At 42.2% G+C, this 122,259-nt stretch overlaps 7 protein-coding genes across 8 annotated transcripts; 3 read left to right on the forward strand and 4 right to left on the reverse strand.

Annotated features, from left to right (window-relative positions):
* The first annotated feature begins 2,119 nt into the window (after positions 1-2,119).
* On the forward strand, positions 2,120-10,656 carry LOC311502471 (G protein-activated inward rectifier potassium channel 2-like). Its single transcript, XM_084564711.1, has 3 exons — positions 2,120-2,141; positions 3,542-4,462; positions 9,527-10,656. Exons 2-3 carry the CDS (start codon positions 3,565-3,567, stop codon positions 9,880-9,882), a joined length of 1,254 nt encoding a protein of 417 aa, XP_084420837.1. The 5' UTR covers positions 2,120-2,141; positions 3,542-3,564; the 3' UTR covers positions 9,883-10,656.
* An 840-nt stretch (positions 10,657-11,496) lies between these two features.
* On the reverse strand, positions 11,497-18,979 carry rabgef1 (RAB guanine nucleotide exchange factor (GEF) 1). Its single transcript, XM_084564916.1, has 8 exons — positions 18,788-18,979; positions 18,274-18,473; positions 17,672-17,838; positions 17,504-17,585; positions 17,247-17,379; positions 16,799-16,890; positions 14,936-15,192; positions 11,497-14,715 (listed from the first exon to the last, which is right to left on the reverse strand). Exons 1-8 carry the CDS (start codon positions 18,964-18,966, stop codon positions 14,296-14,298), a joined length of 1,530 nt encoding a protein of 509 aa, XP_084421042.1. The 5' UTR covers positions 18,967-18,979; the 3' UTR covers positions 11,497-14,295.
* Positions 18,980-26,560: 7,581 nt separating this feature from the next.
* On the forward strand, positions 26,561-52,554 carry ttc3 (tetratricopeptide repeat domain 3). Of its 2 annotated transcripts, none has more exons than XM_084565362.1 (46): positions 26,561-26,707; positions 27,433-27,512; positions 27,614-27,647; positions 28,744-28,900; positions 28,995-29,076; positions 29,553-29,606; positions 31,436-31,571; positions 31,664-31,749; positions 32,206-32,300; positions 32,510-32,572; positions 33,114-33,168; positions 35,007-35,169; positions 35,363-35,387; positions 35,485-35,569; positions 36,012-36,042; positions 36,294-36,339; positions 37,418-37,505; positions 37,589-37,741; positions 38,787-38,867; positions 39,057-39,166; positions 39,251-39,377; positions 39,475-39,597; positions 39,685-39,786; positions 39,870-39,962; positions 40,044-40,108; positions 41,531-41,667; positions 41,793-42,113; positions 42,207-42,482; positions 42,560-42,603; positions 44,079-44,135; positions 44,220-44,302; positions 44,393-44,548; positions 45,484-46,069; positions 46,152-46,220; positions 47,029-47,178; positions 47,262-47,401; positions 47,496-47,564; positions 47,656-47,752; positions 47,842-47,945; positions 49,200-49,284; positions 49,561-49,674; positions 49,851-50,056; positions 50,135-50,249; positions 51,324-51,458; positions 51,539-51,631; positions 51,889-52,554. In XM_084565362.1, the coding sequence occupies exons 2-46, from the start codon at positions 27,444-27,446 to the stop codon at positions 51,997-51,999; spliced, it is 5,271 nt and encodes a 1,756-aa protein (XP_084421488.1). In that variant the 5' UTR covers positions 26,561-26,707; positions 27,433-27,443; the 3' UTR covers positions 52,000-52,554. The 2 variants fall into 2 exon arrangements, with proteins under 2 accessions (XP_084421488.1, XP_084421487.1); XM_084565361.1 differs by lacking the exon at positions 26,561-26,707 and adding an exon at positions 26,718-26,822.
* A 510-nt stretch (positions 52,555-53,064) lies between these two features.
* vps26c (VPS26 endosomal protein sorting factor C) lies at positions 53,065-57,520 on the reverse strand. Its single transcript, XM_084565576.1, has 8 exons — positions 56,974-57,520; positions 55,258-55,401; positions 54,508-54,657; positions 54,330-54,410; positions 53,916-53,990; positions 53,680-53,830; positions 53,454-53,606; positions 53,065-53,376 (listed from the first exon to the last, which is right to left on the reverse strand). Exons 1-8 carry the CDS (start codon positions 57,028-57,030, stop codon positions 53,294-53,296), a joined length of 894 nt encoding a protein of 297 aa, XP_084421702.1. The 5' UTR covers positions 57,031-57,520; the 3' UTR covers positions 53,065-53,293.
* A 1,988-nt stretch (positions 57,521-59,508) lies between these two features.
* Positions 59,509-60,846, reverse strand: kcnj15 (potassium inwardly rectifying channel subfamily J member 15; the record flags this gene model as incomplete). The annotated part of the gene is made up of 1 exon (XM_084564061.1): positions 59,509-60,846. The coding sequence occupies one exon, from the start codon at positions 60,844-60,846 to the stop codon at positions 59,824-59,826; it is 1,023 nt and encodes a 340-aa protein (XP_084420187.1). The 3' UTR covers positions 59,509-59,823.
* A 4,892-nt stretch (positions 60,847-65,738) lies between these two features.
* On the reverse strand, positions 65,739-71,090 carry smg8 (SMG8 nonsense mediated mRNA decay factor). Its single transcript, XM_084564233.1, has 5 exons — positions 70,435-71,090; positions 69,164-70,067; positions 68,799-68,944; positions 67,384-68,268; positions 65,739-67,146 (listed from the first exon to the last, which is right to left on the reverse strand). The coding sequence occupies exons 1-5, from the start codon at positions 71,053-71,055 to the stop codon at positions 66,934-66,936; spliced, it is 2,769 nt and encodes a 922-aa protein (XP_084420359.1). The 5' UTR covers positions 71,056-71,090; the 3' UTR covers positions 65,739-66,933.
* Positions 70,909-118,984, forward strand: ppm1e (protein phosphatase, Mg2+/Mn2+ dependent, 1E). Its single transcript, XM_084564234.1, has 9 exons — positions 70,909-70,977; positions 74,510-74,833; positions 74,966-75,159; positions 106,744-106,865; positions 109,239-109,438; positions 109,545-109,733; positions 109,836-109,979; positions 110,906-110,999; positions 111,734-118,984. Exons 3-9 carry the CDS (start codon positions 74,975-74,977, stop codon positions 112,666-112,668), a joined length of 1,869 nt encoding a protein of 622 aa, XP_084420360.1. The 5' UTR covers positions 70,909-70,977; positions 74,510-74,833; positions 74,966-74,974; the 3' UTR covers positions 112,669-118,984.
* Positions 118,985-122,259: the final 3,275 nt, after the last annotated feature.

Genomic DNA, 122,259 nt, shown 5'->3' on the forward strand with positions numbered 1-122,259 from the left:
CACTTAAGATACATAAATATATTATTATTGTATAACTGCGACAAGCCTGGTTTGATTCCAGTAAGGTATCTCACCACACATGTCCACTGTTACTGTGGATTATAATCTAAATAAATAAATTCTTGTCGACTTTAAGATACCAACAGCAGAGCTAATAGTTCACCGTTTCATAATAAGACTACCTTTTCTTTTGACGACAATAGCGCAAACAGCATTTGTTGAATCACCATTTCCTGCACTTTGTTTTCTCCCTGAAAAAAAATCCTTTAGCGGTTGGATGCCAAGGGGGTTCAGTACAGTGCCTTACATCTGAAGTGATGCTTGCAAGTGTTTTGTACGTGTTGTCAAACATCCTGTAACGCAAATGCCAAATGTCACGAGAAACCGCAAAGCTTGCACTCATTTCAAAGTGGATGTACCGTGGGTGTCGGAGAGAGAAAATGGACAGACACTCTGCACAGGTCCTGGATGCCTTCTCACGCTACGTGACCTCCACCATGTGCTAAAAGCACCTCTATCTATTTTTTGAGAAGCACTCATTAGAGCTGAATTCACTATAAGATACTTTAAAAGTTAAACTTAGAAACGGACACGGTTCAGGCGACGGTTAAAACTCAGCTTTTACTCTTTCTCACTCCTCAGATGTGGTCACCTCACAGTATGACTCCACCCCACCCACAATGTATTACAAACATAATTCTGTGTTACGCTCTCTATAGCTGCTGCTTGACAAAGTGTAGTCTTCTGTTGGCCGCGTGGGTGGTTGGTTTTTCCCGCATCATAGCTGCACCGTCTCACGCTGAGATGCTTAGTACTACTGGTGGGGAAGCACTTTACTTTAAACGACGGCAGAGTAGGAGGTCTGTTGTTTATGATATTATCTGAAGACGTGTCGTGTTTGCGTGGCTGACACTTAATCTGGGAGTGCATCCACAGTAAGACGGTTGAATTTGTAAAAATGCATCCAAGGTAAAACAAAAACCGACAGTGTCAAGGAGAAAAATATTCCAGAGAGGGTTAGGGAGTTTATGGTGTTGGATGACTAGAACATATCTGGAGCCAAGGTACGAGCTACCATCTCCACACTACATTAACTCTGACAGCATTATTTATTGGACTTAATACAGTAATACAATATAGGAGAATAAGTAAGATAAGAGAAGCCTTTATGAAACTCCAGCGGAGGGAACTTTGTTTATTTAAGATTGGATTGGGACTCGGATCGGTCCATGCTCGATATTAAAAGATCGATATCAAGGAGCCAAAAAACTTGATCGGGACATTCCCTAGTCTAAACGCAGGACAAACATAACAGAGTGAGGCAGGATCAAAAACAATAAAGTTCAGTTTAATGGAACAAAACATGGTGAAAAAAGGAATAGATCCAAATCTACTGCCAACAAAAGAGAATCCAACACAGTGGAAGCCCAAATGTTCATTCTTTCATTCATTCATTCATCTCCTGTAACCGATTGTCCTGTGAAGGGTTGCAGGAGGGGCTGGAACCTAAACCCAGCTGTCGTCGGGCGAGAGGCGGGGTACACCCTGGACAGGTCTCCAGTCTATCGCAGGGCTAACACGGAAAATTTAACCAATTTCGAATCACCGATTAACCAAACTAGCATGTCTTTGGACGGTGGGAGGAAGCCAGAGTACCCAGAGAACATGCAAACTCCACACAGAAGACCCCACTCGGCCTGGATTAGAACCCATAACCTTCTTGCTGTGAGGCATAATTCAACATGGGGTCCAAACGAAAGAGTAGTTCAAGAAAAAAAAATAATCAAATGAAAGATAATCAAAAAACTGAACACCAAAAACACAAGAAAGCTGAATAGCATTAGGAAATAAAAAGAGAATGGGAACGAGCAAACCATCACGAATGCAGGAAATCTCACGGGGACTTCTATCCTGCACTAAAAGCATATCTGTCTATTTTTGAGAAGCACTTAAAACTCAGCTTTTAGTCTTCCTCGTACGACCAGACTTCTGTTACGCTCTCTATAGCTGCTGCGTGACAAAGTGTAGTTTTCTGTTTCTGCCGTGTGGGTGGTTGGTTTTCCCGCATCATAACTACACGGTCTCCCGCTGAGATGTTTAGTACGGCCGGTGGTGAAGATGCACACTTTAGAGAGAAGGAGGTCTGTTGTTTATGATATTATCTAATTTCTCGTCTTGTTTGTCGGTGTAGGATTATGACCACGATATTTGCAAAAATCCACCCAAAACTAACACGGGGCTTTAATGAAACAGCCTCAAAAGAGTGAGAATGCAGAGGCCGCCGTGTGTTACCAGGGCTAACATGAGTTGTTGTGCATCATTTTTTGAGTTGCTGCTTTTAGAACCGGTTCAATATCATCAGTGCCACTGACTCATTGTTGTAAGGCTGTTATTTAATCCCTGGTTCTTTTTTTAAATGTCTCCAGCCTGGCTACGGAGGCAGGTACACCAACCTTTTCTTCGGCCTGACAGTTTTGGAGCAGTTGCTGATTCAATTTTGTGTGTTTTAAATCGAAGCGAATGATCGATTTCTGCCAGTTTGTGATGAAATAGGGATTTCGTTGTGTGTGGAGTGACTTTTTAAAACAGCACATACTACACTGCACTGATTGATTCATTGCATTAATTTATCACCAAATAAAAACAACGATGCATGTCATTAAAAACAAAACATAACAAATTTTCTTTCACACATAAAAGTTAGATATACACCAATCAGCTACAACATTAAAACCACCTACCTGCAGACGTAGGACACCCCCATTAAAACGGCAACGGTTTGTTCCTTGTATCTTGGTGCTGTACGTCCCCCACGATGCACTTGGCTAATGTAATGTCTGATCGGTGTATATTATACCGTATTAAAGTGTCTTTCTTTGTTTTAATTTACGAATTTTAAATCTGTCATCAACTTAAAGGGGAATTACCGTTTTTTACAACCTGGACCTTATTTCTGGCATAAAATACGATCGTTTACTCACCCATATAACTTTGGTGTCATTTGGAGTCGTTCGGACGATATTTAGATCAGCGTATATCCATATAGTGGGAGTGACTGGGGCACCGAAACGCAGCCTCTAAATAACGCATTATCTAAAGTGGTTAGTAGGTCAATCTACAGACCCCGGATGATGATAAAAGGTAACTCTGGACTCAACGGGGAATAGCACTAGCATACCATAACAAAATATTGGTGAAATGAACGAGTTTCGCGGCAGATAATGAGTTACTTAGAGGCTACGTTTCGGTGCCCCAGTCACTCCCACTATATGGATATACGCAGATCTAAATATCGTCCGAACGACTCCAAATGACACCAAAGTTATATGGGTGAGGAAACGATCGTATTTTATGCCAGAAATAAGGTCCAGGTTGTAAAAAAACTGTAGTTCCCCTTTAAACCGGTCCTGTTTTTTATTAAGACTTCATTGTTACACACTGCAACCTCCTGTCTCTAGTCTCCATCACCTGACCCATATCACAAACAGCGTTCCTGCACTTCTACGCTCATACTTACCACCACGTCTTCCTCCTCTTTCAGGCTTGAATCCACCCAGAAACCCCATGGAGCAGGATGTGGAGAGCCCAGCCATCATCAGACCAACCAAGCTGCCAAAGCAGGCCAGAGAGGACCTGCCTAAAAAGCTGGCAGAAATGGCCCGAGCCAAAAGGATCCAGCGCTACGTCCAGAAGGACGGGAAGTGCAACGTCCATCACGGGAACGTCCGAGAGACGTACCGATATCTGACGGACATTTTCACCACGCTGGTTGATCTCAAATGGAGGTTTAACCTCTTCATCTTCGTGCTGGTGTACACGGTGACGTGGCTCTTCTTCGGCTTCATGTGGTGGCTTATTGCCTACCTCCGGGGTGACCTGGACCATTTAGCAGACAACCAGTGGACTCCGTGCGTCAATAACCTCAACGGGTTTGTGTCAGCTTTTCTGTTCTCCATTGAGACGGAAACCACCATTGGTTATGGATACAGAGTGATCACGGACCAATGCCCCGAGGGAATACTTCTGCTTTTAATTCAGTCAGTGCTGGGATCTATCGTGAATGCCTTCATGGTGGGCTGCATGTTTGTTAAGATCTCGCAGCCCAAGAAACGCGCTGAGACACTAGTGTTTTCCACCAATGCGGTCATCTCCATGAGAGATGGACGGCTGTGCCTGATGTTCAGAGTCGGAGACCTCCGGAACTCGCACATCGTCGAGGCTTCAATCAGGGCCAAACTTATCAAGTCTAAGCAGACGAAGGAGGGGGAGTTCATCCCTTTGAACCAGACGGACATAAATGTGGGTTACAACACAGGAGACGACAGGCTCTTCCTGGTGTCGCCTCTCATCATCTGCCATGAGATAAACCAGAACAGCCCCTTCTGGGAGGTCTCACAAGCCTACCTGGCCAAGGAGGAGCTGGAAATTGTTGTGATCCTGGAGGGGATGGTGGAGGCCACAGGTGAGTTGACTCAAAATGCTTCATGGGCTAGAACTGCACTGCACGCCAACGTCATTGAACAACATTAATTATTCTGTTCAATGATGCTGCCAAACCTGGTTTTGTGTAAACTCTCATATATATAAATCACAGATCTGCGGACATCTTGTGAGACAGCCGCTGTCTTTTCTCTCCAACTACTTTTTCTGTAAATCATAAATTAGTTGTCTAACCGTCCTTAGGTGCAGTGGATTTGTTTTCTTCTTCTTCTACTGTTTTAAAGATGGTTGGTTAGCGTTAAAGCTGCCAAAAATGACTGAACATGTCGACTGCGCGGAAGAACTTTTCTCTGGAAAATGAAGTCAGTAATTTCTAAATTGTTCAATATGGATCCTTGGCAAGGTGGTAGGAGGAGATCGTCATTCAATGCTACCAACTTGATTCACCAGCTACAAAAGTTTTAAGAACAATTCTTAGCAGAATATGAGTCTTTAAACTCGCCATTTGGATTTCCATTTGGATTTCCATTTGGATTTGGTTCTCAGACGATCCCGAACAGTTTGATTGGCGCAGCAGATCTATGCTGGAGTATAATATTCTCCAACTGGAGTGACTCCAGGCTAATTTTCCACCACAATAGCAATTGTGGGCGGTGAAGTTAGTCCGACTTCCTGAATAGCCACAAATAGCAACCTGCTGTACTGTTCAGAAGCTGTAGAGGGGAAAAAAAAGACATTCACAGGCTTGCCTTTGTATTTATAAATGCTCCTTCCTAAAGGAACATCCATGCAAAGACGTAAGTGAAATGGAAATTACATATATACATAAAACTCCAAGAAAAGCTATGGAAAATCTTTTGTATTTGCATTTTCAGAAATTAAAAAACTCACAGGATTGCTCTTGCATAAACCTCCACATGTAATATCAGTCAGTAAATGAGTCACGCTCTCAGACCTAGTACGCTTTAATGTAGAAAACTACACTCGTGCGTCAACAGCAACTTCACCCCGAATGATCAGATTTACGCATAAAATTTAAAATATGAAGCAGCTCTAACACACAAAAACATTTCCATTTATAGAAGGGGGCTCAATCTTCATGTGCGAGCGTCGGACTACCACAACAACACATCCAGTAGCGACCTGATCGATACGTGACACATGATCCATACGTGATATATGTCTCGTAAACAATGATTTAATATGTATGATGCAATAGTGATGATTTAACAAGTGGTATTAGCAGTAAATCCTATCATAATCTTGGAGTTGCAGCTGCTGTGGTTCAGACTTCTTCCTGCCCTCGTATTAGAACACTTACATTGATCCGCCATAACATTATGTATGTGAATAACACTGATAATCTGGTCGTCATGGCACTTGTGGGATTTATCAGGCAGCAAATTGCACATTTTGTCCTCAAAGTTGATGTTAGGAGCAGGAAAAATGGACAAGTGGGTCACAGCATCTAGAAAACTGCAGCTCTTGTGGGGTGTCAGTCAGTACCCATCAAAAGCGGCCCACTGAGGGAAAAGGGGTTGAAATACTGCGTGCAAAAAAAGAAATGGTTCAGGAATGGTTTGAGGACACACGACAGCGACTTCAAGGTGCTGACTTGGCCTCTGAGTTCCCCAGATCTCCAACCAATGTTTTGGACAAACAAGTAGGAAGCCCCACCTCACAACTTGCAGGACTTCAAGGATCTGCTGCTAACGTCTCGGTGCCAGGTCTTATTGTGCCGGGCAAACCTTCGTCCCAAACTGTAGCTTCGCTTGAGTCAGTCCAGGCACATCCAAATTTAGCCTGCTAAAAAAAAATCTAATAACACACTCTTTTATTCCCACTAACAAAATGAGACAGACTTCAGGCTGAAGACACATTAAGTGAAACATGTTTATAAAGACAAATGTAACTGCACTGAGGGGAGAGGATCTGCAGGGCACAGCAGCTGGACAGCCAGGAGCCCGATGTCCAAAACATCTGGATGGGCAACAGGAGGCACGTGGGAGATGCGTTCGTCCCACATCCTAAATTATAAGGTGTTGAGGTGCCTGATGTTTGAAACTGTGATTATTGACGTTAATATCAACCTGAATAAAATGCAAAAATAAAGTAAATTGGTTCAGTAAAATAAAAGAAACCGGTTACGTAATGAAGCAGCAGCTGGAAACTCGCAAAGGACTCACGGACAGATGAGCCAAAACACAAGAAAACGGCGCTGGACAGTGATCAAATCCCACACTTGGTTAGTGTTAACTAAGGAGGAGCAGTAGGAATTGTTTGACTCCATTTAATAACCCACATGGCAAACCCAAAGCAGGGAGAGCAGCAGCAAAGACCCCCACAGATACAGAACATTAATATAAATGAGGAGAAGCTGGAGTGGAGGTGGCTTGCAGAGGGAAGACGGCGAAGGCAGGCACGCTAAAGCAGCTTAAATAAGGCGTCGTGATGAGATCTGCTAATGGATGCCTCGTCTGAGCTGTCAGCTGAAGTGGGCTTGTTTATAGATTAACTATCAGCTGATGTAGCTGGACGTGTGAGCTGAGCTCAGCTTCGAGGCCACACTCGATTTCTGCTCCTTGATGCAGAGCAAACCTGAAAGGCAGCAGCAACCTTGGAGACGCAGCAGGGAGCATATACCTGTTCGTAAACACTCACTTGCGAGATCATTAGGTACACTAGTGGAAACAAATGCATTCTGATTTAAAGGGGAACTACTGTTTTTTACAACCTGGACCTTATTTCTGGTATAAAATATGATCATTTACTCACCTATATAACTTTGGTGTCATTTGGAGTCATTCAGACGATATTTAGATCTGCATATATCCATATAGTGGGAGTGACTGGGGCACCGAAACGCAGCCTCTAAATAATGCATTATCTGCCACGAAACTCGTTCATTTCAAATATTTTGTTATGATATGCTAGTGCTATTCCCTGTTGAGTCCACTGTAACCTGTTATCTATTTGTGGACGTGCAGTGGTTTGTTGTTCTATAGCCAGCTGTTCCTCTCTCTGCCTCCGCATCCTCCTTTCAACAAGCTCCTCATCCGTATACTCTGACTCAAAACAGTAAGAATGTCCATGATAAACAAAGTCGTCGTCCACAACCTCAGAATTGGAAAAATATTCAGCCATGTTGCAAAAAAGTAGCAGTAGGAAATTACAGGTAAACAAGCCGTGCAGGGCTCAGAGATGACATCATCCAGGTCACAGGTTAGTAGGTCAATCTACAGACCCTGGATGATGATAACAGGTAACTCCGGACTCAATGGGGAATAGCACTAGCATACCATAACAAAATATTGGTGAAATTAACAAGTTTTGCGGCAAATAACGCGCTATTTAGAGGCTGTGTTTCGGTGCCCCATTCACTCCCACTATATGGATATACGAGGATCTAATTATTGAATATAAATAACGACTCCAAATGACACCAAAGTTATATGGGTGAGTAAACGATTGTATTTTATGCTAGCTTTGGAGGTTCTGGTTTTCTAAGTACTATTGAATTGTATTGTGTTAATGTTCCTATTAATTTGGCAACCCCATATTAGTCAGTGGGCTAGGCTAAATAACAGAAACACTTCATACAGTTGGATTACTCGCGCCGTTTCAACGTCAACTGAACAGTCACGATTTAATTCACGATATTAGAATACATTCGTTTTCGCAAGTGTACCTAATGAAGTGGCAGATGAGTGTAAAGATGGATGCTGTGACACCTAGAGTGAAGCCAGTCTGTACTGCCCTGACCTCGATAACACGTCCCACCAGTCAAGATGGCGGGACCCGATCCTGGCACATTTTTGCGTCGTTTAAAAACGACAACAGGAAGTGGAGACACGTCGTCCGCTTTTATATGCAGTGTTTTGTAAATGCAAGCCTAGCGTGTACTGGGTAGTGTATGGTGCTGTGAGACTGTTGCTTCAACCTTTTAGCATTTGAGATTAGCATGTGTTGATCTGCTAATTAACACTAAACTCAAATTACAGCTGAGGCTGATTGGCGGGGGGATGGGGGGGCAATTAAATTTGCAGATGTTGTGATTCATCAACTAAAATATTGAACGCCGTGAATGTTTTATTAAGTTGTACGCTTTGATAAGATAGCAGCGGAGAGGAAACGAGGGCCTGGAATCAAACCGTGGATGTGGAAATTAGCGGTGATGATGGCGACAGATAAAAAAAGCCAGAGGAGAATCAAAGCTACTGCAATTCATCCTGCAGGAGACGAGCGGCAGCGATCGATCCGGTAGCCGAGCAAACCACTGGCATTACCGTCATTACGGCCACTCTGCTATCATATCTAAATCTGGACTAAAATAAAAACGCTATCGTTGACCAATTTGCAGAAAATGTCTCCGCCTCACAATGATTGTTCTTCCTGAGAGGGCGGAGGTTTGGGTTTGTGCTGTCATTTCTGAGTGAAATCTGATTATTTAGGAGCTGAAGTGGGGAACGTAGCTGCCCCAGAAACAACAGGAAGTGAGGTACTATAAGAGTGTCTTATTTAAGAGATTTACATGCAAATGATTTGTTTGTTGAAGGTGAAATGGCTTTGTAGCATCTGGTAGATGGTTGCACGAGTGTGGAAGGCCGCAAGATGGATGCATGTAGCCTCGCTCCTGAGCTCGGTAGATTCCCGAGAGACCCGGAGAAAGACAGACAACGACGAGAGAGAGAAGACGGAGGGAAAACAGGTGTACGGGGACGGAAGGCATCTTACTAAAATTATCTCCCATTACGGTCACAATCACACCTCTTCTCTGAGTCACAACTCGGTCAAATCTCTTAGATTTGGTGTGATTTACACTTCCTGAGGATATGTTTATGTCTGTTTGTATCTGTCACAAATAAACAGTGAGTAATCATCAGGGAAAACGACGGTCGTTGCAGCAGAGGAAGTTTTCTCCTGCGTCAAATTATCCCGGTGACACTTCCACACAAATCATTTTTAATGGTGCTAATGGCCGACTCCAGCATCCGTTCACGCCTCTCAAGCATCGTGGGAATAAACTGATTAAATTGGATGCCTTGACCCTCTGCTTAACCCAACTTTTGCTTCTTAATGTCACCAGGCATGACGTGCCAAGCGAGGAGCTCGTACGTCAGCAGCGAGATCAAGTGGGGCTACCGCTTCACGCCCGTCCTGACGCTGGAGGACGGCTTCTACGAGGTGGACTACAACAGCTTCCACGACATCTACGAAACCAACACGCCCGCCTGCAGTGCCAAAGAGCTCGCCGACATGGCCAGCCGCGCCCGCCTGCCCCTCACCTGGTCGCTGGGCAGCAAGCTGAGCCAGCAGGGGCTGCCGGAGTCCGAGCAGGAGGGTCAGGAGACTAAAACCGAGCTGGACGACGACCAGGAGAAGAGCCAGCAGACTGAGAGGAACGGGGACATTGCCAATCTGGAGAGTGAGTCCAAAGTGTAGCCAGTGTGTGCGTCAGGCTGAATTCTTCATATGAGATGTACTGGACGGTACTGCTGGAGTGACCACGCAGCGAGGACCAATGAGCACAGTAGACCAAGTATCCCTGCACCAAGAACCGCTTTTTTCTCAGTGACCCCCCCGTCCAAAATAAAAACGACACAACACACGTGGCCCGCCGCTGCTGGACTGAAAACCCTCTGCGGCAAGTGCATGTTTCAAATATAATGTGATGTCCTCCTGACGAGATTCCTATTATTTTTTCTATTAAGATATTCCTAGGGGCATTTGCATACGTATTTTTGTATATACTACAAAATGTTTTAAATCCTTCGTTTTGTTGGCGGTGCGAATATTTGACAGCTGTTTGATACTAATTCCTTTAGGTTAGTTCTGTATATATTCTATGCCTTACTGTACGTATAAAGCTTTCATCATTTGTTTTTCAGAAATATTTAAGCATGTATAAACATTACCTGCCGTTAATTTATCTTGTATTGTGTATATACTGTACGACGACGACGACAACAACGCTATAAGGAAAACGTACATCTCAATGGATGCAAACTCTAGTTTAAACCAATGATAAAAATTTCTTCCCCAAATGATAAATGTTTGTTCGTGTGGCATTACACGAAGCCATGACTTGCTGTTTACAGCTGACTGACTTCAGACAATGGCCCTTTAAAAACTGCATCTTGTCACTTTTGCACACTGGAGGCCTCTGGTGGAGAAAGTTTGTCGCTATTTCAGTCTCCAGAAATCCCTCACGTGTCACCTAACAGTATAAACAATAAATAAACAGTAAGTTGCTTATTATGCACTTGATGAGAGTTTTTTTTGTTTCTTTATCTGAAGTTACTGACTGTCGGTATCATGACGGCTAATGTTTGGCTTATTTGAGGGGAAATTAAATGATCCTGGTGAGTTTTCAGGTAACCTCTTGTCCTCTGGAGGGTCACGGGAGGGCTGGAGCCTATCCCAGCTGTCATCTGGCGAGAGGCGAGATACACCCTGGACAGGTCTCCAGTCTTATCACAGGGCTAACACAGAGAGACAGACAACCATTCACACTCACATTCACACCTACGACCAATTTAGAATCACCAATGAACCTAACCAGCATGTCTTTGGACGGTGGGAGGAAGCTGGAGTACCTGGAGAGAATCAGTTTTCCAATTAGACGGGCGGCACAGTGGAAAGGTGGTTAGCACTGATGCCTCACAGCAAGAAGGTCCGGGGTTCGAATCCATGGGCCGACTGGGTCCTTTCTGTGTGGAGTTTGCATGTTCTCCCTGTGTCTGCGTGGGTTCTCTCCAGGTTCTCCAGCTTCCTCCCACCGTCCAAAGACATGCTCGTTAGGTTAATTGGTGATTCTAAATTGGCCGTAGGTGTGAGTGTGAATGGTTGTCTGTCTCTCTGTGTTTGCCCTGCAATGAACTGGCGACCTGTCCACGGTGTACCCCGCCTTTTGCCCGGTGACAGCTGGGATAGGCTGCAGCCACCCCGCGACCCTTCACAGGAACAAACAGGTACAGAAGATGAATGAATGAATGATTTTTCTCAAGATTAAACCATCCTAGACAAAGACAACACATATTTATGTTTCATTTTACTGTTTCTTTATTTCATTCAGATGACAAACACATCAAATATTAAACTGCTATTAATTGTATTTCATTTCATTTCGCTTTAATTTGGACATTTTTCTGGACACGCTCACTGTCCGTTAACTTTAAATACCGCTTACGCTTAATAATTCAGGTTTAAGACAGATTTGGTTTTCTTACTGAACATTGCAGAGGATGTTTTTAAGACACTCGACCCCGAAGTCCATTATTTCAAGGACCCTAACCCTAAACTACATTTAAAAATCAAACAGCATACATATTTATATATAAATGATTTCCTTTTAAAGCAAATTCATGTTATGTGCCAATAATGGAGCTCTGTGGAATCAAATATATCAGGACAAAGACGGATTGATTGTTGGTTTTCAGAACATTTTAGTCAGCTAGCATCATGCTAGTCTGGATTTATTAAACCACACACGACAAACCTTGTTCTCTAGACAGCTGATTAAATACAGAAATCTACTATCGTCAATACATTTTACAAGCTTTTGTATGTTCAGTCGTCCCTTTGCTAGAAATAAAAGTGAGTTTAGTGAATTCAGCAACACTGAAAGCATCCTCAAGAAACAACACAAAAATAAGACCAGTAGTAGTTTAAACAGGCAATCACACAACGCCGGCCTGTTTTTACAATATACAGTACATGTCAAAATAAAAAGGCAATATTTAAGATGCATTTTTATAGCATTATGTCATGTAACATGCTTATTTCTACACTGATTCATTACAGAGGTCAGTATGCACAAAAAAGCAGTTTTAGAAACACAAAGATTTGTTATTGCTGCATAGATAAACGGCTCCACAATGGGTTTGTGTTGCTATTATTAATAACGAGTCTAACTGGCCTCAGACAAGAACAAACGCGTCACTACATACAGAAGTTTATACTCGCAGTTTCACCTACTCAGTGCTAGGTTTGTGAGGTACCTTTTACTCAAGCGAAAAGTGACGAGAGTCGTCTTTACAGTAAATTTGATTCCATAAAGGCCTGTTCCCACCAGAGACCAGAATGAAATGTTGTGAAAATAAAAAGGCAAAAAAAAAAAAAGCTGCACAAATGTTTAAAGTAATGAAATGTCTGGTTTAAGGTGTTTTAGCAAGTGTTTCATAAATAATACACAACAGTACAACTGAACAGAGAATAAAATCAGGCCTTTGCCATCCTAGTCAGCAAACTACTATTGCTAATGGATAGTAGCTGACATGCTAAGAGAAACTAGGCCTCTTTGTGCTTGCAAGCATGCTAATTAAGTTCTTTAGTCTGATTGCTAATCAAGCAATTCCCATACATGTACAGTCACTGATATTATCTTGTGTTGTGTTCATAATTGTTTATCTTGTGTAAGTTAGTCTTTCTCGTGGAAGTTAGCAAACTGCTATAGCTTGTGAGAAACATGCTAGCACTCCCATTTTTCCACTTATTAGTATTTCATTTAACAAACAGCTATTAAAAACAATAGGTAAGCTCTGGATGCGACCTAGCGCCATTTAAGCTCTTTAGCTTAGTTGCTAACGAAGCAGTTACAATAAACATTAATGTATTTGTATAACCGTCTCCTGTCTTGTAACTGTGTAACTTATAGCTAAAACATTTATCTTTCTCATTGTAGTTAGAGAACTACTTTAGCAGGTGAGTAGCAGCTAGTCTGCTAGCTGGTAAGTAGCGGGTAACTTGCTAGCTTGTGAACTGCAGCTAATATGCTAGTTTGGGAGTAGCCGGTAACATGCTAGGTGGTGTTGGCTATCCCATTCTGCCATTTTATGAACAGTATTTAATTTAATTAACAGTTATTAAAAAAGGGGAAGTAAGCGCTCCTTGCTAGCTAGGGTGCTAACTTGAGGGTGCTAACAATGAAGCAGTTACAGTACATACCATCATGTTTGTACCACTGCCATCTGTCTTGTGAAACTCTTGAAACTTTTATTTTGCCACAGTTAAGCCTTTTTTGTTCTAGTTAGCTTTCTTGCTCTATTTGCTAGCTGGTGAGTAGCAGCTAACATGCTAGGTGATAAATGGTAACTAACATGTCAGCTCTCCCATTTTACCGTTTAGTGAACAATATTTCATTTAATTAACAATTATTAAAAAGAGGAAAGTAAGCGCTCCTTGCTAGCTAGGGTGCTAACTTGGCAATGAAGCAGTTACAATACATATCATCGTGTTTGTACCGCTGCCATCTGTCTTGTAAATGTCTAAAAACTTTTATTTTGCCACAGTTAGGCCTTTCTTGTTCTAGTTAGCAACCCATTTGCTAGCCGGTGAGTAGCAGCTAACATGCTAGGTGGTAAATGACTCTCCCATTTTACCGTTTAGTGAACAGTATTTAATTTAATTAACGGTTATTAAAAAGGGCTCTCCTTGTTAGCTAGCATGCTGACTGTCCGTTGAGATCTTTAGACATTCCTGTCTTGTAACTGGCTAAAAACTTGTATATTTTGTGAGCTTATACTCAAACAGAGAATCAATAAAAGTCAACAGGAGAACATAGCTCATAAGTTATGATAAGTTAGCTCTCTATCTCCCATTGGTTAATTTCCGGTCCAGAAAACTTGCTATTTTGCTTGTTCCTGAAATGCATTGACCACTGATTAAAATGAAATGAACTGACGTCACAGTGAAATGTTGATGTTTTAACTGTTGGTGTGTCCAAGCCTTTAAGGTGTAGTAACTCAACAATTTGTGCGTGTTATTAAACTATTAAACTGTTAGACCTGCATTTATTTTTAAGTAGGCGTACCCTTGCTGTATGTGAAATGTTTCTCCCTCTCTTTGTCTGCTCCACTACCCAGCAAACACCTGGGGTGTAAGGGGTGGCGGCAGGTTGTCATTGTCCATGTTGTTGGCGTCAATGGCGGACACTGTGCAGGACATAACCTCCAAAGGATACTTCTTCAGGATGTCCTGCACCTCCCCTTGTACAGCCTCGGTCCAGGAGACAAGGTCGGCCTGTAGGGTCTGGGCGGCCTCCATCAAGGCCTCATGTCGGCTGCTGAGACCTGACAGCATCTCCAGATTCTGGTTAAGCTGAGCCAGGACAGGGTTGGTGGCAGCTACGCCAACTCCTGAGCCTGTGTGCGGCCAGTCGCCATCCGAGCTGTTGAATCGCGGCGAAGCTTGGCCGGACATGTAGCGCTCAAATTCCTCCGGGGAAAGGTTGAGAGACTGGGCGTCCAACTTCTCGATGAAGGCCGCTGCACAGCACTGAAAAAGTGAAAAAACAAAATACTGGAAATCATCTTTAAAACGAGACTGCAGTCACCAGCTGGTTAGCTTAGCTTAGCATAGACTGAACACAGAAAAACAACTAGCCTGGGTCTGGGGTATGGTTTTGCATGTAGGTATTAAGGATAAGGATGCACCAATTAAACAGTGCCTGAATAAGATGAGCCTTTGATGAAAGCTGAAGTAGAAGAAGACCGACCAGGTTTGTGAAGTAGTATCCATCCTCTCCGGTCATCAGCCTGCTGGGGTTACAGAATCTGGTGATGTACTGGATGTTGGACTGAAGTCGCGGAGGGTTAGCCTTGAGCACGATGTAAATGAGCGCGGGCAGAAAGTCGTCAGCGGAGGCCGGCTCCTTCTTGGTGATCCTAATGGCGCTGAAGATGTGCTTACTGCAGCGTGTGATGCATCCGAGTTTGTCCCGAGGAACCCTCTTTGAGTCCATTTCAATGATATCTAGAAAAAACGATATCTGGACAGTTAGAGATGTCTCATGTCTGTACCGCAAATCAGTGTTGCTCTGGTGGTGAAACACATTGGTGATGAGTATTTAAATGGCCTGAAACTGAGAAAATGTTTATATTTCTAGTAGAGCGTCTGTCTTCACCACCTGTACCAGAAGCCTTATAAAGACAGCCGCACTCACCACAGTGTCACCAATGGGTTTCCTAGAACCTCACTTTCTCTACAGTTGTTAAGTTGAATGAGTAAATTAGCTACAGAGGCCTGAATTATTTCATGTACGAGGCTGTAAACATATTTATTTCTGCTCTAACATTGAACATTTTAACACAGAAGTCTCTAAGGATTGACTCGCTTTCGGAGTCAGCCTCTAGTGGCCATTTGAGGAACTGTAGTTTTTTGACACTTCGGTTAATTATTCAGCCTCCGGATGTTACTGTTACATCTTATCAGTGCCAAGATGTCAGATAAGGACTTTCTGCAGTGTGCAACTTTAGTTAAAGACTTTTTAATGTCTCATACATATATATATATTTGAATCAAATGTGTTTTTCAGTTTTCATCCAATTCATTTCATGATTTTTAAGTAATTCCAGTTGATAATAACAAAGATGATCCATTAATGTGGCAAAGACACATATATTAGTAACTCAACAGGCCTATGAGTCCTAGTCAAAGACAATCAAATACAAATAAGACTTGGTTTCTTGAAATGCAATGCTGATATTCATAAGCAAATGATTGCCTGGGAAATTTCAGCAGTAACTCTCTTTTAGCTCTGTTTCGGTCTCTACCCACTGAGAAAAAAAAAATAAAATTATAGATTTATAACCAGAATGTCCAACAAAGGTTCAAAAAAGGCAACTGGACTTGTAGGGCCTTCTTCAGAACTGAAGAAGCTACTCGGATGAGTGGTGAAACGTCTTCTCAAAAAACTCTACAAGTCCAGTTGCCTATTTTGAACCTTTATTGGATATACCATGACTTGGATGACTGAGAACCTTCACAGACATATAACCAGAATGCTAAACAATGAGCTGAACGCGAGTATAAACCATTGCAAAAACCAAAGGTAGCTGCAGGATTTCCATTAGATTAAGTGACCACAAGTAATTCAGTGTTAGAGTTTTGGTTTCGGGCAATTCCCTATGGGCCACGTTGGGGTGGTGGGGTGGTGGGGTGGTGATCTGTACTGTGGGAAGTGGGAAGCCACAAATAGGAGAGGTGCTAATTACTCAGGCAGGTGTGGCAAGCACAGCTTTTGACCGTCAGCGTCGTTGTCGTTTGTTTGTTCCGTGGCCTTTGTTTAGTTGTACACACAAGTTATAGGAGTTCCTTAAGTGTGTGTGTGTGTGTAGATCAGCTAAGCTCACAAAGCCTTTCAGATTATTTAAACTGAAGACTGTGAATAAATGTTTGGTGCTACTGCATGGACGTCTTCACGAGGGGATCCACCACGGAAAAGGATGCGTCAGACACAATCACTAGTACAGCAGGCCCTGTGGCTTATAGGTTTGTTTTGTTGTTTATGGTTGAAACACTACATTCAGTATTGGTTAGAGCTGCTTAAATCACACCCTCGGTTGAAGTGTTCTCTGACCTGTTATTGCTTTGACCACATTCTCAGAGACTTCCGGGATTTCTTCATCCATGGACACGCAGAGCATCTGGATGGTCACCCAGTGCAAAGCCCTGCAACAAAGAGGATGGACGATTCGTTCACTGGAGTAAGCCTGAGGCGTTTTTATGATTTTATTTTTTATTTTTTAGCCTATGATGTAACCATACACATGTGTTACAGTCACTTCTCGCCCTGGGTGTCAAATGCGTGCAGACTTTCCCTGGGTGTTGTGTAATCGACTGCAAACAGACAGATGTTTTCACAGACTGATGAAGATTTAAGATGTGAATTGTGCTTTGAGATGCTTTCTAACGGATCTGCACTCAACAAGCATGTGTATATGCAACACACTCACACTAAAAAACTAAATCTCTGTGTGTGTTTTTATTCCACTTCTTAACTCCCTATATAAATAATCCACTCCCACCTTATCCTGTTCTGTGTGGCCAAGTCCTTCTTCTCATCGTCGGTAGTTTCTGGGCAGAACACGCTCTTGTACAGACGAGTCATGATGTACTTTTCCACTTGGTCCATCACCTGCTCCACAGACTCTGAAGAGCCTGGTGAACAAAGACTTATCATCAGACCACATAACGTGCTGCTTGTGCTGCCATCTGGTGGCTCCTACACACTGTTTCTCTGACGGATTTATTGAGATTCTTGGAAATAATTGTCTAACCCGACCTTTAAAGTGACTAATTAAGCGGTCAGCCAGGCCCTGGTAGAAATCCTGAACACACTCCGACAGCTCATCAGCACCCAGGTCCTGTAAAAAAAAAAAAAAAAAAGAGGCTAGAAGATCATAAAGTCATGGAAACTTGTGACTTATTTTTACTGCTGAGTATAGCTCACTTTCTTGCTCGACATGTTCATAAGGAAGGCTCGGCACTGCTTGTGGATCTCACGTCCGGGCTTGTGCAGGTTTTTCAAGAACTCCATAAAGTCTCTGGAGACTTGGTCCGTATCGAAGCTGGCATGGCGGCTGATAGACGGGCTGGTCGCCTTACCCTCCTGGGTTTCTGATGTGAGGAAGAACGACATTTAGAAATAAATTATGCTTTTGGCTGCCTTCGTCTCTGAAGTCTGTCTATACTTAGCTACTTTACAGAGACAGAATTTATTTTGGAACATAAAAGTACATGATTCCCCACTCAGGTACACTCTGGTGATGGTACCATCAGCTGAGTTGTTAACAATAACAAACATTTATACAATTATGCAATCATCAGTGTCATAAAAATGTTCTTAAATGATCTGATTCATGGCTCATCAGTCGCCTCGGGTGCATCTTAACCTTTCAACACAAAGAAAATGCTGCTCAATTGAAGCTAAACTGCAGTGAAGCTGCACCAACACCAATGTCCATGAGTACAAACCTCTCATACCAGCCCTTCACTTATTTCAGGTTAAACCAGCAAAGCATCAATCTTCAAGCTAAGCTAAATGTGTGTTACCTTTCTTGGGAGCGGTGCGCGATGAGGGACTGAAGAACTTCTTCACGGTGGTCACTTTTCTGGTCTTCTCGTTGGTCTTCTTCTCCTCAAACTTGGAGAAGGTGCCCAGAGAAGCAGGTCCAGGCTGTTGCGCTGTGGACTGGGAGTGGGACGGCGCTCCGTGACTACTGGCATATGCTGCCTCCTCCTCTCGCTGCAACCTGGAGTCAAGGAAAACGTTAATTTAGCATCGATGCATCTTGTTAGATGACACAAAGACGCTTGAGATTATAACTAAGGCATAAAAGAGACAATATAGCAGCTATTCGTTGTTTAAGTAGAACTAAATTACTATTAACTATTAATACATTGTGCTTACAACAATATATTCAACATATTAAAAGCTTCAGTTGTCGTTTTGCATTTTAATTTTTGTACAGCGCCGATAACCGATTGAATTTCCGTTTGGGAACGTTAAAGGGAAGCCACGGCAGCTGGATCATTTTTTTTTATCGTAGCCTCGCACAGATCTTACTTTTCTGCCAAGGCCCAGTCATCCTGGATCTGTTTCTGCCGCACCCGCTGGTACTCTTCCCTCCAGCACTTGGAGCACAGGCCCTGCCATGCTGCGTTGCCGTAGTAACCGCATCCCTTTTTGCACAGCAGGTCAGATTGGTCGACATGTATCCCCCGTCGCTCCGTGCGCTGACTCATAATGCTCGAAGACCTGGAATAATAAAAATAAAATAAAAAAAATATTGAAATTCATCATCTGATTTACTGGCGTGTTTGCATGCGCCGTCGTTCAGGCTGATGTCTCAGCTGCCGCCTGGTTCCTACTGTGTGTCCACTGGGAACAAGAGTAGGTGATTAAGCAACGAAAAACAACACTAATAATTCCATAAAACTGAGAGACGGGTCTAAACATGAGGCCTGAGCTACATCCTGACAAATGTTCCTTAGGATAAATTAAGCTCATTCCACATTTTTACCATAATGCATCATCAGTCTGTATTTTCCACCCCTCACTTCCTAGAAGACGTCCCCATTTGCGTACCATTGCTGCTCTCATTTCTCTTTTCCTTAAGACACGAAGAGTCAGGAAAGGATCTTTAGAAAAACTGAGGTTTTATATTGACGTCTGTTGGTTTACCGTTTGTATTTTTCCATATATGTCCAAATAATGAGCAAACTTATCTCTGACAGACATTTTGACTTCTATTCAGTGTGTTTGGATGGGTTTAATCAACATTACAAACACAGTCATACTGTTTTCAGATCAGTCAGAGTCTGTGTTAACACACTGCTCTTCCACTGGCAGTTTAATTTGAATATGTATTGCACTTAATCTGCATTTAATGACATCCTGCTTATGAAATGATTATTCAGTATTCAGGTTACAAACATGGTCAACGATTAAACAGACATTCCTCCTCTCTAGAAACCAAAAATAATAATATCTAAACGTTTCCACCTTAAGTCAGCTTTAATGACTTCACGGTAAGTTTAAGCCTTAGGTTCAGCAGCGATCTTGCTTTATTTTTCAACCCCACTGTTGTTGTTTTCAACCTTAACCTGCAGCTGCTTTCAGACAAAAGGCTTGTCACGCTTCCTGCTCAGCACCGAACGCACACAGTTAGCAACTAGTCGCTGAACGAAGTGGAGAGTTTATAGCATCTAAAGAACCACAAATCGTTCTCTGAAGTGGAGGAGACCAAAAATGGAGCTAAAAGAGGTTGAGTATTGGACTTAGTGTAGCAAAATAAGCAGCTGATTGCTAACTAAATCACCATGAAAACCTAAAATGTAATTATCTGAATGGAGAATTGGAATATTAAGATAACAAACCATCTTTATTTGATTATGTGAGAGTTTCTTTCTTTGCGGCACTGGTCCTGCTGCGACAAGAGGAATATATAAAACGGTTAATAAGGTGTTATTGCTGTTCAGAAATCCAGACCCGCTTCTTTTTCATAATATTCCTTCATCTAATGTTTTTTTTGTGTCAGTGATAGAGAGGATTTTAACACCACAATGTCCCTTAGGTGATCATTTCAGCTGATTTCTGGTCTCTGTAAAGGTCATAGCACATTTATAATCATGAAACATTTAGGCAGCCTTCCTTACTGCCGTGTGTGGTGACATATAAGCCTTAAACCATCATTATTTAATCATCCCCCACTCTTTTATTTAGATTTCCCTTTTGTTTGTCGCCAGTCTGGAGGTCATCTCGCTTAAAAAAAACAAAAACAAATGTAGCTGTAGTTTTATTAGCTCTCACGTGGAAGGTAATTACCCTATATAATTAATCACCCAGTAAGATCAGTTATGTTTTACTTCGTGGACATGCCCTCTACCTACTGTGTAGGTACTCACCTATTATGTTTTCAGCGGACCGAAGCAGGAACAAACCTCCTCCTCTGCGCTTCTGCGCGGTGTGATGACCAAACATTAAAGGGCCAGACAATCACGTAAGAACCCGGAAGTCCGCTGGTTACGTGATTGTTTCGAGATTACAAACATTTTATTTTTTAAATGTATGACCCTTAAGCGGAACAAAAATGTATGTTAGGAGTAAGTGTTTTCTCTGTGGATTGTTGGAACTGGTTCTAGACATTCGCGTATTTACTTCGAGGACTAGTTTTAAAGGATTGGTTAATGTCGTCATGGCAACCAGGCGAAGGTCAGGTGACTAACGGAAAACGCCGAGCTAGCACGAAGTTAAGCTAACTACAGCATATGTGGACTGGCTGACACCGTGTACAGTCTGTGGTTGACACACACACGTGAATTTGATTTTAAATTAATACAAATAAAATAAAAAAATTTATAAAAATTAAATCTATATCCTTAAACCCTCTACAATAAAATAGCCTTCTCGGTAGATATTATAAAATTATAAATATGCAGATTATAGAATATATTAGAATATATCAATGAATATAGACTATAATATATTTCTAAATTATGATAGAAAATAATATATGATATAGAACTTTATTTACGGTAATTCTCCTTCATACACCTAACAAGTATTTCACAATTTAGTATGATAATGTAAAACTATTACACTTTTTTTTATAATTGTTGAAGTGGGAAAACTGCTTAATTAAGAAATAGCTTTCCATGATTTATAAAGTCTAATATTCACATCCCTTATTCTATTTTATTTATTACCGTGTCACACACATTTTCTCCATTATTGGCTATAATACTAAAGATACTGTGACATAATACTCTAGGACACTATGATATTAATTGTAATATGTAACGGTGGTACAAAGAAGTTATATACGCATGTAACGCAATGAAAAACAGCATTCAGTATTTTACTACTTACTCCAAAACTAAATAGTAATTTAAAGTTTAAAGTTATTTCAGTGCACATGATTTTTGAAGATCCTCTTAACGTTTCTAGCTATAGCCACAGTTACAAACAACCAGAGGCCTTGATGTTATTTCTGCACATTTAACTCCATTTCCTCTGACAGAGGTAGTGAGACCAGGGGTTACAGTAGCTCTATCAGAGCCTGTTGCTTATTTGTTGACTCTAAGGTTAATGTTCAGCACTTGTGCAGCTCAGCCCTCCTTACAAAAGTCCTGTGATTTACATGTTGGCTGCACAGACTCAAGGTTTCCGTAGTTGTGGTATTTGTTTGAATGATTTCCTATTTTTTTTACCCTTTTCCTTTGTTGGCCAAACACCACCACACCAAAAACATGGACACGTCTCTCAGAAATAGAGTTTGGTTTGGATCGTGCTTTGCGTTATTGAGCCACCGGTCAGATAAATCCTGCACCTTAAACATGTGACAGGAGAGATTTAAATGGGCAACCTCAAGTGAGAATGACAAAGAAAATGTCCTGCACAGATATGGTCTGAACTGGTGACAGGGTCAAGAAGGTGAATCATGTTTTTGTTTTTTATCCATCACGTGGATGATTGGGTTTGTGTGCGTCACTTTTCCGGGGAACACACGGCACCAAGATACGAGGAACCCCACCTTGCCGTTTCCATGGAGCTGCTGGTTTAGGTGGTTGCACGTAAATGCTAGGGCCCACGTTTCCCAGAAGAACATTACATCGTGATCAGAATATCAGTGTTATTGACATCACTGGTTGGTGGTTGGTTTTAATGATGTGGCTGAAAATAAAAGCTATAAAAGACTACTCAATACATTTCTAAGAATCCAGTGGATCTCTTAGGGTGTCTACTACTTGGGCGAGTAAAACTGATATGAAACTTTCGACCAATAAAGGAAGTGAAACTTTACTTTTAGCCTGTTCACATCTTCCCCTTTAAAAGTACAAATGTGGCCTTGTTTTTTTTTTAGAAACGCAACAGGAAATTTCATCCACAAAAAAAAAGAAACCACTTGATTCAACCTGCAGAGTAGCCAGGCTGCATATTCGTGCAGCCACCCTGTATGTGTGTATAAGCCTTTCATTTGAGCAAATAGGTCATGCATTTGTGTTTCAGTGCACTGGTCACACTGATAACATCATTCAGACGGGGGTAAATAAACACACAGAGGGTTAGAGACACAGACAACACACCTGTTTGACAAAAGCAGCCATGATTCTGACTGGTCGCAGTTTGTGTCTTCCTTCTCCAGCCACCGTCCACGAGCTGTTCTCTGTGGCCCGGGACGCCGGCATCATCCCCGATATCTCCCTGGATCCTGTCCTCACCACCTTCCTGTCCCTGGACTCGTCGGCGGCGCTGCAGCACCGATACGCCTTCTTACAGCAAAGCATGAGCAGCGAGCAGCGGACGGCGTTCAGCCACAACCTGACTGGAGAGGTGGGGGGCGGCAGGGTCACGTATGGAGGAGTAGGGGTCGTTGCTCTGGCTCTGTCCATGCTGTTTGACCAAGTAGCCCAACAAGTGCGTAAAATAAGACACAAGTTCTGACGTCTGCGGGAAATGAGGAGCTAATTTTGCTGCTTGTTTGCTTCTCTCACTAATAGTCCTTTGGTTTGTTTCATAAAGCATGACTCAAGAACAAAACTGAAATATGTTAGCTCAAAATTTTCTGTTACCAAACCAGGTCCGAGCACAGGGTTCAACAGGAGGCCATCTGTTGACTCAAGGATCCCAGCCCAAGAGGATGTTTGGCATCAGTACCTCTTCCAGAATCGGGAGGCTCATGCACAGCTATCTCCACAACATCCCCGACATCGCCAACGACCAGGAGAAGATGGCTGAGAACACAGAGCTCTATGACCGCTGGCTGAAGCTTGAGCTGCTCGACCATTACGAGAGGATGATAACTAAGAAGAGGATGAGCTCCGAGTCCATGCTGCAGTGGGTGACGGGAGCTGCGTTTCACCTCCACGTGAGAATCCACCAGGTCAGAACAGGAAAGGCTTAAAGTCCAGCTGAAGTGTATATATGTGTGGTAATAGTTGTAAAATGCCGAGTTAAAAATCGATGCAGCGGGGTCAGAGAACTCTTGTTCCTTGCCAGAAATGGGTGCCTACGTTACCCACAGTGGAATTCAGCACGTAGGGGTTTGAATTTGTGGCACCATCTTGCAAGTTTGAAGTCAGATTCTAAGCAATACTGTCAAAGAAGAGGAGAAATTATACAATGAACTGTTTTTAAGCATGCACCATTATGGATTCAGGCTGTAAGAAAAGTGGACGCCATGACAGCGCCTTTAAAGGTGAAGCCAAAGCAAGTAGAGCTCCCCCTGGTGGCTGGCTGCAGTATAGGTCATAAGCTCCACCCCCTCCATTTCTTGAAGATGTTTCATCCAAGTAGCCTCTTCTCTAGCTTCTGGTGGACGGTTGGGGTTTTAGCAGGAACATCTGTGGGTGTTGCTCATCAGAAACTCGCATGACTGGCATCTGTCAACAAGATACTTACCTGTCGTTGGAGGAGACTTTTTTGATCCTGTTTTCTTTCTACAATAAATGGTACTCTAACGACTCAAATATACCAGAGCATCCGGTCTCAAGGTGTGAAGCTCTACAAGTGCAGCAGTTTCAAATTGGAGGTGTCCTGTCAACAGTTGTGTCCAGCTCCAGGCCCTGGAGCTGGAAAAGTGCAAAAATTACATTCTGTGTCCTCAATATATCTTTCGTATTTTCTCAACTGTATTTCAAACTAGCTATTTGTGATCAAATCACTTAGGATACATGTAAATATCAGGTCTGAACAAGGCCTAGTTGGAACCTAAATGCTAAACTAAGCTAATGATAGGCTTTGCCCTCGCTTAACCACCCCCCCCCAACATAATCCAGCTTTTTTAATAATCAGTTATTGCAGACTGTTGGTCAGTAAAGTGCACATTGACTTGCTGCATTCAGGACACACTACTTCCTGTACTGTTGAACATAAATCATGAGGTGCTGCATCGGGCCGCTGATCTAAAAGCCAATTCTTTCTCCTTCTAACAGGTTCGCCTCCACTCTGTGCCGTTAGGATCGGTAGAGTCACTTCGTTTGTCTTATAAGACCGGGTTAAATCAGCTGGTTCAACGTTACACCACCTATCTGCACAGAAACATCAAGGAGACTGAAGCTCCAGGGCCGGGACAACCCAGAACCAGAGCTGCAAGTGGGCCGAGACAAACCAACACGTCAACCCCGACCAATGTAACCTGCTCCAGTTTCAATGTCAGCCTGACTGGTCACAGTATCCCTGCTGATGTATTTAATGAATCTACCACACCCAACATAACTGCTGGACATAGTAGAGGCTGTAAAACAGATGGATCCGGGGGGGACTTTGGACTCAGTGTGTCAAAAAGAAGTAATGTCACAGCTGAGGCTAGAAAAACGCTCAACTCTTCTGCTGACTATAACAAGAAGGAGGAGGAGAAGGAGGAGGGCGTGCTCGGTCTGTTAGTCATCGAGCCTTCGAGAAACGTGAGTCACAACGTGCAGCATCACCCCTGTCAGTCTCCAGCCATACAACAAGCCTTGGTCACCCGTATTATGAACGCTCAGGACCTGCAACGCAACAGAAACTTTTTCCTTTACCCTGACAAAGTCTACCACGGCCTGCTGAGACAGAGAGACTACTTTGATCTAGGGACAAATTAAATAAATTAGACTTTGAAATTGAACTTTAAATGGCCGCCAAAACATCACTTGCTGCTGCCAGTACCCAGAAGAATTATATGACTAACCTTACTTACAGAGGGCTAGATGAGAAGACCAATAGAATTCTCATGAAGCTGGTTAGCTTAGCTTAGCATAAAGACTGGAAACAGGGGGAAAGTGCTAGCTTTGATGCTTTATATCTTGTTTGTTTATTCAATACAAAGACTAGTGTAAAAATTACATTCTGTGTCCTCAATATATCTTTCATATTTTCTCAACTGTATTTCAAACTAGCTATTTGTGATCAAATCACTTAGGATACATGCGAATATCAGGTCTGAACAAGGCCTAGTTGGAACCTAAATGCTAAGCTAAGCTAATGATAGGCTCTGCCCTTGCTTACCTCTTGCTTTTCTCTTCATGACGAAAGTATTTGCAGGCGGTCAGTCCAGTATTTTCCTTTTAAATTGTGTTTGCATAAAGATGAATGAGCAAGCAACAGGAAGCCTGCAGCCTGCAACACTAATCCTGCGTATCTCATTTGTAAGTAAAATCACCAGTCTGTCTCAACATGATATGGAAGTTATTTTTGACAGTAGAGTTTCATCTGGATAAATTGCCTTTCCACCTTTTACTAAAACAAATTATGCTATCCTCATCCTGTGTTTTAATTTTTTTTACATGCTTTATTTCATTTTGCTTGCCTTGGATTCATTGAAAATGTGTTGAACAAGTTCAGATTAAAATTTCTTGTGAATCACAACAATACATTTCCGTCTGTGGTGAAGTAAAAGTTCTGTCTCTCGTAGTAATGGTAAATGGTAAATGGCCTTGCTTTTATATAGCGCTTTTCTACCTATTGGTACTCAAAGCGCTTTACAGTCATAGATACATCTACCCATTCGCTCACACAAGCACACACACATTCACACACCAGTGCCACGCACTGGGAGCAACTGGGGGTTCAGTGTCTTGCTCAAGGACACTTCGGCATGTGGCACATTCCGGGGATCGAACCGCTAACCCTCTGGTTCGTGGACAACCCGCTCTACCTACTGAGCCACAGCTGCTGTGTTACACTAAATTCCTCCAACCTCTGGACATCCTGAGTGGGGGATAATATAATAATATAATATAATATAATACAATATAATATAATAAAGATAAGATAATATAACAATAATAGTGGTCTTTACATGTGTCTGACTGCAGAGGGCGCCATTGCGTCGCAGCGTGCACCGGAAGTCAACAGAATAAAATAAGGCTCCGCCCCCTCACGCATTGTTGACTCTGGAGGAGGGAACGCACGACGTGCATGGAAGACGCCTAACTTCCGCACATTAATATGAGCTGGACGAGCGAAGGCCACTATTAAGTGTTCGCAAAAAGCTGTAATCCCACGGTAAATGCCTCCTAACTCGTTATATCGTAATATTATTTTTTCCTGCACCTAGCTAAACTGTAACGGTAAGCCGCGCGTGAGTCGCCGTCGATGTCGTCGCGCTTCTTCAACAAAAGTAGGAAGAAAGTGTTTAAACGGTGCCACGTTATTAGGAAAAAATATATATGACAGCGCTGCTCTTGCAACAATAACGAGAAAATATATTTTTTAAGTTCCTAATACGAGTATTTTTGCTGTGTAAGTGACTACGTATGTAAGCTAATAGGCTCTAATGCTAGCAGTGTTATTGGGAGTCATGGAGCGACGTTAGCCAAGCTCCTGAGTAATGGTGCTTTAGCTAATAAATATAAAACGGTACCCACTAAAACAAGTCAGCTTTATTCCCAATGGTTGCTGTCCACACGTGGACTAATTCCTGCGGTGCTGTTTGATGCCAAACACCAGTCGTGCCGCTCTTCGTGCTGAACACACGTTCAGTCAAACCTGTTCTGTATATTTTGCATTTTAAACCACACCCAGGTGTGGTTCGTTATAAGTCACGTGAGTGAAACTTAAAAGCAGCATGGGCCTGATATTTTGTCATTTAATCCCAGGGAATGCAGTGTTTTTCTTTCTATGCTCACAATAAAGCAGTATGTGTAGGGTGGGAAGAGACCACACTGAAAACTAAAAAAAAATAGTTTCCTCTGCTACCTGTTGACCCACTGCTGTTACATCTTTTACAGAATTGGACAAAATGTCAGATTCAGACTCTGATTTTGACAACAGAGGTGACTGGAAAACCTCCAAGCGCCGAAGACAAGTGGTGAGTTATAAACCGACGGATAAGTAAAAATAATTCTGTTTCATTTCATCTTATTGTTGTCCATGTGTCACTGATAACCCGTTTTCCTTTTGCCCCCTCAGAGAAATGATACGATCATCACCTTTCGACCAACAGGTAAAGGACATTTTAGGCGCTTGACAAGTTGAAACTTGTCCTTTTTTTTTGTTTTAGGCATTCATACCAATGCATCATGTAAAACTATTCAGTGAAGTTAATCTCTGTATTTCTCAAAATGAAAAAATAGCAACTCTTAAAAGAACAGCAATTGCTACTGGACACAAAGGAGAAAAATGCTGTACAACGTGTACATGTCCATTAACTTATTTAGGTGTAAATCTTGAATTTAATCAGACTTTCACTGCATAACCATCAAGGCATCTTTGAAAAAATATCCATTTGTGAAAATGAGAGGATTGTAAGTGAGTAGCTGCTTTAAATAACTTTTATTGTAACTCAAGCTGAACAGTGACTCAAATATTAGCACGTTCAGTTTTCTCGACTCATTTCCCCCCATCCACTCACAGTAAAAGTGTAGGGGTAAAGTGTTAGCCGCTTCTGTTATTGCTTTACAGTAGAAACATATCAGAATGTGATATAACGCTTTAAGTGTGAAGCAGCGTCATGGAATTGGTTTTGCATTCAGAGCAAATGACGCTCAAGTGCAGATGTTTGTGTGAGAGCACGAAGAGGCGTTACATTGGAGTGAATGAAATGAAGTTTAGATACGTATAAATGTCTAAAAAGTTGTAAAAATCTACTCTTAAATAAGGTTATGGACACGTACATGTGGCCCAGTATGGAGTTTTAACACCTACCAAGATTTGGTATTCTTTTTAAGAGTCACTAAAGTTAGTTTTGACAAATATGGAGATTATTAAATTAGATCGCTGTTCATGACCACAGTTAATTTCCCTTTTTGTGTCAGTCTTCCTGATATTTGACCCCTTTAATTTGCTGATAAAATACAAAACAATATGATGTTTATTATTTAGTTAATACAGTATATGTTGTAGCTTTGTTCAATCTACTTTTATTAAACTTTAAATAAGGTTTTAAAGACTACAATAATCTGTTTATATTTGTATTTTAATGATACAATTTATTGAGAAGATCCTGAATGTCATTGTCGCTTTCTAAAAGCAATCACAAAGAGAAAATTATAATTGTAAGTGAATCTGGGTTTTCTTCGTGTGTTCTTTTCTTTCTGTAGAGGAGATTTTTGAGAAATGGAGCATCATCCCTGTGGAGACCATGAAAGAGGCGACGCAGCGGATGAAAGTTTGTGCCTTCTGGCTTCCCATCCTGCTGCAGCCCGAAGTGTCCAGCACTGTTATTTCCTGGGCTGTAGAAATCGGTCTAATCACAAAGTACGTCCAGACCTCGATGATCAGTGGCTTCTAACTCTTTGACTTCTCAGCGTTTGGATCGTTTAAGAGTTTGTTTGTTTTTGTCTCGCTCTAGGGACAGTGAAGACCTGACCCTGGCGCACATAGTCAGGATAGAATTAGTGGAAGCTGTGCTCAGAGCATTGGAGAATGGATCTGTAAGTTAACACTGGTGTTAATGTGACGTGTGCTGCACTAATTCTCAGCTTCGTGAAGGTTAGATATTTAGCGTTAATTTAAAATAACAGAGAACAGTTTTATTTTGGAGACTGTGGTTTGTGGTACTGTTGAACTGTGTGGTATCGACACACATTTTTATTATTTTGACAACCCTAGTTCAGTCAATGGGCTAGGCTAAATGATAAAACAACATTATAGTTGAATTACAGTTGAATTACGCCCTTTCTTACCATAAACTAAATACCATAAACTTCACGAAGATAAGATTTAGTGCAGGACTGTTAAATCAGGAAGTATTCATTTTCTCTAGTGTACCTAATGAAGTGGCCAGGGAGTAAAAAAAAAAAAGGTAACTGGCTATAAATTCATGTGAGAGACACTTGTGGCATTAATATTTTACCATTTCTCAGCTGGTTTTTGGTCTAAACTGCCTTTTCGTTGTTTTCTTTTCCAGCGGAAAAAGGATAACGCGAAAGAGATCATCTATATAAGCAACATGTTTAACTTGGTGAGTCTGAATAAAGAGATCACAAGTTTCTTTCCTTTCATTAGATTGTGTTTAAACATATAATAGGCGGCAATTAAGACAGAAAAATACAGATAAACATGGGATGAAGAAGTGGAGGAATAAAACCTCAGTTGTGGGTTCACAGTAGTAATGAGAGAGCTACAAGCAGGAGACACGAAAGTTGTCACACTATGATTAAATCAGTGCAATCATACATAAAATGATGCTGGTGTCATATAACCGACATTGTAGCTGACCCTTGGAGTCGCTGAATGAGGCGGAGAGTCACGTATTTGTGCTTAAATGGCTTTTATTGTAGAGCACAGTGGAAACTATAAGTAGGAAATTCAAAAAGGAAGAAAATGAGTTAATGTACCGGTTTAAGTTTAACTAAAACTACAAACAAGCCAAACCTTTGAGCAAACTCCCATTCGATTTCAGTAAAATATTTTCTGTACAACGCAGGGGTCGCGGTAACCGAATATTTTCCATCATTGGCCGTGTTTTTAAAACGGTGACGGAAAAATCTGAAGGCAATCTGTCATTTTGATATTAATTGTCTCTTGTCTCTCTTGATTTAGTAGTGTAAGAGTCCGGTTAAGTTTCGTTTCTCTGCCGGTCAAGTAAGTGGCTGCTGCTGACACTTGGTATATCAAGGATCCACAAGCAGCGGTTATGAGACGGTTAAGTTTCATTTCTCTGCGTATTGTGCCTTAGTTTGATAGTGGTCAAGTTGGGTAGTAAGTTTTGTTTCTCTGCCGAGTGAGATAAGATGTTTGAATGGTGCCGCTTATTGATTATATATCAATCAAACGTGGTAGGAGCCGGTTAAATAGACGTCTAGATTCATGATTCTTGAGTCGTCTTTGATGGCCGGTTATATGAGCCGAATCTTTTTTTCCACCGCTACTGAATATTAATTAAAAGTGAATTAAAATTAAATGCTATTGAAATTAAAGTGACGGGTAAAAATGGGTTATGACGGGATTTTTATGACCCTGTCAGTCAAAATGACAGACAACGAAAAAGTCTAGCGCAACCTCTGCTACAATGACCGTACTCCAACTAGTTGATATAAAACACATTTATTCATTTACATACATTTAACTGTTCAACCAAACATTTCATCATCATTTCACGCACCAGTACGTGACTCTTCGCCTCTTTCCACACCAAGGGAGCTATTCATTGCCTTCATAGACGGCGCGTTTGCTTCCTAGCGAACCCAACAAACCAAGCATGAGCTTAACATTGCTAGACACATTGAACTTACATCAGAATAAACCGGGCGATAGCTGAAATAAAAGAGGCAAAACCCATCTTGTGATGCACTGGCACAAGCCCAGAATCTTGCAATGGCTTGTAACCACAGAGGGGACCGGTGCAGCAGCACAAATCCGTCCCTGCCCATTTTAATACATCATGACTCATAATGTCTCAATCATGATAATGTCTGTTAATTTTAACTGATGATGGCTTGACTGTCACACCCATGTCGACGCCTGACACATGTCTACATCAACATGAGGCCAAAGGTCAGATGACCAAACCGACAGGAACAATAAGCGATCGCCACAAGTTCCCCCGGCGTCAGGAAATGCATTGATTACATGCTTTGGGGTTTTCCTCATCATCCGACTTCCCGGCTGACGCTAATGTTAAGCGCTAGGTGGCAGCAAAGAATCTTACAATCGTTTATCTGATATCTATAACTGGTGTTTGCATAGACATCTCCAATGTTCCCTGCCTTCTCCAAAATAATAATCGAGGTGGCTGAATCTGACTCTTAATGGTCAGTGATAGATAACTGAGCATGCTTCTATTTGCAGCAGCGGACTCCAGATGTTTTGGACGACGCCATACGCTGGTTGGAGCGAACCAACGAACACGCTATACGCCAGCGCCTGATGCAGTTCGGCCACCCGAAAACCTGCTTCACAGCCCTTCACTTCATCTTCACTGAGTGTAAGATTCAGTCTTTAACTATCTGTTAAAACAAATTTTTACTGTTAAAAGTCGATATATTCTCTAAAATCATGACTTCTGCTTTCGTTCAGATGCCAGGTTTGTTCATGAAATGGGAGGATATTTAGAAAGGACGTTGAACTCGCTGTTGGCTGCACCGGTGGAGTATTATGTAGAGGTAAGACTCACAAGGCCGCTGTAGACGCACAACCTGCCTCCTCCTCTGTTTTGTGCAGCAGTGACTTCAGTAAAAGTTGCTCAACGTTTAATAAATCCAACACGAGCTGCTCGGTTCCAGTCACCTTTGTTTCAAGTAGAGAAACCGCCTGGCGTAGACTTCACTGTCTTTAACAAAGCCAGGCCTAGGAGAATGGAAGCTAATTCCAGTTAGTGTCACAGAAAGATGTATACTATAGCATTTTTTTTAAATGAATTTTAGAAAATTCAAAATGCTTCCTCACTCTTAACTGGAGTTTAATTACCAAACATTTTGACACTACCTTTGCTTGCTTTAATTTGCCTCTTTGTATTTTAATACCGGGTTTGAATGATTTAAAAGTCCCCACTCTCTCTAAATGTTGGTCGCGTTAGCGGTGGTAGTAAAAATGTGGTTTTGCTCTGATTCCTCGTCCAGAAAAGTGAACAAATGAAGAAAAGGGGAAACGAGAGCTTTCAGAGGCAGATGTATGAAGAAGCTGTGAAGTATTATTCCAAAGCCATCAAATTTTAGTAAGTAATATTTCATAACAACCTTTATAAATGTCTTTAACCTGTATGTAATATGAGAGGGAACTGTTTTAGTTGTTGTTGACTGTATTTATTTTAAACCCATGACTTTTCCTGGGAGGTCCTACTTGGCATTTCTGAATTAAAATTAAAGCCTTTACCTAATAACTTGATGAATCTTTTTAACAGAATTTAATTCATTTTCATTTCAGCCCTGATAACCACATAATTTATGGCAACCGAGCCCTATGCTATCTCCGGTCTAAGAAATATCTGTAAGTACCAATTCATTCATTCATTTGTGTCCATGTATTACACCAAAAGGTTTTATCCTGCTTAATCTTTAATAACAATAATGTGATGCTGCTTAAAAGTTTGTTTAATAAGAGTTTGTTTAATAAATGAAATTCGCCTTATTTTTGACAAGTTCGGGAGGAAAATCATCTCAAAACCTGGATTAATAAAGGTTTAATTGGGGCGAACCGACACATTCAAATTTGTTTTTGCCCCAGTTAGATTAATCATATTTTTCTCTGAGTCAAAAAAAAATATATATTTTAAGTCCGATATCATCAATTTTCTGGTCGAATTCAACAATGAAACAAAAAGAGTGAGAGTCAATGGTGGAAAATTCAATGTTTAAGTCTCGTCTTCCTTAGTATTTGCTCTCTGGGTTTTGTAAAGCATCTTGTGACAGTTTTCATCATCATTATTGACACTATATAAATAAATTAAATTTATTCATAATGTCTGGTTCCGTTACACTACGTTAGATCATGTTCATTGTAGATAATTTTATTTCCTTTTTCTTTACAGAAAAGCAGTAGCTGATGGAAAACGTGCTATTCTTCTAAAACCTCTGTGGGCAAAGGTACTAGTCTACTTAATGATGTGATTATTTTAGTGTTTGTCAGCACATTATGAGCTGGTTGACCGCGTCATTATTGACCCTAATAAAAGCATTTCTGCTGCAAGCGTACAGGTAAACCACAGGGCTGTTTAGGTTTTCACTACAACTTTTACATGCAAACTTTGTCCTGATATTCGTGATCCTTCCTGCAATGTTTAGATTATTGTTTATCTGTGTTAAAAATGTCTTGTAACCACTGATAAAACTTAGTGTAGACCACAGGCGTCAATCATGCGGCCCAAAGGCCAATAACGGCCTGCCACAGGGTCTGATCTGGCCCGCGGCATGAATTTGCAAAGAAGACTGCAATTTTTCTATGAAAATAACTGCTATTCCTAATTTGTGCACTGTTTTAGAAAGAGAAGTGGACATAACAGACACAACACTGAGACCCAGGACTAAACAGCAGACCAATGACCAATTTAAAACAACGTAGGAGCAAGACGCAGTCTCACCGAGTCTCCATTTCAACTTGTGTAGAAAGTGCCATCTTCAAATTATATACCAGTTTTTAAATTGTGTTGATAGGCCAAGTAAAAACTAGACTTATTAAAAATAATTTACGCCATGCTTTTTCCTGATGTTCATGTTTGGTGCACGTTAAGTGCAGGAGGAAATCATGACAAGCAGAGGGCGCTAGCTGGCTTCAAATGCTGAAAGAAGGAAAAACCAAAAAAAACTTGACACCATGTTTCCCATTGGTGAAAAATTACACAAGGAAATTGCACAAGGAAATTATGTGACAATGGTTGCTAAGGAAGATGGAAAAGTTGTGGGAGTGACGGGAGTTTTGAGATCGGAGAGATTTGTGACCTTTAGACATTAACTTATTGTGACGATTGATTCTAAATAGTTGTACAAAAAAAAAAATACCTGATGCATTTTCTGCATTTTAATGTAAGTAGTTGTAAATAACTTTATTGTTTGCTAAATTTGTACATTGTACATTTTGTGGAAAAAAATCTAACTTTTCCGTACTCAAATTTGATGTTTTTAGTTTGGTTTTAGGTCCAGTGTGTTAATATAGTATGTCAGAATGAAAAAATAACTGTAAAGTCACACATGTGAGGTTGTGCTGGAATGAATGACACCAAACAAGGCAAGGTAAAGTGTTTTTAAGATTAAATATAAAGGTAAAAAAACAAAAGTAGTCAAAAATGGCCAATTATACTACAAACCTCAGAGGGTTATGGGTTTTTTATTATTATTTATTTTTAAAAAGGATAGTTTATTAAATATAAACATTCACTTAATTAGGGATGCGCCGAAAAAATTCAGCTGAAAACCGAAAATGCACCGAAAATTGCTGCACATCCTGTTTCGGCCGTAAATTTTCGGCCGAAAATGGCCCGAAAGTGCATTTTCGGTTTTCGGCTGAAAAAGTTTTGGACTTTTATCACCATAACAACACGTGCAAAGCAACAACCGCAGCAATTTTCGGCCGAAAATGACCCAAAAGTGCATTTTCGTTTTTCGTACGAACATTTTTCGGTGCATCCCTACTCCTAATAGGTTATTAATCTGTTATGTTACTGGTCCGGCCCATTTGAGATCAAATGGGGCTGTATGTGGCCCCCTAACTAAAACTAGTTTGACACCCCTGCTGTAGCTACTCATAATTCACACAAGATGAAGTGTAATATCCTTTATCCTACATACTGTTCTTCTAGTGTCTGATTGTTGTGTTCAGCACGCACCTGAAATCAACAGTCGGCTCATCTCAAATTCTAATTAACCTTAATTACATAGACGGTAGACGGCCTATAAATAACCTATAACACTTCTGGGTTTGTTTTCAGGGTCACTACCGCTACTGTGAGGCCCTGTTCTCGTTGGGTGAGATCAGAAAAGCCATTGAAGCAAACATTACAGCTCAGAAGTTGTGTAAAGACGACGCAGATGGAGTTAGAGACCTGGAACAGCAACAACAGAAATTCCACGCTGAATTACCACTTGCTAAAGGTAATATTATTATTATTTCTCCCTATAAAGATTTGAGATTTGTGTCATTAAGCAGCTTCTAAGCCCTTGACTAGATTTGAATTCAGCTTTACATTGACAGGTGGAGGAGGAAGTCAAGGAAAGGTTAAACAAGTTTCTCTGCTGTAGTTTCTGTTTCTCTAAAGTGAAACTCGTCTCTCTGCTTTGTTTTCAGCTGCTTCGTCAAAGAAGCCTCAGAGGTGTGTGTGCGCGCTATCTCACTCTCAGACGTGATCAGTAACTTGCCGGTGAACTCTTGTTGGATCTAATTTAACTTTCTATGACCTCAAACTTTAGATTTAAAGTCGGCCTAGTGGTGGAACAACCGCAGTCTGTAAAAGCTAGTAAGAAGACGGTACCGACGAAAGTCATGGCTCCGAAGGTTAGTGACAACAGCGGTGAATGTTTTGGTTTGTTAGTAGGCGTCAGTGACACGGTGAACGAAAGAAATCTGTGACATAACTTTGTTCTTGAGCCTCGGTTTTTAATATTTTGAAGTTTCTTGATTGAAGGTTTTTATCTTTTCAGGCACTAACTTGTTGGTTTTGAACACAATTTTGGCTATTAAAGTGTTTATACTGTATGAAAACGGAAAGAGAAAGCAGTTCTTTAAATTAAACCTTTACGTGTTCCATATCTGGATTTCACGTTTAACAAGTTGTTTGTTTGACATTTCCTGTCTATTTAATAAATGTCGTGAGACTTCATTTACTTTCATTTACTACTTTAAACAAGCCCTGTTGATCCTAAGATGAATTAAATAACTTTATGAAGCTGATAAGTTTATATTGATAGACGTTAATAGTTAACTCATGTGTTGACAGGTAGCAGAGGTTAAAGTGGACAAGCAGTCAGGTGAGTGTGTTTTAACACCTACGTCTCTTTTTAAAATGATTTTAGATTTATTTTTTTGACACGATGTGAAGCTGCTCTTTGATCCTGATTTAATTAATTAAGAAATTGCTGAGTTATGTTTTGTATTTTAAGTCACTGCGGTTATGTTTGATAAATTATTACTTGCAGCTGGAGATGTATTGTTGTGTTGACTTATCAGATCTGAGATAAACAATATGAATTTTAATTCAAACATTATATTCTCTCCTCAGGGAAAAATGAAAAGACACACACGGACAACTCTAAACCATCTAAAAGGTCAGTGAACATAATATATTATTATTATTATTATTATTAATGCTTGTTTAAACTGTGTTTAAGCTGCTTCTGCTCCAGTTCTCTGTTTGTTTGATAGATTTTAATACATGGGAAGTGCTCAGATGTTTGGCCTTGTATATGTGTGAGAAGTACAGCGATCAGCCATAACATTATGACCACCGATGGGTCTCTGTATCATGCCGCCTGCCAGTGAAAGGGATAATATATATATCAGGCAGCAAGTAAACGTTTTCTTTTCCCCTCAAAGTTGATTTTAGGAGGAGAAAAAGGACGAGTGGAAGGATTTGAGAGACTTTCATAAGCGACAAATTGAGTACAACTAGTACAACTGTCCGTATCTTTTATATAATCCCTAAGATGTTGTTGTTCGTTAGCAAATTACTGAATTATCTGGTCTTGACTTGGACAAGTTAAGACTTTCAGGTCAATTATATGCTCCCCAAGTACTAGAGCAGCTGACTTTAGCTCAAATCTGTTCCGCGAAAGCTTGGAGAGACGACGTTGTACACTTGGACGCCTCAAAGCAGATTTTCTTCCCTTGAAAATTAAATAAATGGTAAAATCTCTCATTAACTAACTTTTTTTTGTCGAGAGCGAACTGTTGGATCTGTTGGAATAGCTAGCACTTATTTAAATTATCATCGGGAAACAGATGAAATGTAAATGCTAGCCTGATGTTCTGGAAGCTCAAAAGTGGTCCAGGTGTAGATTTGACTTTCAAATTCAACAGATTTCAGTCCAATAAAGCATCTGTGGGATGTACTGAACTAAACTAGCAGTACTTAAAAGATCTGCTGCTGATCTTTTAGTGACAGATACAACAGCACACCTAAAGAGGTCCAGAGGAGTCCAGGTCTCGTTGGGTCAGGGCTGTTTTGGTGGCAAAAGTGGCACTTACTCAACGATACTGGGCATGTGGTTATAATGTTATGGCTTATTGGTGCGTTATCAAACACAAGCGCTGCGTGGGGAACTGAAGTTTGTAAGGCCTGTAGGGAGCAAACAGAAACAGTGAAAGATACGAGACTGTTCAACTGACTTGAGAAACTGTTTCCAGTGAGTTTTCTTCAAAGAACGGGAAAACGGAATCCAACGCCGCCGCGAAAAAGAAACCAAAGAGCAGAAACGTTTCAGCTGAAGAAGCGGTAAGGCTGCGTTCGAATTAAATCACGTCTGCATGGTGTGGCTTTGAAGCGGCTGACCCGTCGTCCTGTTGTTCTCGATTCAGAACCACAAAGACTCGGATCACGCGGGAGCTGTGTGCAAACAGCTGAGGTCTTTGGTGCAGGACGCCCACACCGCCCTGGCCGACCTCCGCAGCCGCAACTCAGAGCAGGCCTTCAACCAGGCGCTGGTCTTACTGGAAACTGTAGAACTCAAGGTAATCACATCACATTTTTGTGCCAATGCACTCCCCAAGGTGACCTACAGCGGTTCATTTTCACCTTTTCTTTCAAGTCATCCCCTCCTTTCTTCTCATTGTACCCACCAGTCTCCGTTTAACTTTTCTTTTCTTTAACATTTCCGGTTTCTGCTTGTTAGAAATCTTACCACTGTTTCACAAGACTGGTTTCGTACGACAGATCTGATAAGAAGAGTTGCAAAGACGCCAAGCAATATGCAAAATGTGAAACAGGAAGTACAGTACTGTGGAAATACCAAATAATATTAGGTTAAGTTTTAAGTAAAATTGTTTTTGAAACGGAAACGTATCTAAATGATTTGATATTGAATCAAATCAGGAAATCGGTGGTGATACCTGGTCCTAATGAATAACTTGTGACTTTATTTAACTTAAATGATCTGTTGCGGTTTATGTAAACTATAAACAAAAGTTTGATATTCTGAATTTGATGATGGTGACAAACTATTGAAGCATTGTCTGGTGTTGGGGGGGTTAGTGAGCGCCTGCGGTCTCTAGTTTTTGAGGCGTGTCCTTCAACGTTGCCACCAGTCCGAGATCACAGACGCCGCATCGGTGTCGGAACAAGTAGGTCAGAGAGATTATCCTGATTTCCTCCATGAAACGGAAGTGACGAAAGTAAAAGTTCAAGCCGCAACATAATCTAAAATTAATAAAGTGGCACATCATCTGATCGGCGTGATTCAGGAGAGTCTATACGACGGTTTGTACCCCCTCCCAGCCTCCTAGCGTCCCGGCTAATAGCGGCTCTTCCTGTTTCCTCTTTTGAATCGGGATTACAGACTACCGTCCCCTGCTGGTACGAAGCGTTATTTCCTCTCGCGTAGGCGCAGAAGTCTCTTGTAGTATTTGCGATGTGTTCAAGTGCAACTTCGTGGTTCAGACGCAGGTGATGTGAGGTGACGTCACAGTCTGTCTTTGTTGTTGCTCGTTCTTTGATGTTGGTTTTTTGTGTGTCCGTTTTTTTAAGAGACAGAAAAATGATTGATTTTTGTTTTCTCAGGAACTTGGACTTTCCACGATGGACGTATTGTTGTTGCTGTTTGGTCGAGCGTCGGCTCTGACAGAGATTGGCCAGCCTGAGGTAAGTTATTCAACATTTATTATGCATGTTTATACTGTATTAATATGTCAGATTCCTATAAATATAGGCTTTAATTTCCTGAAATACTTGGATGTTGTTTTGTTTTTGTTGGGGACCAGTTTCAACCGTGGAGTAATTAATTCTTACTTTGCTAGACTCTCTTAATGTCTTGTTGTTTTTCAAATGCAGGAACTTTCAGAAGCACAAAAACTTCTCGAGAAGATCAAATCATATGAGAAGAGGACTTTTCAATGTCTGGTTTATTACGCCGTCGGCCGAGTGTACATCAAAGAGAACAGGTACGGGGAAGCGCCCAGTCTGAGCTGTTCTGTCTCAAACCTTTTTCTCTTTTCTAACTCCGCGGCTCGTTTTCTGTTGTTCAGGTTTGCAGTTGCTCTGCAGCAGTTTTCAGATTCCCTGCAGATGGTGAAGAATCGAATAACTCCGGGTAAACTCACCTGGCCTTTAACCAAAGACATTGTCAAAGAAACGCAGCAGGACTATTTCAAGGTGAGTCGACTTTGCAGCTTTTGTGGATAAAGAAGATATGGATGAGTTTCAATAGAAAAACATGACATATTGGTGTCTACTTCTGGTTTTGTCTCAGAAAACTCTGGAGAGCGCTATAGAGTTGTGCAAATTTCCTCCTCTTCCTGATGCCGTTTGTCGTCTTGAGAAATGCCTCGGACCCGTGAAAGCTGAAATCTACTTCACTGATCCAGATTTTAAGGTAAAGCTTCCCCCAGTTAACACGGTTTTAGAGTTAAATTATTAAAAGCGCTGATGAACTTTAAACCTACGTTCCTTTTTCATGCAGGGCTTCATTCAGATATGCTGCTGTCACAGCTGCACGGTCGAATATCACATCAACTGTTGGAAGAGCCTGAAGACGTCGCGCTTCTATGACAGGAATGAAAAGGTACGTTCTGGTTTGTATAGCAGCATCTCTTTGTGAGTCTATTTGTGAGTCGACTCTTCATGTGTATTTACTTTGTGTTACAGGATCTTCTACAAGAATCATGTTTGACTCCAGACTGTGTCGGCTTAATCTGTACTGTCAAAATCTATGGTCCAACGGGCCTGGTGAAGTGTAAGGTGAGATCAGTCGCTTTGGTTTTATTTAATTTTAGGTTGAGTCGTAGGATTGTTCAGTGTTGACCTGAGTTCTCTGCGCAGTTTGAAGCTGCGATCCCTAAACCAACGACTCCGAGGAAGCAAAGAGTGAACCAGATATGTACAAGGTAAACTAATACAGTTCATGTTGGTTGTTTGTTCCTTTCAGGTTCAGAAGTCACACAGCAAACGGATTATTACCTTATTTGTTTAGCTTTCGTCTTAAGCTTGTTACATAATAAGAAGTTTGCATGTTCTCCCCAGGCGCTCTGGTTTCCTCCCATCATCAAAACAGGGTTGCTAGGCGCCGGGTCAGGACTAACCCTCCCTCCGACCATGCAATTTCGTTGTATAATGTGTAGTGTATATGTGGTATAATGACAAATAAGGCACTTTACGAGAAGCAAGAAATTTGTTCTTGCTCTTGCTCCTGGTGCCTGTAAGAACAAAGTTCGTTCTGGCCAGGTCATTTATACTTCTGAGAAACTCAAGCCCCGAACTCCAGGGAAGTTCTCATATTGTCCTCCCTCTGCAGCATACATCGCATACTCTAAGCATTTTGGAAAATGCGAGGGACCGTTCATGTGCTATTATCTTATTATTTTCACGGCCACTTCCAATTTCTGACCAGTTGCCGAACACGACACAAGAAGAAAACGCTCTGCCCGATCGATGTGTTGAGAAAAAGCTGCAAGAACTCCCAACGAGGGTTTGAGATTAAGTGCAAGAACAAATTTCTCATGGAGTATGTAACGGCATATAGCTCGGTGTTTCACAGTGATCATCTCCAATGACAGACTGGTCGAGGCGTTTACCGACCCCTCCCCACTCTTTCTAGCTTTTCCTCCCGTGTGAAACTACAGTGAGCTCCCTCAGTGCATGCAGACTAGCTCGGTTCGCTGATTAACAGTTGTGAGGCATCCTGTAAAAGGAGTACGCCAGCGAATGCAGTACTTTGTTTCTGGATTTTGCTGCTTAACTCTTTGTGAAGGGTCAGTGTCCGTGTCAGAAAAAAAAAACGGCAATTGGACTTGTGGAGTTTCTTGAAAATGTCTCCTCCAAGTAGCTTCTTCAGTTCTTAAAGGCTGGACATTTGTAGGTGTTTTGCATCAGAAACCTGCACGAATAGCATCTAAAGATGACCAGATACCAGAAGAAACTGTCTGACACTGTCCTCTTTCTCCAATGAATCATTCTCTAACGACCCACCAACGTCCAGAGGCTCCAGTCTCCAGGTGTGAACGGGTGAAACTTTTTTTGGGACAGGTGTTAACACTGTATTGTAGGTTGATGTTAGATTACATCTCAGTCCATCTCCTCTTTTCAGAGAAGGGTTTTTCCAATTTCCACATGGCTTCATTTTACAGAAAGTTTCCTACAAAAGTTCAATCTGAGTTTTGTCCGATCGTTGGTTGGTGGCCAGAGCCTGGGAGGAGGAGTTGTGTTATGAATGTCACGCTCAGTGGGTATGAGTAACCGTTTGCAGATAAATAAAGATAGATAAACACACTACATGTTATTAGTTTAATGCCTGCCTTGTTTCTTTTCAGTCAGAAGAAGTTAAAATCAAAGGAGGAGCGCAAGTCGAAGAGGAAGCAGCATAAACAGTCAGTTCAGGCTAAGCGAGGTATCAGTGATGAGATTCTGCAGCAGAAAGAAGACTCGGCGTCTCACAGTCAACAGAAAGGTAACCACTTCTAAAACATCTTTAAAAAAACAGAAGTCAAGAACCATTTTAGTATTTCATTAGCAATAACCAAACTTATCATTGGTGCATTTTAGCCGAACACATGTTTCCTTCTCTGTTCTCAGCCTGGTTGGTGTACACGGACCGAGTTCTTCTTCAGATCAGCCAGAACCTGGAGCTTCTGAGGGAGGAGACCAGCCTTCGCGTTTCCACGCTCTGCAGCAGCCTGAAGCCGTGGCTGGAGCTGGACTCGTCGAGGGGGAACCAACTAGCTGGGAGGCTACTGAACTGGGAGCAGGAGCAGCTGCAGACTGTAGGTCAAGTTTTGGAACTGTTACTGGAGAGGAAGAACCGTGTTTGGGCTCGCGTCTTTATCCAACAACTAAGCAGCTGTGAGGCTGCACATCACAAACTACTCAGCTGGGCCTCTCAGCTGAACAATGCAGGTCAGCTTTTATGAAGTTACTCCTAAAAAATCTGAGCTGCTTATTTCTGCAGTAACCCCTGAAACCTGACCGACTATTTCCTGTTTACTTTAGGACTGAATGCTGCCAAATCCTTTCTTGATCGCCACGCAGAACACTTGGAGCAGTTGGACCTGGCTCTGTTGCTCAACTTTGACCCGTTGCAGCAGATGATTTTAGAGAAACTCGGCACTAGGCCGGAGCTTTTTTCAAGCATGGGCTTGTCTGTGACTGAATACCTAAAACAGGCTCCGCAGCATGACATGAGACTCTTTATCTGGACTCTGGAGGAGCATAGAGACGACTATGTCTCCTGCCACAATATACTGGATGAATATTTTGATATGATGGGTATGTACTTTGGGCTTCACTTAACGCTTGATTTGAAGACTCTCTTGCTAATTTCACTTTGTTCTTTCTTTTTGCAGATGGACATTGTTCGGTGTTAAAAAAGTCTGATGAAAATCAAAATGTAAGTCCTAACAGATTGTTGTTGGTATCACACAAGACAGATGTTGGCTGCCACGTGAATTTAACCTAAAGGACTACATTGACATTTTTAGAAATATTCACAATAAGGTTTCTCAATGTTAAGACTAGGCCGTTGATGTCCCAATCAAGTTTTTTTTTGTCCCCCTGATCCGAGTCCCAGATGGGCAGGGACGTCGTTTTGGTTTATGGCAGACCTAAAATAATTAACTACAAAAGATCAAGTTTGGTTGAAGCCCGACCCTCATCCAGTCTGATCATTTTTATAAATGATCAGGACGTCCGTAGTTAGGACATAGCATCAATTTGTCTGATCGTGTTTATCAGGCGACTCTTTGTGCACAGTTCTCCTCCCAATAACGCAGCTTTCGATTAGACAACATGTGTTACCAAATAAATACATAAAATCATAAGTTATAAAACAGGGCTGTCAAAGTTAAAAGGGAACTACTGTTTTTTACAACCTGGACCTTATTTCCGGCATAAAATACAATCGTTTACACACCCATATAACTTTGGTGTCATTTGGAGTCGTTCAGGAGATAATTAGATCTGCGTATATCAATATAGTGGGAGTGAATGGGGCACCGAAACGCAGCCTCTAAATAACACATTATCTGCCGCGAAACTCATTCATTTCAACAATATTTTGTTATGATACGCTAGTGCTATTCCCCGTTGAGTCCGAAGTTACCTGTTATCATCAAAAAACTAGCAGTAGCAAATTACAGGTAAACAAGCTGACCATCGGGGGTGTGCGTGGCACTCAGAGATGACATCATCCAGGTCAGATGATGATAACAGGTAACTCTGGACTCAACGGGGAATAGCACTAGTGTATCATAACAAAATATTGGTGAAATGAACGAGTTTTCGGGCAGATAATGCGTTATTTAGAGGCTGCGTCTCGGTGCCCCAGTCACTCCCACTATATGGTTATACGCTCATCTAATTATCTCCTGAACGAGTTCAAATGACATAAAAGTTATATGGGTGAGTAAATGATTGTATTTTATGCCAGAAATAAAGTCCAGGTTGTAAAAAAAAAAAAAAAAAAACGGTAGTTCCCCTTTAATGAGATAATAAAACACGTTAACAAACACACATCTCTTTATGTAATTTGAACCTTGGTCCAGCCGATAGTTTGGGAAATCATGACTTATACAGAAATGTATTAATAAAAGGGTATTTTAAACAACAAGTTCAGCTTCAAAGTCCCGCAACAAGACAGAAGTTATCTGGATTCACTGTCCATGTGGTCTGAGTTACTCCTGCCTCACGTCGCTGATACAGAGAACCCTCCTTGTCCTCCGCTGCCAAAGACAAACGACATTGAATAGTTTGCAGCAGACGCAGCATTTGTCATTGTTTAGACTGCTGCCTAAAGCAAACTCTTCTTTCTAATGTGATTTAACCATTTCTAAGTCTGACGCTCGTTGTGCTTGTGTTCCCTTTCAGAATTCTCCTATGAAAGCTAAGAGTCGAGGGCGGAAAAAGAAACAGAAAGAGCCAAAGGTTTGAAATCAGATTAATAACTGTTGCTCTTCAGGAGAATGTCGTTAACTTGGCGTCACTCTGAACTGTTTGCTTTCCTCTCAGGGTGTTATTGTTTTGTCTGGAATGAGAGGCGTAACTCCACAAAGAGAGGAGTGGGACCAAGACTTTTTTGAAGATGAATCTTTGTAAGTTCCTTTTACCTTCACGGAAACACAGATGAGTGTATTGTGGCGCTAATAATTCCTGCTGGTAACGCTCAACTCTCTCGTCGACAGATCGTTCCTTCACCCCGATGATCCGTTCAGTGTTCCCAGTCACCTTCGAGAGCAAGTGGCCGATTTTGAGGACCAGTACAGCTGCACGAGTAACAGAACTCGCTATAAAAGCATTTTGGACAACAACCCCGACCCCACAAAAGAGAGTTTGTATGAGTAAGTGCAAGCGACAGTTCAGTGTGAATGATTCATTTAAACGAAAGTGTTGATGGCACTCGTCTGGGTCCTGTCGGCAGCTTCTCAGTCATATATGTTTCATCATCATCTCATCTGAACATTCAAATAAACTAGCAGCAAAGGAAGTTAAGCAGCAAACTAGCAGCGGTTCATCAAGTGTGTGCAAGTACTTCACTAAAGATGAAGCCCATACTACCATGTAATGTGCAAATGTACTTCTGTGTTGCACACTCATCCGAAAAGGCGTCAGCTAACGCTAGCAGAGGAACGGTCCAAATCCTCTTAGCAGCAGTCAATTAACAACTTCACCAAACGTCATGCGGTAACGGAGAGAAGGAGACTGCACATCAACTATTTGATCAAGTTATTAGACCATTAGCTGCAGAGAAATACCTGCTACACTATCCCATCTTCCAACACGCTGTGGAGTTCTGTTAAATGCTGTTGACGGTGCTGAGGTGCTGCATGTTTTTATACAGGCTATACGTATCTGAAGCTCACACTACTTGGCACATGAGCCGTCTGTTCTCAGCATGTATGTATTCAGGTCAAGAATGTAGATTTAATTGCTGCAAAGCTTTAGTTTCTACTGGGTTTTTATTAGTGACGTCATCAGAGACTAGCTGGACTTGAGTTTTATCACAGCAACGGTCAAATTTAAAAAATCTGAAGTCGTGCAGCCTCTGGATTTCCGCTTCTGTGTTCGATCTGCTCTACGCTGTAGGTTCACCGTCACCTCACACTATCTGCTCAGACGTCTTCTCCCTTTTTTTGCGTTGCAGTGATTTAAACTGGTGGACACACTGGTTTCATGTCATAAATTCACTGATTTTAACTTCCTGATCCCCCACTTTCTTTTCTGTACATGTGCTAGATTTGATTTAAACATTTGCTTTCTCTTTCTTCCGTCGCAGCTACTTTGCTCAAATCTTGGAAGAGCACGGTCCCCTGGTGGCGGAGGACCCCCTGCTGGTGGGCGAACTGGAAAATTTCCCCTCTGAGGCTCAGCGGAAGATCCAAGAAGCAGGCGGCTTCGAGGCCTTCCTCCTGGACTCTCTTCGTTTCATTAAGATGGGGAAGTGTATCGGCCTGGCCAAGCACGCCGTTACCCTGCAGCAGACCTGTCACGGAGCCAGCCTGGACGACCTGGACGTTATAGCGGACACTGACAGTAGCTACCTGTCTCCTGATTTGCTTGCAGCCAATGGAGCTTGTTACACAGACTATATGAACCCGTATTCCTACGTACAGACTGAAGTCTATCCCATCCTCCCAAATCCATATGTATATGACTTCCAGTCAGCAGGAAGTGATCCCTTCACCCAATGGTCAAACGGCGACGCTCAGGAGCCCGGTTACTTTTTTCCTAATAGCTATGAAGAGCTGGATCTCGACACCTTTGATGATGACGGCGGACTTATGGAGAGCGATTCAACCTCAGGTGGAGCCGCTTCAGTGACGCCGGAAGATGACGCTTTGACGAGACATGCAGCGGTACAGGTAAACACCCAACCTGTCCTAACATCTGCAAATAAATTAGGTGAATATATGGACGATAAAATATGAGATGTTTCTCTTTTAGACGTGTCCCGGGGCCGTGAGGAGTGTAGCAGTGAATACAGAACTTCATGAGCGTTTTGAAATCTGCCAGGTGAGATAAAAAAAACGTCGTCGTCATTGTTTACATCGTTCTGCACCGTTAAAGGTTTAATTGCAGCTCCGATTTCACTCTTCTTATGAAGTGGTTTAGTGCCAACCAGCTGATTAACTTGATAAACCAGCTCCTTGTGTTTTTACAGCTGCACAGAAACAAGCGTTTACACGTTTGGTCTTCGAGAAATGTCTTAAAAAATCTGTGAAGCTAAATTTATGTTAATTTTCCTCTGTGTGCATCAGAATTTGGGATAATTAGCCAAAACGGGACGCCACAAACATGTAGACAGACTGAAACGTCACAGACATACACTGATCAGCCGTAACATTATGACCACCGGCTGGTATTTCGTCATAACGGCACCTGTCAGTGGCTGGGGTATTATTAGACGGCATGTGAACATTTTGTGCCCGGAGTTGACGCGCCGGAAAAACGGGTCCGATCCACGGAGGCTCCACCTCGTAGCTTGTGGGACTTTTAACGCATCTTGGTGCCAGATGCCACAGCACGCCCTCACAGGTCTAGGCCATGCCTCCTCGACGGTGTCAGGCATGTTTTGGAGGCAAAATGGCGACGTGCGCAATGTTAGGCAGGTGGTCATAATGTTACGGCTGGCAGATATAAGTATATGTGTATACTTTTGATATACTTTTCTTTCGTGGCGTTCTGTGATGTGAAAGTCACTCTAGCGTCCACAGACGTCTCACGACGCCGTAAACGTGCAGTAAAGTAAAATCTGCCTGATTTTAATTTTCTGTTGAAGCTTCTTGTTTAGTTTTGTTGTTGCTGCTCTTTTTTCCTCCAGGGTGACATCAACAAAAAGGAGAAGGAGAACAAGAACTTGGAGCTGCAGATCAGGGAAATGGAAAGCGGCTGTGACAAAGTCAGCTTAAAACACAAAGAAGACGTCAGGTTACTGGAGGAAGACGTGCAGAGGATCTATGCCAATATACAGGTAGGTTCATGTCGGGGTTCAGGTGCATGGATCTGTCATGTGAGAGTGATCTGAGTGATTAAAATGTTTTTTTTCTTGTCAAGGTGACCGATAAGGAGCTGGTGCTGTTCCAACAGAAGCTGGAGGAGGAGGTGAAGCGGGACCAGAAGGAGAAGAAAGCCAACCAGGAAGTACTGAAGGCCTTGAAGCAGGAGATAGAAGAGCTGGTGGAGGAACAAGGACGGTAAGATGGAGCCGTTTGTTTATTTATTCAGACGTCACAGCTGGTGCTCTCTCTGTTCTCACGTTATTCACTGATTCACTGTTTTCCCATGTAGTCTTGTCCACAACATCCAAGAGACGAAAGCCAGCTATGAGGCCAAGCTGAATGACTTCCTGGAGCAGGGGTAAGAGTCGAGACGAGGCGAAGGTGAAGGCGAAAAGAAAAAAGCAACCTCTGGATGCGTCTCTGACTTTGTTCTTTAATTGTTCCTGCAGCAATCAGTCGGCGGCTGAGAAGATGAGTCTGGAGGACGAGATCAATCGCTGTCAAGGCTTGTTTGCCTCGGCCATCAGGAGGTCTCACACAGCTCAGGTATGAATCACATTATAAACGTACGTGTCTTTCAGTTCTTAGTCTTGTGAGGTGTTTTTTTTATAATCCTGCCTGTGTTCTTTCTTTAGTTGTCAGTGGTGGAGAGCAGTCGTGATCAGGTCTTGTTCAGCCTCCACAGGGAGCTGGCAGACGCCAAAGCTTTACTGAGCAAACTGGACGAAGCGTCGCACAGGTGAGACGAGGGAAACCAAGCAACCTCTGTGGTCGTGTTCATGAGAAACTGATGGAGGTGGATTATAAGTTAATGTAGTATACTGGGATTCAGTTTTATGATTTTATGTCTGAGGAAAATAGATTATGTTTCCAGTCGACTCATCGTTTAATTAAGGCTTTGCATTTTGTTTATTATGTTACTAGTCTACTCCACAGTTCCTTTTAAAGCTAACACGTTCCTATTGAAGGACATTTGCTCTTTTGAAGCAAACTAGTTGCTTTTAAAGGCTACTAGTTGCTTTTAAGGGCAACTAGTTCCTTTTAAAGCCAACACTTTCCTATTGAAGGATGTTGGCTCTTTTGATGCAAACTAGTTTGTTTTAAAGCCAACTAGTCCCATTGAAGCAAAACGAAACCGGTTGCTATTGAAGGACGTTTGCCATTAACAAAGGCAACTAGTTGCTTTTAAAGGCAACCAGTTTATATTGAGGGATGTTTGCTCTTTTGAAGGCAACTATTTTGTCTTAAAGCAACTAGTTGCTTTTAAAGGTAACCACTTCCTATTAGAGTACGTTAACGCTTTTGAAGGCAACTAGTTTGTTTTAAAGCAACTAGTTGATTTAAAGGCAACCACTTCCTATTAGAGTACATTGGCTCATTTGAAGGCAACTAGTTTGTTTTAAAGCAACTAGTTCCATTGAAGCCAAGGGCAACCAGTTCCTATTGCAGGACGTTAGCTCTTAACAAAGGCAACTACTTGCTTTTAAAGGCAACTACTTGCTTTTAAAGGCAACCAGTTTCTATTGAGGGATGTTTGCTCTTTTGAAGGCAACTAGTTTGTTTTAAAGGCAGCTAGTTCCTATTGAAGCAAAAGGCAACCGGTTGCTATTGAAGGACGTTTGCTCTTAACAAAGGCAACTACTTCCTTTTAAAGGCAACTAGTTCCCATTGAAAGCAGCTAGTTCCCACTAAAGGAACTGGTCGTCTTTAAAAGCAACTAGTTGTCTTCAAAAGCAACTACGACCAGTTCCCGTTGAAGGACGTAAGCTCTTTTGAGGGCAGCAAGTTCCTTTTAAAGGCAACTAGTTGCTTTTGAAGGCAACATGTTTCTTTTTTAAGGAATAGCTAGGCATAAATAGCCATTTGAGGAGCAGAGCTTCTTTTTGGAGTCGTCCTCGTCCGTAGGAGCAGTGGCTGATTAGTGAGATGAACGTGTTTGTGAAACCGAGTCGTCTGGTCTTAGGTTTAACTGTCGTGTCCTTCGTCTTCACAGACACTCCAGTAAAGACCTGGACGCGGCCAGACAGTCCTGGAGATCCACCGTCGAAGAGGTTGAACAGAAAATCTCTGCTGCTGAGGTACACCAGTCTGTTTTATTTCTCCTTTTTTTGTTCAGTGTCACAGATGTTTTTGTTTCACATACAAAATCAGGAAGCTTCATAAACACCAGACAGCATCAGATTAAAAACATCGTCCCACTGTTTATCAGTTAAGACGTTTCTCCACATCATGATAGTTATATGAGATGATCTTCATTAGCCTGGTAGTAGTCTGGCTAAATTTCACATTTTCCTTTTTGTGATGAGCCCTAGTTTCATTGTTTTTATTAAGACTTGTCCTCATGTGGTCCACAGCGGCAGAGCCAGGAGCAGCTGGATCAGGTGAAGACCGGGAGGAGAGTCAGTGAGTTGCCTCCAGTCAACAACCAGCCAGAAGCTGCTGCTGCAGCTGCTGCACCAGTCAGACCGGTGAGACCAGCACAGCATGTTTATTATCAGCAGCTCCAGCTTAGTATGTCTTTTAGATCCGTGTAAATTAATTTTATTATAGTTTAACTGTGCAGATACGTCTGATAATCTGCTAATAATGACTAATTACTGGCGTGAAGCTGTAAATCTGACTTGCTTCCTGTTTTGTGTGACAGGTACAGCTCTCTGCGAAGGCCAAAGAGTTCACTCCTTTATCTCAGGGCTCCCACAGATTCACCCCGGCCGTCCCGCCGTCGGCTCCGGCTGCAGCCGAGGCGCCGGTTCACCACCGACCTCCGACCAGAACGATGGAGCCCTCACACAACACCGTGTTCGACAAATCCATGGAGACGCTGAGCAGCATGTTCCCGGACTATACAAGGTTAAAACAACTACAACTAGATGTTCACACAATGAGGAGATCAGATCTGTGAAATAACGTAAATGTGTGTGTGTTCAGGCCAGACTTGATGAGGTATGTTCAGGAGTTGCGTTCCTCCAACGGAGGGAGCCTCAGCAATATGGCGCTGCAGGATGTGGTGGGAGGAGTCACACAGCTGATCCTCGACCATCAGGTAGGAGGTTTTATTTCATTTTTTTAAAGGATCTGTTGAGTTTAGGCTTAAACATGTCATTTTTACTGAACTCTGTTTCTAAATACATGACATTTTTTTGTCTTGTCGTCTTCTCTGAAGTCTTTTCTCTTTGTAATGTGAATTATTTCTATAAAATCTAAATATAAACTCCACATTTTCGTGTAGCTCGTCACACGTTTACACATTCCTTCCATCAAATCTAGGATTCCTTTGGTCTGTTTCTGCAGTAAAGTTTGCAGTGCAGGCAACTAGTAATGAAATGGTTTAGTGACCGTTACAAGAAGATTTATCTTATATAAGTTTATTTTATTGGTAATTACAAGCTATGCAGGTAAAGTGTGGTTTTCTTTTTTGGTCACATGCTAAAAAAAAATAATAAACCAGATCTCTGGGAGCTATTGTTACATAAATCTCCTTGACTGAGAGCTTTTCCTGGTTATATTTAAGATTTTATTCAGTTTTTGTTTGTTTTATTATTTTAACCAGGGGTGTCAAACTCATTTTAGTTCAGGGGCCACATACAGCCCAGTTTGAGGTCAAGGGGGCCAGACCAATAACACGATGTTTACCTATTAATTACGACAACTCCAAGTGTTTCCATTTGTTTTAGTGCAAAGAAGAACATTAAGAAAATGTGCAATTTCTGTTTAGTTCTTGGTCTCAGTGTTGTGTTATGTCCACAACTCTTACTAAATCTGTGTGAGCCCGAGGAATAGCAGTTACTTTTAATGGAAAAAATTGCAGTTAATGTCTTAAATGTAATTTTTTCAATTCGCAAATTCATCCCACGGGCCAGATTAGACCCTCTTGCGGGCCGGTTTTGGCCCCCGGGCCGTATGTTTGACACATATGATTTTAACTGTGTTTGTTTTAAGTGCCTATTTTGAAAATTGTAGATTTTACTCCTAATTTAAAACTTATAACGCTGTTGTGACCTCTTCCACAACATTCAGATTCATAAAACAGTGATACTAGCTTTATGTGTTCATCAGATGCCTTTTAATAATAATAATAATAATAATAATAATAATCCTTTTGTCTCTTTTCTCTCAGGAGCGGCTCAGCACCGCCAGGTCCAACATCATGGGCCGCGGGAGCCCGGCTCAGTGCGCGACCCCTCCCTTGTTGCCCCCGGCGCCGGTCTGGCAGCCGGTCACAACCCAGAGAGTCAAGAACTCCAGTTCCGCAGTAAGTCCCAACGCCACCTTTAAGCAGATTAATGCGTCTCTGTTGAGCCTGGAGCTGACGGGTGTGTTGACGATTTGCAGCTCAACGTGGAGGACCCGTGCATCATCTGCCACGAAGACATGAGTCCAGAGGACACCTGTGTGCTGGAGTGTAGACACAGCTTCCACGACGATGTAAGCAGCTTTGTGATTTATTTTTATTACCGCTGGTACAGAGCATCTGCTGAACAATAAGTAAAAATATAATTAAGGGTTGTTCAAAGTAGGGCTGGGTATCGATAATTATTTGATTCCGATTCACAATTTTGATTTGATTCAGGTTTTTTAAACACATTTCTTTGCTTTTTGTCCAGCTCTTCTATGTCTGTCAGTGTAAATACGTGGCGTTAGGTTTCCCTGGTTGTAACCTTTTAGCCTCGGTTCTGTTTCAGTGCATCAGGTCGTGGCTGAAGGAGCAGAGCACCTGTCCCACCTGCAGAAATCACGCCCTGCTGCCCGAGGACTTCCCCGTGCTGCCTGGCAGGAGACGCCCAGCCCCGTGAAGTCTTAACATCCAGTTTTATCTTCTAAAAGAAACCTGACTGAGGCTTTTGTTTTTTTTTGTCTGGGCTATCATGAAAAAGTTAAGGTGTCTAGGGAGTTCACTCTGAGGAAATAAAATAGTCTCATGTTGGAGTTCGTCTCCTGGTCATTTACATACTCTCACTCTGCTCATAATTACATTTATAACATTCAGGTTTCACTCTCATTTACAGTCACTTCCTGGAGTTTGAACTTTTTTTATGATAGGGTGATTTTATGTCTTTTATAACTTGTGATTTTTGTCTCCACGCTAACCACACTGCTTCCGGACAGCTTCACATTTACCGTACAGTCACGACATGTGGCGTCTCATCTTCTCATGTTACTAATGCGAATATAATCTAATGTTTAGAACAGGGATGTGATTTATCTTCTCAATCTGCTTCTGTGTTTAAAAAACTGAGCTGTGGACCATTTAAATGCCTCGTGATTTTACTTTTAATTGAATGTTTTTATTTTGCTGACCAAAAAAAACAAACAAAAACACAAGAATTAAAGCTGAAAAATCACCTGTATTCTGACTGTGGTCTCATTTAATTTAATTTATCAATACAAATGCAACACAAACACATTTAAGGGAAAGAGATGTTTGACTGAGTCTTCAAACATGACACCTCCACAAGAGGTGGAGGGCAGTGACTAGAGAAGAGTTGTAGACAAAAAAATAAAGGCAACTGTGTGATGCCTCAATGCTGCTGCACAGTAACAAAGATGCTTGATTAAAAAAACTGCTATTTTAAAAGTAGACATGGAAACAAATCATCTGCACGGTGGAAAATGTAATAAATGTTTAGTCTATCGGTCATCTAACGATTACGCCTGTTGAGAAACTCCGCTCCTCTCTAGTACTCTGGTGGTTTCTGCTATTTAAGGATTAGGCTAGAAGACATAAAACCAGAATTTTCTTTTGCTTGTTTTGTTCTAAAACTAGTTCATACTGAGTCGGTGAAGTATAATAAGACTCGAGTATAGGTCAGTCGTACGTTATTATGCAAAACATCAAAATTCAATCAAAAGAAGAAGAAATTCTGACGTTTAGTTTGACAAAAAAGTGACATTTATTTTACAGAAATATAACTTTAAAAACACTTTTGGTCACGTAATTAATGATAGAGTGATTTTCTAGGTTGGCATCTTTTCTTTCCGCGGCTTTGTTGCCTGTTGAGGACAGTTCAGATCTCCATGGAAACAGGTCAAGCCCGCACAGGACACGTGTTTGTACGAGAGAGTCCACAGGCCTCCGGTGAACTTGTCTCAGAGTCTGGAGAGCTTCAGGGGGAAGTTCTCTGTGATCAGATGATCGTCGTGAAGCACGATGACGATGTTGACTTCAAACTCTGCAGGACAGAAACATAAACTTTTAAATTCTCTTTAAGTTGAGGAATGAAAGTAGTTCAAGAACGGTTTCACTGACCAACTTTGAAGTTGGTGGTCTCCAGTGTGGGGCAGGTGAACAGTCGGGGGAAGACCATGTAGATGGGAATGGGGAGGCCGTGGCAGACGTCGCCTTCGGCTATCTGGATGTTCTGGATCTCCGTGGCGTCTCTGGCGTAACCTTCAGCGCAACCTGAACGCAGCGGACGACTCAGAAAACCTGCAGCTACGAACGAACGCGGTCACCTCGCGGGCGTGAAACTCACCACAGGTCTCCACCCGCACAAGCTGCAGCTCGATGCTCTTGATGGGGACGTCCGAGTTCTCCACCATCACCTCTCCGGTCAGCGGCTGGTTGATCACACAGTTGGTGGCGTCTAAATGGCCTTTGATCAGAAACTTTGGCAGCGAACTCCTCTGAAGACACAAACAATAAGAAGTCGGTCCTCTCGGTGCAGCTTTAAAACGAAACTAAATCAAGAGTATTAAACATTTTTCTCACCTCACGGATGTTCTGCAGAGTGTCTGGAGTGATGGTGAAGTTGACGGGAGTGGGGACGACTTTAGATTTCTGCGGCTGGAAGTTAAACAGCGACAGATTTTACACACGTTCGTTGAAATAACTTCCAGATTACGAGACTTTACGGCCGAGAACCAAAGGGCATTTAAGGTAGAGACAGAACAAACCGGCATCAAAGGAACACCGACAACTAGGCCGATTGTAACATAAAGTTGCTCTTGAATACGCCACAAAGATTATAGCCAACAACTGGTACATACTGTACTTTCTGAGCCTTCATGGTAATAACTCCTCACACCAGCAGGTGGCAGTAGTCCGTACACAGTTACAGTCTGTGTGAACCTTTTAGTTTTTCTTATAAACGTGACCACACTACACCAGGTGTGTTTCACTCACCTGACTGTGAATGATGAACTCACAGCTCCTGCTCAGGTCTTTGGCCAACAGGGAGCGCTTCATGTCACAGCGGAGGGTGTACTGAGGAGACAACAGACAAAAGATTGTAGTTCCCCATCTTAACTCAACCCGATTCTGCTCCTCTTGAGTTCTTCACTGGGACTGAGAACAGCCTCACCTGAATGTTGACGAAGACGCCGTGGTAGGTCTCGTACAGCACCTTGTTGCCTTTCGTGAGGAGAGGAAACTCAAAGGGGATCTCGGTCTTGCCTCCTGGGATTTTTCCTGCCTTGGCCACCTCGATGTTGCTGCTGATCAGCTGGATGGGCTGCAACACGTCACAATCTGATTAATACGAGCGCCTTTACGTTTTCAGATTACTACTGTCAACATTTCTAGTCTTTAAAAGCACCTGAATTAAGTTTTTAGCTGGTTTGAAATTATGAAAAAGCACACAGAAGGGTTGAAGATGAATTAATGTTAAATAAAAGATATTAATTATGTGGGGCAAGATTTGTTTTGGCTGATATTTTTGCAAGTAGAACGTATTTGGGTTTAAGACGGTGCCTTGGACGTATATACACAAAGATGACCATCCAGATATACACGGACCAAATCAATAATCAAGATTATATTAATGCGGCGAACAAAAACACACTGTCAGTTACAAACACACACTTTTTGACACACTTCTGAGTCACACAGCAGACTCACTGGGTGTTGAAACCCTTGGTACAAATCATCCATCTCCATAATCCTAAGAAAAACCACTGTAAATATAAATTAATTATCAATTATTATAATTTGACTGGGGTTGTTTGCTGTTTAATTGTCGTCTGCTTCTCGTATTCTGTCTTTTTGCCGGTGAATCTGATTCGGAAAGGCGTCTGCTCGCGCTGACAAAGACGCCGGACGGTTCGCGGCTCACCTTGACGGAGTTGTAGAAGGCCTCGAAGACGCCGACGCTCTTGGAGCTCAGCTGCAGGTTCACCAGTCCCTCCATGTTCAGAGAGATGCCGTGGTGCTGCAGCGCCTCCTTACACATCAGCACGATGACGCCGGCCACCACTTCCTGCGCACAAAAACAACACTCGCTCAGGTACGGTCTGCCGTGGAGCCGCTGGTGTTGACGGACAACGAGTTTGTGTCTAAAAAAATATCATGCATCACATCTTGAATAAAATGCTTCTTATCTTAACTGATCAGTGGACATTAAAACTAAACGCCCTTAGTTGTGGTAGTAACACAGCAGGTAACAGAGGAGGTTATGGAAACTGACGCAGCAACAGTTGCAAAAGTGGCAGTAACATATGGCAGTGAAGCGAATAACTCTGATGATCTCATAACAATGTAAAGTTCTTCTGGGAAATCTGGCTCCCGCATTTATGTGGATGTTATTTTGATTTTACCACCACGTGAACACTGTTGCAGACCAAACACACGTCCATTTACAACAGCTGTTACGTCCCTGTGTTTTTTATTCATTCATTCATCGTCTATAACCGGTTGTCCTGTGAAGAGTCGCGGGGAGAGGCTGGAGCCTATCCCAGATGTCATGAGGCGAGAGGCGGGGTACACCCTGGACAGGTCTCCAGTCCATCACAGGGCTAACACAGAGACACAGACAACCATTCACACTCACACCTACGGCTAATTTAGAATCACTAATTAACCTAACCAGCATGTCTTTGGACGGTGGGAGGAAGCTGGAGTACCTGGAGAGAACCCACGCAGACACAGGGAGAACATGCAAACTCCTGCGTGTGTTTTTTTGGTGGATTAATAGGCTTACTCGTCCTAATCTGCTACACCTGAGGTGTGGATAAAAGGTCATGGCTGGAAAGGCCTAAGAAGACGCCACTTCTTGGCTGCATAAGTTCACTGTGTCTCATCCGTGGCCTTGTCTTTTATGAAATAAGACCCTTTATAAGTCTGTCTTTTGTTGGACCTTTCAGGAGTGGACAGGGGTCAGCATGGACAACCTGACTGGTCTCCACAGCCCATGCTCTGACCTTTTCAGTAATATGAGCTACAGAAGGACCACATTCATCAGCTGAGTACATCTCACCTGCTGGTCAGTGTTTAGTTTTGTTTTGTTTTGTTTTGTTTTTTTTACTTCACCTGCGAAGTTAGTGGTCATAATGTTATGGCTGATTGGTGTATAGCATTACACCCAGAATGCTCCTGTGTGTTTTTGATGCCCTTATCAATGGTGCTGTTGACACATGTGGGCTGGAACAAACTGAACTCAAGTAAGAGTTCAAGTAGTAGAAGTAGCAACAGGGTTAGCCACTCTACTGGTAGTAACAGGTAGGTAGTATCATTTATAGAGTTATTATTATTATTATTATTACTATTAGTAGTAGTAGTAGCAGTATATTAGTAGTAGTACTGTTATTTTTCCCTGTAGTTGATTCACTGGCACAGAATTTGAAAGGTTAGATCAGCTGCTGGTCATGTGACAGCAACTCCTCCTAGCTAGCAGGCTAACTAACACGCTAGCAGGCTAACTAACACGCTAGCTCATGCACTGATTTAGCGTCAGTTACGTTATAAATGCAGACAGAAAGGTTAACGTCAACATTAGCTGACCGCGCTAAACACACCGTTTGCTAGCTGACTGTGGCTAAAGGTAGCTACTTACCCCTTCTCGATACACTTTGTTCGCTCTTTTTAGTCGTATATCCAAAGTGACACTCATGTCTGACTATTTGACACAACAGATAAATGTGCTAATAGATTATTTATCGCTCCTCCTGGTTCATGCAGCCCGTGCACACAAGTAGAGTAGAGTTTTATATGTGTTAGCTTAGCTTGAGCTGCGTACGCTAGTGACAACAACACGATATCCGGTCGACCACTTCACAATAAAATCTTCAACCGTTATCCCGACACGTTCTTCCGGTTTAATAACTTTCAAAGTAAAAGTGGAATTTCGAAATTCTGAGTTTTACGTATCCTCACACGACAACCAATGAAGGAAAACTAACTGAATTTATTTAGTTTAAGTACACACAGTTATTTTATTTTATTTTATTTTTTTACTTTATTTTAGGGCTGCAGTTGCTTTACTAATTAGTTTTTTTTCCACATATGGAAAAACCTCAAAAATAAGATGCACAGTAAAACTGAAGCTTAACTGATAAGTAATTTATCTGGAAGTGTGACAAAGGTATAAATGACATAATAACTTTGGAACTACAACTGTGACAAAGGTCTAGATAATAAATATTATAATATAATATATTATTATAATAATAACTTCGCTGATTCATTTGATAAAATAGGGGGTTATAAGGTGTCACACCATTATCCAGGTCTGGTTATCAGCAGGTATTGCTGATTGCTGCCATAGAGTTCACACAGCATTAAGTGCATTTCATTGATAATTAATACATTTTGTATAAACATCATGTAATGGAATATTTTTACTCCACAGGTCATAAAACTAGTCACACATTGCATAATAGCACTTGAATGTTCTTTTTTTTTTTATCTGTTTTCTGCAAGTCATTGAACAGTGAAGACATTTAGAGGTCAAAATGTCCTTTGAGACATTTTCAGACAGAGTTTTCCACATTCTGAATAGGAAAGGATGTTGCATTAAGTTTGCATGTAAATGAATATTTTTAAAATATGACTCGCATAGGTAATTAACTCACTGGTGGAAATCACGTTATGATTATATAAGCTATAAAATCTCAGGATGGCAGCCACCGGATTTGATCTACGGGAAGTTAATAAGCTTGTGAACTGGCCAACAAATAAACTGTAGATCAAAGAGTTACGTCTTTATCTCTGACAGTAAAACATCAGCTGCTGTGGACTGACAGATTGTTTGGACCCAATACAATTGTCAAAGGCCATCTCGATCTTTCTGGCTGCTTCTCAGTGTTGCCACAATAAAAGCTGACAGATAACAACAACTCAGACCGTACAGCTGCTGGTCGTCCGTCTAAGTTATATTTCAGCCCATACACGCCGATTCCTCTACAATGGTGGAAATGTTCACTGACAGAATCATCAGCAAAATGCACTCAAAGCACCAGAAGTATTTTTGAATAAAACGGATTTATGTGAAAATAACTATTTACTTACCTTTGAAGATATGAAGCTCGTTAAATGCATGAAAATTGTATTCATTTATGGTATTATAGGGTCAATGTTGTCTCAAAGCTATCCCTTCATGCACTGGGGATTTTCTCCATCCACAAAAAGTACACATAACACTTTCATATTTACGCAATAAGGAAACATTTATTTACAAAATATACATTTGTTTGCCTCCATCCCCATGTTCAATGTAATATTACTGTATACCATCATAATCTAGATATATGTCTGTCATAAAACACAACGTGCAAAGCTTTACATTTCTTTTCTAGGAATAATATCGCATACAAAGTGTTAGCCATCCAAATTCAGTAACAGTGGACATCAGCACCTGACCTGTAGCTGTGTAATAAGCACTTTATACTCACATAGATTCCATAATAATGTGAAAAGGCACAGGCTGTTTTGCTTTTTTGGGGGGATAAAATGCTTCACATCAGTTTCATCTCGTTTAGAACAGACGTATAATGCTAATGGATTAGCCTAGCTCAGCGCAATTACTGAAAACAGATTAGAGCTGCTAAAAGTTTATAAAAGTTAAAAGCATTTGTCATATAATAAAAAATATATTTGTCATTTTAATGTTTATAACACAAAGAAAGCAAACTGAAGTTTCATCTAGTTTAGAACAGACGTATAATGCTAATGGGTTAGCCTAGCTTAGCGCAATTACTGAAAACAGATTAGAGCTGCTAAAAGTTAAAGTTAAAAGCATTTGTCATATAATAAAACATATATTTGTTATTTGTTATTTTAATGTTTATAACACACAGAAAGCAAACTGACTGCCAGCAAGACCACAAATGTCCTGCTAGCTCTTTTCGTGTTAAGCTAGGCTAAACATCTTTCTCTGCCCAAATTTGCCCACAAACCACAAACTGTTGTTTTTACAATATGGAATTGGCTCAGAATATACAATTATACAACAACATTTTGGTGTGTTTTGGGTTTTTTTTTGCCTTTAAACAAAGCTAGTTGTTTTCCTCTGTTTCCAGTCTTTGTGTAAAGCTAAGCTAACCAGCAGATGTAAACATAGCATCAACCATCTAACTCTCAAAAACTGCAATAATAACTCCCCTTTAGCAATTTATTTAAACAATAAACTATACATCAGTCTCAATAAACACTGAATCTAAAAAAGATGTATTTAATTACTAAGTATAAAAAGGCCAAAACCCTTTTACTAAAACCCAGACAACAAAAAAGCAAACAGTCTTTTCAATACAGAGCACTCTGGTATATTTGACTAACGTAAGACTTCAATTTCCATATACTAACAAATGACTGATTAAATTTAATAAATAAAATGTGTTGAATATTTGTCAGGTTTTGAAGTATTCTTATGAAAAACGGGACCGAATCACTTTAGTGCAAGTATCCTCTAGTCCCTCTTATAGTCCTCCTCCAGTTTCAGCTTCTCTCTGTTGTTGCAGAGAGAAGCTGCTTCGTTGCTCACTTGTACCTTGTCAAAGAAGTTGAAATCTGCCACAAAGCGGCCGCGAGTGGTGCTGAACAACACCGGCTTGAACTCGCACCCCCACAGGATCTCCTGAGGGACGTAGGAGGTGCGGCTCTGACACGTGGCCGCCGTCGACTCCATGGTGGCATTGAGGGTGACGACCAGCTCAAACTCACGATTTAGCAGGTTGTCCGCGGTGAGTCCCGCCAGGGGACTGTGCTCGTCCAGAACGTGGTAGAAGGTGAGCGGGAGGATGAGGAAAGGGCACTCTGCACTGGAGTCCATGTAGAAGTCCACAGAGCTCTGGTGGACTTGTGTCTTCTCGCCTTCCTCCGTCACATTTGACTGAAGGAGCTTTCCAGTTAGCTGACACTGGATCAAAAGGCTCTTCCTCATGTTGGCCACTCTCACCATCAGACACAGCTTGCCTTTGTGCCAACAGATCACTGCCGACTGGCTGAACTTGATGGTCTCCGCTCTTTTCTTGGGCCTCGCCAGTTTGGCTAGAAAGGCTCCGGTGACAAAGATCTCAGCCAGGCCAGTGATGACGAGCTGAGCCACCAGAGTGAAGATAGCCAGAGGACATTCCTCAGAGATATAACGAAAGCCATAACCGATGGTGGTCTGCGATTCCAGAGAGAACAGGAAGGCTCCGGTGAGCGTCTGAACGTTCATCACACAGAGTGTGTGGTTGGGGTTCAGACCAGCATCTAAGTCTCCGTTGCCCATGCCGATGAAGTAAAAGATGACTCCGAAGATGAACCAGGTCATGACGAAGGTGGAGGCAAACAGAGTCAGTTTGTAGCGCCACTTCATGTCCACCACAGTGGTCCAGAGGTCGTGCAGGTACAGCTTCACCATGCCCTCCACATTGTCAATCCTCACGTTGTTGTGGCCGTCCTTGGTCACAATCCTTCGCCGGGTCTCTGCCTTCTTGATGATCATGTTGCTCTGGTTAAATTAAAACTGTCAGACTTCTGAGGTTTTAGTTTGGCATTACCAGTAGACGAGCTGACAAAAGATACAAAAAAAGATATGATTAATATCTCGCCATCAAAACACATTTGCTGAACCAAAGTCAGCAACCACTTAACACTTATTATTATTCATAAATGTGATTTAACAGGGATAAATTACAAATATTAACCATATATGATGTTTATATTTCTAGCAGTTGGAATAAAGTAAACATCTGTTTGAAGTATTTTAAATAGTTAAGTAGTCACAGTAGCAAGATTTCCAGGCTTGCAGATATTTTTGGTGTTATTGTCTCGGTCTTTCTCTCAGATTTCTGTCTCTTCTCCAGTACAATGAGGGCAGGGGGAGTTTAATGGGAGGTGCTCGACTTACCTGCCATGGTTACTCTGGATAACCCACACAACTCAGAGTTGTGTTGCAGACTTACTACAAATAAAATCAATTCCAAAGAAAACTGGTTCTGTCCATAACATGTACGCCCTGATTCTAATTCAGTTAAAAGTTTTGTACTTTTACTTTTACACTACAATTAAAAGAGATATAGCCTCTATAACACTTTGAAATTCAAAGCTTTGTTGCGGATTAAATAACCAAAATGGAAAATCCAGGCAGAGTTGAAATAGTCAGTCAACTAAGGAATTATTCTTATTCAGTAGATATTATGTTAGGAGTCAAACATTTATCAATTGTCAGGGAAGTGTTGAAAAGTTGAAAGCTAATCCGGGTGGAGCCCTCTCCGACTACTTCTTCATACAGCGGTGTATAGATATGCATCAGACGTTACTGTTGCACAGTAACATTTGTAGTGTTGTGGCATTTTGTGCAATCTTACGGTCTGAAAAAGCTTTTAAACTCTATCATTCCCTCAAACAAAACCATTAAAGGGTCGGCGATGAAAGTAAATTTAAAGTAGAGATTTGTAAGAGATCACAGAATCAGCTGACCTGATTTCCTTGGGCAGAGGAAATATACCTCAATAAACTAGTTTATGTCAAAACTATCTATTGTACAGATATGATAAAAATGTATACCTATAAAACATCCCATTTTTGTATTATTTCCTTTAAAGTTAGTCAAGATTTGTGAGTATTGCAGAGATTTCAATGCAAAATATTACAGTTTTGTGTATAGTCACCGTAATAGTCATATGGTGATATAAAATAGCAGTTTTACTTGTGACAATGTTGAAAGTTAACCTCATAGTAAACCATTGCAGGAGTCCGTGAACAGCTTTAATCATTGACTGCTTAATAAATCTGTATTATACTCACATCCTGCTGCACTGCTTTGTTGAGTAGATTGTCTTCACTCGCCGCTGGGTCACAAATAATCTGTAAGACGAAGCTGCCTGAGAATATCTAGTTCAGTGTCTCCTTTCTCCTATTGTCCCAAGTTGTGAGCTCTGAACTTTGGCACAGTGGTATTCAGAGGCTGGAACGGAGATGAGACAAAGCCGGGCTGTAAACGTGGATCTACATGTGAGTTGGCTTTTATCCCCCCACCTCCAGCCGTCACGTCCTCTACCTGTCCACAGGTGGGAACAACACCTCTGTACACTTAAGTTTGTTGTGCTCCTTTTATGATTGTTGTTGATTTACACACACGCCCACATTTACAGCTTCCAGTAGTTCTCTGAAGGGTTTTATGAACGCTTGGTGTTGCTACAAATAATAGTTTCACCAACTTGTAACTGGATCTGGAGAAGGCTAACAATATTTAAAATATATCAAATATTAAAGAACTAAAATTACTGATAGTAGTTGAATCAGGAGAAAAATATAAAGTATTGAAAGGGATTAAAGTGTAGTTTATCAAATTTAAAGAGCTCTATCACCTTTTGACCTTCAAACTCACCTTCATATGCACCGCTTGTGGAGTGAGTCTCAAGATTGAAAAATAAAAACAAGAAAACCAAGCACTAATCTGCAGAAAGAGAAAGAGTGTCTGATAAATGAATACCTAGGTACGACCATGATGGATTGGTCTCTTGTAGTCATCATAGATTTATTTATTTTTTATCCAAAACTCTGCGTTGAATCTGCACCCTCCAAAGTCTGTCCTTGTGTGTTAGCCTGGCTTAATGCAAACACATTATATATTTATTTAATTTTTTTCTGACAAACACCAACATGTAGCTGCTAGCAAGAACACAAATGTCCTGCTGGCTCTGTTTCTGTTAGCCATTAGAGCAAAGACTGAAAAAAGGTTAGAACCACTAGCCTGTAAAAAGTTTAAAGTGAAATTAAAAAAAACAAAAACACATTAATAACACATTATATTTGTTATTTAATGCATTCTGACAAACAGCCACAATTGATGTGGTCTGCTAGCAAGAACACAAATGTCCTGCTAGCTCTCTTCCTGTTAAGCTAGGCTATTCTTGTGTGTTAGCCTATCTTAGCGCAAAAACAGAAAACAGGTTAAAACAACTAGCTTGTGAAATGTTTATAGAAGTGAAGAAAAAAAAAACATATTAATACCACAGTATATCACATTATATATTATTTAAATGATTTCTGACAAAGAGACACATGTAAGTCTGCTAGCAAGAACACAAATGTCCTGCTAGCTCTGTTCCTGTTAAGCTAGGCTATTCTTGTGTGTTAGCCTATCTTAGCGCAAAAACAGAAAACAGGTTAAAACAACTAGCTTGTGAAATGTTTATAGAAGTGAAGAAAAAAAATATTAATACCACAGTATATCACATTATATATTATTTAAATGATTTCTGACAAAGAGACATGTAAGTCTGCTAGCAAGAACACAAATGTCCTGCTAGCTCTGTTCCTGTTAAGCTAGGCTATCCTATGTGTTAGCTGTTAGACCAAAGACTGAAAAAAGGTTAGAACTACTGGCCTGTAAAAAGTTTATCAAAGTGAAATAATAATAATAAAAAACATATTAATAGCACATTGTATTTGTTATTTAATGCTTTCTGACAAACAGCCACAATTCATGTGGTCTGCTAACAAGAACACAAATGTCTTGCTAGCTCTTGTGTTAGCCTAGCTTAGCGCAAAGACAGAAAACAGGTTTGAACTACTAGCTTGTGAAAAGTTTGTATACGTGAAGGAAAAAACCCCACAGTATATCACATTATATATTTATTTAAATGAGTTCTGACAAAGAGACAAGTGTAGTCTGCTAGCAAGAGCACAAATGTCCCACTCTTTTCCCGCGCAAATAGCCTACAGAAGTTCACGTTGAAACTGCGTCAGAAAGGTAGTAATTAAACTGTTTGGTCATTTTAGGGCATGTACTTTGTGGTGCTGTTAAACTGGATTGAATTAAACATTAAAAGTGTTTGTTATTTAGTCTAACTCACTGATTAAATGGGGTTGCCAAAATAATAGAAACACAATAAAATTCAGTAGTAGGCTAGACTTAGACTTAGATAAACTTTATTGATCCACAAGGGAAATTGCTTGGTTACAGTAGCTTAGTTGTCCATAAAAAACACACTCTTAAGAACCTCAGATAAAAAGAAAAGATTAAATTAAATAAAATAGAAATAAAAAATAAGTAGAATAAGATCTAGTAACATAAAATAGAAATAGTATAAGCCAAAATGAACAAATTATCAAATTAGAATATGAACAAATGTACAAGAAATGGAAGAATATAAATATAAATTATATATACAGGGTAAGGTGTAAGGTGCAGTAGTGTCCATTAACATTAATAACAATGAGTTATCTGTCACAGAAAGGTGAGTTGTTGTACAACTGGACAGAGAATGGTATGAAAGTAGTCCTGTAGCGTTCAGTGTGGGAGCGGAGCTGGATCAGTCTGTTGGAGAATGAGCTCCGCTGCCCCTCTATTGTCTGGTGTAGTGGATGTGACGGATTGTCCATGATAGAGAGCAGTTTGTCCAGTGTCCTCCTGTCCCTCACTGAGACAAACGTCTCCAACTTACTGCCAATCACATGACCAGCCTTTCGGATCAATTTGTCGATCCTACTTATGTCCTTTTTGTTGGTGCTGCTCCCCCAACAAACCACAGCAAAGTACAGGGCACTCACAACAACAGTCTGGTAGAACATCTCCAGCAACTTGCTACTACAAACCACAGCCTCCACAATGAAAATATCTCTCATTGTTAAGACTAGAATACATTTATTTTCACTAGTGGAGCGAAGCAACGGCAAATAAACAACCAGACCAGTTCAGTCCAATTCCACCAAGCATTTAGAGGAGCAAGTTGTTTTAGAGTCAATGATTCAAGCACTGAATGGATTTGCAGTGACCTCCTTAGTGTCAGGAAATGTGTATAAACCTAGTATACAGTCAATGGTATAAACATATAAAAAAGGAGTAGGTGTCATGAGTGAAAGGAGCTTCAGTGTCGGCCAAAGTGTGTCACAAAATATGTTTATTAGAATGAATTTAAAGGAGGAGATAACAGGGATATAAACAGACGTCCTGATTGAAGCTGAAGTGTCGGCTGAACATGTTGTAACCGTTACAGCACGTGTTCAATGTTCCTTTAAGATCTTTATGACCTTGGATCGCTCGCTTCAGCTTTGTCATTAACCTCATTGTTATTTTCCACATTCCTGACAGCTAGGTAGGTGTGTAAATGTGTAAGTGTGTGTGTGTGTGCTGCTAAGGTCTGAGAACATTTCCTTGTTTCTTCAAAGTTGTTCTTCACAAAATCCAGTTTGAAATTAAGGACAAAAAGAAAAAAAACATACTTTCTGCTTTCTGTTCGATGTCCTACATTTTCACTGAGATAAATAGTTTGTAGTCATAAATTTCACATGAATACCATTAACCTGATTTCTGAGATGCTTGCTGAATACAGGAATATATAATTTTGTAGAAATATAAAAGAGAAACTCCATCTAGTGGACAAAAAGTGATACTTGAACTTTTATTTTGTCATGTAGAAAACACAGCACTTAACAAATAACGACTGACCAGGTTATTTTTATTTACAGAAAAAGAAGAGCATGTTCCAGACTAGTTCACGGTGCATTACATCTAAGAATCCGTCTGTATTAGTGATGAAGTTGCTGCTTTAATGTCCACCTCACTGCTGCTGATCTTTGTTTAGTTACACAATAAATTGTGTGCAAAGTGTTCTGGGGCAGGTACTCGTTTATCGCCAGACAAAGTTCAATCAGAAATTAAGCTAAATGATCATGATTATAAAGTTTTAATTGTTGGTCATAAACGCCACAGCCAGTTTCCAGCTGATGTAACAAACTTGGCCGAAACCAAAACACGCACGGTTGTTGAACAAGTGCATCTGTGTATAACCTGGATTTAGCACATTGTGGGTGTTTACTGTGGGTGTCTGGCCTTAACTCGCCAGACGGGCCAAGCAGACATCAATAAACATGCCGCTGACTGACTGAAGGTGTTTTTCCCTGAAGTTTAATCTCTTAAGAATTAGCTTCCGAGGAATTCCCTGGGGGGGAAAGGTGTTTCCAGCAACTTGTGATTTAGATTTCCTCTGAAGGAAGAAAGCTACAAGAAGCTTAAGCAAATAAGTCGGCTGAAGTACTGAACGTGCAATTTCTGCAAATGGACATCGATTGTAAAATCTCTTGGGCTGCTGATTCCCAATTTTTGCCGGCCACATTCTACACAGTTTGCAGTTTTGAAGATGTTGACTAGTTGCATTTAATGTTGCACCACGAGCTCCTGAACCTTAAAAGAGCACTGCCCTCTGAGCGGGGGGCAAAACAATGACAGAAGAACTTAATTAGAAGCAGGGGCAAAGAAATGGAGTCATTAAAAGCCTCTTTTGTGCTTCAACATAACAATTACGAACACCTGTATGTGAAAATAGTCTGTGCTCCTTGTTGGAGAAACAGCTCTGCTAACAGCCAGTAGAGGTCACGGTGTCCATGTCACCTTCAAGTGTCTTACTGATGCTTTCACTGCTCTACAGAATGGGTTCTTCCACTTAGTGTCCATTTAACTTGTTTTAATTGTGAACTAAATCTCATCAGATCGTCAAAACCCTCTTCTCCGATACACAGTTCGTTTTCAACCTAAAACACGGAGGTGTAAATAAATAGGAGTCCAGAAGGAAAAGATCTAAGTTCATTGTGGAGGAGGGTTCGCAGTGGTGGCCTTCAGGATGCCTCGCAGCACCTTGTAGTTGTTGAGCGGCTGGTTCTCTTTGGGGGGGTAACAGGGGCCTCGCTCTGTGGCGTAGGAATAAGGGAACCGCAGCACCCAGAGGCTGTCGGGAGGCAACACTAGATCCGTCCGCTCTGGATGGAAGACGGGACAGGGAGGGGGACCGGGCTGCACCTGGAAACGCACGCAAGAAAGTAAGAAAAAGAGCATTAATACAACATTCGTATATTTTGTCAAATTTGTACAAAAGGTCTTTGGACAAAAGGAGAAATAAGAAATTACACCTTAGACTTTGTATGTCCTGTAAATTAAAGCCAACCTATGAATTCTTTAACTAAGTAAATTAACAAATTGTTAAGATGGTCACTAGTCCTGAGTGGAGGTGGAGCGGAATCATCTTCAGTAGTTTACCTGTGGGTTGAGGGTCACTTCCAGCGGGGCGTCAGGAACTACAATAAAAAGACGAGTCAGCTGGGCGAAGTGGGGCTTCAAGCCGCGGCCTTGAGAAGGAGACGGGATGTACAGTGGCATGTCTGTGTTTAGGACCCTGGTGGCGGGATCTTTGGCGCCCCCTGGCCCCAGCACCTTGACTATTTTATCAGGCCCGCAGCTGATGAAGCGTCTCCCCCTGCTGTCTTCATACTCAAAGCCCACAAACACCCGAGCCATGTCGTCCCTCCTGCGACTCCTGCCGAGGCCTCCAGTGCTCCCCCGCTTTCCAACCAGGGTCTTGTTGGGGGCAGGCCACGAGGAGGTGCCTCCATCCAGCGGCTCCATCAGTCCTGCATCATCCTCGGAGCGAGATCGAATCACCAAGTCCCACGGTAAGAGGAAGGAGGAGCCGGGTAGGAAGCCCGGCTGCTCCAGGCCGGTGTGGCAGTTGTATGACTTTGCTGGCCCCAGTTTGACCAGCGACCAGCTGGAAAACTTAGGGAGGAGGCCTTTGGAGCAACCAGAGTGCATCATGCCAGGAAGGTACTCCACAGTGGAGGGCTGGCGATCAATGAGGCTCGGCCTCTTTGGCTGGACTTGGGCATCAGGTCCGTCTCCGTCTGCGTAGGGCCCCAGGCTGTCTGTGGACTGGCCTAGACTGAGAGCCAGGCTGAGGCTGGTGTCTCCTGGGGTATGACTCTGAGCAGTGCTCGGCTCCTTTAACCTCTCTGTCTCACCAGATCCTGAGGCCTCACTTGGGAGACGCTGAGCCTGGTTGGAGGCCGGGGCCGGGTCAGGAGTGCTGGGCTGGAACACTGGAAAGTCGATCCTCTCCAGCTTCGCGCAGCACTTCTCCTCCAGCATCTATTTATATATTATACGTATAAAAAAGAAAATTAAGAACATGTGTAACAAAGATGTAAAAGAAATAATATATTAGGGCAACATGTTGTGCTTCAGATATTGTTTATCTGTAAATATCTAGCTATTTTTAAATCAACAATGTGGTAAAGGTAGCTCATAGTAATGAAGTGAATCAGATTCCTCAGGTCTGAAAACAACAGGGGACGTCGCGTTCGCAGTTAGGGCCCGAGGTAATCAGGTCAGCTGTGATCTCCTTTAAATCTTTACTTAAAACTTACTTTTAACCTTTACCTGGTTTAACCTTAATTAGTTTTTTTTTTTTTTTGCTTTAATTATGCTTAATTAACTTTGTCTTATGCTCTCATCTGTACTCTAACTTTTTATTTTCACTGACAGGTGACCAGCAGTACAGAAACACCCTCTCACATGAGCCTAGCATCTAAACCAGCTACAGGCTGGGCAGCAGGATGTGTCTGATTATCACCATCACTGCTGCAGATCTGATATTTGACGGGATCAGTGAGACTCACCTGGTAGAAGTCATAATTGGCTGCCTGGATGTCAAAGGGATCCTCACGAGGAGCTTGTTTCCTGCCACAGTTACAGGAGCTGGTGGAGCGCCCCCTGCTGTTGTGGTTCAGGATGGGTGGGTTACGATCCACGTCCGGCTTCTCTCCTACAGAAATAAAAGTTAAGAGCAGATTAACCGATTTGCACGTCATCGTTTAACGTCTTAGGGCTTCCTGTTTCTCAAACTACATGATTTGATGCTTGAATCTACAATTTACAGAACAGATTATCACTAGTTTATACAGGAATTTTCCAGTGTGCAGATATTTGTTGTATTTTACACCTGACTCTGACTCAGTGAAGCACAGGAGAGTAAATCGTTCACCTGGCTGAGGCAGGAGGTGGAACTTGTGAACACAGTGCTGGTCAGTCAGGCTTCTCTCCTCACACAGCTGGTGGCCGTTGCTCCAGAATTTGTAGCAGTCCTCGTGAAGCTGCAGTGCGTAGCGCTGGAAAGCCACTCCTCGGGCGTGCTGGCTGTACACCCGCAGAGCTTGCGCCAGCTGGTTTTTGTGCACCGTGGTGGTGTAGTTATGGGGGAGGTTGGACTGGTAAGCGCTGTGAGCCAGCGGCAGAGCCTTCTGGCACCTGTTCTCAGAAAACTTTGTGTCCGCATCAAGAAAACCTTCCAAAACCTTCACCTGGCTTTGGACCTTTGTGGCCAGCTCGGCTAGTTCTTCATCTGTGTTGCTAATGAGGACTTGGTGGAGTTTGGAGGCAACCTGGACCCATTTTGTGTAGGTTGGCAGCTCAAAGTGCGAAGGCTGCGGGTTGCGGCCGACGCTGTCGTCGAAGCCCTTCTTGGTCAGCACCAGATCCACGTGCTGCCAGAGGAACTCCTTCAAGCTGAAGTCCACCAGCTGACCGCACATCGACAAGCCGCTCGAGTCTCCGCCGAAGCTGAGCTGCCGAGCCGAACGTCTCATCTGCTGGTAGCGCCTCGGCCCCGACACCGTCGGCGTGGACTCCTGCTCAGACACAATGCAGTTGGAGCGCAGCTGGCCCAGCAAAGAGCCCACAGGGTCCTCGTCTGTGGCAGGTATCACGTACACAAACGCCTGGTTGGCGGGCACCGTGAACAAACAGTTGCTGCTCTGGTTGGTCAGGACTCGGCTTTTACGGAAGATGCGATAAATCTGGTCCTCCAGGGCGTGTTGCAGCCTCCGCCGGGGAGAGTGCCTCTTGGGTTTGTCAGGGTTTCCTCCAGACTCTGAGCCGTTTCCAGAGACCTTAAAGAACAACAAAGAAAAGAGATGTTTAATTTGATAAAGACGTTTTTAGGACTGTGATAAGATCCGTCAGGGGTTGCATATGAGATATGGGTTTCGATATGATTTTCTAAAGAAAAACTCTTAAAATTAAACTCATTAAGTTTCATGGATTTCATTTTAACAGTTTAAGTGTATTAATCACCTGCTTAAACTTTGCTTTATATGCAAAATGATTAAAGATCTGATTAAACTCAGACTTCAGAGAGATTTAAATGGATTTTAGTTTAACTTTAAACTTATTAGCCACGTGTTTAAGCACTTTAAATTCGTCTAATCTGCAGAAAAAAATGTTTAAATATAGATATAAGATGATTAAAGATCAGACCTTCAGAGAACCGTTCATCTGGAAGATAAAGAGGAGTCGGGGAGGGCAGGGCCGACAGTTCAGCTTCCACTCCTTGGACACCGGGCAGTCCTTGATGGCAGCCCGGATCAGAGGCAGGACCTTCTGCCGCAGGGCGTCCAGGGCCCTGAAGAGCCGGTCGTAGGTCACGTCGAAGGTCTGGTTGGGGTGTACGAGGAGCAGGACGTGGCACACGGAGAACATGTAGAGCAGGTGGAGGCAGTGCTGTCTCTCCAGGCCCTTCCAGAACTCGTGGGCGTCCGAGTGGCCGTCGGCGGCGTTCAGAGACTGGCAGGCCCGCAGCAGCTGCCCGCTGTCGCACACGGAGGAGAGGACCAGGTACAGCGCCCGGTTCTCCTGGTGGTAGAAAGCCTGGATGTGGCCGTCCGCGGCGGCGTCGTCCGGTCCGTCGAACAGCGAGAAGAGGTGTTTGTCGGCCAGGGTGTTGATGAGGGAGTCCTTCAGCGGTCCGGGCTGCATGTTGCTTTTACCGAAGATACCGACAACGCACAGGCCGTCGTCCCGGTAAGCAGCGTCCTCCAGGGGGTCCGCCTGTAGCAGAGCCCCCATACTCACAGGGAGAGCCATGTTCGCTTCCTTCATGGTGAAAACGGGGGGATAAAAACAACGACGTACACATTTCCGCGTCCACTTCCGGAAATCTGTGTGTTCACATGCAAAAACGTCCGAGTAGAAACAATACCAGCTTGACCGTTCCTCTATTGTGTGATCTTTTCTGTTTAATTAAAAATCTACTGTCGAAAGAAATATATATTTATTTAAATATACCTAGAAATACAGCCTTGAAGTTCAAGTTCAAGTATTAAAGGTAATGTTATACTAATATTACCTTTTATTTTATTAATGTGGTTAGTTATTATAGTTATCCAGACGTAAAATGTAAATTTAAAGTTGTAATAAAATGATTAGGCCATTTTTTATGTGTTTTATAAACTCACAGAAAGTTGTATTCTCTAATAATGCATCGTATTCTAGCTCATAAGTATTAATTTGTGTAAGTAATCACAGCATTAAATTGTCTAGGACTCAAATATTGTGTTATTTTGGTTTTAGGGTTGAATTTTTGGACTCATGAGGAGTATTTAACCAAATCTGTGCCTTCTAATCTCAAAAATATACATTGAAATCAGCAATTTCTCTCTCCGAGCAACACAGGAAGACTAATGTTAGTGTTTAAACACAGCAGGCTGCACCATTATGACGTTTTTCCATCTAAAAAAGGTTACAAATCAGCTTTTAGAGTGCAGATCTTTTGCTCCAGATTCATGTAGTAGCACAAATGCACAGTGTTTCCCTCTTAAATGTATTGAATTAGAAATATAAAGTGCTTAAATACATACGTTTGAATAAAACTTTGTTAATATAACCAGTGATTTACTTATTTTTCTTAAAAAATCTCACCCATCCTATTCCATAATCGGATGTTCGATTAAAATTTTGCTTTGTCTTTCTGAATAACATTTCTCAGAGAGAGGATTGTATGTAAGACAGGATTGTCTTGCATACAGTCCTCATGCAGACATTCTTGACTGTAACTTTGTTTTTCTGAGCTCTTCCTACAGCCAATTCTAATTAAGTGGATTAAATGCCGACAAATTAGGTTTTAATGTCTGAGTTAAACCCCAGAGTGCATCTCTAAATCTGCTAGACTTGTGCATCTGGTGATGAAGCATTGCAAGCAGACACTCCAGTAAATTAAAACAACACAGCCTCACTTTCCCTCAAGTTTAACAAATAAATCAATACCGGAGTTTCATAACACTGTAGAGACTGTAGTGGCCTTTGGCAGGAACAGTGAGTCACTTTTCAGTATTTGCATTACTCAAGCCAAATAACTTCAGATTCAGTTCAACTTGCTAAACTAAACTGTATTTTCATGCAGCGTGGAGGAAAAGCATCGCAGGAAGAAACTTCTGACCAAACCAGACTCAGCGCAACCGTCTGCCTGGACCAGTTTGGTGAGATTAACGTGATAAAAAATTAACCGCTGTCACTTCAACTTGAGCAGAAAAAAAAAAATAGCTTCCTCCTTCACCACCTGAATGTGAAAACCATCCGCTTTTGTGAAAGTCATCACATCATGAAGCATCTGAAAAGTATCAAGAAAAATTTGATTTTTTACCAAAAATAACAGACATTTCATGACAATGATTTAAGGAAGTTGATCTTTTACCTACAAAGTGCATTTGGACATGGAATGAATAAACACCAGTCAACCATAACATTACAACCACTGTGCCAAATATTGTGTCAGTCCTGACCCGTCAAGGCATGGACTCCTTTAGACTCCTTTGAAGGTTTGCTTTAGTCCTACAAGTTACGAGATGGTAAATGGTAAATGGCCTTGCTTTTATATAGCGCTTTTCTACCTATTGGTACTCAAAGCGCTTTACAGTCATAGACACATCTACCCATTCGCTCACACAAGCACTCACACATTCACACACCAGTGCCACGCACTGGGAGCAACTGGGGGTTCAGTGTCTTGCTCAAGGACACTTCGGCATGTGGCACATTCCGGGGATTGAACCGCTAACCCTCTGGTTCGTGGACAACCCGCTCTACTTACTGAGCCTCAGAGATAGAGCCTCTCGTGGATCTGACTTGTATGAATCTGACTGGACTGAGATCTGGTGAATTTGGAGGCTTGAACTCACTGCTGTGTTCCTCAAACCATAACCCTATAGACAGTTCACCTCTTTTCCTTCCTTGAACCGCTTTTGATATAAACTGACCACTATAGACAAGGAACAACCCATAAGATCTGCAATTTATGAAGATGCTCTGACCTTGTCGTCTAGACATCTGCATTTTGTCCTTGTAACTTAAATCCTTCCACTAGTTCATTTTTCCTGCATCTAACATCAACTTGAAAGGGCGTACATGGTCTTCATCAACTCGTCTTCTTCTTATAGTTCTTATAGTGGCTATTTGTCTCAAACCTATAAAGAATATAATGAAAAAATACTTAAAAAACAAACTAAATTCAAATCAAACAGACACTGAGGCATTCGGGGATTTAAATCACCAGGCAAAACATGGCGTTTGGTGCATTTTATTTCCACTGGCAAAGAGCAAACAAACAGCAACGGCTTCTGCTGCCTCTCTCACCCTGGTAAAAAAAAATAAAAATATATAACCCTTCCCTAGCTCACCTGTCCCTTTCTTCCTCTACTTATAAACTCACCTGGTGTGCCCCAGTTACCTGATACCTTCAAAATAGCTCTTTTTGACGCTCCATAAGAGGCGAAGCTCCTCATTTACCCTTGAACAGATTAGTTAATGTCTGTCCTCACTGTGTTGTGTCTGTTTGGTCAAGACTTGGTGTGTCACAAAGTTTTGTCAGAATTTGTTAGAGTTACACAACACAACAAAGCTGGTTAACCACCAAGAAACTTTCTGTCCAAAACAAACAGTGGCTGCTCTCCCACGGTATTGGCTCACACGCCAGAAAACGGCTGACATATTTACTTGATATATGTTCAAATGAATAAGAACAAATCCTTTATTTCTGAGTCCTGGTTGCGTGCAGCAGTAAAAGTAAATAGCCTCATGGGTACATAAAGAGAGCAACACTTTATATTATCGCTCTTGATTGAGAAGACAGTCCACAATCAGGTCTCAGGGTCTTGACAGGAGGCCATCATTACAGAAAAACTAACAATATAGATCTCTATTGTCTACATCTATTCTATTTTTTATGTTGGGACCGGTGTAATCTTTAGTCAGTGCCTTTTTCCATTCTGCCAGACATTTTCCCATCAAGCACTTTCCCTTTATGACCAGAATACAAGTCCTGCAATTGTTTAATTTCGATCTAAATTGGAAACACAGTTCAATCAACAGCTCTAATGCTGAATACCATGAGGATAAGGTTTTAGAGCAGGGCTGTTTTATTAGAATGGATTTGTTTTCACTAGTGTGCCTAATGAAGTGGCAAACATATTAAAAGTTTATTCTGAGACGTCTCTAAATTTTACTTTAGTAACCAAGTGCTTCTTCTTCTTCTTCTTCTTCTCCACCTCTTAACATTCAGGTCAGGTTCTCCTTTATTGTGATCCACAACAAGGTCTCAGACGTCAGGGGGTTGCGTGCGCGCTCGTGACGTACGGCGGCCGTCTCCCCTGACGTCACTGCTCTCTGATCATCCGAAATCCCCGATAACGCGGTGCGCGCTCCCGCTCGGCTCTGAATGGGGGCTCAGTCCGGCTTGTGACAGCTCGTCCAGGAGTATAACCACCACCGCAACACGCCACGCTCGGTCCGTCGGTGCGTCCTCGTCCAAGTCGGGTCCGCTGTTTGTCAGACACACCGGTAGTCAACGGCCCCCCGCTCCTCCCGGTAGTACACATTTATTCAGGTAGTATGGTAGCGCACTGACAGCCCCACTACTTCTTCTTCGGCTATAGTGTACTGACTCTTCTTCTTCTCAGCCCGGCAAGTTAAGTGTGTGTTTTTGCACTGACGGGCGAAGGTGTCTCTGTGTGTCCAGGAATGAGAAATGATGGCCGGCTCTACAGCAGAGGAGAAAACCTTTCGACGGTTCCTGGAGCTCTTTATTCGGGAGATGAGGATGCCTCTGCAGGAGAGCGACCCGCTCCCGATGCGCCCCTTGACGGACCTGGTGTCTGAGGAAGAAGTGGAGGGAGAATGCCTCGACCTGTGTCTCCAGCACCTTTACAAATAGTTAAGTGACCACTTTCTGTCATGGCATGCTGCTATTTCTAATAATAACATCACTGTTTGTTTATTTATTTATTTATTTATTTATTTAAATTGTTGGCATTGGGTGACCCCGGGGATGTCTGCCTTCAACCTGCTCCACAAACACGCTGGGTGTGTCCAGCATCAAGTTCAGACAAGTGAAGCGTTTGGAGGAATTAAAAGCTGAAGCAGAAGTTGCAGGCTGCCTCGCCCCGGGCTGTGTGTGTGTGTGTGTGTGTGTGTGTGTGTTGTATTTATAAGTATGTGACAGCGCCTCCTGCTTCGTGCCACAATTTATTTTATTATTATTATTCGATTTTTTTACGCCAGTGGTGTCAGAGAGCTGGAGGTCTGCAAAAAAAAAAGGTGAACCCCTGGTTTTGCGTAACAGCTCCACGTCACTGTGGTGTAGGAGGGGGAGGAAGCCATTGCCATCACTGCTGAGCGCATCTTCACGGAGGCTATAAATAACCCCACCGGTTACGTTATTAGCTACGACTCTTTTTAAAAAAAAAAAAAAGAAAAGAAAAGAAAGAAAAATCCAAGACGTGCACCGGATGAATGAGCACAGGTCTGAAGTCAGCTCCCTGAGAGTCATAAATGTAGATGCGGTTGTCTCCTTTTAAATGGGGGGCTGCAGGAGGAGAGACCTCCACATTCATGCTTTTCATCTGACAGCCTTAAAAAAAAAAATAAATGAATAAAAAAAATCCAGAGTTTGAGACAAACTTGGCATCAAAACTGAGAGAGAGCTCGCTGCCCTGAGCTCTGCTGCCTGGCCTGGTTTCGAATCCAAAATAGGTGCAGAAACTGTGCTGGGAAGAACAGGCTGGAAGGACTCATCTAGGGCACCGAGTGGCAAGGGGACTGCCGCCTGGATGTCTGTCTGAATATATGACTTTTAGCGACCGGTTTGCACATATACATACAGTATGTGTGTCTCGGTCCGGTCCGGGAGGGGTGGAGAGAGCGTGTGTTGGTTGACGGGATGCATTTACTGCAGAGTGCTCACATATTTAACCTGTTGGAGTAGACGGATCAATATGAGACGGTCATAATGTCCAGGTTTGATTGGCTGCTGGTGGTGAGCATTAAACACTCAGTAACATCTTGCACAGCTCGCCACACCATCATTCCCCCCTCTCTCGCCCTCTCTCTCTCTCTCTCCGTCTTCACACTATTTACTGTGAATAAATCCAGATTTATTCGATGAGGGAAACAGCTACTATCAACACCTCTGAAGTTCTCTCTTTAGCCTGCTTATTTAATGAGTTTCTTATTCGGCTGCTTCTGTTTCTTGAGGAACACCAGTTAAGAGGACGGCATCCCAGCAGAAATATAATCAGGGCTCATCATTAAGTGCTTTTAAAAATAGACAATATGCGATGTAACCCAGTTTCCAAGGGGTTTCTCTTTACACAAGCTACAATGAAGGAAGGATGTCCCCATCAAGTTTGGGTTTTTTTGCCCCCTGATCTGACCCTGATCTTTTCATATTGAGCATCGACTGAGTCCTGATTCAATTTTAAATGGGGACTTGTCTCTACTGTGTGCTATGTGTCTGTATCAAGTCCAGTAAATGGGGCTGTCAAAGTAAATGTAGTGTGGAGAGGGTAGCTTGGCCATTTTGCAAGTTTTGAAGCTCTCCAGACGTCGACATCTTGGCAGGACTCCAGCTAACTCCTGGCTTATTCAAAAACGGCCAAAAGAGGTGGAGCGCGAGTGGAGCTTAAGGCGGACAGGTGACGCTGAGGTAGAGCCACGCTGCAGTTTCTGCCTCGTTGGCTTCCCCCGTTTGTCAGCCCCAGAGGTCGGTGCTTGGTACCGGTGTGGACAATGAAACCAGTCTGTTGCAGGTTCCTCCCAGTCGTTGCTGGACATTGTGATTTCTGTACAATTGTTTGCCTCCTCTTTTCTAGAAAACAGAAAGCTGAGGTCCTGTCCAGGAGTTTAAACCGTGTTTTTAGACTTCATCTATTATCTTTTTCTCAACTGTGCCACTGTGATTTAAAATTAGACACCGTAATAAAATAATTAACCTATTTTGTCCACCTGCACTCTACATAAAAGACTTCTAGGTCTAGAGGATATGAATTTCTGGCTACAATGCTATATAATACATACAACTGACTTTATGGTTTTAAAACAAATAATCGATTTATGAAAAAATCAAGGCAGAAAGATGTGATTCCCAGCGTGAGTGTCACTGCCGACCAGGTTTGACTGACTGCGACACTCACTTAAATGGAGTCCATCCAATCTGGATGTGTGAAACATCTATTAGCCATAGTTACCAAAATAACTGCAGCTCGCTGCCTCAGCTTACTTTGTGAAACGTCCCTCCGTGTCTCTTTTCTGGCAGAGGTAGTTTCTTTTACATTTGGCTTGTTAGAGTCGATGAATCACTCGCTGGCTACTCTCCCCGTGCAGCAGTTTATCATAGGGGGTGGCGTGAAGAGCTGTGAAGGTCAAGAGGGGCATTTATTTTTTTGCTGTGGGGTGTACGCAAAACAGAGCTGCTAAGTTATTAGACGGCGCTAGAGGAAAGGTCGGGGGTTCACCAAAATTATGAGGAATCGTCTTTTGAGGAACATCCAAGAGAAACTCCTTTATTTCAGTCTGTGGCCGCGACATAGAGTATATGTTTAGAAATAACAGGCAGAAGAGGAAGTAGATATAGAGCTACAAAGCCTGCGGAGATGTGTGAAGAGTCCCGGCTTGATGGATAGATGGGTCAGAAAACTCTCAAGAGACTCAAGTTCATTTCCTGATTCAAACTGGAAGTTTATTTTTGGTTTATTTAAACAAAAACATTCATCTTCTGCAACCGCTTGTCCTGTGATGGGTCGCAGGGGGACTGGAGCCAGTTGACATATGGCGAGAGGCGGGGTACACCCTGGACAGGTCTCCAGTCTATCTCAGGGCTAACACAGAGAGACAGACAACCATTCACACTCACACCTACGGCCAATTTAGAATCACCAATGAACCTAACCAGCATGTCTTTGGACGGTGGGAGGAAGCTGGAGAACCTGGAGAGAACCCACGCAGACACAGGGAGAACATGCAAACTACCAGTATTGTAACCATGACTAACCTTAAAGCAGCTGTCATCAGTAGAGAATTTGTACAGAATGATGTACGACAACGAAAAGAGGCGCCTTCAGGAAGAGACTAGCCGCGACGTGGCAACAAGAAACCACGAACCGTTTCCGACCACTCACAGCTGTTACAGTCTGCAGCGTCGCGATGTGCAGCTAAGTTGCTGGGGAGGTGCATGTCAGGTTACGTGGTCGAAGTGATGCACGACCATAGCAGCTAGATAGTGAACGTGAGTGGAGACTTTAGCAACTAAAGAGGATTGGGTATTTCCCTCAGAAGGTGGTAGAGACCAAAAACAGCTACAAGAGCTGTGGCAGTGGATGCAATAAGCAAGTGACCAATAACCAGATGAATTTTGTTGAGTGTTGCTGGAGTTATCAGGGATCTAAGGAAGTCGTTATTTTACCTCCATCCATGAAATTTCTCTGAACCTAACCACATATTTTTGGTGCCTAAATCAAATTCTTTGATTACGTCACGGCTAATCTGGCAGATTTCAGTTCTGTCTGGTTTCAATAGTAAAGTGAGTCAGTCCTGCAGATGCTTTCCCTTGTGCTGGAGTTACAGAGGACACGGATCATGTATCGGCCCTCATTCAGACCCTGATACACGATCTAATGTATCACTTAAGCTCCCATTAGGATCGACTGCAGCCTTAAGTGGCCCGTCCATTTGCGCTCGCAGTGAAAAAACGAACGCGCGTCAGAAGTCTCATCTAGCGTGCCCGTTCGACGTGTCTTTGCATCATATACAGCCGTTGTCACGGTAACAAGCACGGCATCCTTGCTCAGGGTAATAATGGTCAGTGCGAGTACAGCAGCAGCAGTAGCAGCAGGCGGCGGCAGCAGGAGCAGGCGGGCCATGCTTCAGTCAAGCGTCTTTATATGTGGAGTTTGATAACAGTGCTTCACGACGACGAAAGAGCCAATCAGTACACCAGGTTCTCTGGACGCTCACTGTGTTATTTAGCTGCTCGCTTGGGCTCGAGAGAGTTGGGAAACGTGTCTTTAATGTCTCTGGTCGTCTGAGCAAATGTAGAAAATCAGTGAGGAAGCTGGGGTGTCAAACTCAGGGGGGATGTTGGTTTTTTTTTTCCTCAGTAAAGAGATGAAATTAGTGAAAAGAGACACAAAACGAAAGGTTGATTTTTGCGGAAAACTGCTTCCTGCTGTTTGGAATAACGGGAAAAACGGGTCAAACAAGCATTATTCCAACTCTAGAGCGTTCATGTATTATTCCAAGGCGATAACATTTTAGTTCAACCACATAACCCCCCATGAATTAGCTGCTTCTAATATGTCCTTCCTACAGAATGAACTGTTAGTGTAAATATTGGATTTTATTTTGCAATTAATGGAGCATTTGCAACCATTTCTGTAATGAGGACTTTCTTCCACAAGTGTCCTATATTATCGATGTCAAATATTCCCAATACCATTAGCTGTAAATGATGCTGCTGAGGAAAAAACAGTAAAGTAATGAGCTGAAAGAGGCTAAATCGCTCTGTAGAGAAGCGTTAAATGTCGCTTAAGCATGAATATAACATGAAAACGTTGACTTAAGGCGGTATTTGTAGGAGTCATATTTCTGTTTGTGCCAAACGTAAATCTAATATTCTTTATCTTTTAGCTCCATTTTGGGTCTGCACCACCTCCTGAGGCAAATATACATCTCTTTGGCTCATTTTTGTCTCTTCAAATACCAAATAAATCTCTTTCTTTTCACAAATTCCCAATTCCCAAAGTCTGTATACCGCACTGCCTTGGTGATTTTAATGTAAGGTGACATGAAACCAGGCAGCACGCCGTAGACGAACAAGCCGAATTCAGAAACGCCGTCACGCCTGACTGATGCCTGATCCGTTTACGATATTGGATGGGTTGGAAATGGGATTGATGAGAGCTGTGAACTAAATCAATTAGCTAAAAGATATTAAAAAGGTTTTTAGGAAAAGTGCAGTTTCTCAGTGAAATTTCCACACGATAAAAACTTGAAAAAATGGTTAAATACCCAGTCTCAGATCGTGTAAAGCAAAAGCTGTGATTTCTGGTGTTGGACTGAAAACCTTCAGACACGTGGGCCTCAGCGGCTAATGGAGGATAACTTTTGCTGCAGTCGCTGAAGCAGACTGATGGTATGAGTGTGTTTATATTTGTGTGGTGGCCAGCATCCTACATGGCTGTCTACTGTAGTTAGATAGTTGGAGGCAGCAGCTCTGGTGATTCATCCCAACGTGTCATTAGTTTGTCTCTGGGTTGAACAGCTAATAATAGACTTCTGCAAGAAGAGAGAGATCCCCTTTGTGTGTGAGTGTGTGTTAATAGGGGGTGGGAGAAGCACTTGGTGTGCTAGGACGAGTTTGGAGGTGTGGACGGAGCTCGTGTGTATGTGTGTTAAAATGACGGCAGTTAATCCGTTTTCCTCCAGGCAGCTGGGAATCACATCTGAAAAGAAAGAGGACGGGGTTTACTCCCTCTAAACACAGTGTGGTTTGGAGTGTGTGTGCACGGATTATATCCCAAGCGTGACCGAAATTATGCCGACGAACACAGGGCTGTAGGCGGAAGTAGACGTCAGTCCTGTGATCGCATCCACCTTTGAGATGTACCGGAATTCAGGAACTTAAATCTGCTCTTCAGCTCTTAACGGGTTAGCGGGTGCAATTAATGCAGGTAAAAATACCCTACTGCGAGTAAAAATCTGCACCAGAGACGCTATATAAATAAAAATGTGTAGATATAACCAGGAAAATGACTGTTTAAAGGACTCATACCGGGTAATATAAATGATATACAGAATTCAGAGCTGCGTTATCGTTCAATTTTAACCTTTTTGCATTAATTGCATTATTTTCAGTAGGGATTAATCTCCTGATTACATTAGTAATTAGTGAAAAAAAGTCCAAAGAAGCATCTTCAGGGTGTTTATCCGTCCAAACCATGACATTATTATAATATGGATTCGAATTCCTGAAATACTTTTAAAGAAAACAGCTGGAGGTTTGAAATGTAACTGTATTTACTGTTGGGTGGCTCCTTCTATTACATTTTTATATTTAATCACTGAAGCTGTCACATCCTGAGCAGCTTGTAGACAAACTACCAAGCAGGGACCACCAAAATAATTTAAAAACAATCTGGTGCTGATGGGGAGCCATCACCCCGCTGATATTTGTACTTGCTTGTTTCCTGTAAGATCTTTATTATGTTGCTTTATTATATTAAACTGCTAAATAATGATGAATTTAAATCAGAAACTGGGGATTTAATACAATAAAAATGAAACCTAGCACCCATAGCATGGTTTATTTGATCCAGAATAAAGAAACTGGTCAGAGTGTCTGACATCGCCGTCTGTTTGTACTGACTGCTGATGAATTGATGAAGACTTGAAGAGGTGGAAGAGGGGGAGGCAAACACACAAACACAAAGCTGATAGATAGTAATTGAGGGGAGAGCCTTTCTAGAGCTCATTAAACAGAAACGTCTCCCACAGCTGTAAAGAACAAGGGGGGTAAATCCGGCTTCCTCCTGCACACATGACACACTCGAGGATGTACGCACACACACACACACACACACACACACAATTAGAGGAGTGGGCGGTGTTGGAGGAGCTGCTGGTGACGGGTTTATTAGAGGATAAACCACAGACTGCGATGACTGCCTGTTGGACGGAGTTGCTGTGTGACTTCACGGCCACCGTTTTAGCAATAAATCACCTGCCTCGCGTTAAAAGTAGTTTTGTTCTTGTTCTCCTTTTCTTTAGTTGGCCATCTGAACCCTAATCCACATGTATTTTGATGAAAGATTAGTTGTTTTTTTAAACTATTTAAAAGACAATCAATCCCTGATTTATGCAGCCTTCAAATGGTGTCGTTAGTTTGCTAACTGTTAGCCTCTGTGGCATCTTGACAGCAACAGTTGCCTAGCAACAGTGTAATCAGGATTTAGTGCTAATGTTATCTTTTGAACGCCAGGTATTTTCTGTACGTACACCACTTCCTGGGTCATAACCACAAGCTCACGAGTTCCATTTGAAGACAACACTAGCTCCACGAACATTAAGTTACCTGCTTGTTAGCTTGCTAACTGTTAGCCTCTTGACGGCAAGAGTTGGCTAGCAGCGGTGTTCTCGGGACTTTCCATTTGAAGACAACATTAGCTTGCTAACTGTTAGCCTCTTGACGGCAAGAGTTGGCTATCAGTGGTGTTTTTGGGACTTTCCATTTGAAGACAACATTAGCTTGCTAACTGTTAGCCTCTTGACGGCAAGAGTTGGCTATCAGTGGTGTTTTTGGGACTTTCCATTTGAAGACAACATTAGCTTGCTAACTGTTAGCCTCTTGACGGCAAGAGTTGGCTAGCAGTGGTGTTTTTGGGACTTTCCATTTGAAGACAACATTAGCTTGCTAACTGTTAGCCTCTTAATGGCAATAGCACCGGAGTTCTCTCTCCTTTTCTTTAGTTGACCATCTGAACCTTAATCCACATGTATTTTGATGAAAGGTTAGTTGTTTTTTTTAAATTATTCAAATGACAAACTGATTTATGCAGCCTTCAAATGGTGTCGTTAGTTTGCTAACTGTTAGCCTCTGTGCCGTTCTTGACGGCAAAAGTTGCCTAGCAACAGTGTAATCAGGATTTAGTGCTAATGTTATCTTTTGAACGCCAGGTATTTTGTGTACACCACTTCCTGGGTCATAACCACAAGCTCACAAGTTCCATTTGAAGACAACATTAGCTTCACGAACATTAAGTTACCTGCTTGTTAGCTTGCTAACTGTTAGCCTCTTGTTGAAGACAACATTAGCTTGCTAACTGTTAGCCTCTTAATGGCAACAGTTGGCTAGCACCGGAGTTCTCTCTCCTTTTCTTTAGTTGACCATCTCAACCTTAATCCATATATATTTTGATGAAAGGTTAGTTGTCTTTTTTAAATTATTCATATGACAAACAGATTTATGCTGCCTTCAAATGGTGTCATTAGCTTGCCAACTGTTAGCCTCTTGACGGCAAGAGTTAGCTAGCAGCGGTGTTGTCGGGACTTACTAAGTTCCATTTGAAGACAACATTAGCTTCACAAACACTAAGTTACCTGCTTATTAGCTTGCTAACTGTTAGCCTCTCGATGGCGATAGTTGGCTAGCACTGGAGTCTGGACTTACTAACTTCCATTTGAAGACAACATTAGCTTCACAAAAATTAAGCTACCTGGTTGCTAGCTTGCTAACTGTTAGCCTCTTGGCGGCAACAGTTGCCTAGCAACAGTGTAATCAGGATTTAGTGCTAATGTTATCTTTTGAACGCCAGGTATTTCGTGTACACCCCTTCCTGGGCCGTAACCACGAGCTCACGAGTTCCATTTGAAGACAACATTAGCTTCACAAACATCTTTATTAACTGTCAATCAAGTAGAAGCACTTTTCTGCTTTCAAGAAGACCATGCTTCTTCCTTTTAAACTAATTGAACTGAAAAGAACAACAATAAATCTTAAAATCATCTTCACACATCTCCATGAACTCCTGTTTGTGGCAGGACAAGCTTCAACCATTACAAGTCATGTCCTCTGGTTCAAGGACGAGCTCGCTTTGTTTGGAACAACCAAACCCCTCAAGGGCTTTATTAATGAGGACTTCCCTCAGGCCGTCCTGCAGAAGTAGGATGCTGCAGAGGAGAGGGAGCAGATTTATGCCAATACAGGAGGAGCGTACAGCGGCATTGATGTCCGACTGCCCACCCACGCCGTCTTCCCACGCTTCAGGGGCTGCGTTCACACTTAGCTGATGTGTCTCAAAAATGACTGACCTTTTCATCTGTAGTAACGCAATGTGTACAGAATAACAGCCGAAAATAATGAGCGGTGGAACTGATTTAAATCTGCCCAACCTAATAACAGCTGATCAATGATGATTAGATTTATTTTCTCAATGGGGACATAACGATGGTTTAATATTATTGATTATACTCCTCTCTGGATCAGAAGTATTCAGCTACAAATATCTAGTTTATTTTAACGCACTTTTGTTGGTCTTCCAGGTTTTAATGTCTCATTGTGCCTCTCAGTGTGGACTAACTCATTGTTGACTTCTTTGGACTGTAGTGTTTTTCTATGAGGCCCGGGGACTATCTTTATTTAGAGCTTGCTGGCACGTCTTTGTTTTTTTTTAATCACAGGAACATTAACCGTCTCAGATGTCTCACTTGTGCACCACTTGAAATTGTCATTATTTGTGATTATGCTGTGACAATTATGCAGGAGAGCCGTGCGGGAAAAGACTGTGAGGACTGCTCAAGGTGTAGGGAGGAGGGTCAGCGTTGCATAAATTTGTTATCTTCTCTGCCAATACAGACCTGTGAAAACGCTACCTACCTCCAACAAGTGTTTAAAAGATAGTCCTGATTTTCAGTAGACGTCAAAATAATTAGAAGTCACAACACTCTCTTGGTCATCTTGTGTTATCAGTAAATTTATAGAGAAAAACTTCTTCTTCTTCTGTCGTATTTCCAGACATTTCGACGCCCCACATCTGCCTGAGTGACTTTGTGAAGTTCTGTCCTTATTTGGGGCATGTAAACACATCTCTGATCAGAATGAGTTCAATCGGTTTGAAGAGCCAATGTCTCATCTCTGGTAGAAGTTAAAAATGTCCAATTCAGATTGATGTGGAAAGTCGTTCTCATCGTTTTCACCTTGAAAAGTAAAATTTTATGTCTTATGTTTGAGAGTTGCTATTAGGAGCTGGACAGGAAATGAAGGTAGCGAAGATCCCTGACATTGAGGGTGGACGCTGCAGTGCATAGTTGGGTGACCCAAGCGTTTCATTTAATAAAAGAGGCCCATTAGTCTTCAGCCATGCAGGATGAGGATGCATTTACGGCGCCGGCTCTTTCAGCGTATCTGACAGTATGTTCCTCTTTCTGCTTTAATTAGAACATCAAAAGCCAGTCGCTTCAAAAGCAAAGGTACTGCTGCGTCACAGAGGAATGTGTTGTGTGTGTGTGTATTACCATAGCAATGATCCAGAATAAAGCTGCGGTCCAGAGCTCTGAGTGGATTTCATCTGCAGTGAGCCAGCGTTAGACGGTTTTGTCACTTTCCAGCAGACGAATCAGACCGAAGTCCCACATGCACTGTCTCAGAATGAAGTGACCTCGTTCTGAGCTGAACTAGTTTCAAAGACAATGGACATGCATCGGCTGTAAACAGTATAAAACAACATCGCGCCCGTGAGATAGCTGCCGCTCCCTTGAAAAAAGCATTAAAAAGAAAAAAAAAAACAACGAGCAGGCAGAGATTTAAAGGAAAGTCAACAGACGTCTGAGCACAGAAAGGGCGCTTGCATGGAATTTCTGAAAGTCCTACTTTTTCCTGCTACCATCTGTCTGCGCGATGGCTTTTCACTGTTTAATCAGAGCAGTATGAAGCTAGGAGATTTGATCCCCCTGGAGATGTACATCCTCCGAGGCATCTGGGAAGTAACTGTATGGCTTTCTAGAGCAGCTCTAAAAACTGAAAGTGTTTTTTAGGCTGTGTCAGCCTCCGTCTCTCCTTAAAGGGGTTTTTCTGTGATTTGAGGCATCCTGTCGTAGAAAAACACCTGCCTGGCTAATGGATTTAAAACGCATTCAGCTCTGCGTGAACTGTTATAGAGTGACCAGTGTTCATCTTTGGTATGTTTCAGGTGTTTCTCATGTTTTCTCATCCTCAGATTGTCCTACAACTTCTGTTCCTCCCACCCTTTTCCCTCTGAGCTCTGGTTTGGTCTATCCCGGCCTGTGAAATTAGTTGCAGGAGTAATCCCTTAATCAGAGTGTCTCGCTGGGATTACCACAGAGGGCAGCCTCAGTTACTGCCCTCCACCACCAATGGCAATTGTTGAGCCTGCAGTATTTGACATACAAAGCATTCCTCATCCATTACGGCTTTGACACAGTGATGGTAAACAGCTAGTGCTGGTGTGACCTTGCCTGATGCAAAGACAGTACAATGACTCTTTGTTTTGTGCCTTGAAGTCATTAGAATAGAAACAAGTTTCCTTTATACAGAAAGCCTTGTAATTATCTCTACTTTTATTCCATTAGTTTTACTGCAGGTTGCTATTAATCAATTGCTAATGCAGCTAATGGCGAGTGTTCCTCTGCTCCCTTACTACTCATTAAGGGCTAGCAGAGTCCAGAGAAAGACCTTAATGAAACTCAAGAAGCTCTAGGTCAAACAGGGCGCAGCTCCCCACCAGTCGTTTACAGCTAAAGAATCTACTTGTATGAAACATATTCAAGAAACTCTACAAGTGTAGTTGCCCTTGTTTCAGCTTGTTTTTCAGATATTGTATGAATATTATATGACTTTCAGCTCTGAGGACTTTCACCATGCAGGTTATTGGGTTGAGTTTTTATGTTTTTTTTGTCAAAGACCAAAAGCCAATCGGCATAAGTAATGGCATTCTCGTAAGACATCAGCTAATTTAGCATATGCAAACATGCTAAACTAACATAGACCTCAGCGTTGTCATTGTTAGCACACTTCTGTGGGATACAGGCATTAGCATACAGTATATTACTATAAAACTACAAACTTTCCTGGGCTCTATACCGTTCATTTATGTTTGCCAGAGCTTAATTGTACTGTGTGGACGCACAGTAAGGTGTTAAATCACTTGACAGACTGGGTATTTAAGACTGTCCCAGCATGCACTGGGGGAGGGCAGATGAACACAGTCACGATTATGAGTGGAGTGGACTGTTGAGCTGCGGGAGGAAAACATGCAAACATGCAAATATGCAGAGAACATGCAAACTCAGACGGGACCTGAAGGCCACTATGCTGCTGCTGTATGCTGCTGCCAGTACGCAGCTTCAGTAAGACACAACAATAGGAAGCTCACCAGAGGACTAAATACCCTCGAGGGTTTTTTTTTCCTTTGCATTTGCTCCACTAATAGGAACACTGAAGTGGCACGGCTTGCCGGTGGATGAGAAAGCAACAGATAATACCACACACACAATGTCGTGCATTTCCCTGTGTTGTGTTGTTAAGGCTAACATTCGGAGCTGTTGTTTACACGGCTAACGTTTTACAGCCCTGTTCAGACCTTTCACAACCAGCTGTCCCTTACAGTCTGATCGCAAGTGTCCAGCTTTGAATATCTGTGTTCACACCTGGGTTAAAATGCATCTCCACATTCATCCCCCTGGAATACGCCTCCATACGCAACGTAATCTCTGGTTATGAAGGTAAATAAAGACATAATAACTGAACTCCAAGCAAGATCAACATGATGGCATCGATAATTAACCACATGCGTTATTTAAATGAGAAGTGCATTTATTATTTAGTTATTTAACAGCTGTAAGGACATAATATTTTAAAAGGCTCTCGCCACTAATGGACTGACATCACTTACAGTTCTTTATTCTTTTCAGGCAATCATTATTTATGAATGCGGCACTGATGCAAGAGCCCCTCAGTGACTTTAATGTGACCCAAGACTCATTTTGTGTTTACACTACCAAAGGAATGAGGACAAATGTAACCTAGACCTCCTCCAGCCCCTTGCATTAACATCCGTCCTACATTTGAACGAGTATATCAGTCACCTGTGCTGCATCAATATGTGTTCAACCAATCACTTTAGTCGCTCAAGGTTCTTCTTGTTCTGGGAAAGTGCTAACCCCAAAACCTTGGTGCTAAAAACTGCATCGTTCTCATTTCCTTCAGTGCAGAGACACAAACACGTCCTCCATCAGATACACCGATGAAAGATATAATGAAGGAAACATGCTTCATGTAACAAATCACGAACTTAAAGCGGCACTCTGCTGGATTCACATCATATTTAGACCAGATTACCATACATTCATCTGTCTTTCTGAAACAAGGGATCGTGCTGCTGAGGTTGAAAAGTAAAACAACAAAGCGACAGCTCATATATCCATACAACTTTGTAAATCTCCTATAAAGCCACTGTCCAGCTGTTATTACGGATGTTTGAACTATCCGTGACTCGCCTCTCGTGTCGTGCTGCGATGTTTAGCCTTTATTACGGTGGATGCGGTTTGCTCGGTTGTCATGGATACTTTGACATTAGGGGGAAAGACCCTACTTTGTTGAAAGGTGCTACACATGTGTGCGTAGGTAGGTAGGTAGGTAGGTGAGACATACCGTACATATATATTGTAGAAGCTGTATTATATTTGTAGCTTAATATCGTTGCAGGTGCAGGATTTACTGCAGTTGCATTATATTTATTGATTTTCTTACAAAGTGGATGAGTAAACCGGTGAGAATATAAATTTGCAGGTTGACAGCACCAGGCAGCAGCCGAGGAGACTTTTACTTACAGTCCAGTCTTTTGCGCCGTGACAGGTTCATGGTTTGTAACTCTGTCTAACACTGTAAAGAATGGAGAGTCTTTCCAGCAGCAGCAGCAGCAGCAGCGGCTCACATTGATGGCTCTAAAAAGAGGTGTCTTAATTAATTTCAGCTCTGGAGAGACCCCATTTTTGGAAGTGCAATGACCTTCAAAAGTGTGCAGTGTCCTCCTTTTTCCCTCTCGCAGCATTATGGACACTTTGCAGAAGCTCTTCCAGTCTGATGCTGCTGCTGCTGCTCTTGCTCTGAAGTGCGGGGTGTCTTTGTTCACACAAGGTGCCCATAATTCAAATGATGAGTCATATGTCTGTGGCAGATGAACTGAATGCAAAGCAGTGCAGCTCACGCTATAGTCCAGGGTCCCTGCCTGCCTGCCTGCCTGCCTGCCTGCCTGCCTAACCTTGAAAAATGTACCTGAACGCTGCTGAATGAGTGAACCCTAGAGCTAAAGCCATGCACGGAGAGGATAATTTATCTGAATCCAAACTAAGAGCTCCTGCAGGAAGGGACAAAACACCAAGGTCATGAAGTGTAATTACACGTTTGATTATGTAACTGGAATTAAATGCCTTTTAGGCTTCGTAGTATATTAATATAAGGAACAGTGGAGCAACAGAATGAGCTGTGTGCTGATTATTTAAATATTAGTGCAATTAAAACATGACGTGCCAGAGGAAAGCTACGTGGTTCCAGCTAACAATTATTCCTCAGATTTAAATCATTTAATAGCTAGTTGAAAAGTCACAAACGCTGCAAAAATTAGAGAACAGCTTAATAAGAGTTCGATAAAGAAATCATGATAATTTGTTTTTGTGACATTTTGACCCAAGTGTGCCGCAAGAGGAAAGCCAGTTTGATGTTACTTGTGCTCAGCTGGAAATTTTGGCCTCATTACGGCAGCGAAAATGTCAGGGGAGGCCACCAAATACGCAAGAATCGACTCTCAGCGTCCGCAGCTAATTTAACATAAATGACCTCGGAGTGATGAACCGAAGCTGTAGTCTAAAGGTCGCTGGTCTTTTTCAGCCTGAATCAATATGTTTAATTCTTAAAGTCAGCACACAAGACACAAGGGAAGGGAAGGGAAGGGAAGGGAGGGTAGTGTGGTAGAAAGCATGAAAGAAATTTGACTAAAGTGCAACAAATACAACCACAGAGTAAAGCCGGTGCTACTCTGAAACTCTGAAAAGATTAGAAATGAGCAGATTTGAATGATTTTAACTCCAAAGTAAGGATTTGAAATTCAAATCAAGTTAATGTGGAGCTTTATGGGGTTAAGGTCACATTTATTTATTGGAGGTTTTTGCATCCGCTTTTAGCCATCGCTGCCACGCCAGGGAGCGGTTCACAGTCACCAGCAAGTAAAAAAATAAAAAATAAATAAACAGATGGCTGGGATAAGATCAAGTCAGCACGTTGAGGCCTGAAGCGACGTTTCTTTCTGTGCTACACGTTTCGCTTTTTTACGGCCTTGACTGTGATGCGCTACCTCGTACGATGAGTGAGAAAGGCTTTTTGTTAAGAAAATTACAGAGAATCGTAACTGCAATCATAAAGTGCCAAAATCTAGTTTGAAACAGAAGCCACGTTAACGCCTACTAAAACCCATAGCTGCTTGTTTTGAGGTGAGAAAAAAAATATATTTGTGTTTTTAAAGCAGCTATAAATAACCCCGAAAACATGTGATTATGTTTAAGAGGTCACGTGAAATCCTGAGCCCACATGTAGTTTACACTTAAACCCACTGATTTAACATATCTCACTTCACAGGAGAAAAGAAACAACCGCTTACCACTCACTTTTACTATTACTATTGTTTATGAGAAACTGGTTCAATTAAAGGAGCTTCCAGAGAGACGTAGTTCAGGTCAGGACATGATGTGGCTTCCACCAATCCACCAATGATCCAGCTGGTAGATTACATAACACCGCCTTAAGGCTTTGTGCAGAGCAGCACTGGGCCTGCTCAAAAACCTCACAGGGAATTACATGTAAGTTCCCCGGTATTTCTGTGGAGGCTGAGCAGAGGCTGCGGGCTGATCTGGAAACTGACTCCACTTAGATGCGTTTCAGATACACGACACATGCAAAGCTACGCGTCAGTTCTTCCCAGTGTCCTGTGTGTGTGTCACCTTTAATTGTCCATTATCTTGTTGAAAAAGTGAAAAAAAAAAAAAAGGAGGTCTGCGGCTGTTGAGGTTTCTCTAATTGTGTGTCGGATTAGCCACGGCTCTCTGCAGCCAACATCGTGCACACATCGCGGTAAGTGGAACGTGGCATTGCACCGCATACAGCAGCAGCAGCACTCGATGACGTCCGTGAGTCACAGCCGCTCCATCACTTCCACGCTGTTTGTTTCAGGTTATAAGGTGGAACTGCTGAGCGGGCAAAACGCAGCATACTTTTTTTTTTTTTGTTGGCATCTGTGAGTCGTGAGCCGTCGGCACATCACGCAGCTCAGGTTTTTACCTTTTTTTATTTATTTTTTTGCTGTAGCAGTGCAGTCAGTGCAGAACCACTTTTTGTTCCGTGCACGAAAAAAGACATTATGGTTTTGGCTCATTTCAAGTTGTTGTCGTGCTCATATGAAGAAAATCTGTTGCCAGATATGTTGTCATTAAAGAGCACGCCACGTTATTATTTTATTGATTGTTTACCAAGATTAATGCTCCCAATTACAGTATTGTCTCTAAAGCTTAATTCTTCTCTCCTTTGTCCCATTAAACATCCATCATTAAGGGGGAATTACCGTTTTTTACAACCTGGACCTTATTTCTGGCATTAAATACAATCGTTTACTCACCCATATAACTTTGGTGTCATTTGGAGTCGTTCGGACGATATTTAGATCTAGTGGAGCGCCGCGTATATCCATATAGTGGGAGTGACTGGGGCACCGAATCGCAGCCTCTAAATAACGCATTATCTGCTGCGAAACTCGGTCATTTCAGCAATATTTTGTTATGATACGCTAGTGCTATTCCCCATTGCGTCCAGAGTTACCTGTTATCTATTCGCAGACATGCATCTGTTTGTTGTTCTTTGGCCACCTGTTCCTCTCTTTGCCTCTGCATCCTTTTTTTTTGGGTGCCCCATTCACTTCCACTATATGGATATACGCGGCGCTCCGATCTCCGATATCGTCCGCACGACTCCAAATAACACCAAAGTTATATGGGTGAGTAAATGATCGTATTTTATGCCAGAAATAAGGTCCAGGTTGTAAAAAAACATAATTCCCTTTTAAACATAATAGATTTTCTGTTGGTTTGATAATAAAGCCTCATAAAGCCACATATACCATGACCGTCAAAGCGCTGATCCTTTGACCTATGGATACTCGAGTTCTTGTACAACAGCCACCTGCGAACACAATTTCCCGCTTCACATTTCATGTTTCATGACTGCATCTTGTGTAGCTGTGATGGTAATCTGTCGACCAACGTATAAACACATCGCCGGCGATGCTATTGGAGCTGGTAATGACTTACGAGTTGTTGTCCTCTGACAACTGAACTGAAGAAGCCGCGCGGGTGAATAAGTCCAATTTCTTTCAGTTTTATTTAGATGTAATTGTAGGAATCGTGACTCTGTCTGAGGCAAAGAAGGAAGTCAGGAGAGATTACACAAAGAGAGGAGGTTGGGGCGGATGGATGGGTCAACGATGTTTGTTTTCAACTTTGTCGTCCTGGTGCTGCTATCAAACTCCATGTATGTGCGTCAAATACAAGATAAAAACTGTCCGCCAACAGACAGACATAAAAATAACCCCGCCCGCGCTGTTGTCGCCGGTACTGACGAGTGTGACGAGTCCTCTGACGACTGAACGGAAGAAGACACTCGGATGAGTCTTCGAGAAAGCTCAAACAAGTTCCAGTTGCCTATCTGAAGTGAAGCGAAGAAGATGAGGATTATTTTATAAAGGAAGGAGGTAGGGGTGGATGGATGGATCACCAGTGTTTGATTTTATCCAAGGACTTTAATTGCGTCGTCCAGGTGCTGCTAGATGTGTATGTTTGTCTGACAGACCATCAACCTGCTGACTTTCTGACTTATGAGTCCTCAGACCACCCCCATCTTTGAACTCGGCTTCAGACCTGTTTCATCCATTTTTAAAAACGGCATTAGTCATGTTATTGTAGCTCACAATGAGTCCCCTGAGAAGAAGCCTCCCGGATGAAAACTAAAGTCTGACAGGTTTGTTTTAGATTTAATTGGGGGAGCTGTGACTCCTGTCTGTCTAAAGCGAAGGAGGAAGTCGCGAGAGATTAGATCAGAGATTACAGGTGCAAAGGGAGGTCGGGGGTTGATGGATGGGTCAGCAACATGTTTGATTTTATCTCGTCCGACAGACTGTCAGCTCGGTTTCATTTAACCAGGACCACAGACAGTTCCTGAGAGTTTCCATTATTGTAACCATAGTAACAAACTTAACCAAAGCAAACGTTCACCACAGTGCTGCCTGTTCACTCATTTAACAACAGCAATTTGTTAGAAAATGCTTTTATCCATTGCTCGAGAAAAAAAAAACACGTACACAGGCATTTACCCATAGATGTGTCCTCTATAAATACTCACTACAGCTCTGAATATTTGCTTGATTTATTGCTGAAAGTGGTCCACACACAACAAATGCAGGATTTAAAACTGTTTATTAAAGGGGAACTACTGTTTTTTACAACCCGAACCTTATTTCTGGCATAAAATACGATCGTTTACTCACCCGTATAACTTTTGTGTCATTTGCAGTTGTTTGTTCGACATTTAGATCTGCGTATATCCATATAGTGGGAGTGACTGGGGCACCGAAACACAGCCTCTAAATAACACATTATCTGCTGCGAAACTCGTTCATTTCACCAATATTTTGTTATCGTATGCTAGTGCTATTCCCCGTTGAGTCTGGAGTTACCTTTTATTTTCTGACCTAGATGATGTCATCTCTGAGCTTGTTTATCTGTAATTTGCTACTGCTATGGTTTGTTCACAACCCCAGAATCGGAGAAATATTCAGCCATGTTGCAAAAAACTAGCAGTAGCAAATTACAGGTAAACAAGCTGAGGATAACAGGTCACTCCGGGCTCAATGGGGAATAGCGCTAGCGTACGATAACAAAATATTGGTGAAATTAACGAGTTTCGCAACAGATAATGCGTTATTTAGAGGCTGCGTTTCGGTGCCCCATTCACTCCCACTATATGGATATACGCAGATCTAAATATCGTCTGAAAGACACCAAAGTTATATGGGTATTGTATTTATGCCAGAAATAAGGTCCAGGTTGTAAAAAACAGTAGTTCCCCTTTAATGTTTGTTTTTTTTTTTTTTGGAAATTATGTCTGATGGAAACTAAGATTTACAGAAAGGCTAGAGAAGTCAGACAGTCTGTAGAGATGGGCTTGTAATGAAATTTGTTGACAATAAGGGAAATGCACCAGCCTTATCCTTGAGGACATTTAGATATAGAGTAGACGTAGATGTTGAATGGAAAAACCAAATGTCAGAAAAACAAGGATCGTGGTTTTTATTTAAATGCATGAGAAAGCCTGAATAGAAAAAAAAAAAAAAAAAAAGGTTTTGCCCTCAGTTGGGTAAAAAAAAACAGGCAACAAAAGCTTGGGTTTTTGATTTCTGGCCATCCTGAACAACATCAGTGGCTTCCTGCTACTCCCCCATCAAATGCCAGAAAAAAAGCCCAGGAACAGACTAAAGCGCCACATGGTGTGTGCGGAACGAGGAGACAAATTAATTCATCAAAGTCGTTTGAAAGCCATCTTAAGGGAGAAGCAGCAGTGAAATGCCACGATTTAAGGGTTCACGGCACACTTTGTGTTACGTAATCCTGTTTTGCCCTCTTGAGAATACTGTGTTCACATAACAGTAGCTACTCAGGAACACACTAATTCAACATTTCTTTTGGAAATAAATTAAAAAAAAAAATAACCAAAGTGAGTCTGGTAATAGCCTGAGGATTTTCTCTCTGTTGCTGGAAAAGGCTTTGCCATCTAAATTGAGGGATGCCTGCTACAAAGGGACCGGTGCCCAAACCAGAACATACCGATGGAGCCGAGTGAGTTCCCTCGGATCTCCACTCTCAACTCCACTTGGCGCAGAAAAGGTTCAATATTTAGAATAATAAAGTGGGAGCTTGTTCCGTGGGTTTGGCAGCGGGACGACTGACACCATCGACTGTCAGTCACTTGCCTCTGCGTTGCCGTGGAAACAACCTTGTTGCTCTACTCCGGGGCTAATTCTGTCGAGAAGGAAAAAGCTTGTAGAAAGCAATGGTAGAAAAAAAAAATTAATTAATTAATTTTAAAATAAAAAAACATGGCTGCACGCATGAGTCATCCACTAACACATACACCCAGAGCTCTCCGGTTTTATCACAGCGAGCAGCCTGTCAGAGCTAAACGCAGCCGCAGCAGAGACCACATGAGAGAACAAAAGCAGCCACAGACCGTGGTAAGGGCCGCGGCAGAAGGCAACGATCACCTTCACCTCAACCGAGGACCCATCTGTGGCCGTGAGGTTGAGAGAATTCGAATGGAAATATCAGCAGGAAAGCCGCTAAAATCAACTCTAGTTTAGTCTTCTCTGTTTCATGTCATGCTTTACATCACGACATTTACGATTAAGAGTCGCATCTGTTTTTTTTTTGTGTGTGTGAGGCAACCTCATTTATTAACATGAGGGTGGAAGAATCGGATTTAAATAAATATAGCTTTTCATCGAGGACCATCTGTGGCTGTGAGGTTGTGAGAATATGAAGGAAAATATTACATGAAAGCCACTAAAATTAACTGTAATTCACTCTAGTGTGTTCATAGTGGAGGGTTTATGCTCTTCTCTGCTTTATATAATACTTTAGATTAAGACAAAAAACATTTGAAAATACGTACCAGGGTCTAAGAGGTGTTTCTGTGTTCTGAGTGTGGAAGAATATTATTTAACAACTTGAATGTCATACAGTTAAAACATCCAGATATCCAATTTCTTTCCGTAATGGTCTCTGAATAATTGTACGCAGCCACATATCAACTTCAAAACTTCATAAAATCGGCAAAAAGATTTACAGGAAGCGAAATTATACATGTATGTAGCTTTACAACGTTGGTAAAGCTGTATTCATTTTTGCTCATGCTGCGGCTCTGACCGCCCAGACTTTTGTCGGTGCATCTTTACGTGAAGATAAATCTACTTAATCGGTTGTAGTTGCTTTTGAAGTGACGCTTATTACAAAAAGTGACGTTAAACTCTTTATTCATCTGCTGCACTGCGTCTCTCAGGCCATGAATTAACTAAAAGGGATCCGCCAGTGTCAGAGTCTGACCCTCCTCGGATAGCGTTTTCCTCATGTTAGAATTATATTTCCCATCATGCCTTTCTTCTGTTTGGGTTAGATAGACTAATGGACTAAGGTAGTGGACATTTTAACTTCATGCAGTCTGTGTAGGTTATTCTCCTACAGTCCACAAAGAGGTTGAGAGTCAACACAGAATTCAAACCAAACATGAACGTATGAAAATAAATTTCCGATTAACAATTCAAGCATTTTGTGACTTTTGAAAGGACAGATAAAATAATTTTAATATTGCATAAATCTGCCCTTTACTTTGTCTCCTCTAAGAGCTACAAAAGACTCAACCAAAGAGCAAAATTGCTGCTTCAAATATATATTTTATTTTGCCCTTTGCTTCTCAAACTGTTTATTTATTTGGACGGCTCAATAAAGTCTGCTCAAGACAATCCCTTCTCCTCTCTTAAGTAACCAGTGGACGGATCTATTGAATGCCACACTCCGATCAGGGCGGATGGGATATATTATTTCACACTGTGTCCTCAAAGTTAATTTCAAAGAAGCGGGAAAAAAAATGGACAAGACAGAAACTGTGACGGCTAGATGACTGAGCAGCTCCAGAACTGCAACTCCTGTGGGGGTTTCCCGGTCTGCAGTGGTCGGTAGCAATCAAAGGTGGTCCAAGGGAGGAAAAGAGGTGAACTGGAGGCATGCCCGTTGATGCGTGAATGGTGCAGACCATGTGCACTCTTATGGCAGTGGCCTCTTTCGGCAAGATAATGTGCCTTAAAGGAAAAACGGTGTCGGGATCGGTTTGAAGAACACAGCATCGACTTCAAGACGTTGACTTGACCTCTAAATTCCCCACATCTCAGTCCTATTGGGCATTTCCTAGGACGTGCTAGAAAGAAAGTTTGATCCATGGAGGTTTCAGGACTTGAAGGATGTGCCCCTAACATCTTGGTGCTAGAGGAGTCTCAAAGGGTCAGGGCTGTTTTGGCTGTAAAAAGAGGGACCTGTATAATATTAGGCAGGTGGTTATAATGTCATGGTGTAAATACGAAGAGGAAATCAGCTCTTGTCCTCTTTACGATAGCTGAACACAGAAACACCTGTGCCAGGGAATCCCATTCAAAGTAGTAGACTTAATGTTAGAGCGCATAAAAGAGCATTTACAAACAGTCATGGTTGGGAAGACCAGTTACACCAGTTCTGGCCGTGTACCATGCAGCCAGTCACGTCTTTGCAGTGTGATGGTGTGAACTGAGACTAAGCTCTCCTTTAATCCTCCTCCGCTCCACATGACCTCACTGTGATGCACGAGCCACGGGGAGCTGCCATTGGTGCGTCGCCGCCTTCTCCTGTGTGACCCGCAGCCAATCACGGCTCCTCGGCTCAGCATCCACCCCCGCCGGGCAGCCAGTGGTGGAGCGAAGGAAGCGAGGAAAAGAAAGAGAGAGAGAGAGAGGGAGAGAGGGAGAGAGGGTAAAATGTAGTGGGTTTCTATGAATGGAAACATGGAGGAGAGGACGCCGGTGATGAGGAAACCAAAATAGCAACCGTCTGACTTTCTCTCATTTCCTGGTCTCCATCTTCATTAGTTAATTTTTTACAGCGCGTAGGATATTTTACTAAACAGTGATGGAATGTAATTAAGTAGATTTACTCTAATATTTTTGATTTATTTTATATTTAATCATATTTTGTACGTCTACTCCCCTACGTTCTTTCAATTCTAATACATTCAGCCATGAGTTTATTGTAGGGGAATATACTGCAGAAACAGAAATATGATAAAATATGATAAAAAAAAATAGGAGGTTAAAATAAAATTAAAACGCATGTACAATATGGATAAATGGTACTAAATTTTACTTAACGTCGTTCCTAAGCCTGTTCTCTGTTAGGTGGATGCAATACGCTTAAAGGGGAACTACCGTTTTTTACAACCTGGACCTTATTTCTGGCATAAAATACGATCGTTTACTCACCCATATAACTTTGGTGTCATTTGGAGTCGTTCGGATGATATTTAGATCTGCGTATATCCATATAGTGGGAGTGAATGGGGCACCGAAACACAGCCTCTAAATAACGCATTATCTGCTGCCAAACTCGTTCATTTCACCAATATTTTGTTATGATACGCTAGTGCTATTCCCCGTGACAACCAGTTACTATCTATTCGCGGATGTGCACCGGTTTGTTGTTCTTTGTCCAGCTGTTCCTCTCTCTGCCTCCGCATCCTCCTTTCAACAAGCTCCTCATCCGTATACTCTGGCTCAAAACGGTAAGGACGTCCATCATAAATAAAGTTGTCGTCCACAACCTCAGAATGGGAAAAATACTCAGCCATGTTGCAAAAAACTAGCAGTAGCAAACTACAGGTAAAAGCTCAGAGATGACATCATCCAGGTCAGAAGTTAGTAGGTCAATCTAGACACCAGATGATGATAACAGGTAACTCTGGACTAGTGTATCATAACAAAATATTGGTGAAATGAACGAGTTTCGCGGCAGATAATGTGTTATTTAGAGGCTATGTTTCGGTGCCCCAGTCACTCCCACTATATGGATATACGCATATCTGAATATCTTCCGAACAACTCCAAATGACACCAAAGTTATATGGGTGAGTAAATGATCATATTTTGTGCCAGAAATAAGGTCCAGGTTGTAAAAAACGGTAATTCCCCTTTAACTCCTCTGATGTCTAAATCTATCTAGACAGCAAAGTTGTTCTTAAAAGATGAGAAATAGAAGTTATCCAACGGTTAAATGTTTAGTAGCGCATACCAACGATGGTAAAAACGTAGCTTACGTCCTCCATCTGCATGTCGTCCTCCTGCTTTTCATCCCACGTCTCCTGTCTCTCTCATAGATTTAGGAAATTGGCAAAATAATACGATTAATGCAGTAGGAATCATTCAGTCACCCTTGGGATTCCTAAAGAGCGGTTTTGAAGCTCAAACTAAGTGGTACTTGCAGTCGCCATCTTAGCAGTGCCCTGGTTTAATTTAAACAGGTGAGTTATTTAAAAATTCACCCTTGCACAGTTGTCCTGAATGGAGAAGTTAGTTATAGAGACCAAAACTGTTTTTTATGCAAGGCTGTGTTTATGTCTGCCGTTAAGTTAGAGGTTTTTAACACAGAGGTCTACGAGGATTGACGTGCTTTTGGCTCCAGCTTACAGGGGTCATTTTAGGAGCTTAGCATTTCGCCCGAGACGTTTCTGCTTGAGCAGTGAAGAAGAGAACAGTGTTTGTGAAAGAAACAGGGCACAGTTTTTGGAAATGCTGGATCTAAATGCTGGTTTTTGTTTTCATCAGTCACAAAACTTGTGTGATCATGACAATACCTGGGAAGTTGTGAACCGTTGCCAGATAACAGGTCCTGCAGGTACTCGGTTGAGTTAAGTGTGCTTATGTTATGTCACTGAAAACTAAAACAGCAATCTCCGTGTCGAGGGGACTTTGCTGTCAGATTTCTGCATATTTTATCTTGACAGCGACGCTACATTCCAAGAATGAGAACAGGATATTTCTCCAATACAGCTGCCACATTTTCAAGGAGAGATTTACCCAGGAGGTTACTGTGAATGCCGCTTTATGGGGGCATGCTTTAACGACTCTGTTCCTCATATTTCTAGCCCTTGACCCAGTTTGAAAACAAAATCAAGGACCTGACGGAAGAGAACTTTCTGTGGGAGGAGATAAATATATATATATATATATATATATAGAACCGGATGCACATATCTCTCAAGCAGATTTTATCAATATCCTGAAAAACTAACTGCAGATTTTCATCTAAAATTACTGAACAGCAGATTTCCAAGAAACAACACACACACACACTTAAATGAGTCAGAAAATGTGGCACTGCTTGCACGGAAATGGTGGCGGCGACGGCGGCAGCTGTGTAACAAGTAGTTGACACTCACAAATGAACTGAAGTTATACAAGAGTCTGGCATGACAGTGCACTCGTTGCAAAACCCAGATCTCATTGTGAGGGAGGAAGAGATCTGTGAAAAACATCCTCAGGTGTTTTATTATACGTTTCCCAAAGCTCACAGGCAGCAACACAACATGCAGGTGTTTCTGAGAGTCTACCGGGGAGCCTCAGCTTTGCATTGCATTTTATTGGCTGTAACAGTTTCCAGTGCTACTTCTCATTTTCATCCAGCTGTTCACACACAGTAAAAGATGCCAGTTATTCTGAAATGAACCGCCGTGTCTGTGTCATGTGACCCTCACCCTGCTTTGCTGCCCGTGACCTTTAATGTCCTCTAACTTTGTCTTTTGTCGCCGGCTCTGCAAACTCCGATCAGTTATAATGGAGGCAAAAGGAAAACGTCCAAACTGCTAATTAACACCAGATGTAAATGCAAAGGCCCGAGTGTAAATGTCATTATTGATCAGTCCTCGTGTCGGGGAAGTTATCGATGTCCGATTTGCAAATGTTGTACGAGATGACAGGTAGTCGGTCATCCATATCCGCTCACCTCCTCTCACCACCGTCCTTCTCTGTCTCCATTTGACCGTTTAACTATAATATATTGAGTAAAGCATGTGTACGACTCTTCATTTCTTGACTATCATAGCGTTCTCTTTAATTGACCTTCAAGACATGACCATAGCTACGTCTCTATCGTGGAAACCCTGTTAGCAGTGGCCTCTTTCAGCAAGATAATATACCATAAAGCAAAAATGCATGGTTTGAGGAACTGGCTTCTTACTCCCAAGATCTCAAACCAGTTGAGCATCTGTGGACATTTTCAGTCGGCTTAGATCTTCCGTGTTTAGCGTAAAAGGTACAGAACAAAGTCTCAGTCACCATTGTTGAAAGTGAAGCAGGAAGTAGAAACAAGAATTAACCCGAACGAGCACACAAGTACAAATGGCTCACCCTGGTGCAGGCTACGTACGTAAGTTACGGCGTCTATGTCCCGCAGTACCTTAAAAGAGCCTTTACGTTTCTGGGGAGGTGCACGTCATTTACGTCTGCTCTGTCCTCGTAGCTTCTGCGTCAGAAGTCTAAACCGTCTAGCGGCATCATTGGAATTAATACTGCTGTAAGAGTGCTTTATTACTTGTGGGGAAACATGATGATCTGGTGGGGCAGGGAAATAATTTATCCTTGTTATGAGTCTGATGATATTCGTCAATAAAAACACTTATATATGTCCGATTTGCAAATGTTGTACGAGATGACAGGTAGTCGGTCATCCATATCCGCTCACCTCCTCTCACCACCGTCCTTCTCTGTCTCCATTTGACCGTTTAACTATAATATATTGAGTAAAGCATGTGTACGACTCTTCATTTCTTGACTATCATAGCGTTCTCTTTAATTGACCTTCAAGACATGACCATAGCTACGTCTCTATCGTGGAAACCCTGTTAGCAGTGGCCTCTTTCAGCAAGATAATATACCATAAAGCAAAAATGCATGGTTTGAGGAACTGGCTTCTTACTCCCAAGATCTCAAACCAGTTGAGCATCTGTGGACATTTTCAGTCGGCTTAGATCTTCCGTGTTTAGCGTAAAAGGTATTTGGCCAGAATCAGGGCTTTTCAGCCAACGGAGAACTGGTTCATTATGACCAAATGTAGGGTTGGTTACGAGAACCAAATTCCAGTCGTACCCAAATGGGAATCATGACAAAATTGGCGACAGTAGTGGGTGCATACTAAACAAAATGACCAAAAAGCCTGGTGTGAGGAGCTGGTACTCTGGGAGATTGGTTCTGTGCAAAAACGAGAAACAAACTAGTTCTCTGTTGGTCAGAAAGCACATTATAAAAACGCCAGCAGCACCTAGTGTTGACGGAGTAACACTCATGCATTGTGTGCTCGTTGTTCATCAGCAAATTCCCATATTAAGATTCACACTAGCACTACCAGTGCTAAAGTCTATCCCCTGAGTATTACAGGTCCTTCACTTGTCTGGACAAGTGTGTTACTAATGCAGCCCCCCCCAGGAGATAATTACTCACGCCATCTGTGATCTGGTTTTAATGCAGGGAAAATTAATTATGGCTACAATTAAACCTCTAAAGCACTTGGTTACGTTAAGGTTATACAACCGGGCTACAACTAATTAAAGAATAATTCTTATATGTGATGGAACTTTAGTCTCCTGGAAGAAAATCATGTTCTTGCACATCCACCAAAACCTTCACACCTTTACGATCCACCTCACTTCATAAAGGTCGCGGCACTTCCTGCATTGAAAATTAGCTCTAGAGCTGTATATAAGGTTTATCTTGTGATGCGGAGGAAATGCATCGCAGATTGTCTGGATATATTTTGCTCAGCGTCAGGACGGCAATGACTAATTTCTTTTCTTTCTGTTTTTTTTTTTTTTTTAAATACATTAAACTATTTCCGTAGGATGTTCGTCACTGAAGTTATTTGTGGTTTCTATGGTTGCCGGGGAGAGAGGAATATTGCCTGTCGTGTTTTAACTTTACATTTAAACTTTCCAGCGCTTAAACATTTAAACGGAGCAGAGGAAAAGAGTGGCAGGAAGTTATTAAATGCGGTAAAGTCATATGCGGATTCAGCCGAGACTTTTAGTTTGAAGGGTCAACATAAAGCCTATTATATAATGTTCATATGCTCCTGTAAAACCAAGCATATGGGAATACATATGTTTTATGTAATATATCTATGGTTCTCTAGAAAAGCGAATATTCTTTGTTTTAACAGTAAACCTAGGATTAGTTTTATTTTATGAACTTACCTTTTTCCCACGCATAGTTACGGTAAACCCCACTGCCCTTGAACCATGTGCCTCATGTTCAGCATACCACAAGGTAAAGAAAAATAAATGTATTGAACAAACCGATTAACATTCCCAAAGATCAGGAAGTTATCATCAGACCACTGACCAACAACCTGAAACACATGTAGAACAAAGAAAACCACATTTAAAACAACACAATTACAATCAATTAAATGCTTTGAGGATTTTAGTTTCCCGTTTTCTGGCAGCAGATCAGCAGTGGGTGTACGATACTAAAATTAAAATCAACTAAAAAAAAAGAAAAAAAAAAGAAGAAGTTGAGAGAGCCCACCGAGTGGATAATTTGCAAAGAGGCAACACAACAAAAGAATTGTTGACATTTAGGAAGTGTTATACACAACACTCTGGATTTAAAAAGCCTTTTTCTTCTGAAATCTTAACATCTTGTATGTGACGAAAAGATAGTAGTAAACAAGGCCACGTAGGTAAGGGCCATTTATAGAGAGGAACAATTGGGTTGTTAAATCATGCCTTTAAATTAAACAACAAAATACACAGTTTCTTCATGAACTTTAGAAACACAAAATCGTACAAGTGTTTTCTCGTTGGACGCTTCAAAAACCACAAAAAAAAAAAAAAAAAAAAACCCAGTAATCTCCTATATTAAAATCAAATGTTTTGCTAACCCACCCATCCACCCTGACCCCCTCCGTTTGAGAATTAATAGACAGTTTAGACTTCTTTGATTGGTCTGCTTGGTAGTAGCGTGTTTCTGCTTTAGTGTTTCCGGCTACTTCTTCATCTACGCAATTTTCTAATTGACTGTATTGGATCAATAAAGATGGGACACATCGAGGAAAGGTGAACTGAGGAGGTCTGGAGATACAAACATTTGTATGACTCGTCTTTTGAGAACAGAACAAATTGTTGTCACGATTGTTGAAAGTGAATCAGGAAGTAGAAACAAGAATTAACCCGAATGAGCGCACAAGTACAAATGGCTCACACTGGTGCAGGCTACGTACGTAAGTTACGGCGTCTATGTCCCGCAGTACCTTAAAAGAGCCTTTACGTTTCTGGGGAGGTGCACGTCATTTACGTCTGCGCTGTCCTCGTAGCTTCTGCGTCAGAAGTCTAAACCATCTAGCGGCATCATTGGAATTAATACTGCTGTAAGTGTGCTTTATTACTTGTGGGGAAACATGATGATCTGGTGGGGCAGGGAAATAATTGATCCTTGTTATGAGTCTGATATATTCGTCAATAAAAACACTTATATATTCTCTCAGGTAAATGTGAAAATTTGCTAATTAAACTACCTACAAGCTAGAGCAGAGCTGAATTCATTACAGATCCTAAGGCAGGCTGTGTGTTGAGCTGTTTTTTTCATTGATTAAACCCATGTCATTTGACATACGAGCCACAGAGGTCCTCTCACACTGAAAGCAGAGTATTTAATTGTAGAATATGTCCCTGTGTTGCACTCAGCCAAGCCTGCCTCATTTATTAGAGGGAAATTAACTGCAGTGACTAGTGTGTCCAGTAGCTGGTTGCTGCTGCATTTTAAATTAATACGAACCGGTACAGACTCTATGTGTGGTCAAAGGTAAATAAAAGAGAGGCCAAATCTGATAATTGTTGCAGGATTGATCTGGTGATGGCAACATCAGGCAGTCTACCTACCCCCGTGGTCCAGACTAAAACTACTGAATGGATTAGCGTGAAATGTAGCACCATGTAGGGGATTGACATTTGTGGTGTTGGGGGAAATATCTCACCAGATATTTGAGGAATTAGCCTGAAACCTTCACTGGATGCCTCTGCACATTTTATTTTGTGTTAGCATGCTAACACTCTGAAATTGGATGTACTTTGTTGCTTAGAGCTATTTAGGCTAATTAGCAAACATTATCCTGCTAGCATGCTACTCTGCTTGTATGCTTGCACGATGCTAACGCAGTGGTATTAGCGTTAAGCTAATAGTGTGATTATATCAAAGTACAGCCTTATCGTTAATATTTAGTGTTGAATTAGCATATAGCTCAAATGCTAGATTCATAGAACTAGTTTAGTTTGTGGGTATCGTTTACTGCTTACATTGAAAACGTGTGTTTTTTCTTTACTGCTTCATGAACCGTGTCACCGTCGTCTCAAAACTCAACGTCCCTCGCCTCTTTAGATGTAGAGCAGTGTGATGCATGACTGTCGGCAGTTCATCCAATCAGGGCAGACGTGATAAATAAGGCATTAAGCTAACGTCAGATCAGTTCAGGTTTATTTTCAACTTAATTTGAGTGTGATGGAGAGCATCCAGACATAGGGTTACCATGGTTACCTGCATCTGGAGGTGGCCTAGTTATCTTAGTGACTCATGTGCAGCAAGCTTTTGAGTCCTTGAAACGACCCCCCTCTTCCCCATCCTCCTCTTCCTCCTCCTCCTCCTCCTCCTCCTCCTCCCCAACTCCTGCTGACCTTAAGAAGAGACAGGCCTCTTCCGACATGCGCAGACCTGGACAGATGTTATGATGAGCCGCTGCACTGAACAGGGCTGTGTTACATCATTTTAACATTCTTCAAGGCAAATACTGGCACCAGGTTTCTCCGGCTGACATGATGTCTGCGTGAATGCAGCAATAAGAAGCACTTATCTCTATTTATGTACAGCTTGTACAGATGTGATGTACTTTGTTCCCCAGCTAGTTCTGTAGGTTTTTAATTTTGGGGTTTTTATTATCGTGCAGCCTGGATTCCAACAAACTTTACTTTTTGAATAAAAGGTGTTGTGTAACAAATCAGCCGGTATTTATTTTTAGCCGCGCTAGCAGCGTGACGCTACAGTGCGTCGGCCCAGAATGAATTAGTTCAACTACTAAACTCACAAATGTTGCATCGATTTGTCCCACCGAACATGAAGCTTGCAAACTTCAGGGATCCCTCAGAAGACAGCCTTGACTTTGTCATTTGTTGTTACTTGTTTTATTAGTGCCAGAAGTGAGCGAAGGATGCGTCACCCTCAAACTCGCCTAATATCTTATGAATATTTAGCTAAATACATAACAACTCGTGGGAAAAGTGGTTTATGAGAGAATTTTATTATTTTCGGATGGTAGTCTGTTGAAGCCAGGATGGTTTTGGGGTCCACCTCTAGTGGCCATCAGTGGTATTGCACTTTAAATCACTTCTCGGACGTTCTCACTTTCAGGTTTATTGTTTTGACTTATTGATTGTCTTAAAATGTTATATCTTAAAACATTCACACATTTCTTTTTTTATTTAAATTTGTCAAATAAATTACTATTGATTGTTAAAATGAGACATGAGACAAAAAAAAATGGGTAAACACTGTGCCTGCTAAGATCACGTTAGCATACTCATGTTAGTTTTGTGCCTAATTGTGACATTTCTAATGAGGTTGCATAAAAACCTATGACTTTTTAGTCAAAGGTTTAATTAAAATCTTATCTTTCCACAGCTATGAATGAATAAAATTAGCCAAGAACGATCTACCTAAATATTTAGCATGTTGTTTGTTACGATGCAACTTGTTGCATATAACCATCCTTTAATATATACTCTCTTTGCCAGTTTATTAGGTACAGGTAATGAAACAGTCCTGCACTAAATCTTCACGAAAGTTCTTGTATTTAGCATTTTTTAAACAACTGACAGAGTTGTTGATTCGACTGTGTTTTCATTTTGGAGGCTGTGGTTTGTAGTCCTGTTGATTTGGGCTGGGGCACACGTTTCTGTTATTTTGACAACCTCATTTTAATCAGTGGGCTATAAATAACAGAAACACTTTTAACAGCACCACAAACTACATCCTCTACAATGATCCTAGAGTTGAATTACCTCCTCTTTCTGGCAAGTGAGTGTGTGTTCTATTAATACCAAATATTCCATTCACTTCATTTTTTATTATCCTTCTGTCAGACAAATAAACAGGATAAACGCCGCTGACCTCCACAGAGGATTAGAGAGATGAGATGGGTGTTTCTTTTCTGTCCCATTCATAACCGTGTCGTCTCTCCTCACAGTAACTGCCCCTGCTCCCTGGCTGCCGCCCTGGCCAGGGCCACAGCGGACAGCATCCTGCAAACTGACCTCTCCATCCACCACCTCAATAAGACTGTTGAGGAAGGAGCCGACCCGTTACCACGTGAGTCCCCGGGGGAGCCCACGAGACCGCTCTCTCACACAAATTAGGTCTTTATCCCACACACTAACGCAGGCATGTAACCACCAGGGCTTTGTCCCAGTTCTCCCCCGCAAAAAAGCTGCGTTAAGTGGTATTTGACCGCAAGGGGGCAGAATGGAGACAGGATACGCTGCATCCACCGTGGGCCGACGGTTTTCATAGTAGTGGACGTATTTGTAGTGGGGTTAAGGAATAGAAAATGTAATTCTGTAAGTTAGTCCCTCATAGAGCACCACATGTGTATTCATATACTGCAGAACAGGGTTTAAATAAATCTAAAGTGTTTTAGGAGACGACTTTAAATCTATTTTTGATTTATGTATGTGTGGCCTCTTCTTAAAGTTGATATCTACAGACAAATTGTCTTTGAGCGCCATAGAAAGGTTAAACATCATTAAGTATTGAGAGCTAAACTGACCCATTGTTCCTTGTGGACATATTCAGCTCCAAATTCCGGTCAAATGCAGACAGCGATCATTTATAATTTAATCAGACATCATAAGCTACAAGGCAGCTGCTGAATTCGTCGGGAGCCATCTCCGTTGTTCTCGTCTCACAATAACAACAGCCTCGCTAACATTGTTCAGTCATCTCCATCCTCGGAAAACGGAGCGTGGTGTGCCGGAGAAGAGTTGCGCCACATGTCTCGATTTTGATAGACTCGCACTGAAGCTCAAACTGTTCTGCACGTTGCCATGTGTGCTTCCCCCCCAAAGTTGTTGTTGCGTAACAGCCGATCGCATCCTGTTTGGCGTTGCTTCACTGCACTCTGCTGTTCAGTTTTATCCTCCAGCTATTTGCAAGGTGTTATGAGTAGCCCTTGATGGCAGACGCGGCGCTGCAGCGTCTCCATTCGGGGGGCGAGGCGGAGTGGAACAGTCAGACCGCAAAGTGCAGTTTAGTAATGGGACGATGTCTTGATGTGCATGTACTTCTAAAAGGTGGAAGAGGGCAAAGGCGAGGAAATGGGACACAGCATGGGGCTGGATCTGACTGCTACCATATTTGGAGAGTGGAGTGACAGCCAGAAGACAAAGCAAAGGCAGGATAGACTATTATACCTGCAGCTAGCGTTAGTAGGTCAAGCTCACATACCCACATTGCGTCTGTCGTGGTTATTAAAGAGAGCTTCCACTTATGGGCTTGCCTCTGTACCACTAACTTATGACCAATTCTTTTATCTTTTGCATTTCTGAAAAAGTAAAACAGGCCTCTGGGGTTTTCTATTGCAATCTACCAGGGCGTAATTTCCACTGGGGATGAGTAGTTTTCAAAAAAAATATGACACTGCAGAAAAATTAAAGAACTTTTAAGATTGAATTCCTGGTTTCAAGGTTATACTCTGAACTGCAGGTTTCTAAAATAACTAACATCCGTGTGGGGGTTAATAAATAAGTAAACAGTAATGTGTGCTTTCAAGTGAGCGAGAGAGAGACTTCCCAGCTCATTACCTTCCACGTTTTCACACACACACACACACACACCGAACAGAGCTGTTTGTGGTTCTGAAACAGAAAGCAGCAGCAGCAAGACAGAATAAGATCGCGGCGGTCGGCTAGGCTGTGATCGGCTCACCAGTGGTCACGCAGGATGCATCTGGAGACACATTTGGTGTGAAAACACAAACACTCTACTTGTGATGTTAACACCAGGTCTGAACTGGGTAAATGTTCTGTGCTGCTGGTATTATAAAAATCGCAATGACCAATTTAATCATGTCCTAGGTAGGTGTAGGAAACATTCACCCCTGACTTTGTTTTGCCCCACCAAGCTGTTGGAGCCTATCCCAGCTGTCATAGGGTGAGAGGCGGGGGTCCACCCTGGACAGGTCTCCAGTCTATCACAGGGCTAACACAGAGAGACAGACAACTATTCACACTCACACCTACGGCCAATTTAGAATCACCAGTGAACCTAACGAGCATGTCTTTGGACAGTGGGAGGAAGCTGGAGAACCTGGAGAGAACCCACGCAGACACAGGGAGAACATGTAAATGAAAGAAAGGCCCCAGTCGGCCCATGGATTCAAACCCAGAACCTTCTTGCTGTGAGACGCACCAAGATGTTGTATTATTAGAACGTATTCATTCAATTCATTTTTGGCTTTTAATCAACTGGTTGGACAGAACACGTCACCATAGACTCCTCGATTAAAGAGGCTATGGAGAGTTATTCAGAGTTTCCATCCTTCAGAAAACTTGCAGGGACGGTTAAAACCTACAAAGGCTCCATTTCATGTCCAAAAGATACATTTTTTAAAAACCAAAAGTTATCATATGTATGGTAGCTATAAATAGGCTGATTCTTGTGTGTGTTTGTGTGTTTGTGTGTTAGAGATAGAGTCTGTGAAGCTGGCCCGGCTGGTGTTCAATAGGCTGTTTGAGATGTGCTGCCTCTGGCTGAAGGAGCTGCCCTTCCGCCGCCGTCCGCAGCCGTACTACGAAACGTCCATCCACGCCATCAAGAACATGAGGCGCAAGATGGAGGACAAGCACGTCATCATCCCTGACTTCAACACGCTCTTCAACATTCAGGTCCCGTCTGCTTCCTGTCTCTGCCTCTGTCTACTAAAAACAAATATGACTCTTCATCATGTGAATTATTTGTTTTTGAGTGTCTTTCGTCTTTTCTCTTCCTCAGGATCAGGAAGAACAGGCTTTCTTTGCTGTGTTTGACGGTCACGGCGGTGTGGACGCGGCCATCTACGCCGCCAACCACCTCCACGTCAACTTAGTTCGGCAGGAATCCTTCAGCCAGGACCCCATTGAGGCGCTCTGCAAAGCCTTCAAAGTCACGGACGAACGCTTCGTGAAGAAGGCCTCACGAGAGGTATGAACACAAACTCTTCACTGTTATTTACACTCAACAAAACATTCTGATGGAGCAACTAACGCGGTAATAACGCTGTATAATTATGTCTGCGTTTGGCAGCACCTGCGTTGCGGAACGACCGGCGTGGTGACGTTCCTGCGGGGCCGGACGTTGTACGTGGCCTGGCTGGGAGACTCCCAGGTGATTCTGGTCAGGAGAGGGCAGGTGGTGGAGCTGATGAAACCGCATAAACCGGACAGAGAGGTAAAGACGCACAGATCTGAATGAAGTTTGTAAAACAAATGAACAATAATTGTGAAGCCCCTTTAAACTGGTAGGAGAGGAAAATCGTTCTGGCTTATAACATCTGGTGAAATGACAAATTGCAGTTTTACTTTTGTGAAATAATGAAGCAAAGGAGATGCAACATGTTAATTAGTGAGATTTAGAGGATCTCTGGAGGGTGCTAGGCTTGGCTAGCTCTGTTTCTAGTTTTTGTGCTAAGCTAAGCTAACTAGCAGGTAGCTTTTTTTACTTATTTACTCAAAAATATTAATGCAAACCAAAATCCAAGAAGCAAACTTACAAAAATTTGTCCATTTCATTTTGCTGTCCTGTGTAGTTTGGGTCATCATCGAATTTACCAGGCTGTTTTTTTACTATTACAGAGTATTAAACACCTCTGCACACAACTAGAACGTCCAACAACCAGTCAGAGCAATGAATTATATGACTTGTGCTTCTTTAAATTAAGTTTCGCCATCAATTTTGTATATAAAAATATAGTTTTACAACATCTCGCTTCTCTCCGATGTTACTATTCTGTCCATCAACGTATAAAGCACGCCCAAACGATTTGATTGGCCCAGCAGCGACTTCATTCTGAAATTCATGCTCTAAGATTTTGTGGGCAGTTTTTCTGGGCTATGTCCAGGGTGGAAATTTAAATAAGTTGTCCACAGTCATTTCATTCTTCTTCTTGCGTCTTCTTGTGTACATTCAGTTTTATATAAGGAGACACAGCCGCCTTACTGCTGCCAATAAATATTAACATGGCTCAGCATTCTTCATTGTTTTCTCCTGGCATATTTCCGGCCAATATTTCTAAGTGCGTAACACACAGGCAGGTGAATGACTGTACTGAGTCTGTCCTGCACAATGAGATTATAACCGTCGCTGTGTGTCTGCAGGATGAGAAGCGGAGGATCGAGGCTCTGGGAGGATGTGTGATCTGGTTCGGCACATGGAGGGTCAACGGCAGCCTGTCTGTATCCAGAGCGATAGGTACGGCTGTTAGCTCACTCTGTAAACCACATGCACACACATTAGTAGACTGTGATATTTGGTCTCTTAATGCACGAGAGCCTCAGGCCTCATTGGCTGTCCTTGTTGCCAGACTCGATGCAGTGCTTTTGCTGTCGGGGCTCCAAGGCTCCAGAGGAACCTGCCTGAGGAGATGAGACTCCCTGAATGTCCTCTATTTTCTGATCTATTTAGTGATTGGTATGCTGCTGCGGAGACATGACTGTCTTCCCTGATTTTTATAGTGCTCCTTGTAATCTGGCAGTAACTACTTTATAAAATAAAATATAGTTGAGCCTAGCCTTGCGTAGCTAGACTCAATTCTTACTAGAACATGAGTCTGGGTTTTATTGCAGGGAGTGTTTCAACATCCAGAGAAAAAAATAAATATCTTGCAATTAGATAGTCCTCAAACCAGTCGGAGCCAGTTTGTTGTAAACCAATTCAAATGACTACGTTGCTGTTACTGTATAAAGCCCCACCCAAGTGATTTGATTGGCCTAGCAGATTTTCGCTGGAGCACAATCCATCCTATTGGAGTCATGCAAAAAAAATATGAGGAAGCTCTTGTGGTTTCCAGACTAAACAGATCTACCTTTTGCCTTCAAGTTCACAAAGTCCTCCAACAAAGTGAAGGACAGATTTGCCGCTGACTGTGAATGAACTCTCCATGAGCAGATCTTTACCGACTAACCTGCTACCCGTTGTGTCGACAGGTGACTCCGAGCACAAGCCCTACATCTGTGGCGATGCAGACCATGATATCTTCCCACTGGACGGCACAGAAGACTACCTGATTCTGGCCTGTGATGGCTTCTGGGACACAGTGAGTCCAGACGAGGCGGTGCGGGTGGTCAGCGACCATCTCCAGGAGAACACTGGAGACACCACCATGGTAGCTCACAAGCTGGTGGCCTCAGCTCGAGACGCAGGCTCTAGCGATAATATCACCGTCATAGTGGTGTTTTTGCGGGACCCACGCTCTCCGCCACCCAATAGCACCGAGGACGAGGAGGAGGGTGTGGTGGAGGGAGAGGTAGAGGAGGAGGAGGTAGCTGAGGTGGAGGAGGAGGAACCGGAAGAGGAGGAGGAGGAAGATGAAGCAGCCAGGGTAGAGCGTGATGGCAGAGAGGGAGGTAGCACTGCGGACAACGGGGGGAAGGGCCGCGGTGGCTGGCCCCTTCAGCAGTGCTCGGCTCCTGCTGACCTCGGCTACGAAGACCGAACGGACTCGTTCACGGACAGAACTAGCCTCAGCCTTCTGGGGCCGTCGCTGGAGGGCCGCATCTCTCTGACCCGGGGCTCCAGGCTGCCCTTCTTCAACTTTAGCCCCGACCTCTTCACGACCTCCCACAACTACCGAGAAGAGCGCCCACTGAGGCGCAGGTCATGTATCCCTTTTCAAGAGGCCAGCATGTCTAGCTTCACGGACCCACTGTGGCCCCAGACAGCCATGCTGTTAGGCCAGGCAGTGAGGCAAAGCCACAGGCCTGGTTATGGTAGTCGCCGGTGGGGCCGGAGGTGGCCAAGCAGATCCAGGGAGCTGCTAGGCCTGTTGCCGTCTGGTCACTTGCCTCCCTACATGCAGCGCTACTCCAGCCAGAGGCCTGGAGTGGCAGTGCCCCAACTGCCCCACGATGCCACCATCTGAAGAGATGACCCAAACCAAACCATCTCCTTCATTTCTTGCTCCCTGCCCTTCAAGCCCACCCATCCACCTTTGCCTTCAACAACACGTCTTTCTTTGATAGTTGGTAGTTGTGGCTCCTGCAGTCGTTGTGTGATTATTGAATCTCTGTCAGGGGAGTGGTGCTCTCTGTCCTAAGCCGAAATATTTCCAAATGTAAGCTGGCCCACTAAACACAAGCTCTGCTCCTTAATGCTGTAGGTAACGTGCAAAACCCCATCCTCTCCATTGCGACCACCTGATCAGTCAGTATGAACACAGAAGTGGAAATGCAGGTTTTTAAAATGCGTTCAGGCCGAATGTGAAACGAATCTTAGCAGAAGAACAGAGTCTACGTCGGGCAGTGCAAACAGAAGCTGAGCTAAAAGATGAAAAATTCACCTCTTCTCACTCCGAACACATGTTTAAGTTTAATTTTATGTGCTTGGTCACTTTACACTCTTCAGACAGAAGTCCGATCTCTTCTTCAGCGTGCAGACTTGGCTGAAAGTATGTGGACGCTTGAGCATTACGCCAGTATATTCTTGTTCCACTGCAGGAATTGGCAGCATTGGAAGTGGATGTTGGATGAGACCAGAGCTAGCTAATTTTCCAGAGTTGTACTAAAATCAATATGGATTCTTGGCCTTCTAAATATAACTAAATGAACTAAATATAAACACCACAGCATAGATGTGTTTAAGATATTACTTTCTTAAAGTGACACTAGAATAATACCACAAAATACTTAAATGCCCCAATCAACACACAAAGAGAAAAAGAGAAAATTCCTAATTTCTCTTAATGTCAGGTATAAACGCAGGCTGAGATGACAGCTGTCAAGAACCTCAAGCGACCAAGCATTAAATTAAACTCTAATGGCCTGGCCTCTTTGTCCCCCTCAGCAGTCCTTTGGTGTAGATGAATAACATCGGCAGAGGAGGCCGGGAAACAATTGTTGCTCCCGCTTTTTGAGACCAAAGGCACATGCTGTTCTGCCCCCTCCCATCCCGTCAACGACCCAGCCATTATCCAGCCACAATTTTGTCTACAGATAATTGCATTTAGCACCGGATTATAAAAGATTAGCCGTCACTTACCTGAATAAAGTCTTAATGTAGTCCAGCATTCCAGATGGGGATATACTCCTGGGATAATGTGAGTTTTTTTTTTTTTTTTTTTTTTTGTGGGGCAGAGGTATTTAAAAATATATTTTTGTTATAGCTATTGTTGGCACATAATTATTCCAAGTATTGCAAGCGTATTACACAAAACCCAATGATTTTAATGTTCGGCCAGGACAGTTGAAAGCAGCAGAACATGTGCCTTCCTACTTCCATCAGTAAGATTGATGTGTTGCTATTGACATTAAGGACGAGTCCGGCTTGTGCTTTCAGTCGGGTCATATTTATATCATGACTCAGGGTCGGTTTAAAGGAGAAGTTAAACATTTTGGAAAAATGCACCTACTCTCGCTCAGAGTTAAAAATCATCGATCTGATATGAAGCTACAAACCTGCAGCCGATAAACTATATGTTGCAGCAATGCATCAACGTCTATCATGATGATTTTCCAGCTCATCAGTTTGTTACAAATTCTGGATAAATTAAAGGATTATCTTAAAGGATTATCTTAAAGGATCATCTTAAAGGATTATCTTACCTTTTTCTAAATGTAAAATGTGGATTTTCAAACAAATTTTGCACCTACTAATATCAAATTTAAACAAATCCCAAGGATAAACAAATCAATGAACACGACAGGCTTCACAATTATGTTATTAATAACATAATTAGTAAAACATATTCCGGTTACACATGATTTACAAAAAGCTGCACAGTCTCATAAGCAAAATCTTACCGTTTAAAATCACAAAGTAAATTTACTGTCACTTTCATTAAACGTAAAACGTCGTAAGCTCAGTGCCGGCCGTCAGTTTATTGCTGCCTTCAAATGACGTTGTGTTATGAGTGGCGCCCTCCTGTGGTATTTGCCAAAACTTGCATGGCTAAGACATAGAAGCCATAAGTTACCCCTTTCCTATAAAGTTCCTCTTTAATGCTAATTCATATTCATAATTAACAACTATGTAATCATCAAATAATAATCCTCCCGCTCGTTCATATGATGACACTGTAATAGAAAGTTCGTATTAGAATCATGTTAAGCCCTTTCTACTAAGGCACATACCCAGTTAACTTGCTGAGACTCATCTGTGGAGAGACTTGTGTCACTTTGCATTAAACGTTAAATGTGTAACTTGCTGTGTGTAACCATACTTGATGAACCTGTAAACTCATTATAAAACCACCATGAATTCATCACAAAGACACATTAACGCTGATTGTCGTCACTTTCGCGGTTCTAAAAATACCCGTTCCCATTGAAACGTTTAAACTCGTTATCTCTACTATATGTTTAACCGTCGTCCATGAAAAGTTATGAAAGGTTTCCAGCAAGAAAACATTGATTTTGGCTCAAATGGTGACACCGCTAATATTATTTGGGAGCTAGTTAGTGTGCTAATTAGTGTTAGCTTCACGTGTCTGTTGAAAACTCTGGGTCCATTTGCTTTTGAAACCATAAAAGGTTAAACATTTACGTAAATATTTATTTCTGTACGGTAAATAGTCGCTAAAAGACAGAGGCTAAAAAGTTAGTATCCTCACCAGCTAACGAGAATGCTAATTTTTTGCTAATACAGTTTTGTATAGGAATGTTGTTGTTTATTTTTTTGTTTTTGTTTTTTTTACTAAGGGCTAATTAAACCAAACATTACATATGATACAATACGAGGGTAAAATGTAAAATTGGAAAATAATTTTGGTTTGTTTCAGGGTTTTTTTTTTGTTGTTGTTGTTTTCTAGGAATTAACAGTTGAAAGAATTGTGACTTAATTCCCAGTCCCACGCTAAATGCAACATTAACCACGCTACAAACAAATGAACATTTCCAGCATAATTTTAAAGCTAGCTAGCTTAAAATCAAGATTTAGCCTGATGCCCTTTATTTGGCCTAGCTAGCTATCGGACCAACATGCTAGCTAGCTAGCTGGCCAGTTAAAGGACATCGGGCCAACATGCTAGCTTGCTAGCTAGCTGGCCAATTAAAGGACATTGAGCCAACATGCTAGCTAGCTAGCTGGCCAAATAAAGGGCATCGGGCCAACATGCTGCCACTGCTTAGCGTTACAGCTTAAGCCACCGTGAAAGATAAACCTTCTGAAAACTTCGGCTAGGTACTTGCACCCTTCCCATTCTGTGAAAGAGTTAATGATAACTAACAAACAAAATAATAATAAATGAGAAAACAAATCACAAGGTTACACTATGCTTGAACTTGGAGCATTTTGTTGACGCCGTCTGCACCTGAAACCAAACAACTAAAACTTGTGGTATTAGACGTAACACACTGTTTAATCCATTTCTTACACTTTTGTCCAAACGCTCATTTTGATTATAAACCCCGCACCCTTTTTTTTTGGCTTGATGCAGTGAATTCCCAAATCTTATCAATAACCAGGTTCTTGTTAACCGTGCCTCCGCTTTCCTGGCCCAAGCCACTGGCTCATGAAATACCCAGCGTCACCTCCCCTTCCACTCTCGCTGGTTAGTCGCCTGTAACCGTTCTGTGGACTGGCTAACGAAGAAGCTTCGATGGAGCAGAATGTACCTCATGTCCGAGGATGTTCTCAGAGACTCGGTGAAGTGGGTCGACGCGAGGTGTCGTTTTAGTTTTCTGTCCTTTCTCGGGGCCGTCTAGCTATGAGGAATGTACTGTCGAGACACTCAACAATCTAAAGCCACTGGATTGAGGAAGTATCGCCACTGTGTTTGGTCTCCAGAAGCCCTGGAGAAGACGGGCAACAAAGGACGTTGTTTAAAATATTCACTTAGGCACTGATGTGTATGTATATTATGAGTACTAATTGTGAGTTGAGCGAGTGCTGAAGGAGTGTACATATGATTATTCTGTCTTGTAAATCAGTGGTTTTAATCCATGCGCCACGAGGCCCGAGGTCAGATACTGACTTTAAACAGTCAGACGGTGGACTGTCGCAGTGTCCTATTGTGGCCTAGCTGCTGTTTCACCCCGCTTCCCCCACCCTGACATGAATCTAAAGATTATCAGGCCTAAACATCTGTATTGCCAATCTGCAGTAGCTTAAATTTTATTTATTTTTTATCAGCCTTAAATAAATAAAACACCTTGCCAATGAAATTGTACCAGTAGTTGATAGGTTTTCATTCCAGCTCTGCAGGTGTTAGCTGATTAGCATCGCGCCGATTAGAGGATGAGGAACACATGGAGCTGCTGCAGAGTTTCGGCCTCACGTAAAAGTGTTTGCAACCCTCAGAACTTTCTACATTTTTATCTGAAAGTAGACAAAGAGGACCTTATCAAATTGTGTATTAGTTCATTCAGGAAAATGAGCCAATATTACATGTCTGTGAGTTGCAAAAGTGTGTGGTGTGACTCTGGCTTCCTCCCATCGTCCAAAGACAAGACATGCTTGTTAGGTTGATTCTTAATTGGCCGTAGGTGTGAGTGTGAATGATTGTCTGTCTCTCTGTGTTAGCCCTGAGATCTCGCCCTATGCCGACCCGCAACCCTTCGCGGGACAAGCGGTTACAGAAGATGAATGAATGAATGGTTCTCTTTGTCTACTTTAAGGACTTGTGTGTAAATCTGCTGAGGCTTCGAGTGACTTTTATGCAGAAATGTAGAAAATTCGGAGGGGCCAAATACGTGAAAGGGCGCCGTGAGGTTTTAGATCACGGTTGCAAACTCCATGGAAGCAGAACTGCCAGGATGTTGTTATAATGACATGGTTTTACCTTTGAAGTGGCAACCGATAGAAATTCCGAATCCGAATTTCCCGCAAAATTATGACTGATCACAACGAGGCCTTGTCAGAACAACGACCCGAACCGAGGTTAAATGCTTTGTCATTATATCAAGGTCTTGTTCCCGTTGTTGTTGCTGAGTGTTTGGGACCTGGTGGCAGTTCAGTTTCTGCCGTAACACACCGAAACACTGGGGCATGCCGCGCTCATGGCTCCTCCTCGGCGCAGCTGTGCAGCAGTAGTAGTAGTAGTAGTTTTTTTGGTTCTCTTCAGATTTTATTTTTTATTTTTTTCGTGATGTGGTTTCACAGCAAGTCTTCAGCATTGACATGAAGCTCGGCGCTGCTGCACTCTCTGCGGGGAGAGACTAAAACGATTCACAGTGCTCAGTGACAAGGATCCGTTGGGTCGCGTTCACCGAAAGAAATGAAAACCCTGTGAATTAGTTTCCTCCGGTGTTTCCCATCAGACTGAAAAGTTGTCACTGTATGAGCAATAACAGCGTTTACCATCACTCCTCTCTCCGCTCACGCTCTGCTTGCACAAAAAAAATAAATAAAAAATGAAATAAAGTTCCTCAGAGTTGGATGTTTCCCACTTCCCTCATGACGAAAGCAAGCAGAGGTTCGTCTCTGCTCACTGCTCATGATCACGATCACTGTCCAACTATAGGGTCCTCCATGAACCTGCACTGTGTCTATGTACACACACACAAAAAAAAAAAGCTTTTTCTTTTTTTCTCTGTAAGCAATAATGACGTTGCATTAAAAGGCTCTCTGCGGGTTTGTCTTCTGCTGCGGGATGCAACAAAAAACGTCGTCCTGTCAGCCATATCTGAAAGAGCATAAATGCGGTAAAGTCAGTTTCCCGTTCACTCTTCCCTTTAGAGAATAACAAATACGTCTCTAGATGGTTTACTGGGAAAAAAAATGAACGTGAAGCTGGAGGTGAGGTGAAGGAGGCAGGACATTTCAGTTGTATCGGCATTCCTCAGCAGTTTGGACATGTGTGTGTGTGTGTGTGTGTGAAACGAGGGGAAGGGGGTAGGACTTCCTGGACCGATGAGATCACAGAGGTCTCTCCTTCTCGTCCTCCAGGCGCGAAGACAAACCCCATGATTGGCTCTTCTTCAACATGCAGGTTAGGTAAAGAAAAAAAAAGATTTAAAAAAAAAAAAAAAGAAACTGTAAAACACACGTTGAGTACCTGTATTATCCGTGTTCCTGTAGTATATAAATATGTGTATTGTAACTGGTGACTAACTATGTATATAAAGATTAGACCAAGTCTCTGATGGCTGATGCGTTTCATTTTCCTCAAGTCGGTTCGGTTTATCCCGCAGGTGCAGCTTTTAATCTGCTCCACACATCACAGCGAAGCTTTTTTTTTTTTTTTAATCAACGGGATTTTCTGCAAGAGAAATTATTTAAATTTCTTTCCCTCTGGGTCACATGTGTCCGCTGATCCTGATTATTTCAGGACAAACACGTTCAGGAGACTGTCCCAGTTGAGGAAGATATACACTCTATAGATGTCAAAATTCAAAATGTAATTTGTGCCTAAAGATTGGTCTAAAAGTTGCAAGGTTATACTGTATGCACTCATCAGCCGTAACATTATGACCACCTGTCTAACATTGTGCAAGTTCAAAAACATCCCTGCTCCAGACATCATCACATAGAGACACGGACTCCTCTAGACTGTGGACAGATGATCGGTGGAGCTGAGATCTGGGGGGACACCTTGAACTCGTTTAGTGTTTAGCTCCTTAAACTCTTCCTGAATAATTTTTTTGCGTCATCCTGCTCAAAGAGGCGACAGGAGGCCGGTCGGGAAGTGGCTTGGTTTCCATGGAGGGATGGACACGGTCTCCAACAATGCTCATCTTCATCTGTTACCCCTTCTTCCTGTGAAGGGTTGCGGGAGAGCTGGACCCCATCCCAGCTGTCATCGGGCGAGAGGCGGGGTCCACCCTGGACAGGTCTCCAGTCTATCACAGGGCTAACACAGAGAGACAGACTGCCATTCACACGCACATTCACACCTACGGCCAATTTAGAATCACCAATGAACCTAACCAGCATGTCTTTGGACGGTGGAAGGAAGCTGGAGAACCTGGAGAGAACCCACGCAGACACAGGGAGAACATGCAAACTCCAACAATGCTCACGCAATAAAACTGCTGACACCTTTCCGTAAGAACCTTGAGCTATGTTGTCTCGTCCTGTTGGGTCAGACCACACGGGCCTGCCTTCGCTCCACACAAGCGCCAATGAGCCTTGGCCCGGCCGTGTACCCTCTCACCTTGCACTGTAGACCAGTGACCTTATAAAAGTCAGTAAAATCCTTCCACTTGTCCATTTTTCCTGCTTCTAACGTCAACTTTGACGTCAAAATGCACGATATATCCACCCCACTGAGTTATGCACTTCACTTGTCAGTGGTCATAATGTTAAAACTCTATTTACGTAGAGAAAAATCATCAAAAATCTAAATCATAACTAATACTGATGCATTGATGTGTAATGCACCAATAAGGAATATATGTAAAAAAAACAGTTTTCAAATAAAATCATGTGATAATTAAATCTAATAATCATCCAAAGCTGTAAAATTACAATAACTATAGTGAACTAGAAGCAGAAAGAAGCATAAAATGGAAATGAAAGTGCCTTAAAATTGTGCTAAACCTTCTCACAGCTTTCTTTATCTTCCACTGAAGGTTTCTGGATGGTTTCATTTATTGAAGTGGAATTAAATAACTGTCCGACGGACGCAGAGGTCACATTATCCAGTGTCTCAGAGAAAGACAGAAAAAAAAAAAAGAGCTTCCTCTCCCATTAATCATCTCACACCTTCCCAGATTTCTACTTGCAGGGATTTCCTAGCTCCTGACTGAACGGTAAACCCTCAGACTTACTGATGCTTTGTTTATTTAAAAAAAAAAAGAGAAAGAAAAATGAGGCGGTCGACCTCTTAAACCTGGCTCGGTCAAACGCAGCAGAAGGGGGGAAACAGGAAGTGATTTTTTTTAGCAGATAATAATAATAATAATAATAAGAGGAAAACCTGGACAAATAGTTTCCACGTCGCAGGGCGAAGAGGAGATGCTGTAACAGAGCTTTCATGTGGAACAGAGCTGTCTGCCGTTACATAAGCAGCTTTACAAAAGTGAGCAGTCCTCCACATTCTTTCTATAAAAAGACTCGTCATTTCACCCCACTCCTAATCTGGCTTTATTCTCTCCATTCCTGCAGTTTGGGCCGCCGGGAAAAAAAGAGGGTGATGAAATCTCAGGGAGGATGAAAGAGGAACGTGAAGCTTCGCAGCTGGAGCCGCTGTAGAAACCAGTTTACGAACCTGTGAATGTGAGGAGTTTACAATAAGACAACTGCAATAATGAACGTTAATTTTCCACCAAGATCTTGTATTGATGATGGGAGAGTCTGACCACTGAGCAAAGCCTTCTCCAGCACATCCCAAAGATTCTCAATGGGGTTAAGGTCTGGACTCTGTGGTGGAACAATCCATGTGTGAAAAATGATGTCTCATGCTCCCTGAACCACTCTTTCACAATCTGAGCCCCATGAATCCTGGCATTGTCATCTTGGAATATGATCCATTGATGGAATAACCTGGTCATTCAGTATATTCAGGTAGTCAGCTGACCTCATTCTTTGGACACCTAATGTTGCTGAACCTAGACCTGAGCAACTGCAGCAACCCCAGATCATAGCACTGCCCCCACAGGCTTGTACAGTAGACACTAGGCATGATGGGTGCATCACTTCATCTGCCTCTCTTCTTACCCTGATGCCCCCATCACTCTGGAACAGGGTAAATCTGGACTCATCAGACCACATGACCTTCTTCCATTGCTCCAGAGTCCAATCCTTATGCTTTCTAGCAAACTGAAGCCGTTTTTTTCCAGTTAGCCTCACTGATTGGTGGTTCAGGATTTTTTGCCGACCACATTTCTTCCTATAAGACGATGGTTCTCCATTATCCTTCCAGTTTTTAATAATGCGTTGGACAGTTCTTAACCCAGTTTTAGTAGTTTCTTCAATCTCCTTAGATGTTTTCTCTGCTTGATGCATGCCAATGATTTGACCCTTCTCAAACAGACTAACATCTTTTCCCACGACCACAGGATGTGTCTTTAGACATGGTTGTTTAAGAAATGAGAAGCTACTCATTGCATCAGTTGGGTAAAAATAACTTGTTGCCAGCTGAAAGATAATCACCCATGCAGTAATTATCCAATAGGAGGCTCGTATCTATTTGCTAAATTAAATCCATCCATTTTTTGGGTGGGTTTGGGGTCGTTTCACGTCCCCTTTCAGTTCGTCACTCTGGTGTCGTTTCGCTTCAGCCACACTCATCTATATGGTGGTTTTTGTGGCTTTGTGTTTGTGCATCTCATTTTACTCTCAGTCTTTCTGGGCCGTTTTGCTTTTGCTTTCGACTGGTGTTTTTTTTCGTTGTAGGTTTTACATCAGGTTTCATTAGATTTGTGTCTGTTTTCTAGTTTTGTGTGTCTCGGCCACATGCACAGCTCAGAGATGCTCACGGGTTTTCTGCGTCTCATTTTCTTGATTTTACCACAGCTCTCTGTAGCTGCTCCGTATCTGTGTCCATCGGTTTTGAGCGTCCACACTTTATGCTCAGTTTTGTACACGTTTTAAGTTTGTTGGTCTGCATCTCTGGTTTGTCTTTCTCTCTCTCTTT

The sequence above is a fragment of the Chelon labrosus genome (assembly GCF_963514085.1).
Source record: "Chelon labrosus genome assembly, chromosome: 17".
Classification (NCBI taxonomy): domain Eukaryota; kingdom Metazoa; phylum Chordata; class Actinopteri; order Mugiliformes; family Mugilidae; genus Chelon; species Chelon labrosus.

Bases quoted from the DNA above. Each gene is read 5' to 3' on its own strand.
- LOC311502471 (XM_084564711.1), top strand. From the start codon at position 3,565: ATGGAGCAGGATGTGGAGAGCCCAGCCATCATCAGACCAACCAAGCTG. The intron at 4,463-9,526 runs GTGAGTTGACTC...TAATGTCACCAG, and splicing joins GGGGATGGTGGAGGCCACAG to GCATGACGTGCCAAGCGAGG.
- rabgef1 (XM_084564916.1), bottom strand. From the start codon at position 18,966: ATGAGTCAGCGCACGGAGCGACGGGGGATACATGTCGACCAATCTGAC. The intron at 18,474-18,787 runs GTAAGATCTGTG...CCTTGACTCCAG, and splicing joins GACTGGGCCTTGGCAGAAAA to GTTGCAGCGAGAGGAGGAGG. The intron at 17,586-17,671 runs GTGAGCTATACT...TTTTTTTTACAG, and splicing joins TGAACATGTCGAGCAAGAAA to GACCTGGGTGCTGATGAGCT.
- ttc3 (XM_084565361.1), top strand. From the start codon at position 26,798: ATGTCGTCGCGCTTCTTCAACAAAA. The intron at 32,301-32,509 runs GTAAGTAATATT...TTTTCATTTCAG, and splicing joins TCCAAAGCCATCAAATTTTA to CCCTGATAACCACATAATTT. The intron at 46,221-47,028 runs GTGAGATAAAAA...TTTTTCCTCCAG, and splicing joins AGCGTTTTGAAATCTGCCAG to GGTGACATCAACAAAAAGGA.
- vps26c (XM_084565576.1), bottom strand. From the start codon at position 57,030: ATGAGTGTCACTTTGGATATACGACTAAAAAGAGCGAACAAAGTGTAT. The intron at 54,658-55,257 runs GTGAGCCGCGAA...GACGTGTTGCAG, and splicing joins CCTTCTACAACTCCGTCAAG to CCCATCCAGCTGATCAGCAG. The intron at 53,607-53,679 runs GTGAGTTTCACG...CGCTGCGTTCAG, and splicing joins TGTGCGGGTGGAGACCTGTG to GTTGCGCTGAAGGTTACGCC.
- smg8 (XM_084564233.1), bottom strand. From the start codon at position 71,055: ATGAAGGAAGCGAACATGGCTCTCCCTGTGAGTATGGGGGCTCTGCTA. The intron at 70,068-70,434 runs GTCTGATCTTTA...TTGTTCTTTAAG, and splicing joins AGATGAACGGTTCTCTGAAG to GTCTCTGGAAACGGCTCAGA. The intron at 68,945-69,163 runs GTGAACGATTTA...TTATTTCTGTAG, and splicing joins CCACCTCCTGCCTCAGCCAG to GAGAGAAGCCGGACGTGGAT.
- ppm1e (XM_084564234.1), top strand. From the start codon at position 74,975: ATGATGGCCGGCTCTACAGCAGAGGAGAAAACCTTTCGACGGTTCCTG. The intron at 109,439-109,544 runs GTCCCGTCTGCT...TCTCTTCCTCAG, and splicing joins ACACGCTCTTCAACATTCAG to GATCAGGAAGAACAGGCTTT. The intron at 109,980-110,905 runs GTAAAGACGCAC...GTGTGTCTGCAG, and splicing joins CGCATAAACCGGACAGAGAG to GATGAGAAGCGGAGGATCGA.